The sequence below is a fragment of the Rhinoraja longicauda genome, chromosome 10 (genome assembly GCF_053455715.1).
Source record: "Rhinoraja longicauda isolate Sanriku21f chromosome 10, sRhiLon1.1, whole genome shotgun sequence".
NCBI classification, from domain to species: Eukaryota; Metazoa; Chordata; class Chondrichthyes; order Rajiformes; family Arhynchobatidae; genus Rhinoraja; species Rhinoraja longicauda.
Window position 1 is genome coordinate 18,467,609 of NC_135962.1, and position 144,179 is coordinate 18,611,787.

At 41.2% G+C, this 144,179-nt stretch overlaps 2 protein-coding genes across 6 annotated transcripts; one reads left to right on the forward strand and one right to left on the reverse strand.

Annotated features, from left to right (window-relative positions):
* The first annotated feature begins 429 nt into the window (after positions 1-429).
* Positions 430-51,476, forward strand: fntb (farnesyltransferase, CAAX box, subunit beta). 2 transcript variants are annotated; one of them, XM_078406309.1, is made up of 12 exons: positions 430-651; positions 5,699-5,778; positions 15,269-15,341; positions 20,510-20,601; positions 23,359-23,505; positions 28,514-28,597; positions 33,570-33,656; positions 34,638-34,767; positions 45,558-45,690; positions 48,988-49,099; positions 49,880-49,994; positions 51,011-51,476. In XM_078406309.1, the coding sequence occupies exons 1-12, from the start codon at positions 553-555 to the stop codon at positions 51,113-51,115; spliced, it is 1,257 nt and encodes a 418-aa protein (XP_078262435.1). In that variant the 5' UTR covers positions 430-552; the 3' UTR covers positions 51,116-51,476. The 2 variants fall into 2 exon arrangements, with proteins under 2 accessions (XP_078262435.1, XP_078262436.1); XM_078406310.1 differs by lacking the exon at positions 430-651 and adding an exon at positions 3,723-3,828.
* A 13,711-nt stretch (positions 51,477-65,187) lies between these two features.
* On the reverse strand, positions 65,188-95,800 carry max (myc associated factor X). 4 transcript variants are annotated; one of them, XM_078406317.1, is made up of 5 exons: positions 95,587-95,800; positions 95,349-95,375; positions 85,556-85,663; positions 69,199-69,322; positions 65,188-66,377 (listed from the first exon to the last, which is right to left on the reverse strand). In XM_078406317.1, the coding sequence occupies exons 1-5, from the start codon at positions 95,620-95,622 to the stop codon at positions 66,190-66,192; spliced, it is 483 nt and encodes a 160-aa protein (XP_078262443.1). In that variant the 5' UTR covers positions 95,623-95,800; the 3' UTR covers positions 65,188-66,189. The 4 variants fall into 4 exon arrangements, with proteins under 4 accessions (XP_078262443.1, XP_078262441.1, XP_078262440.1 ...); XM_078406315.1 differs by lacking the exon at positions 95,349-95,375 and having other exon boundaries at positions 65,188-65,680; XM_078406314.1 differs by lacking the exon at positions 95,349-95,375.
* Between the last annotated feature and the right edge of the window lie 48,379 nt (positions 95,801-144,179).

Consider the following 144,179-nt stretch of genomic DNA (forward strand, 5'->3'; position numbering starts at 1 on the left):
ATAAAAAGGAAACTAACATGACTTACATAGCTATATATAAGAAAATAACTGCAGATGCTGGTGCAAATCGATTTATTCACAAAATGCTGGAGTAACTCAGCAGGTCAGGCAGCATCTCGGGAGATGCATTTACACTGCATCTCGGGAGATGCATTTACACTGCATCTCGGGAGATGCTGCCTGACCTGCTGAGTTACTCCAGCATTTTGTGACTTACATAGCTATTGGATTGAAATGGATGCTTTTACTGGACTCGAATGGATTATTGGGGAAAATGTGGAGGCTTCTGCACCGACAGGGACGACCCTTTACAAGTATTTCAGGAATCATGTTTTCGTCTGCGAGTCCTGCCAGGGTTACCTGGGCAAAAGCCGGCAGGTCCAATTGAAGCAGCTGCAAGATTGGAGCTCACCAACCAGCAGAGACGCACAACGAGCTTGGCGTTTGAGCGGAAGGCTTGTCCCTCTCTGGTTGCTGTTGGAGTTGCCGGCGAGTGCAAGTGATGCTGAGAGAGGCTTGAGGCGAGGCGAGGCCGACATCGCTCCCGTCGCCATGGCGGAGACAACCGCCCCACTGAGATGCTACAGCGACGACCACTTCAAAGAAAAATTTAAAGACGAAAATGTGGTGACAGTAACTTCGGTGGAGCAGGTGAGGAGCCGTGGGTGTAGGAATGGGCGTGTGTAGGCCGCGCCGGCCGCGGGGGCCCGTGGGAGCTGTAGTTCATTGTCGGCTCAGCCGCTCTGTGATGGCGGGCGTTCGGACTACATTCCCCACAAGGCCCCTCTCTACTCTGCTCTGCCTTCCTCTCCTGCTGATCCCATCCAACCTAGTGGAAGCGCAACAGTTCAAATTCACCTTTCAGACAGTGTGCACGGAGCATAAAGTTTGATCCGATGTTGCTTCATCCGTTTTGCATTCGGCTAATTCTATGCACTTTTAAAGTAGTGAAATCAATAGCAAATATATGGACGTGTTTGTGTCGGACGGAACGGTAGATGCTGGTTAAACCGAAGCTGGTCGGTACACACATAAATGCTGCAGTAACTCAGCAGGTCAGGCAGCATCTCTAGAGAGAAGGAATGGGTGACGTTTCAGGTCGAGACCCTTCTTCAGACAGTTTCCTTGGTTCAGGTCAGGTATTCAGTTTCAGTTGGGCTTATAGGAATTATAGTAGGGATTGTAATATCAAGTCCTATAAGCTGTAAGAAAATAACTGCAGATGTTGGTACAAATCGAAGGTATTTATTCATAAAATGCTGGAGTAACTCAGCAGGTCAGGCAGCATCTCAGGAGAGATGGAATGGGCGACGTTTCGGGTTGAGATCCTTCAGTCTGAATTGGCTGCATTTTTTTTTACAGTCACATACTGGGTTGTGCTGAGTTTTTTGAGATGGAAGTTCCAGAGATATCCCTCTACTTTTATTTGAACAAAGAAGTTGCCCCTCAAGAATATAAACTCTATCTTTAGTCTGAAGAAGGGTCTGGACCCGAAACGTCGCCCATTCCTTCTCTCCTGAGATGCTGCATGACCTGCTGAGTTACTCCAGCATTTTGTGAATAAAAGTCCTATAAGCTCAACTGAAGAAGGGTCTCGACCTGAAACGTCACCTATTTCTTTTCTCCAGAGATGCCGCCTGTCCCGCTGGGTTACTCCACCTTTTTGTGTCGATCTTCCTGACCTTGGTTATGGTTTCATTTGTAATGTTCGGGGAACATTTTGGAGCAATTTGCACGTGGATAGAACAAAGCTTAGCTTTTCAATGTTGTCAGGTTGAGATTGTCTTTACGAGAGGGGTGGTTCACGTTTGTGGGGGATTGGTGTTGGTCCTAGGATTTTCACTGATTGCAGAATTTCAGACTGGTTTGTTCCTTTTGGAATACTGTTCCTAAGTGCCAGTTGCATTTTTCCTACTGGATGATAAACTTTGCTGGTTTCAGAGAAGCGATTGAAGTAGCTATTGCAGTAGTACACCTATTGTCAGCTGGTAGTCAAGAGAATAATTGTTCAAGGTAGCCTCTGGGGTATCATCGAATGTGCTGTTTTATCATTGATTGTGTTGAACTTTGTCTGTTGGTGCTGCATTCAATGTGCAAGTTGAGAGCGCTCCTTCATACTCTTGACCTTATCACTGTAAGGTAGAAAACCCACACAGTCACAGGGAGGATTGAAACCGGGTCTCTGGCGCTGTATGGCACCAACTCTACCACTGCGCCACTCTGCCTACCTTCTCTGACAGCTTGTTCTATATACCCACCACCCTCTGAAAAAAAATTTGTCCCTTGCATTCGGATTAAATCTTTCCCGTCTCACTGTAAACCTAAGCCCTCTGGTTCTTGATTACACTACTCTGGGTAAAAAAAAAAAGAACTGTCGGGCATTATTTTATCTTCTCGGATTGGTGACAATGTAAGAGCTGTATACTAAGCCAGTTTAGTTAAGTGTGGCTAGATTTGTGGCACAAATTTTCAGAGATACTGCTATGATATTTCTGGAGCTCCAAGTTTTTGCTCTATCCAATGGGACAAATTACTTTTTAGGAAAGACACAAAATGCTGGAGTTGCTCAGTGGGTCAGGCAGCATCCCTGGAGAACGTGTAGAGATGACGTTTAGAGCCAAGATCCTCCTTCAAGCAGGCATCAGTCTAAGGAGTCCTGACCCAAAAAGTAATCTATACATGTTCTCCTGGGATGCTGCCTGACCCACTGAGTTACTCCAGCATTTTGTGTCTTTCCTTGGTACGCTAGCATCTGCTGTTCCTTGTTTCCACAATGATTTTTTTTTTTTAGTTTGCACAGAGTGAATAGAATTGGGTAACTTCTGAGATCATGATTATTTGAAGAGGATGTCAAGTTGGATCATTTGTCCTGCTGAGTTACTCCAGCATTTTGTGTATATCTTTGGTGTAAACCAGCATCTGCCATTCCTTCCTACACATGGACCCTTCGCTTGTCACTTCCAGCTGAGGTTCGTTGTGAATGCTTTGGCTGCATTTTGTTTTGCAGTCACATACTGGGTTGTGCTGGTTTTTTTGAGATGGAAGTTCCAGAGATATCCCTCTACTTTTATTTGAACAAAGAAGTTGCCCCTCAAGAATATAAACTCTATCTTTGCCACCCATAGCTCTTGTTCCAAGTATGTTCAATATTAGTGAGCATGGTTTCTGGGGGAAAAATAAGAGGTGATATTTGAGACTTGATGCTGATGACCCGTGATAAGAGATGGAAGAACAGGGGGTGATGTTGAATACTTCCAGGGCCAGCCACTCCTAAATGTGTACCATTGTGCTGCACCTCCTTGATGATGGATTAAGAGTCAAGAGTGTTTTATTGTCATATGTCCTGAAGCGGAACAATCAAATTCTTACTTGCAGTAGCACAACAGGTGTATAAACATAGCACTCAGTAGATACCTTAACAAACAACAAAAAGAAGTTCAATATATTTTTTTAAATAGGACAAAAACAAAAATAAAGCCCAAAGTCCCTAGTGCAATCCAGGTAGTTCGGTTTAGTTGGAGTTTGTAGTGTTAACCTGATGGTTGTTGGAACGAAGCTGTTCCTGAACCTGGAGGATACAGTTTTCAGGTGCTTGTACCTGCCAATGATAGGGATGAAATGAGAATGTGGCCTGGGCCGTGTGGGCCCTTGATGATGCTGGCTGCCTTTTTGAGGCACAATCCCTTCAATGGTGGGGAGATCAGTACCCTTGATGGACTGGGCAGTGTTCACCACTTTTTGTAATTTCCTTCATTCATGGACGTTCAAGTTGCCAAACCAGGCCATGATGCAACCAGTCGTATGCATGACAATATACAGACATACTTGGTAATCATAATGCTAGAACCTGGATTATTGTTAATAATACGCATTTTTTTACGTATGATTACACCAGGTGGAAGGCTAACTAAAATTGGGGTGGATTCCAATCCTTTGTTATTGATGAGGGTTACTATGCAAGATCAACGAGCATTCAAGTGGAGACTACAGAAGCTGGAATTTTGATCAAAAAACAAGCTGTTGGGGGAACTTGGTGGGCCAGGCAACATCTGTGGTGGAAAATAAACGACAATGTTTTGGATTGGAACTTATCTGACTTATCAGTCTGAAGAAAGGTCCCAACCCCTGAAAATCATCCGTCCATTTTCCTCCACTGATGCACTCTGGCCTGCTGAGTTACTTCAACAATTTGTTTGGTTAGCTTTAATATGTCTTGTATCAGGTGTCTCGTTTTTTAATTTGTATTAATAGTTTCATGGAGCTGTGCATCTTGCCAAACTGCAGAGCAACAAAGAGCTAATTGTATTTTTATGGATCAGGAGTCGCTTAGATCAGACCATGGAAAAGCATCATATTTCTTGCCCAAAGGACATGCGAGTCAGAGATATTGTTATGGTCATCAGATAGCTTTACTGTTACTGGCAGCTTTTTAATTCCTGATTTATTTAGGTAACTAAATTTCTCCAGGTCCATTGAATTTGATCACATCTTTTGCATTAATTGTACGCACATTTGCTTTGCTAGATCTATAATATAACTACTATGCCATCAAATCTTAATTAGGATAATATATGATAAAGTGGCAATGAACAGATAATAGTTTGTCGAGAAAGGACATTGGTTGTGGAAATTAGGATGGAGAATGGTTTCATCATTCTGCTACTCAAATATACAATCTTAACAGCATTAAAGAATGTAGGGAAATATGGATTGTACGAGTTGATCTATATGAAATATCTGTTATAGAAACAAATATTTTTATTTAATGCATTAAATCTGGATGAATTGTTTGTGCTGCATGGTCACTGTTTGTGATACAGATATTTGGATTGTAATGGGTAGGGAATACGATATCTGGTGTAAAATGTGGGTAAAAGTTGCATTAATTTAAAGGCAATTTTATGGTTCAGATATTAGCTTACAGAAATGGTCTTTTTCAGTAAACACTTCTTGTAAAATACAATTTAAATTGTTTTATTCCTGGTTTTTAGATTATCGAATAGCCGAATGGCCTACTCCTGCACCTATTTTTCTATGTTTCTATCTTTTGAAGCCACATTGTAACATGACATCAGCATGGTTACAGTGGCAATTAAAAATAGAGAAAGGGAAAGGATACTTTCAACTTGCCGAGTATCTGTTTGCCAATCATGAAAACAGTCATAATTATTGATGATATATGAAAAGTCTTGTAATTTACATGCAATGGTCAAGAATGCTTAAAAACAGGATTCCATTCAGACTTGTTCAAATTTCGCTATTGAGTCTTGAACTGAGTCTTGAATAGAAATGTGGCTTGAACTGAGCTGCGTTATCTTCGTAATGCAAGATCAGACATGCCTCTGGCCGGAAGCTCTGTGGAACAGTGCCAATTACTTTCTCCCTGTGGGTCAGCTTGTCACATTGAAGTAAGCAAGTTGAAGACAAGCTGATTGTCAGATGCCATTATATCAAGCTGAGGGACCAGATATCGTTTGCATGTTGGCTTATCCCCTTCATCTGAATGGAATGATTAATTTAGGGTGATGAAGTGGGTTGGGAGGACTGTTGTAATTTAGCAAATTTTCTGTTATGCCATTGTCCAAAAATGTTTTTGAAGAAGGACATTGATATTCAGGTTTCTGAAATAGCCAGTTAACTTTTAAAATCTAATCTTGAATGCATAGAGTTTACTTTTTCCTTTATTTCTCTACAACAGATAGCAGTAGAATTGAATGTCCAAGAGGCGTATGAATCCTTCAGAATTGATTGCCGCATACTTGGTTCAATTAATACTTGGTAAGTACTTGGTTCAAAGCTACATCAATCCTGTAGGAATTTGTGCACAGGATTAACAGCAGAAGCAAAAGTAGGCCCACACAAACATGTCAGTACAACTTTTGAATAAGTTTGTGAAGAATGTGTACTTGTGACATCTTAAAGAATGAAATATTTTGATTACTTCATGATGCTGTTGAACCTAACTGTTTTCATGCAACACTAATTGGATCAAGTAGCAGGATACTGTAGAAGTGGTGTAGACTTTGGCTATGCTTATCTGCTCACCAGTAATATCGTTGCTCATTAATTTTTCCATCAACAGGGATGTTGATTTTATTTTGCTGTAATTCTTAAAAATAACCAGTGTTGCTCCATATCCCACTTTTTTTCAATGATGCATCAAAGGTTTTTTGAACTTCCCAAGATTTACTCTTGGCTCAGACATGCTGTATTATGATTGTGGAATCACCGATGAATAATTGAAGTTGTGAAATATTCAGTTGATGACTTCTGTTATGTCCTGTGCTTATATTGGCATCAAAATAATTATACACTTGGCTTGATACTAGTTTAGCTTCATTACGTAAGCGTGAGATACTGAAAATTGCTTTTAGAATGCCATGTTATCTCTAGAGTATTGGTTTCATGAGCTAGTCATACAGTATTTCTATTTTTAAGAAAGTATTCTTTCCTATTCCTTGTTTTCATTACTGTGGCTATCTTTATACTGTTATACTGCACTACAGTAAGTGTGTCTGATCTGTGAGTGGTGTTAAATGTATTTTCTTGTTTTTGTCGAAACTTGTGTAAAGTGTTCAGTAATCTGAGAATGCCATGCCAATCGAGCTGGCTCTATCATCTAATCTTCCACCTCCCACCCGACAAAAAAAAATCTTAAATTGGTAATACCTCACCTAGGTTTTGTGAAGCCATGTTGAGGATCTCTAATAAGCTGCTTTCTCAGACCAAATAGGCATGCAGAGTATTTTAAATGCTCTCTTCAGCATGTTGTTCTGAACTGAACAACACATAAAATAGGTAAATAATCTGGGTTGTTCCCAAAACAGGTATAACCAGCTGAAGGGCACATATTTTTTCGACTTAGAAGCATGAAAAATCTTCTTTTTGTTGTTGACTCTTTTGTCTATTCCCCAATCTTTTCTGCCTCAACCCAACACCGGGGATGGTCAAGCAAGAACTGAATATAGCAAGAGAATAATATGAGAAATTATGTTCTGTGGACCAAGTCACAACAATCTTGCATAAAATGCACAAGTTTATACATTTAAATTTAAATCTTCTAGTTACCTATGCTATAATTGCAAAACTTATCAGTTAATTTTGTTATGTGGGTTGTTGTTTCTGCTTGTGGTCATCACTGTTTTGATGAGTATGATTTAGCTTTACTGCAATGTGTAGACTTGAGGATATCTGGCATAAGATATGGAAAATAGTTCTACCAGTGCTAAGGAAACACAAGAGACTGCAGATGCTGGAATTTTGAGCAAAACACAAAGTGCTGTAGGAACTCAGCGGTCATATAACATCTGTGGAGAAAATAGGCCGGAAACGTTTCAGGTTGGCGCCCTTCTTCAGACTGATACGAGTAGGGGGGAGAAAGCTGGAAAAGAGAGGTGGGGGCAGAACAAAGCCTGGCAAATAAGAGCTGAATATAGGTAAGGCGGGGTGGGGGGGGGGATGTTGATGTGTGAAGTAAGTGGCGAAAAGGTTCGAGGTGAAAAAAAACAGTAAGAGTGAAATGTAAAGCTGGTGGGAGGAATATGGGTAGAAAGGGTGGGGATAAAGGGAGATGGGGATTCGGATGGGTTTGTAACTGGGTGGGGAGGCATTAGTTGAAATGGGAAAATTCGGTATTCATATGCTGGTTAAAACCATGCAAGCGGAGGTACTATGGTGGTACTTTTTGTTGAGCTAAACTGGGCAAGTATGCCCATCCTCCCCTGCCTTTGTATCTCGCATAGAACCCTTTGCTTAATCCATCAAAAAGGATGTCAGTAGAGGGGCGATAATACCAGGCAGTTGAGAGATTCAGACCATTGCCTGCCTGCTTGTGGATGACGTTAGCTGTTTCTGCTTGAATACACGTATGGTGCCTTGAAATGGGGGACTTTGTATAAACACTGCTGTAATTTCTACATGGTGAAACCAACATGTATAAAAATGGCCTTTATTAAAATCTGACAATGTGCACTTTAGCCACATGTGATTGTTTTCTATTATAAATCTCAAATTGTGAAGTACAGAGGCAAATAAATAAATTATGGGTCTTTGTCCCAAACATTATGGAGGGCGCTGTAAGTCCTTCTGTGTTTCCAGTACAAATGGATGTCTTTGAGAATGCTGCAATATGAGAAATCCATGCAATGTTTTTGTTTTGTTATATATATATATTTTTAATAATGTTTATTTTTGAAGTAAAATATTATACTAGCTCTTCCAAACTAATTTAGAGAAGAATGGCAAAGCAGAAAATCTTCTCGAATCGATCGATACTGAGGCCTCTATAAAATTCAGGATGCACATCAAAAAAATGTTGTTGATGTGGGCTAGCAAACGAGCAGCATAAATATATTTACAGAAATTCAATTCTGACATTTTATCAATAGAGGTAATTGCAAAAGTCAGTCGGCAGTTTCATTATAGAAGGAACAATGTAAGCATTTTTAAAGATTAAAATAAAGTTTTTCTACTTGCTAATAATGATGATTTGAGGTTCATGTTGAGAAAAGTGAGCTGCTGTCCTACCCCAGCTATTCGGTGCCGTTATTTCGTAAGGATCTAGGGGCGAACATGGTGACTCTCAGCACCAATAGTCTGGAGAAGGTTTGCTGCATTGCCACCGTTCATTTGGACTGGCCCCAATGACGGTCTGATAAGGATCCTGCCAAAGTGATAATCAGACCAGCACACTTATGTTCCCATTATCATGGCTGCTGATCTGGGTTCACCCATGCAATTGCTCCATTGCCCCTCCGCTTGACTTGCCTTTTACAAAATGTGGAATTCTAATCAAATATTTGTTTTTTTCCTCTTCATCAACAGTCCTTTTTAATGAAGCAAAAATTTAAATCAATATTTTGTGTTTGTATTACCTTTGGCACACCAGTGTGAGTAAAAACATATTTTCAGTGAAGGTTGAACTGCTTTACAGTGTTAAAGTTTGCCCGCGCTCTGGGATAATAAACACCGTCAGACACTGATAGTAAAGACACATCTTTATTACGCTAGCGGGAGTGGGAGAGTCATTGCAAGTATGCTCCACATGGCGGTCCCACTCAATAATTTTGTGCACCGGCAGTGTATTTATACATTAGTCACGGGTCCAGCTCATCACACAATCAGCACATTTCTGCACGGGTTCTATTGTCTAGAACAGACTTCTTGTTCTCTGCAGTACTACTTGGTATTGGGGCTTTCTCCTTTAGTCACAACACCCTCTGCAGTTATGCAAACAGCCTGTTATACTTTAGCTAGCAATTCTAAGTAAATAAAGCAGGCTCACCACATGCAACATGCAATCTGAACACATTAACTCATAAACTCCCATCCTCCTCTACAGCAGGTTAATATTGAAATGGTTGACGATACAGGAATGATAATGATTTCATCATACACAAAGCATCACTTTACATGTCGATCAATAAAGAAGCATGACTGCCAGCTGCATCTTGGGTTCTTTGCTTGAAATTCAGAATGCCAACAATTTCATTTCCCAGGCTTTACCAAACGAACTTCCCATATGGAATTCCCATATTTAAAACTATGATGCCTTGGAAGTGGGAAAGCTAACCTGACTTGATTGCAATCTCGCCTTAGTCATTACATAAATGTGGTATTCAAATGTCAATAAGTTGAGTTGGGCCAAAGTACCCCATGTGAATCAGTAGTCTACCATTATTCAATGTCAAATCAGACATGATACCCACTTGGGAATATATTGTAAGGGAATGGCTGGAGTGAGAAGAACCATAAGGCATTGATACTTTGAACAAGATGAAAGACTTGATTTAAAAAGAGGATGTGAAAAATCTCAAAAAGACTAATGCATTCTGATCTTCAATCAAATGTATAAGCATTTCAATTTGAGAAATCGGTATTCCATTTGATTTCAGAACCATTTTGAATTTCTTGATATTTTCAATTTTATCTGACAACATAATTCGTAGTTTTCTCTCAGAAAAGTTATATTTTTAGCATTAGACTAAGCAAGTCAAATGAAAAATGTATTGGATTTGGCATGGTTTAAAAAATGACAATCATTTTGCTGGGGATATAAACTGCCCTTAATTCATTTATGTATGTTGCGCTGGTTTAATTTGAGCTGCCAAAATGAGGAGGCTGTCATTGTGATGAAAATGTCATTTCTGATTTTTTTTTTTTGATTTTCAATATTTACTGGGATTGAAAATTTAAATGGTTTTAAATTTCTGGAAACTTGCGATTGTGTCACAAGGCTGTGTCACCACTGCAGTGAGCAGTGATGATGGAAGAGGTCTCCAAGTGTCAGATTTCTTTCTCTTTTGACATGTGCATTTATCCTGTTGTTTTAAATATTGAACTAGAATTTACTCCTCTAATTGCTGGTCCGGTGATTAGAGGAGCAAAAGTTTGAGAATCAATTCCATTTGTTCGTAATTATGGCATTTCTGCCAAGAAATCTTGCTGACTAAACGTAGGAGAAGTGTATCCCTTGGTTCAATTCCTGCTGTGTGCTCTGTAAGAAATCTTGAGCTACTGCTGTGTTATAGCAGTTAACCTTAAGCTTCACAGACAGGCTTGTTAAATGAAAAGGAAATCCATATGAGCTATCAATTCTTTTTCTTGGATCAGTATTATTAATACCCTGCTCAAGAATATATCGGAGATACAGACAGAATTGTGCTTTGAAAGTGAGTCATTGGTATCCCAATGTGGAATACCATTCTGAAATTTTGTGTTTACTCTTGATTGAGGGAATACTTGATGTAAAATTCATCTTGCATGTGACTATCACCACAATGACTTGCCATCTTAAAAAAGGGCATTTGGGAAACAAAAAATATAGTGAGTTAACACATTTTTAGATTGCTTTCAGGGTAATATTGTTTTATTCAACGGCATGTTTTGGTTTCTCATTTACTTTAAATGTATGTTTCTTTGACTGATAGTAAGTTAGCACCATTGGAACGTGGGAATAGAATATTCACATGGAATATGTGTTCTCTGGAGTTTAAAAGATGAGGCAATAAATAAAAACACAAGAAAGCTCTTGACAAAGATGATTGTGAATATTTGGAATTTGTGTGCCTGTTATGTGAAGCTTTTTGTGAATGCTCAGTTAAGTAGATTCAAAACAAATGGATTCAATGTTAATACTGGAGACGTCATGGAAAAATCTCCATCATATTAGGAAGCGAGTCAGAGTCCCACAACATGGAAACAGGCTCTTCGGCCCAACTTGTTATAGTATCTGCCTCAACTACCATCTCTGGCAGTTTGTTCCAAATACTCACCACCCTCTGTGTATAACAGTTTCCCACTGGGTTCCTATTAAATCTTTCCCCCGTCATCTTAAACCAATGTTCTCTGGTTCTTGATTCCCCCACTGGATAAAGGTCTCGGTGCATTCACCCCACCTGTTTCTATCATGATCTTGTACACCTCTATAAGATCACCCCTCAGGCTCCTGTGCTCCAGACAATAAAGACCACCCTCTCCCAAGAGCTCAGGCCCTCGTCTTGGCAACCTTTTCCTAAATCATCTCTGCACTCTTTCCAGCTCAACAACATATCTTCTATAGCAGGGTGACCAAAACTGAACAAAACAAAACTGAACTCCAAACATAGCCTCACTAACATATTATACAATTGTAACACAACATCCCAACTTCTATACTCAGTAGCCCGACTGATGAAGGCCCGTGCAGTGAAAGCCTTATTGACCACTACCTGTGACACCATTTTCAAGGGATTATGTACCTGGCCTAAATCCCTCTGCTGGACAACACTCCCCAGGGGTCTTTGGTTTGACTTCCTAAAATGTAACACCTTGCACTTATCCAAATTAAAATCCAATCATTTTGTGTCATGCATGTTTGTACATTTTCCTCAGAATCCTCACCATTAACTTGCCTGCCACAGATGTTAGTCTTGCTGATCTATAGTTCCCAGTTTTTTCTTTGCAGCCTTCTTAATTAGTCACAACTTTAACCACCATCCAGCCATCCGGCACCTCACCTGTGTTTAATGATAATTTGTATATCTTAGCCAGAGTACCTGTAATTTCTGGTCTAGCCTCCCAGAGTGCACTCAGATATATTTGATCAGGCCCATGGATTTATCTACCTTCATATGCTTTAAGTCATCCAGCAACTCCTCTACTGTAATACGTACTGTCTTCAAAACACCACCTTTAACTGTCCCAACTTCCTTAGTCTTCATGTCATTCTCTGTGGTAAAAACAGAGAAGAAAGACTCATTGGGAACCTTGTCCATCTCCTGCGACAAACACAGAAACAACTGCTTTAGTTTCTGAGTGACTCTATTCTCTCTCTGGTAACCCCTTTCCCTTAATGAACATAAAATCTCTTTGGATTTTTCTGAAACTCCTCCAGGTATACACTTGATCCCAGCTACCTATAGCTGCCCCATGCCTCAGAATATCTGCAATCTGCTGGCATATTTGTTCTTCTAGTTCCCATTTACTATTTGGGGGCCGATAGTACATTCCAACATAAAGTTGAATTTCTGATCAAAATGATCTGCAAGTGCAACAACATCTCATTTACACACCAATGGAGCAGTAAATTACAATGTAAAAGAAAATGGTGCAAGTATATTGAACTAATTTATACAATCACAAGATTATAACTGAAAATTAGAATGTCAAATGGTGATTAAAATTATCCAATGTAATGGGAATTGGAAGAGACATGATTAGTCAGGAGACTCGTGACTAAGTTTTGTACTACACATGCATAACTCATTCAGAAGTCAACAAACATGCATACAGCCCGTGGCCGTAGACTAGTATAGTAAGAGGTGAAAACCCCACAAATAGTTTTCATTATCTATTGATAGTCAAAGAAATCATACATTTCATTTCATTGTCCCCCCCCCCCCCCCCCCAAACAAATACAATAAAAAATTGTTGTTATTAATTGTCACGATCTCGCTCACTCACCGAAGCGGGCCAGCAAGCGACCAAGGAGAAGCCAATTAAACCATCAAAATCATCGTAGTTTTCTACAAATGAACCATAAATACACCTAGTTAATAGTTTTGAAAGCAGTATTTTCTTACCTCGAAGAAGCAAAACTGGAAAATACGAATGAAATACAGGTCTGTATACACACAGTAGCTCAGCTGGCAAGAATGTTTATACCGAATGACCCATGACGTGGGCATGCGCAGTTGTAATACCGAACTCGCTTATTGAAATGGTCTACTCCTTCAATGTCATGTTGCCATTTAGAGACAAACCACAACATGTGGTTTTACTAAGTTGTTTAACCCATCATAAAGGCTGAGTTTTTCAAAAATTACCAAGCACTCAAGAGTAAATCTGAATTCTTCTGCACAAAAGTTATTTATCTTTCTCTATAAAAAGTTGATTTGCAATGAACCACATCCAATGCATGATCCATTTTATATGTTGTATTATTTTAGACAAATGTAAAGCTATTCAGACAAAACATTGGATGATTGAGAATGGAACACTGGGTCTCAATCATTCAACCTTAAGTGTTTAATACAGGTTCTTCAGCAGTTGAGTTCCCTAAGAGGGTATTATTAAGTTGTATCAGAGGAGCAACCAAAATAGTTAAATGACGTTCTTTAGATTTGGCTCCCTTGTTTACCTAGATTAAAAAATCTAAACGTGTGTTATGTGGTCCTATGTACCAGAAAAAACAATCTGGCAACATAACATAATAAGCACCATGCAACAACTTTCTTGAATTGAGAATGAAGATTGTGAGAAAAATGTTGCATCTCTTTGTTTATGAGTATTGCAGCAACTCTGTAGAAAGCAGCCTTGCAAAAAGCCAGTGACAATGGCACTTGAAACAGCAGGAGCTTGAAACTTCATGTGCATTAATTGAGGTACTGCTTGAAGTTTTTTTGGTTCACTTCAAAGTAAGAATCCATCAATATTCATCCAAGCAAAGATGTTGTCAATCCTGGAAATATTCCTCCTATTCTCTTAAACTTGCTTTAAATGATGGCGATTTTTCAAGCATTTCTCCATCATGAGCACCTCTTTTTCTTTGTATTATTTCAGTGCAGATTTCCTAAAGCAGAGCACATATCTCTGCCCAGCAGTTATAGAGTTCCTTGCAATTTGGAGGGTGGGTGGGTTGGTTGGGGGGGGGGGTTACTTTGTTTTGACTGACAAAAATTTTGGAAGTGGAACAAAATGTATTTGTGATTCATCTATGTATATTCTTTAGCATTGTAGGGTTTCCTAATGCAGGTGATAATCTGAAGTTTTTTGCAAGTTTTCATATCCTTGGTCTATGTATGGGTTTATACTTTGTGACATATTCTGGCTGGTGAATGATTTATTGTATATTTTGCACTCTCTTGCCAAGGTCCTTTTTTTGTTGTTGTTGTTCATGTGCAACAATGATTTTGATGCAGTGACCAAAATCTAGCACTCTTGGGTCCAGGTGTGCTACATTCAGCTTTTGTAAAAAACAAAATTTGGAACAAAAGAAGAAATTTAACAATTAGTGTTGCAATTGTTGCAAGATAGTGTGCTTCAGGCTGGGTTAGATTTACAGAGCATAAAATCTAGACTGGCCCGCCACTTCAAATGAAGCAGTCGAGTTGGAGAGTGGATACATATATATTTAAAATGTCCAGATTTTAGCCACTTCCAGTTTTTAGAATATAAAACTAAGCACAGTACTAAACTTTATTCTGCCCTGAAGTATGTGTAGGATGTGCTTCATGTGATAGACTTTTACTTTACTAGGTTAGGAGCCATACTTCAAGAGCTTTATCAATACCTCAACACTTTATGAATGGCGATGATTGCTTCCAATTCAATTACATTTTCAGTCCTCAGAAATGTGCAAAAAACTGAGATTGCTTTGGAAATATGGTGCATAAAATCTGCTTTGTGTAAGTTATAACTTCCTCAATCACTGTTGGCATCTGAATTCTATTTCCTCACTCAAATTTATGTAACTTTAATGATGAGCACATTTATACACATTGGAAAAAAGCCAATTTGTTCAAAAACTCAGGAGGAAATTGTGTTTGCAATTTTTCATCAAATGTTATGACCAGGCCTTTTATTGTGGATAATGCTTAATTCATGGTATGCCGTGAAGCTCTGTATTTTAGAACTATGCATTTCATAGCCTGTAATTGTTGGCTTAAAGTTAGAACAATAAAAGCAGTCCAAATATATTAACAAGCATGTTAGTTTACAGGAACAGTGAGTTGAGTACTACTTGTACACAATATAAATTGGCTGACACATCAAGTGTGCTGTTTTGCAGGCCTATCCTCCAGAGGGAGAAACATTTCCAGTATTTGAAGAAAGGTCTGAGGCACCTCTCGGAGTCCTACTCGGTAAGTCTTCAGACAATCCATCTTCAAATTTAGAATGTGCAAGTTCATTCTGATGTTTGGAGCTGCTGAAATGTTTTGCTTTCTTGATATATGCTGCTGTCCACATTATAGAATTTCAAATTCCAGCTTGAAAGATTTTTCCCCAGGCACCTCATTCTAGAAGGCTTTGGAGATGTTGCAGAAGACATTTATCATCATTTGTATTCAAGATATGAAAAAAAACATATCATATAAGACTCTAAGAGAAATAAGGTTATCCTCCATGGAGTATAGAACCAAAAAGGACAAGTTAAAAAGATATCAAGAAAGGATACAATGAGAGACAACCCAGAAGCACAGTTAGTGGTCAGAGAGCAGAGGTGTTAGTCTTAATTGTAATTCATCAACTTATGCAAATAATGTCTTCTTGGAACGAATTTGGTTAATGTAATTTTGTAAATTAGGACTGCAAGACAAAATACACTATGGGTATTTCAAAATAGTCTATTTGTGGTGAGCTGTACACTGGAACAGAAATCAGATTAGGAAATATGACACGTATCCCCTGTAATGGCAACTTCAGTCTTTTCCAATAAAGTTTTTTCCACTTGCCATTACTTCACAGGGAGTGGGAGGGATCTTGATGCAAACCAACAAAGAGATTTTCCGAACGTATTTTCAGCTTAATTAGTCGTTTATTGAAGTAGTCCTACAAACAGGTTTGTTGCAAGTCTGTATCTCCCCAAGCTTTCCGCTCTTGTCGCAGGTCTGGTAAGAACTGTATCTCACCACCCTCCCTGTGTCTGACCCCTCCCGTCTCTGCATTTCCAGATATAGCACCTAGTTCTGGCTTCTCCCAGTATGTTATGCCCATATATGTAAGAAAATAACTGCAGATGCTGGTACAAATCGAAGGTATTTATTCACAAAATGCTGGAGTAACTCAGCAGGTCATGCAGCATCTCAGGAGAGAAGGAATGGACGACGTTTCGGGTCGAGACCCTTCTTCAGACTGATCAATGGGCGACGTTTCGGGTCGAGACTGAAAAACGTCGCCCATTCCTTCTCTCCTGAGATGCTGCCTGACCTGCTGAGTTACTCCAGCATTTTGTGAATAAATGCCCATATATGTATTCATTTCACTACAGCCCCCAAGTGTCCAAAATAATACAGCAAGATATCTAGACAAAATAATATATGCTAAAACAGCCAGCACAAATACAATGGTTCCTACATCCCCAATGTATGAATGATATTGAAACACTCATTTGTAGGTTGAAGAATTGTTTTATCAAAAAAAAATCAGAATGATGTGCTGAAACTTTGATACATCTTTTTGAGAATTTGGTTAACACTGCACAAATTGGTGCAGAACCATCATTCTTTTGCAGTATTGATTAAACATTTGAGGAATGGCATATTAGCGCAGCTGGTAGAGCTTCTGCCTCGCAGCGCCAGAGACTAGTTCGATCCTGATCTCGGGTGCTGTCTGTGTGGAGTTTGCACGTTGTCTCTGTGACCACGTGGGTTTCCTTGGGTGCTTGGGGTTTCTCCCACATGTCAAAGATGTGCAGCTTGCAGGTCAATTGGCCTCTGTAAATTGTCCCTGGTGGGTAGAGAGTGGATGAGAAAGTGGGATAACATAGTAGCATGAGTGGGTGATCATTGGTGTAACTCAGTGGGCTGTGGGCCTGTTTCCATACTGTCCCTCTTAACTAAACTAATTTGAAATTGGAAAATCTTGCAGGATTATTGAAAAATGAGTAGAGATGAGGTCCAAATGGAAAGCTCTTTAAATGTATGATATCTAGTATGATTTGGCCAAATAGCTGTATCATTCTGTGGCATTGCACGTTTGTCTGGAATTTTCAGTTGTGATGAGGCAAAATTGCCATCTTTTGATGTTGTTACATTGAAAACCTGACAAGAACTTTGGATTTTTATATGTGCATTGTTGCTGTTAGTGACTCAGTGTTCATTTCACCTTCTCTTGCGTTAGGAAAAATTGATATATTAACAATGTTCAGATATTGAAGAACTATTCTTGTTGCAAAATGCCATGACAATATTGTGTTTACCTGCACCGAGTGGGAGCGGTTTGGGTGACAAACTAATTAGCAAAACGTCTGTTACAAAAAATTAATTCATTCAAATAAAGCTGTTACAATATATTGGGTTTAAAATATGTTAATTTGTAGCTCATTCCTTAATTGTCAGCGTTATATACATTCCTTTTAAATGTTCTATCTGTGAAAACTTTTCGTGATTTCCTAGCTGGTCATCTTGGTGACATAACTGTCACTGCGGGTGGACTTTCTCATCAAATAATGATTGACAGCGACCTTTGTTGGAAAATTGGAAATCCATGTTATAAGAGTCACTAGCTCTCATTAGCAGTTCTCTTTGCGCTTAGTAACAAAGGCCTTTGTTTTTTCATTGACCTCCACCAACAGGAAAATACATTTATACAAGAATGTGCTCACAGCAGAAATCTTAATTCTCCATGTAGAATGATACATGGGGGGTGACTAAAATAAACCTCTTTCTATCTTTAACAATGCAACAGGGAAATGGCCAAGTTGTGATGTCACCATTTCTTCCATTTGGCACCTTCAACTGAAAACTCTTCAATCTGAATTTTTTTTTAACACTTTTAAAGTGGGCAAACGTCAAATTGGATGGGTCCAGTATCTTGTACTCTCAGTATTATTGTCACCAATCTTGAAATGTATTTGGTTTATGTGCTGTTTCAAGTTATTGGCTTCATAGATATAATCAATTTGTGAAGCAAAGATCTACTATGGTTGGTGAATCGAAATAAATTTTCATTTTATGCACATTAGACAATAATATGGTTTAGTTATAAAAATATGTGGCACCACAATGACTAGAAATAAGGAATGATTCCATCACGCACCTCTCACTTGTCAGCTAAGGGGGTAAAACAATTGTTAAATGAACATTGAAGCTCACAAGGTAGTCAATTGAAAGTATTTCACAAGTCAATCTGATGATGTGACTGGTGAGAGTACAGTCATGATTAGCGTGTTCTAGTTTACAATACAGTAAAAAAATTGTCTTCCAAAAATCATTTGGGCAATACTATTATCCCACAGCCATGGAAAACATTTTCTTGGTGCCTTTCTAGGATGGTGACTTTATCTTCTAGTCTCCCCACCTGTGGGTGACAGAAGGTGATCAAATATGACTTGTTGTTTCTCAGTTCTGACTCGAAAGTTGACATAACTTCATCCTTGTTGAAAAGGACTACTCGAGAAATATTATTTTCATTTGTTAATTCCCCTCAGATTCTTTTGCTACCCTTTGCACACATGCACCTGCTGAATTAACCAGCTGCTGAATTAACCATCAAACTTCTGAAGCTTTTGTTTGGTCAGACCCTCTCTGACCAAATTACATGCAGTAATAGCTGTTACATTTAGATTTTTAGAAAGTGAGAGGTTAATAAAAACAGGAGAAATTACAAAATAAATTGGGGATTAATTTACAATTTTGTTTGTCCTGCTCATCTTCTTTGCTGAAGAAATATTTATCTTTTTCAACAGGGCATTTTTTTGAAAAAGAATTACAGCATGAAGGTGCCTGAGTGACATTATCAGACTAGTGATCAGAATAGAGTTCTCACAAGGTAATCAAAGAACAGATTTAGGTATACATGTGGTTTGAGGATAACCAAAAACATGGCTTTTATCAATCTAATCCTTTACATTCTGTCCTCAGCATGACTATGCAATATAATTTATGCACAGATGTGCATTATAAACACCATGCCATTCTGTGCATTTAAACACATAATTAGTGCTGTGACTCCTGAAGTGACAGGCACGGTTAGCCACAATTTGAGCTTTCTTAATTCACAGAATATTGTGACTGAACTGCAGTAGGAATTATTACATGTTCTGATTTGAAGTAATATATTGCTTTCTATTGAGGATGCTCATGTGGATGTTATGCCAGCATGTGAAATAAAGGCCCTTTAAAAAGCAGAGTTACCTCATTTGCAATGTGTGTGTGTGTGTGTGAGAGAGATGGTTTATGGTTTTCAGATGATTCATTAAGCCAAAATTGATGGTCAAAATAATAGGTCCAAGCCTTCTAAAGTATTTAGTTTTCATTCAATTATGCATTTTGATAAACAAGGACCTCTTTGCAAATCGTACCTTATTTTAACATTGTGTGATCCAGCACAGAGGGAATCAGATGAGACAAGGTATTGAGTAGAGTAGAGTATTGTGCGTGTGTGTGGCTGAGGAGAGTGTGGTGTGTGTTTGCGTATGTGTGGCTGAGGGGTGCATGTGTGTGTCCCATTCTGCCTTTAGGCCTGCTCCACCATTCAACATGATCGCGACTGATCATCCATTTAAATTCTGTGTTCACCCCAGATGAGTGGTGAATTTGGTGGTGAATCAGCCATAAATGTGTTGAATTGTGGAGCAGGCTTAATGGATCAATTTCCTCTTTCAGCAAATGCTGTCTGACTCTTAGAGGGAGTCCAACATTTTTCTTTGTTCTTAGACCATGTTTACAGTTTACAGTTTTGTTTAATGTCACGTGTACAGTGAAAAGCCTTTGTTGCATGCTTTCCATTCAGCAGAAAGACAACACATGATCACAATTGAGTCATTTACAGTGTATAGATACATGATAAGTGAATGATGTTTAGTGCAAGGTAAAGCCAGTAAAGTCCGATTAAGGATAGTCCGAAGGTCATCATAGGGCCTTCATCACCGGAAAATAAATAATCTGCAATGTGTGAGTGTGAGGATTTCAGGCAGGAGAAGCTGATGAGTGGGATGGAAACATTTTTTAACTGGGAAAGCTACCATTGAGAGCTGTAATAGAGAACGTGTAATGAATATAGTTTTAACAAATCAATAGTTTGTTTTCAAGTTCATCTGAAACCCACCAAAAATAACATTAAACCTGACCCCTGATATATAACCAGCAACAAGCATTCTGCTTTCTTAGTGTTTTGTGAAAAATGATTATTGTATTTGTTTTCTTTGTTAGGTATGATGATTAATTTTGCTTTCAACATTCTAAATAACTTTGGAGAAACGTCATAAAAACCATAGTCCATAATCTGATACTGTCTGTATCAGCTATTTTACGTTTTGCTGCTGTTGTTTCTTTTGTTACTTTATATTCTGTTTGTTTTTTTAATTCAGTGTTTGGATGCAAGCAGACCTTGGCTGTGCTACTGGATCCTGCACAGCTTGGAGCTTCTGGGTGAGCCGCTTGATGAAAGCACAGCTTCCCAGTGAGTATGTGCTGAACCTTGATAATGTGAACCTGTTGCTGGAATACCATTGTTGTAATACGAAGTGAAAGTTCATCAGATTTGAAGTTGCATCTTTTGTAGTGTACATTTTTTTGCGAGGGTGAACCTTCCAATCCATATCTCTGTAGTTTTATTTGGAAGAACCATGAAATATTAGGTTTGATGAGCATAGTAGATGTTGATAGTTGTGGGGTACTGACTTTGAGAAAATGATGAGGTTTACAGTGTTAGTAAATATTTTGACATTAATATCAATGACATTTAAAACACCTAAATATTGATTTTCCAATAAAAAAGCAAATAAAAATTCCCGGGCAAGAAGATTGTCGGGACTCCACATAATGCGTTGTTTTTCTCTTGGCATAAGTTTGCATTTGCTGCTGGAACTGTATCTGTCTGATAGGTTAACTAAATATTGAATTCTCGAATATCTTGGACTGGAGTAATATTTAATTGAAGTTGCATAGAAATACCCACAATAGAGACATACACACATCCTAGACACAAACGTTACGTGCTTGAATATCGTGAAGCACATAGGCCAGGTTTAACATTTTCAGGAATTATAAATATTCTAGTTTTATTAACTGCACTCAGAAGTGCACCTTGATTTCTGTTTCAATTTTACAGGGTAGCCTCATTCCTGCTAGATGTTGCTTTTATTGACTCTTCCAAACCAATTAATAATCATAATTATTTTTCTTTCTGATAGGAATTACTGACTAATGTCACCTATTATGTTCTATGATTTGAAATTCAAAGCAGACTATAATATTTTCACTTTTTTGATTATGATTTGATTATTTATAACTAATTTCATTTAATCCCACAGTATAGTGCACTTTTTGTTGACAAAAAAACACTGGTGATAATTGTCTTCCTAATGCTGTTGTACCAAGTAAATATACTTTCAATCATGGGCACGTTTGTTGCCTTGCCTTGGTTTTGTTGGCACTCATTTCCTGAGGTTGTTCACTGGCATATTTTTCCTTCTCAGAAAAACATCTAAAATTTTAGTCGGGAGCTCCTGTTTGCACCTGAAATTTTGAGTTTTATCTTGTAATGCACAAACTCTTGTGTTATTGCAGGCAAAATCAAGACCATTCTCCTTCCACCTTCCCCATGTGCTTAATGCATGATTATTTATGAAGAATCTAGTATTTTCTGGGTTTGTTCAGGAGCAGGAATTTTGTGTTATTTGAAAGAAAGCTCTTGAAATTCAGAAGAAAGATATGGAATTGTTTTTTTGCCAATATTTGCAATGCTTTATTAATTGATGTTCAATTTGCCATTCATATTTCTAATCTTAAAAAATGATTTTATTCTTACAATGTAAACATTATTTTCATTTAGAGAAACAAATTACCATTGTGTAAAGTGGCAATCTCATTCCAGCTTTATTGGTACAATTTATGCTGAACACACTCCAGCTATGATTTCATATGCAAGAACTGGAATGGGAGAAACTATTAACAGTAGTGTGAGTAGTTCTCTTCCACATTTTAAACACCCATACGAACTGGAGTATTGTTTAGAAGTATTCCCCAAACTTTTCCCAGCATTCAATATTATCATGGCTTTTCTATATTCAAATTCCACCTACCCACATTAATTGTACATTCATTGGCTGGTGAACATTTATCGATAGTGGATGTATGTTAATTGAGCTGGCATCTACTATGTTTTGGGGGAGGATTGTTGTTCTTTGCTCGAAGGGAGATTTCTAATTTTCTCTTCATAATTGCCTGGATCAATTTTTTGGGTGATATCTTGCTCCCACAGCAGCAAAAAAGAGTATCTATCTGCTATCCTTTGCAAAAAAAACCCTAAAACATTGTAATTAACCTAACCCTTGGAACTAATTAATAAGGCAAATATGCACTGCCATCCTTTCATTGTTACTGTGTCCCTTCTCAGGTGTGCACACAAAGTCGAGACCCGATACACCATGGCTTTGTATAGCTACAACAAAATACACCCTTGTTTTTGGATCCATCCGTGCATAATTAGGCAACTCTATCTTTGTGGTCTGTTTATGGCATCCCTGAAACTTATTAATTTTTTAATTATTCAAAGGAAATAAAAAAAACCTTTGGCCCAAAATCAATGACGCCCCTGGCCACCTTGATATTTAAGTTTTTAACCACTCAATCTATCAATATCTTTTGTTTTGCTCTCAGGCACAGTACTTGAGCCACAATCTTTGACATATGACTTTGTTTTGTCTGTTCTTAACATAATAAATTGTTGAGAATAGAAACTTATGTTGCATTGTGAGTAAAATTTGAGGACTCATGCATATTGTATTTTGTAAAGAGTGATTACATTGCTGAAAAATTAATTGAAAATCAGATTCTTAATATTTAAAGAAATACTGTTTATGTGTGTTTGGCCCCATTAATTTCGATTGCATCCTGATGTGAATGGAGTGTAATGGGGGATAGACTTGACGTATGTATAATGTTTTTGCATTTAGTGAATTTTATGACATGACTTGCATATTGCACTCTTAAAGTTCCTGATTAAGATTCCAGTTTGGGAAGAAGAAATGCCAATGCACAAGCATTGTGTACATGTAATGTGCTTGTAATAGTCATTCATGTTGATCATTTGCCATTGGACACTGATTAATATTAAAAAAATTAAATATAGGACAGCAAATTAAAAATGTGAATGCTGCCTAATTAAAAGGTCGATGTATTAACTGTCTTGCATTTTCCTTCCATTCATAAATAGCATTTGTCAATTCTTGGCACGATGTCAAAGTCCAAATGGTGGATTTGGTGGTGGACCGGGCCAAGAACCACATCTTGCTCCAACGTATGCTGCTGTGAATGCGCTCTGTATAATGGGCACAGAAGAGGCTTATGGCGTTATTAATAGGTGAGAATTATTAAAACAATATTATACAGTGTATGTCAAAGCTGGAGCATTGTTTTGAAATGCTTAAAAAGTCCTTTGAATATTTTGCAAGTGTTAGTACACCAACCAATAGTACCAAGGGTGGAGGCATGCCAGGTATGCCTTATCTAGTGAGAGATTCATAACATATTTTTGGTCACCATAATCCTGAGCAATAATCTGCATTTTTGTCTATTTGGATGATCCAATTAACATTCAAACCTAAAATTGACACAAGATTGAATTCAAATTCACGGATTAACAATAAAAAGCTGATTGATCACTCCTTAGTTCTGTGGCATTTTGTTGGGGATATGAAGTTGACATGTGCAAAAATGGTTACACAAAATGCAAGGTAAATTAGGAAACAAAAACGCGTGATTTTCAGAGGAATCCACTTTGTCTTTTGATGAAGTTCTATTTTTGTCAAGAAATAAACAAATCTAAATTCATAACGCTGTGTATATATCATTCCAAGATAAAGCTTGTCAAGAGTGGGAAAACAGTATCCTATAACAGTATGCTAAGTTTTACATCACTTGCAACTTAGTATTGACATTGGTTTATTATCGCCACGTATATTGACATACAGTGAAAAGCTTTGCTTGTGTGCTATCCAGTCAAATCATACGGTATAAGAGTACAATCAAACCATAATTAGAACAGATAATGCAAAGGAAAAGGTACTGGAGTACAGAATGTGGTATTACAACATTTCAGTGTGACCTATGCAAAGGAATAAGTGCAAGGTCTGCAATGAGATAGGATGGAAGATCTGAACTCTACCCTTGCTTATGGGAGCCACATTCAGTAGTCTGAAAACAGCAGGAAAGAAACTGTTCCTGAACCTAGTAGATTATGTTTTCAAGCTTTTGTATCTTCTGCCTGCTGGGAGCGGGTAGATGAGGGAATGACTGGTATAAAAAGGTCCTTGATTATGTTGTCTGCTTTCCTAAGGCGGTGTGTAGGAGGCAGCTATTCGGTCCCTCACGCCTGCCAGTCATTTGATAAAACCACACTGATCTGATTGTAATCCCTATTTTACATTCCTATCTGTTCATCGTACTCTTTCATCTCCTTGATTTTCAGGTATCTATCTACCGTTTTATCTGTTTCCAACACCCTTCAAAGAAGAACTTTCCAAAACATTGCCACTAGTTGGAATTGTTACTCTTGAAAACATTATAATTCGCCACTAAATAAATATTTTACCAGGTCTTAAGTGAAAGTGCTATAGTTGACAATGCAGCAGGAAAGGGATTTCTCAATCAGTTGCCAAGGATTTGAGTTTGATTTCATAAAGCTGACATCCCACAGAGATGACTAATGCATTGCAGAATTTCATGGGACAATGTGCCTTTTATTTAGCTTTTTGAATTACAAATGTGTCCTTACAGTAAAAGGCAACACTGGTAACAATAAAACAAAAGCAAGCCTTGAAATGAAACATCTAATGATAATGTTTGCCATGTTCCCTATATATACTCCAGGGCCCCAGTTAATGCACTCCCTATTCATGCACCCATTGGGGTCCCAGTTGCCACACTTCTCCACTCAGAGGTTCACTGGAAAATTGAATGTCATACCATGTCAAATCTTTGAATTTAAAAAGCAGTAGAAGGTAGCTGTGTATTACGAGAATTAAACCAAATAGTTCAAAGTCTGGCATCATCATGTAACTGCCAAATTATCAGAGTTCAGTTTTACAAACATATTGTCCACCATTCCATGTTTTTTCAAATCTACAAACAGGAAAAATAAACTTGTTTGGGTGAATTGGTAAAACCATTTCATGTACTTGATGCATTCTTTATTTTATTTGATGTTACATTACAAATTCCATTCACAATAATAAATACAATACATGCAATTCATGCAATTCATGGTTGCTGAATGAATTATGAGATTGTAATGCAGCACATTTATTTGCTGTGGAAGGCAACTATATAAACATTTCTGCTTTGTTTAATTTATCTTGTTGAATGTTTCTGAATGTCAGACACTGAACCATTCAATTTGTTGGGCTTTTATTTCTCAGCAACTCTTTTGGGTCACACTTGTTGTGGCCCTGTTCCATAATGTTATATAAAGTCTTGAAAACACTCCACTGTAAAAATCTCACTAATGAAATTAGAGTCGCCTTTGTGGAAGTTGTCATGAGTACATCCACCAAAGATTAGTGCAGACTTGGTGTGGAGCTGGTGTATTACCCTTCCTGTTTACACTTCATGAGCTCTCATTAAGAAATTAATAATATTTTAGTGGTAGAATCTTTAGCTGCTATCATTTGTAGTTCGAATGATGACCATTCCTGCCACTGTGATCATGGTTAACAAATAAAGATGTGTCCAAATCTATAAATTATTTTATGCCATAGTTTTGATGGATGAAAGTTTGTACTGAGCTCTGAACCTTTGTTTTGCATGGAATCAAAATCACACCCCAACTATCTTTTTTCCTTCATTGCCCCCTACTGCCATCACTTCTCACTGTCAAGTAACACCACTTCCAGCTTATGCATTTTGCGCAGTCTTGAAGGAATTATAACAATAGACAATAGGTGCAGGAGTAGGCCATTTGGCCCTTCGAGCCAGCACCACCATTCAATGTGATCATGGCTGATCATTCTCAATCAGTACCCCGTTCCTGCCTTCTCCCCATACCCCCTGACTCTGCTATCCCCAAGAGCTCTATCTAGCTCTCTCTTGAATGCATTCAGAATTGGCCTCCACTGCCTTCTGAGGTAGAGAATTCCACATTTACAACTCTCTGACTGAAAAAGCTTTTCCTCATCTCCGTTCTAATTGACCTACCCCTTATTCTTAAACTGTGCCCCTGGTTCTGGACTCCACCAACATTGGGAACATGTTTCCTGCCTCTAACGTGTCCAACCCCTTAATAATCTTATATGTTTCGATAAGATCCCCTCTCATCCTTCTAAATTCCAGTGTATACAAGCCTAGTCGCTCCAGTCTTTCAACATATGACAGTCCCGCCATTCCGGGAATTAACCTAGTAAATCTACGCTGCATGCCCCCAATAGCAAGAATATCCTTCCTCAAATTTGGAGACCAAAACTGCACACAGTACTCCAGGTGCGATCTCACTAGGGCCCTGTACAACTGCAGAAGGACCTCTTTGCTCCTATACTCAACTACTCTTGTTATGAAGGCGAACATTCCATTGGCTTTCTTCACTGCCTGCTGTACCTGCATGCTTCCTTTCAGTGACTGATGCACTAGGACACCCAGATCTTGTTGTACATCCCCTTTTCCGAACTTGACACCATTCAGATAAAAATCTGCCTTCCTATTCTTACCACCAAAGTGGATAACCTCACATTTATCCACATTAAACTGCATCTGCCATGTATCCGCCCACTCACACAACCTGCCCAAGTCACCCTGCAACCTCATAGCATCTTCCTCATAGTTCACACTGCCACCCAGCTTTGCATCATCTGCAAATTTGCTAATGGTACTTTTAATCCCTTCATCCAAGTCATTAATGTATATTGTAAATAGCTGCGGTCCCAGCACCGAGCCTTGCGGTACCCCACTAGTCACTGCCTGCCATTCTGAAAGGGACCCATTTATCCTCACTCTTTGCTTTCTGGCTGCCAACCAATTTTCTATCCATGTCAGTACCCTACCCCCAATACCATGTGCTCTAATTTTGCCCACTAATCTCCTATGTGGGACCTTGTCGAAGGCTTTCTAAAAGTCAAGGTACACTACATCCACCGGCTCTCCCCTGTCAATTTTCCTAGTTACACCCTCAAAAAATTCCAGAAGATTAGTCAAGCATGATTTCCCCTTCGTAAATCCTTGCTGACTCGGAACGATCCTGTTACTGCTATCCAAATGCTCTGCAATTTTGTCTTTTGTAATTGACTCCAGCATCTTCCCCACCGCTGATGTCAGACTAACAAGTCTATAATTTCCCGTTTTCTCTCTCCCTCATTTCTTAAAAAGTGGGATAACATTAGCTACCCTCCAATCCACAGGAACTGATCCTGAATCTATAGAACATTGGAATATGATCACCAATGCGTCCACGATTTCTAGAGCCACCTCCTTAAGTACCCTGGGATGCAGACCATCAGGCCTTGGGGATTTATCAGCCTTCAGTCCCATCAGTCTACCCAACACCATTTCCAACCTAATGTGAATTTTCTTCAGTTCCTCTGTCACCCTAGGATCTCTGGCCACTAGAACATCTGGGAGATTGTTTGTATCTTCCTTAGTGAAGACAGAACCAAAGTACCGGTTCAACTCGTCTGCCATTTCCTTGTTCCCCATAATAAATTCCCCTGTTTCTGTCTTCAAAGGACCCACATTTGCCTTGACTATTTTTTTCCTCTTCACATACCTAAAAAAGCTTTTACTATCCTCCTTTATATTATTGGCTAGCTTACCCTTGTACCTCATCTTTTCTCCCCGTATTGCATTTTTAGCTATCTTCTGTTGCTCTTTAAAAGAGTCCCAATCCTCTGGCTTCCCACTCTTCTTTGCTATGTTATACTTCTTCTCGTTTATTTTTATGCTGTCCTTAACTTCCCTTGTCAGCCACGGGAATTACAGGACATTGTAGTATTGGTGTACCCAACATGACATTTTATTGCTATCCTTTTATTGTTATCCTTTGCATGCTTTGCAAGAGAAATGAATGAACTCCTTTTTTAAAAAGTTTATTTTTCTCCACCTTCAACTGCTACCTCTTGTTGAATACAAATTTCAGACCTTCTCTGGTGTAAGCAGTGCAATAATCTATAAATGACTGAATATTTGCAGTGAGGTTTTAATAAATCAATGTTTTTAATCACATAATTTTCAGAAGAAGAATAATATTACTTCAAATGTAAACTTAGATCATGACCAAAATTCTGAAAGATCTACCTGAGAATTTCACGAATAACTTGAATTTCAGTTATCATGTATTTAATGATTCCCTGATTAGGTCTTAGGTGATGTCTCTTTTTTTTTTAAAGGGAAAAGTTACTTGAATTTCTGTACTCTGTGAGGCAACCAAATGGGTCCTTTACTATGCACATGAGTGGGGAAGTTGATGTCAGGTAAGTTTGGGTATTGAATTTCTACTTACTTGAATAAATGCTTAAACATTGCTTAAAATAATTGATCTAGTTTCTAGAAATTTGGCCATAGTATTAGGTGAATTCTGATGCTTTCGCCTGGAAGGACTGACTTTTTAATTTTTACGTCAATTCAGCATTGTTTTTTCATTTTCATTCTATTTCTTTGGAACTTAATCTAATAATATTTTTTTGTTTTGTATGTTTGGTTATTTTATGCCAGCTTTAATAAACGCCATTACTATTTTGTTTCTTGTCAGAAAATTTTCAGTTAAAATACAGACAAGTAAGAAGTTGTGAGAACAGGAATTTATATTTGCTTCATATAATAAAAAATCCCAAAGTGCTTAAAAGGAATGTTGACCAACAAAATCTGACATAAAGCATTAATATTAAAATATTAAGCACGATAATCAAAATCTTGATCAAGAATTGGATTTGGTTTGGAAAGTGATACCCAACTGGTATTGCCTTAGAAACTTACAGGTGCCATAGAAACTTGCAGGTGCCATAGAATACCCAACTGGTATTGCCTTAGAAACTTGCAGGTGCCATTGGTGACAAGAATAAATTTGCAGGTAATTACAGAGGAGATACTTTGGAGGGTTGCAGAGCGAGGAGAGATTACAGAGAATGCCATGGAAAGCTTTGAAAATAAGGATGATAACCTCAATCTGTTGCTTAACAACGAGCAATGGACCTCGATAAGAATTAGGAAAACTATAATGTTTGAATGAGGTTAAATTACAGGGATAGGCTGAAACTGCTGGAATAACAGCGGGCCAGGCAGCATCTGTGGAGAAAGGGAATAGATGGCGTTTTGGATGGGAACCCTTTTTGGCTGGGGAAGATGTGCTATCGACAGGAATACAAGGATGCAAACAGTGGAACTGGAAGCACAACTAGGGTGGGGGAAGGTGGAGAGAGAGGGCGGGGAAAAGAAATGCAGGAGTTAATTGAAATTTGAGAAATCAGCATTAATACCACTGGGTTGTAAGTTGCTCAAGCGAAATATAAGGTGTTGTCCCTCCAATTTGCATGTGGCTTCATTCTGACAGTGGAGGAGGCCTAGGCCAGGAAGGTCAGTATGGGAAGGGGAGTTAAAATATTTGGCAACTGGGAGATCACATAGACCAAGACGGACCGGGCGCAACTGTTCAGCGAAACAATTGCCAAGTCTACGCTTGGTTTTGCCTATATAGAGGAGCCCACACTAGGAGTACCAGATACGGTAGATGAGGTTGGAGGACATGCAAATTTTGTGGGAGTTGAATGGAAGTGGCTGGCTAGAAGTGGATTAAAATAATGAAATCTAAAGGTAACAGAAGCATAATTGAAGGTTTCAGAAGCAGGTATGTTAAGACTAAGCAATATTACTCGGGTAGATAACTGCACTGTTAGGTGATTGAGCAGATATAGACTGAAGATCCAATCTGGTTCAAATACAACAGAAATTGTTTATTTTCTCCCCCAACTCTGCATTCCTACATTATGTTTTAGCTTGCACTCACTTCTCTAGAATAGAGTCAGTCTGAAGAAGGGTCTCGACCCGAAACGTCACCCATTCCTTCTCTCCAGAGATGCTGCCTGACCCGCTGAGTTACTCCAGCATTTTGTGATACAGTCAAAAATGATGATCAAATCAATGTTAGAAATTTGCATTTAATGCTAGGATTAATAATTCAATGTCAACTTCTGTTGTAATCGCTACATTTCATTTATAATTCATGTAGCATGTGTTTCTTTGAATCCTTCAATTTTTATTTGTTGACACTTTTGAGCTTTTTGCCCCTTTTCTCCTGAAAGTATTTTAGAGATGTGAAACTAATCTTTGTTTAAGTGGCAAGTCACCTTCCTGTCCAATTTAATGTTTATTTTCCTTTTATTTGGTGCTTCATAATTCATCAGCAGGCTGCTACAGATATCTCTCCGCATTGTAAGGCATCAGTCCCGTAAATAGATTGTTGTTCCCTCTGGGTATTACACTCACTAATGTCACATAACTGTTATTCATAATTTACATTTAAATGGGAATGTAACTTAACAGCAGCATTAGCTGATGAAATGTAACTGGTGTACGAGTGCAGTTACAGTCAGTAATGAGAGAGAATGCAACATAAGAAATTTAGAAAACTCCAAACTAGTTAGTTAAATGGCAAATTAGACTTGCCATAGATAAATGTGAGGTGATTTAGTGTAGACATTACCCACCCCCTGAGCAATTAAGAAACTCCAGGATGATGGATGGACAAGATGGAGAGGAACCAGTTTTGCAGATCACTAAATACATTTAACTATTATTGAGTCGCAGGCAGGCAGACAGCACAGGAAAAGGCCCATCGGCCCAACTTGCTCACGCCAACCACAATGCCGCATCTACACGTCCCACCTCCCTGTGTTTGCACCATATCCCTCCAAACATATTCTATCCACGTACCTGCCCAAATATGTTCTATCCATAGTACCTGCCTCAACTACCTTCCCTGTCAGCTGGAATGATATACCCACTACTCTCCATGTGAAAAAGTTGTCCCTCAGGTTCTTATTAAATTTTTTCACTCTCACCTTAAACCTGCAGTGTCCTGCAGGTTTGTTAGGGGCAAAGACCCATCATTTATTTTTTTGCCTCTGTGCTCCACAATTTGAGATTTGTAATAGAAAAAAATCACATGTGGTTAAAGTGCACATTGTCAGATTTTAATGAAGGCCTTTTTTATATATTTTGGTTTCACCATGTAGAAATTACAGCAGTGTTTATACATAGTCCCCCCATTTCAGGGCACCATAATGTTTGGGACACAGCTGTGTCATGTTAATGAAAGTAGTCATGTTTAGTATTTTGTTGCATATCCTTTGCATGCAATGACTGCTTGAAGTCTGCGATTCTTAGGCATCACCAGTTGCTGGATGTCTTATCTGGTGATGCTCTGCCAGGCCTGTATTGCAGCCATCTTTAGCTCATGCTTGTTTTGGGGGCTGGTCCCCTTCAGTTTTCTCTTCAGCATATAAAAGGCATGCTCAATTGGGTTCAGATCGGGTGATTGACTTGGCCACTCAAGAACCTTTTAGCTTTGAAAAAATTCATTGTTGCTTTCGCAGTATGTTTGGGATCATTGTCTTCCTGTGGAATGAACTGCCGGCCAATGGCTTTTGAGCCATTTGTTTGAACTTGAGCAGATAGGATGTGTCGAGACACATCAGAATTCATTATGCTACTACCATCAGCAGTTGTATCATCAATGAAGATAAGTGAGCCAGTACCTTCTGCAGCCGTACATGCCCAGGCCATAACACGCCCACCACCGTGTTTTACAGATGAGGTGGTATGCTTTGGTTCTTGGGTAGTTCCTTCTCTGCTCCATACTTTGTTCTTGCCATCACTCTGATATAAGTTAATCTTCGTCTCATCTGTCCACAAGACATTTTTCCAGAACTGTTGTTGCTCTTTTAAGTACTTCTTGGCAAACTGTAACCTGGCTAACCAGTGGTTTGCATCTTGCAGTGTAACCTCTGTATTTCTGTTCATGAAGTCTTCTGCAGACAGTGGTCATTGACAAATCCACATCTGACTCCTGAAGAGTGTTTCTGATCTGTTGGACAGGTATTTGGGGATTTTTCTTTATTATAGAGAGAATTTTTCTATCATCAGCTGTGGAGGTCTTCCTTGGCCTGCCAGTCCTTTTGCGATTATTAAGCTCACCAGTGCTCTCTTTCTTCTTAATGATGTTCCATAAAGTTGAACTTGGGAAGCCTTAGTTTTGGCTGATGTCTCTAACAATTTTATTCTTGTTTCTCAGTCTCAGCAATAAAAATTTCCAAAGGTGATGGAAAGACTGGAGGAAAGACGAGGTGCTGAGAGCTCTCTTATACTTGCATTAAGGAGGCAATTAAACACACCGGAGCAATTACAAACACCTGTGAAGCCATGTGTCCCAAACATTATGGTGCCCTGAAATGGGGGACTATGTATAAACACAGCTGTAATTACTACATGGTGAAACCAAAATGTATAAAAATACCCTTTAATAAAATCTGGCAATGTGCACTTTAACCACATGTGATTTTTTTCTATTACAAATCTCAAATTGTGGAGTACAAAGGCAAATAAATAAATGATGGGTCTTTGTCCCAAACATTGTGGAAAGCACTGTATGTCCTTTGGTTTTTGATTCTCCAAAACTGGACTGAGTTGACCTATTTCTGAGCCATATTTCCTCCATCTAATTCTATTTAATATTCTGAATCAAAGGTAATAGATCAAGCATCTTTCAAAAAGCCCAGAGATAGAGATAAATTTACAAGTCTTTAAACCTGGATTAGAGTGTATTTTATAAATGGAAACTGAGATTAAGCAGGCAGATAGCGTCATAAAGCTGCTCATTCTTTTTTTCCCCCCAGGAATGAATTGTCATTGACCTAATGGCCTTGGTCTTGGAGTTTGGTGTATTTGCTTAACAGGACATTGGGAATTTATTAAAGATTGCTCATTTTTTATTTGTTTGGGAATTCATGATGTTATTGCTGAGGGCACAAGAATGAACGGTTTTTAAAAAATATGTCAAGAATGCAAAAAATCATCCAAAATAGGAATTTCATCATTATCAATTTCTTGTAATTATTTTAAGTCTGGTTAAAAAAAATTAACTGCCAGAGTAAGTAACCTTTTATATATGATCATCTGTGTTGGAAGGCCTATTGACTCGATTATAAAATTTCAAAGGAAGCATACTGCTGATGTTTAAGGTGCTTATTTTGATAGTTTTCTTCTAATTAAAATTACAGCTTCAAACGATTGGAAATTCTGCATTCAAATTTAAAAAAATTTCGATAACGTTATTGATGGCAGTGATTTGATAGGAGTACAAATGTATTACATCTGCCTGTCCCCTACTGATTTTGTGAATTTATGATTAAATAATGCACAAAGCAAAATTGCTGTTCTCCAATTTTTCAGGAGTGCCTACTGTGCGGCATCTGTTGCATCCTTAACAAACATCATTACACCTACGCTGTTTGAGGGAACACCTGAGTGGGTGATAAGGCAAGTACATTTCAGAGGATAAAAAATTATGGTGAATCAAATTTGATTTTAGTTTCCAGTGTTATGTTGCTGATAAATAATCAAGAATAATGAAAAGACTACATGCAAATGGTTGAGATGTTTTGACCATCTGCTTCATTCCATTGTTTGTTCGTCATCATCTTGGTTGGGAAGAGGGACATTGTGCGGAAAATGCATCCCATGACTTGCAGAGCGCACCAGCCATCCCTTTTGCATACTGTTCTTTTATTCATTTCCCAAAGCAGCTGTCAAAGGTGTGGGAATCATCTTGGTGCAGTTAAAAAATACAATTGGAAATTGGGTCCTTCCCATTAATCAAAAATGTTACCATTGTCATTGAATGTATTTGAACACATCAGTAAATTAGAGAAATTCCCATAAATTTGGACTGTGGGTAATCTTTCATTTCACTGCACATTTATGTGTATGTGACAAATAAACTTGACTTGACTTGACTTGATAAATTGGTACATGGCCTCTTTCAATTTCCTTCTATAGCCTTTAGCACATGAGACATAGTCAGCTGATGCCTCCACAATTGCGCAGAAAATATGGGGGTCACTGATGGAAAAGCAAAACTTCCTGATCGGTCTTTAAAACTATTGTAATGTGGGCTTCTAAAGGGCACAAGTATTTTAAGCTCTGGCTGTGAACTCTATTCATCTTTGTGTGATAGCTAAATTAAAATAATATAAAATTGTGAGGCAAAAATAGAAAAAAAGAGTGAATTCATATACATTTTGTTCCTGTGGGTCAATTCTTTAGTTTTTGTGCTTAAGACTGATCATTTCACGTCGAAAACCAAAGGTTTGGGATAAAGTCGATAGAAAATAAGAATGTTATGCCAACCCAAAACATGGGGCAGTACATTGTAAAATATCCATTATTATATTGTTGAAGTACTGTTTTTAATTACTTTTACCTTCATCTTTTGATACGTTTTCTTTTCTTCCTTTGTAGCTGTCAGAACTGGGAGGGTGGGATCGGTGGTGTACCTGGAATGGAAGCTCACGGTGGGTACACATTCTGTGGTATGGCTGCCATGGTCATCCTTAAAAAAGAATGGATGTTGGATCTCAGAGCATTATTGGTAAGTCAAATCTATCTTTGGTTTTCGACATGAAATGATCAGTCTGAAGCACAAAAACAAAATAATCATGCACTCCCACCTGCAAATTCCTAATAGACAGACTGCTGTGATGATTTAAAAATCTAAACACTACTCATCATTGGCGACCAAAATATTCAACTTATTAATAATTGTTCCGTCCTTGCTTGTATTTGATGATACTTGTATTACTTTTAATGTTCTTAAATATAGCACTTGTGATTTTGTTTATCGGCATGAAAAGTGCAGTGTTTGGCTATGTTTTCTGGTAACTCATTTTTCCAATCACAGTTTTAATTTTTTCTACTATTCACATTGGGGTGTACATAAGTTGCCTGTAAACAACTTTACCTGCTTGCAAAGGATGATAACAGTTCTCTTTAGATCTTGAAGAAAATCTTTACTTTGCTTGCATAACTCGGATCCTTTTAGCAAGTGCAAAGATTACAAAGATGAGATTTAACTTATCGCTTTATTCACAATAGGAGCAAAAACCTGTTTGAACCTCAATGTCAACTGATTTGCCTTCCTGTCACAGTCTGCCTAATGACCAATCCCTTCAGTCCAGTTTAGATCTGAACCGCTTCAATCTGATCCTTGTCCATGATTGGATCTGGATTTCTATGTTTGGAAATATGACATGGTTCAGGTGAGATAGACACAGAAGTCTGAAGGAGGGTCTCGACCTGAAACATCACCTATCCATTTTCTCCAGAGATGCTGCCTGACCCGCTGAGTTACTCCAGCATGTTGTGTCTATCTTTGGCATAAAGGGGCATCTGCAGTTCCTTTCCTTTTTTTACATTTGGTGCAGACGAGCCATTGCTGGGTGACATGCTCCACGGTTGAGAGACTGCCAGGATCCCACCAACTCCCTCACCATTTACTGTTGGGAAAGCCTTCTCTTTGCTTGCCAGAATAGATCTCCCCATCCTAGATATTTCTCTTTAAATTTTTTAACTACTTTGAACTAAGGACGGGTTTTGAAAGAAGGCAGCTCTGCAAGTTTAGATTGCTTGGAATCCAGTGAGAGCTAGCTAACTGGAAACCGAATGTGCTTTATGATAGGATGATTGTGACTGGTGGTGTGCTCCAGGGGTTGGTGTTGGGTCCATTGCTGTTTGTCATCTATATCAACGATCTGGATGAGAATGTACAAGGCATGATTAGTAAGTTTGGGGATGACACTAAAATAGATTAAATCATAGCCAGTGAAGATGGTTATCGAGAATTGCATCAGGATCTTGATCAGCTCGGCAAGTGGACCGAGGAGTGGCAAATGGAGTTTATTCAGATGTTTGTTGCATTTACGGAAATCAAACCAGGCCAAGATCTTTGCAATTAATTGTAGGGCCCTGGGGAGTGTTGTAAAGCAGAGGACTCTTGAAGTCCAGGTGTATCGTTCCCTGAAAGTGGTGTCAGGTATGTGGGTAGTGCAGAACACTTTTGGCACAGTGGCTTCATTGGTCAAAAGTTGGAACATTATGTTACAGTTGCAGAGGACATTGCTGAAGCCGAACTTGGAGTATTGTGTTCATTTTTGGTCACCCTGCTGTAGGAGTACTGGTGGAAAGAATGCAGAGAAGATTTATGAGGTTGTTGCCAGGACTACAGGGCCTGAGCTCTTGGGAGAGGTTAGGAAAACTAGGATTTTATTTCTTGGAGTGGGGGAAGCTGAGGATGATCTTATAGAGATATATAAAATCATGATAGATAGGGTGAATGCATAGTATTTTTCCAGGGCTGGGAACCATGAACTGAAGGGCATAGCAACTAAAGAGCAAATTATGAGGGAAAAGATTTAAGATAATTATTAAAGATTTAATTATTGAAATAGAGCTACCTTTTCACGCAGAGGGAAGGAGCCGCCAGAGCACGTAGTTGAGGCAGCTGCAATAACAACATTTAAAAGATTTTGGATAAGTACATGGATAGGAAAGGTGCATGGGTCAGGCGCTGACAAATTGGACTAACTTTGATGGGGTATCCTGGCTGGCACAGACACGTTGGGTCAAAGAGCCTGTTTCAGTGCTGCATGACTCTAACTGTACAGATTTAAAAATATGAATGCCCAAGTGTATTTTGTAGGGATAATTTTGGAATCTTCAATTCAAAATGAGGTTTTCTTTGCTGCAAATGATTCACTTCCTGACTCCCTGTCTATCTATCTTCAGAAATTGAGTTGAGTGAAGAGTGTTTCATTTTCATCTGTAATGACAATGAAATTAATACTTGCAGCTGATTTACAGATCTGTAAATGCAATAAACACAGATAAATACAATAGCCAGACATTTCGCAAGTTTAGTGCGTGTTCAGATGGAGTGAAGATGTCTCTGTTCAGAGCATATTGTACACCACTCTATTCTGCATATTTGTGGTCAAACTACAGAAAAGCAAGCTTACAGAGACTTCAAGTAGCTTATAATGATGCTATGAGAATATTACTTAAGAGACCTAGATGGTGTAGTGCAAGTGAAATGTTTGTGGCTGCAGGAGTCGCATAAATTTGTTTGCCGGATTAATGACTGTAAATGAAATCATCTTGGCCTTATCAAACATAAGGTTTAGCACTACACACTACCAATCTCAGCTGTGGAGACATTGGTATAGTTGTCTCGTTGAAGGACAGGTTTTTTTAATTCTTGGTTTTAAACCGTTTTGTGCTTTTGTATGTAATTTATTGTGCTTTTGTAAGTAATTTATTGTGCTTTTGTATGTAATTTATTCTATGTAATGTGTTGTCTTTTACCTGGACCCCGAGTTTGTAATAAGGTTAAGTATAATTCAATAAATGAATAACCAAAGTGCTAGTGCAAAAAACTGAAAAAAGCTGTGCAGCCACAGTCCATACATGTTCATAGTTGCTGAGGTTACTGTTGTGTAGTGTTCAAGAGTCTGATGGTGGCTTGGAAGAAGCTGTTTTTGAACCTAGTAATCATGCTTTTCAGGCTTCTGTACCTTCTCCTGCATTCTCCCCGTAACCTTCGATGCCCTTACTAAGTCAAGAACCTATCAATCTCTCGTTTAAAAATACCCATTGACTTGGATGACTTACAATGAATTTCACAGATTCATCTCCCTCTGGCTAAAGAAGTTCCTCCTCATCTCCATTCCAAAGGTACTTCCTTTTATTCTGAGGCCGTGTGCCTCTGGTCCTAGACTCCCACAATTGGAAACATCCTCTCCATTTCCACACTATCTAAACTTACCATACTATACACAAGTACAATCAAGCCATGTTACCCAACAATGGCCCAGCCTTGCCATTGCCATCCGGGGTACAGCCCTGGATGTACATTGAGTGCTGAGCAGCCAACCTTGCCCAATGCCATCTCTTATTGCAGTAAAGAGGAGGGCAGGGATTTGCGACACATCCCCACACAGTAACAGGAAGGGCAGAGGTTAACACCTTGTTCTTGGCTCTTCAACATGCAGCCGCAGTAGATATCTTTTTAAAGCACAAAGCTGTGAAAGTTTGGGTGGGAGACCAGAAGTGCCATAATGTGCCATAATTGATGTTCTGCAGGTCGGCATTAAATGGGGGAGGGGGTGGTTAAGTATCTTCCCCAGCAATTCAAGAATTAGACTCATTACTACCACCTTGAAGGCAGTTGGAGGTGGACAATAAATACTGACAATTGGCAGCAGCAATAACATCCTTAAAGTGCTCCAGAGAAGTACTGTATGGTAAAATGGCCTTCATATTAGTAATTAGAATTTAATGTCAGTAGTTGGGTTATGTTTGAAAGAAAAACCAAAAGACTAGGATTCGGGAAGGTAACCCCCCTCTCCCCCCCCCCCCTCTCCCCCCCCCCTCTCCCCCTCCCCCTCTCCCCCCCCCTCCCCCTCCCCCTCCCCCCCGTTTTGCATTGTGTCCAAGGTATCAACCTTTGATATTTTCCTGTTCCAGACCGTGTCAGTGTACGCCATTAGGTGTAATCGAAAAAAACCATTATCTTTTTCAGATTATCTTTCAGCTTCACAGCTGCTAAATTCTGCCTGAATGCTCTTATCACTGTTTTTCCTGACGTTGTTGATTTTGACACTCACTATGATTTATAGCTCTTTACCCTTTCTGCAGAATTTTCTCTCACCTTACCCTAGGCGAGAATTGCTTACCCTAGCATCTGGCAGGCAACAGGTCACATGGGCCTGTTAGTAATCTCAGCAGAAGTGATTTGGATCAGCCATGATCTTATTGAGCAACATAGCAGGTGCGAAGGGTCATGTAGATGCTATCTCATAAATCTATTTGTCTGTACCCTGACGTTGAATTTTAACTAAATTCCAACATCTTTGTGTACACCAAAGCCTTGTCAACTCCCCACCTTGCTACCGCACATCATTGCCAGCAGTCGTACAGCTCTTTTACAGTTGATATTTCTTTGAATATCTGGTTGATATTTATTGCTGAACATAACAGTTGATCACTTCCAAAGGGTTCTTCCGCCCAATGGTGACTCCCTTACTGTTATGAGCTTTATCGGTTGAAAAGAAAACACAAAATGATTACCTGGAGGCACTTCCAACATGAACCATCGGGATACGTGAGTTCTGAAGTTCCCATGTGTTAGAGGAATTACAGGCTACATCCCATCATTCTAATTAAAAGAGTGAATTAAACCCCAAGGAGTTTATTTGTTTATTTTTAAACATAATTAACATTAACTCAGTCTAATGTAGCACGTACACGTTTACCTTCTTAGAATGAGCAAACTCAAGACCAAATTGTTCAATGAAGAACCACTATGCTATTAACAATCGAAATATCAGCACATGGACACTAAATGCACAATACAGGAAGTGTTGCAGAATAAATCAGAACATAGAACAGTTGAGTTTATTATTAATGCCACGTTTACCAAGGTACAGTGAAAAGCTTCTTTGTTGCTTGCTATCCAGTCAGTGAAAAAACTATACATGATTACATTCAAGCTGTCCTCACTGTACAGATACGGGATCAAGCTATAACGTTTGGTACAAGGTTAAGTCCGACTACAGATAGTTTGAGTATCTATAATGAGGTAGATGATGGGTCAGGGCCACTCTCTAGTTGCTGATAGGATGATAACAGCTGGGAAGAAACTGTCCCTGAATCTGGAGGTGTGTGTTTTCACACTTCTGTAGCTCTTGCCTGATGGGAGAAGAGTGTGACTGGGGTGAGACTCGTCCTTGATTATGTTGGTGGCCTTTGCCAAAGCAGCGTGAAGTGAAAAGGCCCCTCGGCCCACAGTGACTGTCGAACATGATGTCAGGAGAAACTAATCTCGTCTACTTGCACGTGATCCAATTCCATTAATTCCCTGCTCATCCAAGGACCTATCCAAAAGTCTCTTAATGCCACTGCATTATCTGCCACCACCATAACTCCCGGCAGCGGGTTCCAGACGCTTGCCACCCTTGGCGTGAAAATAACACCTACCCCCACACATTTCCTTCAAACTGCTCCTCTCACCTTAAAGCTGTTCCCTTTACTGTCTGGTATTTCAACCCTAGGGAGAAAAGTTCTGACTTTTAATTCTCATAATTTTATACGCTTCTATCTTCAATCCTTCAATCTCTTCAATCACTAGCACTCTAGAGAAACCAATGCAAGTGCTTGTAGCTAATACCGCCCTTAATCCAGGCATCATTCTGGTAAACCTTCCCAGCATTCCATCCTTGTTTTTGTATTCTAGTCCTCTCGAAATAAATGCTAGCATTGCTTTTGCCTCTCTTGCTACCGATTTGACTTGCAAATTAGTGGTAAGGAAGGCAACTGCACTGCAAGCATTTTTGTCGAGGGAACTGGAATAGAAAAACAGATGTAATGCGACGAGACTTTGGCATTCGGATATTTGAAGTCGTGACATATTATAAAATTTGCCCAAATCTGCATGCTGGCATCAGAGATTGTCACCCAGTTCCTGCAATAGGTTCAGACTAAGAACAATGGAATCTTTAAAATCATACAATCACACCAAATATTGGCAGTTATGATGAATGAATTTAATCCACAAAATAGAATTATTATTTTTTTAAACTGCAGCTGCTGGGAAAACTGAAAGAAAAGTAGAAAATACTGGAAACACTTTGCAGATCAGGCAGCACCTGTGGAATGAGAAATAGTGAAGAGTCTCAGACCTGAAATGTTAATCATCAGGTCTGGAATCATTCAATTTTTTCTATACATTCCTCTCCCATAGTCTGTAGTGCTGAATTCTAACCTGTTTCTCAAGTCAAGTCAAGTTTATTTGTCACATACACATACACGATGAGCAGTGAAATGAAAGTGGCAATGCCTGCGGATTGTGCAAAAAAAATTACAATTACAACATATAAATTAAAATTAACACAAAAATAAAATTTAGTCCCTGGAGTTATAATAGTTAACAGTCCTGATGGCCTGTGGGAAGAAACTCCGTCTCATCCTCTCCATTTTCACAGCATGACAGCAGAGGCGTTTGCTTGACTGTAGCAGCTGGAACAGTCTGTTGCTGGGATGGAAGGGGTCCCTCATAATCTTGCTTGCTCTTGATCTGCACCTCCTGATGTATAGGTCCTGCAAGGGGGCGAGTGTGGTTCCCATGGTGCATTCTGCCGAATGCACTACTCTCTGCAGGGCCTTCCTGTCCTGGGCAGAGCTGTTCCCAAACCAGACTGTGATGTTGCTGGACAGGATGCTCTCTACAGCCCCAGAGTAGAAGCATTGAAGGATCCTCAGAGACACTCTGAATTTCCTCAGCTGTCTGAGGTGGTAAATAGACAATAGACAATAGGTGCAGGAGTAGGCCATTCAGCCCTTCGAGCCAGCACCGCCATTCAATGCGATCATGGCTGATCACTCTCAATCAGTACCCCGTTCCTGCCTTCTCCCCATACCCCCTCACTCCGCTATCCTTAAGAGCTCTATCCAGCTCTCTCTTGAAAGCATCCAACGAACTGGCCTCCACTGCCTTCTGAGGCAGAGAATTCCACACCTTCACCACTCTCTGACTGAAAAAGTTCTTCCTCATCTCCGTTCTAAATGGCCTACCCCTTATTCTTAAACTGTGCCCCCTTGTTCTGGACTCTCCCAACATTGGGAACATGTTTCCTGCCTCTAATGTGTCCAATCCCCTAATTATCATATATGTTTCAATAAGATCCCCCCTCATCCTTCTAAATTCCAGTGTATACAAGCCTAATTGCTCCAGCCTTGCCTTGCCCACCAGTGAGGCAATGTGTGTTGTCCATGTCAGATCCTCTTTGATGTGGACTCCCAGGTATTTAAAACATTAACTGCTTCCCCCTCCACATATGCTAGGCAGTTCAGGTACTGCAAAGTAAACCTAAAAACTGAGTCAAGACAGTATATTGCCATATGCACAAGCACGATGAGGCACAGATACAATGAAAATCTTGCTTATTACAGCAGCATCACAGCATCTATATTCAATAGAGATATAGCACCACCTAGCTTTTATATCTAAATTGCAACCTTCAAAGTTCAAGTTTATTCATGAAAGTCAAATTGTCCTGAAAATTCTGTAGCAAAATTACAGTACTAATTTTCTTTTTAATCGCATGCTCAAAAGTTGTTTATCTATTACCTGTCAACAGATTAGCTGGGTATCACTGTCCTTTCAAATTTGAATTAAAAATGCCTCTTGTTCTTTTAAATTTGAGATTACAGCCTCAGTAGCTTTATTTTTCCTCCCTGATAAACTTACCATCTCAGTAATCAATCTGTTGAGCCTTCAGTGCACTTGTTCTTTGACAAGTATGCTTCTTTGAGTAAGAAAATCAGACTTGCACATGGTGCTCTTGATGTAGTCTCAGGATTCTACATATATGGAGAAGAAATCCCAGCTCTTGTCCTAAAATCCCCAGACAACAAAGACCTCAGCAACAATGTTTGCTTTCCAAAATGCCCGCTGCACCTTCATGGTGACAGTTATTTGCGAGATTCCTCTAAGCTCCCAACATCAGTCTCTGATCATTTAAGATTGCTTGCAGTGCCAGACTGACAAATAACTTCGACAACACTGCATCACTACAAGATATTTAAAGGTATATTTTCGTGCACAATTATGCTCTTTAAGATACCAGGCAGGCTACTTGTTTAGCCTTTCAGTAACATACCAGGAATCATTATATACATGGTCCCCTGTGTTCATTTGTAGCTCATTGTAGGGTTTGTGGTGAAACCAGAACTGAGGGTCAGTAGCTTATGATAAGGCTGGACCACCACTCAATTCACATCAGAAATTTCTTCATTTAAAAGTTTTGAATCTTTCTTGTTTTTTTAGTTTAGAAATACAGCGATGAATCGCACAGAGTCCACGTCTACCAGTGATCCCCGTAAACTAGCACTACCCTATGTACTCGGGACAATTTACAATCTTTACTGCAACTAATTGACCTACAAACCTGTACGTCTTTGGAGTGTGGGAGGGAACCAGAGCACCCGGGGAAACCCATGCGATCACGGGGAGAACGTATAAACTCCATACAAACGGGACCCGCAGTCAGGATCGAACCCAGGTCTCTGGCGCTGTAAGGCAGCAATTCCATGGTGCCACCTTGATAATTTATTTATTCAATAGTTCTTTGAGCACCAAGGAAATTGAAGAGTAAATAAGTATAGTGATCTCAAGAAAATAATAATATATTCCTTTATTCGTCCCACACTGGGGAAATTTACAGTGTTACAGCAGCAAAGTCGATAGCAAGAGAGCAAGAGATCATTCATTATAAATATAAGATACATAAATTGTCATCAGTTTTCTGTGTGTTCTGAGCTGTTATTGTTGACTCGTCTGCTGGGAGCAGTGCTGGTTGTGTTTTCTCACAGCAGTGGGAAGGAAGGACCTCCTATATCTCTCCTTCATGCACTGGGGGTGAAGGAGTCTGTCACTGAAGGAGCTACTCAGTGCAGTGTCAGTGTCCTGCATGGGGTGGAAGTCGTCCAGCAGCGATGTTAGTTTTGCCATCATCCTCCTCTCTCCCTCCACCTGCACTGAGTCGAGGGGGCAACCCAGGACAGAGCTGGCCTTCCTGACCAGCTTGTCAAGTCTCTTCCCTTCCGCCGCTGAGATGCTGCTGCTCCAGCAGACCACTCCATAGAAAATGGCCGATGCCACCACCGTGTTGTAGAAGGTCCTTAGGAGTGACCCCTGCAGAACCTTAATGTGAGTTGGAAGCATGGGGAGAGTTCTGCGACTTACCAGACAGGTGTACATGTTTTATACATGTGTTACTATTTTTGTCTTTCACCACCTAAGATAGTTGGTGGGAAACTGACATGGTTTCTGTTTGTGGAATGTGTTCGGCAAAATTGGAAGCTTAACAAACTGGTCGCATAAGAATTGCGGCACTCCATCAAATAATTTCATGTGCATCAAGAAGTCTATAAGATGACCAGTCAAGATTTCTCTTTTCCAGAGTAAAGAAATCTAGTCTATTGATTCTCTTCTAATAAATTTCACCACTCACTTCTGGTATCATATATTTTTTTCTATCTTCTGAGGCCCCGTATATGCTTTTCTAATGGAGAGAGTGGATATGAGTGTGTTACAATGTGTCCATGTACTTTTCAGTTCTGACCCTCTAGAACTAAACTCCTGTTTTTATGTGTTTATTTTCATTAACATGCATCATTTTTGTTGCTGTTTCCTTTGCTCTTTTGCACCTCTGATTATTTCCAGGGACTTTGGGGTCTCCTTTCTTTTCACACTTGACTGAAATTCATTTGTTATTTAGCAGGTTAACATATGGGTTCATTATAGTTTACATGTTATTCCACAGTAAGGATTACACTATCTAAATTGGTTTGATCTGTTAACTTTGCAAGCTCTTGATTCCCAAACCTATGTTCTTAGTTAAGTGACTTTCCTTGTTAAACACCATGATCCAAGCTGAAGATCCTTATGGCTAATTTAAATCCTTTTCTGTATCCAAATTGTCTTTTTTTTACAGGCCTTTATGTAGTTTTAATAGTTCCATGATTTATGGACTAGCTGTTAGAAATCTAAATATAGTGGAACTATTACATTCTATTTCTCCATTTCAGTTACTTCTGCAAACCTTTCATTTAAGCTTGCATAAGATATGATTGTTGCTTCTGAAATTCATTTTGAAATCCTTTCCAATAATTCTGCAATATAGATGTTTCCCCATTGTACTTTTGTTCTTCTACCACGCACATTGAAATAATTGGTCTCCTGTTCCTTTGTTATGTCCTTTCAAATGGAGGAACAATTTTAGTTGCTCACAATCTACTGCTCCATTTTTTTTGTGAAGTATATAACAGTGTCTCTGGGAACTTTTCCAACTCTTCAATGAGGACAAATGCAAGTTGCATTCACAATATATATAGAAGGCAGGGGGGGAGTAAGAAAACCAAATAGATATTTAAATGCAAAAAAAAGGCGTATTTTTGGTTTGCTGAGTAATGTGTATCTGTATAATATTCTGGTGTTATACACATATTAGAGGAAAAAATCTCTGCAATAATGTTAATCTGTAAAAGAGAGGAAAAGGGGCCATTAGGCTTAAAATTGTAAAATGTTAACCTTGTATGTTGAAAACTATTTTTGTCATGTAGTTACAATGAAGATGCATGATTACATTGATTTTAATAAAGAGTTACAGGTACGGAAGAACAAACTGGCACATGCTTGGTTTCTTTCATGTGATAATTCAAGGGCTGGTAAGATTGGGTTCAGTTTTAAAATGTGAATATGAATTAAAATATGTGATGTGAAAGATGCTACTTTGACCTAAGTTGTGTCATTCTATTTCTATACAGCGCTGGGTAACAAATCGGCAAATGCGCTTTGAAGGTGGATTTCAAGGTCGATGCAACAAATTGGTGGATGGTTGTTACTCATTCTGGCAGGCTGGACTCTTGCCACTTCTGCACCGAGCGTTACATGCAGCGGGTGTGTACTGAACCATCAGCTATTACGCATAGATATTACGTTCTGATAAGCCTGAAGAAGGGTCTCGACCTGAAACGTCACCCATTCCTTCACTCCAGAGATGCTGCCTGTTTCGCTGAGTTACTCCGGCATTTTGTGCCTACCTTACATTTATTGGAGTTAAGTCTCAAATCAAGTAATAGAATCGTGGATAATTATCAGTTTTTACAAATCAAGAAATATGACTTATTTATTGTATATATGAATCAGGCTTTTCTTGTGAATTATTAGTTCCTTGTTTAGTCTTTGGCAATTTAATATGTTATACTGCCATCTAGAAAGAAAAAAAAACCAATTACTTGAGTTTAAGCACAGGCTTTGTCCACATAGTTAAATTCAAATTTGAATCAAGGTTTCATGTTGGTTGAAAGTAGAATTATCAAATGAGGGTACCCATTACTTTTCTAAATTTACCATTTTTTAGTTTCTACAAGAAGCTAGTAAAACTTGCAGTTTTAAGACATTTCCTGGATGCATTTTGGGGAAGAATGTATGGGGAAAGAAAATGAATGGTAATCCATGGATGCAGTGCTGTTGAGGGTAATCAAAGGAATGTTTTTATAGAACTGCATAGGGTTCAGGAAGAAACTGCCTGCGACATTTGTGGACTAAAGATTAGTGGATGGATATGGCAAAACCACAGAACTTTGAAACATTTTTAAATGAACAATTCGAGATATCAGGAAACCAGACCTAAGGATGAATAGTTAATGAGGATCAAGGTCATGGTTGCACTTGATTTTGAGGCAGAATGTAGGCATTTATCGTTTCGATTGTCAGAGATTCTTAATTGTCTTATGTATCAGGGATGGAGCAATGAAATTCGTGCTTGCTGTCACTTTATAGGCCCATTTACGCAATAGCACCCACATAAATATACAATAATACATAACAAAATACATGAATAATCAGTAACATTTGGTAATCACACCACAATAGTGCAAAACCCAAGTATGTAGCATACCAAAACAAAGTCTAGAGTAGATCATTATTGCTGAGATGGTTAGTGTTGTGCTTTATTCAATAGTGTGCTGGGAAGAAGCTGTTCTTGAACCTGGAGGTCATGGTTCATGTATCTTCTTCCCGATGTAATGAGATGGGAGCATGGCCAGGGTGGTGTGGGTCTCTGATGCTATTGGATGCCTTTTTGAGGTAATGCTCCTCTAGATCCCTTTGTTGGGGAAGTCAATATCCATGATGGGCTGGGAAATCTGTACCACTTTCTGCAGCCTCCTTTGTTTCTGGGCATTCACGCTGCTGAACCAGGCCTTGATGCAGCAGTCAGAATGCATTCTTCTCTACACCTGTAGAAGTCCAATAGAATATTTGACGACGTATCAAATCTCCTTTTAAGGAAGAAGAGACATTGATGAAGTTTGTTTGTGATTGCATCAATGTGCTGTGTCCAGGACAGATCTGCAAACCTCGAAACCTGAAGCTGTTCACTCTCTCCAATGCTATCCCATTGATGAAGATAGGTTTATGGATCCTCAGCTTTCCCTTCCCAAAGTTAACAATCAGCTCTTTGGTATTGCTAATATTGAGAGCAAGATGATTGTCTGACACTATTCTATCAGATTATCAATCTCCCTCCTGTACTCTTGACACATCGTCACCATTATTCATCCAACAATGGTGGTATCATTGGCAAATGTAAAGATAGCATTGGAGAGGTGTATGGCTACATGTCATGAGTATAGAGAGAGTAGAGCAGGGGACTGAGCACAAAGCCTTGAAGTGCTCCTGTGTTGATTAAGGAGTAAGTATTGTTGCCAATTTATATTGATTGTGCTTTGCTGATGATGAAGTTAAGGATCCAATGGCATGGGGACGAGCAGACACTTTGTTTCTGGAGTCGGATGCTCAGTTAAGAGGGGGTGATGGAGATGAATGCTGAGCATTAATCAATGAGTAACAGCCTGACTGACTTATTTTAATTGTTCGTGGTGCACTGCAGAGTGGAGAGCCTGCGAGATTTCATCTCCCGGTGATCTGTTGTGGTGGTAGGTGAATTGTAGTGATGGAATTGATATGCATCGTAAGCAACTTCATAAAGCACTTCATCACCACGAATGTCAAAACCATCGGTCAGAAGTAATTGAGAGATGACATCTTGCTCTTCTTGGGTGCTGATAATATGGATGTCCTGAGAAGAAGACGGGGATCTCAGACTGTAGTACTGAGGTTCAATATGTCCACAAAATTTCTAGCCAGTTTGTGCGTTTTTAAGAACGCAGCCAGAGGGGCCAGGCACTTTCCGGGGATTTGCCATCATGAAGCAACTTCTGACACCGGCTTTTGTGACTGAGATTACACTTACAGTACAATCAATTGCAGATTGAGCTTTGTTCCCACTATTTCCCCACAAAGCGGCATTTAGTTTGGTAACGGGTCCTTTGGCCAACCTAGTTTGTGCTGACCACCGATAACCATACACCAAGGACAATTTACAATTTTTACCAAAGCCAATTGACCTAGAAGCCTATATGTCTTTGGAGTGTGGGAGGAAACCAGAGCACCCAGGGAAAATCTACATGGTTACGGGGAGAACATACAACTCTGTACAAACAGCACCCAGTCAGGATCAAACCTGGGTCTCTGGTGCTGTAAGGTAGCAACTCCACCGCTGCGCCATCGTGCTGCCCTGATGGTGTCTTATGGGAAGTAATGGCATGCAAGCTGTGTCACAGCTGTCGAACATCCATCTGATCCTCCAGTTTAGATTGAAAGTGTCTTTGTTTACTCAATAGCCTTCTCGAGGTAATGCCTGGATTACTTTTATGCCTCTATATTACCAGTCCCGAGATCTGATCCACTGTAAATTGCGAACCTCATGGTTCATTCAAGGTTTCACATTATGGAACAAAAAGATAGTGTTAGTCGGAGCACACTTCACACATTTTCTTACGAATTCAGTAACAACTGTGGCATATTCGGTCAAACCATTTTAGAGTTCTTGATCATCACCGAGTCTACTGACGTGAAGCAATCACAAACTCACTCCCATTCCTCCCCACACCAGCTCTGTGCAATACTTACTATTAAACTTTCGCTCTTCAGGTAGGCAACATCTGTGGAAAGAAATGGAAAAATGGAGGGAAATCTGAAGAAGGCTCTGACCCAAAACGTCATCTGCCCATTTCCCTCCACAGATGATGCCTGACTGACTGATTTCCTCCAGCACTTGGTTTTTTGTGACAAATTGCTTCCTCTCTGTTCTTCTAACGCTAATTCTATTCTGCTGTAATGTTTTTGTAGAAAAGGATACTCTCAGTATGACGCACTGGATGTTTCATCAAGAAGCACTTCAAGAGTACATCCTACTCTGTTGCCAGAATTCCACTGGAGGATTGTTGGATAAACCTGGCAAGTGAGTGGTATTTTCATACATGAAAATTCAACATTATGGGGGCTGTGGTTCATCCTTCCTGGTTTCTGACTGTTGAAAGAAAATAATAAAATGGGGAATGTGCTCAAATGGAATAAAACTAATAGAGGCAGAAAATTTGACCTGTGAGTGGAGTCAACAATGTTAAAGGTACCTAAAAGTATTTGCAGAAACATGAAAATGATGAAGGATGAGCTGTTTAAAGGTACTATTCAGTGCTGTCTAGGTGTTGTGTATTTTTGAACTGGGGTCTATTATTTTCATGCAAAAAGAAAGACATATGTTTGGGTTTATTATTGTCACATAAGGACTGTATGAAGCAATGTTTGAATATCGATATTAACTAAGTGGACTATCCTTGTACACAGACATGCTTTCGTGGCTACTGGTCTAACACACCATTTTAGATTGCACGTTTTGATGGCTTACATAATAGTCAAATCTTTTATTTCAATGGTGAATTGATGAAGCCAGATCACTTCATTTTAGAATATTGCTGCAATAAAGAAAATCAGTTCAATCATTTGTTAGTTTTGGCTAACAAAGTACAGTAAAATCTCAATTGTTCATTGATGATTACCACATCAGGTTTAGCAATTTGCTGTCAGGGTAAAATTAAACTCTATTTTTGGGTAGTTTTGCTTTCCTGTCATAAGAAATCACTGCTGTCAGTTATCTATATTAAATGGCTGTTGAACGTTGCTCATTTTTCTTACATGCAAAGCTGCTTTTTCCTAAACCGTCTTTTTTTTTCCATATTAGATCAAGGGATTTTTATCACACCTGTTACTGTCTAAGCGGACTATCGGTGGCACAGCACTTTGGTGGTGGAGAACTTCTGCATGAAATTATTGTGGGTGATGAAAGTAACCGACTGGTAAGCAAAAAGAAATATGGGAGAACCAAGCAACCATCTCGTGAGGGGTTTTTGTGAAATATGTCATAATTTGTGAAAGAGAAAGATCAAGCTCAAATCTCCTTTTGTAATTTTCATTGTAATTTTGATGTTGTGGATATGTTTAAAATATGACATTGATGTAAGAATATTCTTATGTAACTGTTGTCAAACCCTAACTAAATTTCTTTGAGTCGTTTGTTTCTGCTCACACAGTTAACTGTACAGTAAAATTCTTGTATTTGAGGTGAACATTAATATCCGTTCCTCAGAGGATACATATTTTGAAAAGGTTGTGAGGCACTTGCAGATTAGCAGTAGAAAACACATGTTTTTTTTCCATGGTTTACTGAAATTGGTCTGTAATTTACAGAAATAACTTCAAGTTCACATTATTTTCCTCAGTGTCATCTATTATTGAATAGATTTTGTTTTAGATCCCTCATTCTGGCCACAGTGTTCAGAGCTCTTGCTTCATGGTCTTTTGTTTTCTTTGTGGATAGTTTTCATGGGATGCTTTTGAGTTGTTTCCATCACCAGTTTTTACAAATACAGTATAGAACAAGGAACTGCATTTTCTGGTTTACAAAAAAAAAGACAAAATGCTGGAATAACTCAGTGGTTCAGGCACCATTTCTGGAGAGCATGGATAGATGATGTTTTGGGTTGGGACCCTTCTTCAGACTCCAAGTGACATTTCGGGCCTGGAACCTTTTTCAGGATGCCCCCCTCCCCTCCCCCCCAACTCCACTATTAGTCTAAAGAATGGTCCCAACCCAAAACATCACCTATCCATGTTCTCCAGTGATGCTGTCAGACCTGCTGAATTACTCCACCACTTTGTCAGCTTTTATATGTTATTTTCATTAGCAAGTAATAATTAGTCCCATTCTATGTAGACTCAATATTATGCAGATACAAAATGGATCAATAGATTATGAATCAAATCTGTTACAGTATTCATGTATACACTTTGTAAATTGTCTTCTCTCCAACAGAAACCAACCCATCCTGTGTACAACATTGGTCCTGAAAAAGTAGCACAAGCTGTAATTCACTTCCTCAGGTTCTCAGTTCCACAGATGAAGACTAATTCAAATTAAATTTACTATGCATTCAAAATAATTCAATTTCCAAATATTGTGTAACCCCAATCCAAAGAATTATGTTTTCAAAGTAAACTTGTTCAACTTGGAGCACATTCTAATATGAAGCTACTAGCTTTGTGCAACAACAGGGATACAAGCCATTGGAACTGCACAGAGTGTGGCTAACTAGTCCAGTTTACAGCAACTTGCTCCGGAGAACTGAAACGTCAGAGACTGTTATCTGTAAATGTTCCTGTTTACACGACAGCATCTCTCAAAAAAGTGAATAGTATTAGTGTAAATACAGCACTGTACCTTTTACTGGCTTCAGAAATAATTTATCACTGTTGCAATAAAGTTTTTTTTTCAAGCTTTCCATTTTTGTCTGAATTGTTACTACTTTATAACATTGTGCTTGTCTTTTTAAAATTGCTCGTGTTAAGTGTGGTAAAACAAATGATATAATATTGAGCAGTATGCTTTGCTTTTGGAGAGCTTTAATTGAGAGAAATCTCAGTTACACGATGTTTATCATGTATAGAAGGCAAAGCAAACAATTTTTATCAAAACCTTTTCATTTAGTGTTGTGGGAATGGCCCAGCATGGTTTCATAATTAAAGTTTTCAAGGGACATGTTTGTGGAACAAAGATGTCATGTTGGTTTGCTGACTACTTGATTGCATTTTAGACAATAGACAATAGATAATAGGTGCAGGAGTAGGCCATTCGGCCCTTTGAGCTAGCACCGCCATTCACCGTGATGATGGCTGATCATGCACAATCAGTACCCTGTTCCTGCCTTCTCCCCATATCCCCTGACTCCGCTATCATTAAGAGCTCGATCAAACTCACTCTTGAAAGCATCCAGAGAATTGACCTCCACTGCCTTCTGAGGCAGAGAATTCCACAGCTTCACAACTCTCTGAGTGAAAAAGTTCTTCCTCATCCCCGTTCTAAATGGCCTCCCCCGTATTCTTAAGCTGTGGCCCCTGGTTTGGGACTCCCCCAACAGTTTCTGGCATTGTTGATAAAACTTTGCACACTAAGTCACTAAAACATAAAGTCCAAATGCTTCAGAGAAGAACAATTAAGTTTCCAAGTAGCTGTGTTTACTGGAATTAAAAATTTGTGAATATAACTCAGTCATGGGCTATACATACTATTCAAATTATGGCTGGAATAACCTCTGTATGCAGTTGACATGTATTATTGTCCAATGGAAAGAAAATGCATTGTAAGGGCTGTGTTTTTACCATTACATTTTCCTTTCTTCATAATTCATTGTGAAATCGCATTAATGTTCCTAACCTTTCTCTTCACTGCATTTTATTTTCTCTTCTGAGTGATGTACTAATTAAAACACTAAAGTTTACCCTCTTAAATGTGTTTGAACAGTTTGATTGCAGGTATAAATACTAAACTCACTTTATGACTGTGTGGCCATTTGATTTTAGCCGCATAACCATAGTTGTTTTTATATATAAGTAAATGTACTCTGAAATCTGCAAATTGTAAAATCATCTTTGATTAGCATATCATCAAAATTAAACTTCCTGCAATGTTTTTCTTAAGGATATAACTGAAATTTTAAATGGATTTTTTAAAATACGCATTAAATCAGTAAATGTCATGGGTTCCTTCCAAAACCATCTTGTGAACTTGTTAGTTTGATCATAAAGGAGTACTTTTTTATATCTTGGTTGTTTAAATTTTTTTTAAACAACCTAGAAAAATTACTCCTTTATGAATAAACTATCTTTATATTATTTTGAATTTCTAACTGAGTTTGCAAAAAGAGTGCCGTGACAACTTAATTATCAAGGATGAACCTGCTGTGTTTTTAAAAAAATACATCAACCACAATTCAATAATAAGAATATAATTCCTTTATTTCTTCCACACCGGGGAAATTTGCAATATTTGTATGCCATCACCAAAATGTTGTGTAAGAAGGAACTGCAGATGCTGGTTATACACTGAAGATGGACAAAAAGTGCTGAAGTAACTCAGCAGGCCAGTCATCTCTGGAGAGAAGGAATGGATGACGTTTCAGGTTGAGACCCTTCTTCAGACCAAAATGGTGTGCCCTATATGAAATGAAGTGGGAGAAAACCACTTGGCCCCTTATGCCAGCTACACCATTCAGTAAGATCATTCATCAGCACCATCTCAGGTCAAACGCATATCCCTGACACTCACTATCCAACAGTCTATAGATCTCTGAATATACTCCGTGGCTGAGCTTCCGAAGCCCGATTGAGTAAAGAATTCCAGATTAATCTGGGTAAAGAGATTTATTTTCAACTGTTCACCTTAATTATTTGCACATGACCATAAGATCTTGGAACAGATAGGCCTATTAAGTATACTCTACCATTCAATCATGGCTGATTTATCTTTCCCTCTCAACCACATTCTCCTGCCTTCCCCTTGTAACCTTTGACACTTACTAATCAAGAATCTATCAATCTCTTAAAAAAATTCCCTTGTCTACTCATTTACCCAGTCAATATACTCCCCTTGAAGTCCCCAAAGTCCATCCTCACAACTCATCCTGCCACCTACAGTTCTATTATCAATATATATTGAATATACTGTGCTTGACCCTTCATTCAAATCCTTGATATATTGGTCATCCCCAACTTCTGACCACCAACAAGTACAGCCCATAGATACGAGTGAGCATTTGGCAGTCTGGTGGGGTGGATTCGCCAGTCGCTGCAGGTTGCAGGCATCTTCAGCCTGGAAACTCGGTTGCCCCCACATTTCCAACTTGTGAACTGTTTGGGTTACGAACCCTGCCGCAATCTCGGAAGGACCTGTAGATTGCTAACAGCTGAGATCCCAGCATAGATCTCTGCAGCACCCTGCTAATCGTAACTACTCGAACTGAAAGCTATCAGTTTATTTCTACTGTTTTCAATCCGTTAACTCTTAATCCATACTGTAATATTACTTGCAATCCCATCAATTTTGTTCAGTGACCTTTTATCACGTCTTATTGAAGACCACAAAGTCCAAATATATCACATTCCCTGGTCTCATTTTATTTATTCCACGTTGTAAACTTGGACTATAACAGAATTGTCAAACATTATTTATCTTGCACAAAATCCATATTGATTTTACTCAATGTTTTATTTTTCTTAGTGCCCTGTTACCACCTCCTTAATAATAAATTACAGCATTTTTTTTCTTTTATTGAGTGAGGCTAAAATATTCATTATTTTCTTTCTCCTTTCTGAAATAATGGGATTACATTTGTTGTGCACATGTGTTGTGAACTGGACTCTGAACATGGTGGCAAAACATGGCGCCTCCTTTCTGCGGGATCAGTAGACTATTTCTGTACAATTTGCTTTTCGGGGATGGGTGTAGGTATGGCAATACTGAGAAGGGAGTTTGACTATGTATTTGCACTTCACACATGTGATAATAAAAACATCTCATTGACCATTTCCACCTGTGGGAACTGCTATAGAATCTGGAAATTTGCAAGATGACAGCCAATGCATCCACAGTTTCCATCACCATTTCTTTCAAATCCTGGGATGTAGTTCATCAGGCCCTGGAGATTAATCAACTTTTTATTCTGTTATCAGATGTTGGGCATCGTTGTACTTCATTTAAGTCCAACCCTGCTTGTCCTTGAGGATGGAGCTGAGTGAGCACCTTGAGTGAGTCCTACTGGTGAAGAGATTCCCATATTGGTGTTGGAAAAGCAATTCCAGGATTTTGATGCAGCGATGATGAAGAAACCACAATAGATTTCATGCCCAGATGATTTGTGACTTGGCGGGTAACCTGCAATGTTGCTCTGTGCCGACTGCTATTATGCACCTGGGTGGTCAAAGTTGTAGTCTAAGGTATCTTCACAATCACACTTTATTAGCCAAGTATGTTTTGCAACATACGAGGAACTTTATTTGCCATATAGTCATAACAATAAAAAGCAACAGAACACACAAAATACATTTTAACATGAACATCCACCACTGTGACTCCTCCACATTCCTCACTGTGATGGAAGGTGAAAAAAAGTTCAATCGCTCCCTTCTTTGTCCTCCAGCGGTCGGGGGCCTCTAACTTTCCGTTGATGATCTTGACTCCCGTAGCCGGAGGCGGGCCTTCCTCGTCGGGGCGATCAAGCTCCTGCATCAGCACCCCTCGCATCGGCTATCTACCCCGGGTTGGGATCAGTTGAATCACGTGCAGCTTTTGGAGCTCCTGACCAGTCTCAACCCGAGACTGCGAGCCCCTTGATGTTAAGTCTGCAGGCCACGTTGGAGCATCGATCCCAGGTAAGGGATTGCCCGCTCAGATGTAAAGTCCACACCTCGCGGAGGCTCAAAGTCAGTCCTGGGCAAGGCCTCCAGCTCCATGATGTTAGGCTGCAGAGCGACCGGAGATACAAACTGGAAAGCAATCGCATCTCCGGCAAGGTTTGAGATTGAAAAAAGGTCTCCCCCAACCCCCTCCCCCACATAAAATAAACCAGAGAACATTTACACAAACTTACCGAAAACAACAAAGAGTTCGAAAAGGACAGACAGTAGGCGAGACAGCCATCGTGCGGCGCCCCCTGGAGTAACTGCAATGCATTTTGTTAATGGTACACGATGCAGTCACTACCTGGTGGTGGAGGGAATAAATGTTTAGGATGGCAGTGCCAATCAATCTACTTTGTCTTTGACGGTGATGAGAGGTGTTAGAACTTCACTCATTGAAGTGTCTCGATATTTTTTTAAATATATATCAAAAAATACTTTTTTCTTGAAATAAATATTTACAAACCATTTTCTTTTCAAAACTCCATCCGGCATTCCCGGAGGTTATACATTCAATACAAATACAGAATCCCTTCCCTTATTTGGAGGGGCGTCTCCACCACACCCTGCCCCCCATGTCCAGCAGCGGAAGGACCCTAGATTGTGGCCCTCCCCCACAGAGCCTTGGCGTTGGCTGCACCAAGTTTCAGTGCGTCCCTCAGCACGTACTCCTGCAGTCTGCAGCGGGCCAGTCGGCAACATTCCCCGACGGGCAGCTCGTTCCGCTGGGAGGGCAACAAAGCTCGGGCAGACCAAAGAGCGTCTTTCACCGAGCTGATGACCTTCCAGCAGCACTCAATGTCAGTCTCTGAATGCGTCCCTGGGAACAGTCCGCAGATCACAGAGTCCTCTGTGGCGGAGCTGCTCGGAATGAATCGTGACAGGGACCACTGCAAACCTCTCCAGACTCTCTTTGCAAATCCACACTGTGAAGAGGTGGGCAACCATCTCCTCTCCATAGCAGCCGTCCCGAGGGCAGCGTGCGCTGGTAGTGAGGTTCCGGCGGTGCAGGAAGGATCTGACTGGGAGGGCTCCCCTCACCGCCAGCCAAGCCAGGTCTTGGTGCTTGTTGGTGAGTTCTGGTGATGAGGCATTTTGCCAGACAAGTTGGGCAGTCTGCTCTGGGAACCACGCCACAGGATCCATGGAGTCATTCCTCTGCAGTGCCTGCAGAACGTTCCGTGCTGACCACTGCCCGATGGACATGTGGTCAAAGGTGTTGGTTCGGAAGAACCTTTCCACAAACGACAGATGGTTCGGCAATGTCCAGCTGACTGGCACATTGCGTGGCATCTGCGCCAGGCCTATCCTTCGCTACACCGGGGACAGGCAGAATCTCAGCAGGTAGTGGCACTTGGTGCCCACGTGCCTTGGCTCTACGCTCCGCCTGATGCAGCCACACACGAAGGTGGCCATCAGGATGAGGGCGGCATTGGGCACGCTTTTACCCCCGTTGTCTGCCGACTTGTGCACTGTGGCCCGTCGTACTCGGTCCATCCTCGACCCCCAGATGAAGCAGAACACGGCCCGGGTGATCCCCGTGGCGTAGGATGGAGGGACAGGCCACACTTGTGCCAAGTACAGTAGCCCCGAGAGTACCTCACACCTGATGACCAGATTTTCCCCCATGATGGAGAGGGACTGCTGCTTCCACAGCTCCAGCTTCCTCCCCACCTTGGCTATCCGCTCCAGCCAATTCTTGTCACACTCCTCAGCCCCCCCGAACCAGATCCCCAGCACCTTCAAGAAGTCAGGCTTGATGGTGAAGGGGATGGAAGATCGATCGGGCCAGTTGCCAAAGAGCATGCCCTCGCTTTTCCTGCGGTTTACCCTGGCCCCCGTGGCCGACTCAAACTGGTCGCAGACGCTAAGCAGTCTGCAGACTGACCCTGGATCCGAGCAGAAGACGGCGACATTGTCCATGTACAGGGAGGCTTTGACCTGAGTGCCCCCACTACCTGGCAATGTCACTCCTCTTATGCTTGCATCCTTCCTGATGGACGCGGCAAAGGGCTCAATACAACAGACAAACAAGACAGGGGAGAGAGGGCAACCCTGCCTGACTCCAGACCTGACGGGGAAGCTGTCTGATTCCCACCCATTGATTTGGACTGGACTACAGATATCGGTGTAGAGCAGTTGGATCCACTTCCTGATTTCCTCCCCAAATCCCATTTTGGAGAGCACGTCCCTCATGTACGTGTGCGATGTCCTGTTGAAGTGTCTGGATATTATTCACATACTTTTGATGTGCTGTGTAGAAAGGCTTTTGGATGGTGTCAGCAACTGATTCATTTAGTACCTCCAATTTGTCAGAGTGAGGCCCAGCGCAAATTGGATGAACAGCACCTCATATTCCACTTGGGTAGTTTACACCCCAGCAATATGAACATTGACTTCTTTAACATCAGATAGTCCCTGCTTTCCCTCTCTATCCCCTCCCCCTTCCCAGTTCTCCCTAGTCTTCCTGTCTCCGACTACATTCTATCTTTGTCCCGCCCCCTCCCCTGACATCAGTCTGAAGAAGGGTCTCGACCCGAAACATCTCCCATTCCTTCTCTCCAGAGATGCTGCCTGACCCGCTCAGTTATTCCAACATTTTGTGTCTAGCCTCATGCTATTGAATGTTAGGTACAGGTAGTTAGATCCTCTCTTGTTGAAGATCATTGTCTGACATTTATGTGACGTTGATTGATTATGCATCGACTTGCCTTTGACCGTTGTCTAAGACTTGCTGCATGCAGGCATGAAATGGCTCAATTGCTGAGGAATTGCAAATGGAATTGAACATTATTATCATTAATAATATCCCTTTCTTTGGCCTTGTGATGGGAGAAAAGCCATTGATGAAGCTGCTAAAATGTTTGGGCCCAGCAATCTACACTGTTGAACTGCTGCATTCAAGGCCTGAAGCAAGGATGTTTGACTGCACAACCATTACAACCATTGCAAATAATCACTCCAACTCTTTGACCAATTTATCAGGGCTCCTTAATGCCCCTTCAGTTAATTGTTGGTTTGCTCATTGACAGAAACCCTCACCTCCCTCTGGAGCTTGGAACAAAGTGGTGAGGGTCTGGAGCTGAGGGCCTGGCAAAAACCAAACTGTGCATGAGTAAAGACTGCTTGCTAACACAATACAACATTCATCACTTGATGAAATCTATCACTTTGCCTGTTGTGTGAAAGTAGACTTGGCAGTTATTAGCCCAATTATATTTGTCCTACAATTGTAGCAATTGTAACTGAACAGTCTGACCCATTAACTTTTCCAGTATGTTTTAAGAGCCCAAATTATATTTTTAAATTACTCCTGAGGTATTTGCGTCAAAAACCTGCAATATGTACATTTTAAACTCTCAATATCTCACCTGTTGCTAACTAACCCTGGATTACTTTGGTTAAGATTTTTGCTACATCACCTTCTGCTCTGTACTGTCTGAGATAAAACCACATATTTTTTTCCTGGATAGAAAATAACTTGGGATTGTTGTAATCTGCAATTAAAAAACAAAAATGCTAGGAAGTCTCTTATCAGGCAGTATCTGTGGGGGAAGAAACAGTGAAAGTGTCTTGGGTCAATTTGTCTGTTCTGAATCGTTCTTTTGAAAGTTTATTGGGCTGACCGATTGACCTTTTGTCCCACTACATGTTGACCTTCTTCAGTCTGAAGAAGGGTCTCGACCTGAAACGTCACCCATTCCTTCTCTCCCGAGATGCTGCCTGACTTGCTGAGTTACTCCAGCATTTTGTGAATAAATCGATTTGTACCAGCATCTGCAGTTATTTTCTTATACTTTAGATTCCTAACATCTACAACAGTTTTTTAACATTCATAGTTTGTGCAGTTCATTAACACACCATTAAAATCTTTTGGTCTTCAGCAAAACATAGTTTAAGCTGTTTTTATCAAGCTTATTAAATCAAGATTGTCAGAATTGCTAACATGCAAGAATATGACTGAGTTATTTTCAATAAATAGCTTTATATAAACTGCTAACTGCATATTCTGGTTGATATTAATTACAGCCATTATCCGTACATAGAGAGAAAATAGTTGCTTGAAATTGTAAAATGCCTTATTTTTCCCTGAGGGCTGATGGAAGATGTGAATAAGTTCCTCAAGCTTGTGTTGGCATATTGTACAATACCGATCAGATAGCAGATGTTGTACAGTAATACAAAGTTATGCTTGCATTGTATCTGAAGTACGATGCACAGCTTTGAACAGCACTACTCCAAAGGAAGTATGCATTGGTTTTGGGTGCTAAATAGCATGGATTTACCAGAATATGATTCCAAATCTTCCATGGCTAATAAGCAATTATATGAAAGTGTTCAGTGTTATTATGTGGACTATAGTGTAGATAGAAACTGTTTATGCTCCTTGATGCATCTGGATAGGTTTCTAAGCATTAGGTTTCAAGGTCATATGATTGTCACATGTACCAATTAAGGTACAGTGAAATTTGAGTTACCATACAGCCATTCCAAGGGAAAAGCAACAAGACACACAACCATGGAACATAAACATCCATCACAGTGGATTCCATATTTCTCACTGTGATGGAAGGCAATAAAGTTCAATCTTCTTCCTCTGAGAGTTTGGACTTTCAGAAGTCAGTTTAAGAACACTGACATGCACAAAGGGAGGCTTAATCTTCTTTTGCAGGCTGAATTTCAAATCTGAGTTTGGTCGTCTTTTCCTTTTAAGATGAATGCAAATTTGATATGAAGTTAGATCACAGATTAGCCATGATTCACTGAACGGGGGAGTAAATGTCATCAGCATTCTATCCCATCATTTGTGTCATTTGACCAACGGCACATTTAAGTAACGAGCCAGATTTTGACTGAATCTGACCTAAAGCACAGAATGACTTCATGCTGCTGTCAGATTAGAGATGGGTAAGCGGAGCTTTATTGAAATTTGTGATCACATTTAGACAGCAGAGATAAAGAAATGAAGGTGAAATAATAGCAGTGAGTGAATCAAAGGCAATATAAGGAAAGCATCACAATGCATAACCATTTGTTATGCACTGGAGTATATTACGTGGAAAGGATAACGAAAACAGATTCAAAAGTAACACAGGAAATGTGCTTAAAGATACCATATGCAGAGCTTTATGGAAAAGACAGGAGGAAGCAATTTAGATGGCACTTGACATTTAAAGTGAACCATTAGCTGCTACTACTATATTTTCTCCTTGAATTTAGAGGTGATTATTTCAAAAGATCATTCATTTTGAACCGCTGTTGATTATTTGGACAGGTTACATTACTCCTGGTTCACTCTTTCTAAGGTCACACAAGATATCTACTGATCCGCTTTTGTTCGTATGGTATTTTTACAAAACACTTTGTTCCCAATCTATTCCATGTATCACATTGTTGCTGGAATTTGCACACTCACATTGTTGGATCTGAGTGTTACTTCACCGATTTGGAACACAATGGACATTTTTTTTAAATTGGAGGATTAAACTAATTTTGGGAGAAGGTGCTAATTTTTCAGGTACAAGATATGTCGGAACAGAATACTGGTCATGAGTGTAGTTTCTGCAGAGTTTGCACATTTTCCCTGTGGCTGCCTGGGCTTCTGCTGGGTGCTCTGGCTTCCCTCCATGTAACAAAGGCTTGCAGATTGGTCACTGAATTGGCTACAATACGTTGCCCCAAGTGTGTATATGGCTGGTAAAATCCAAGGGGAGAATAGTGTAAAATAGCTGTTGGATGGTCAGTGTGGACTTGGTGGACCAAATGGTTTGTTTTTGTGACTTTAACTCTATGACTTCATGAATTCAGAGATCTTTTTCTTTCTCTGAACAAGTGATTTTGTGCTCTGATTTATCTCACATTCAGTGATAGTACTGCAAATCTGCAACATGTTTGTTTAAAATGTGTGAGTTTTTAGCAATGTTATGAAATGCCCTGGGCTTTAATAAATAATCTCTGCCACTTGAGAGTAGTTGCACAATATACTTAGCAGGTCAGGATAGAATATTATGTGTAGCATCCCTGCCTTTCCCTTCCAGCAGTGGAGTTCACATTTCATGCCAAAATATTTCCATATTTAAACCATAAAATAGGGATCAATTGTGGTGTATCTTAAAAGTACCAAGAGGAGTCTTCATTATCAATATAGAATTCACATCACATTTCACATTTCTGCTCAGCGTTGGTATCATCCGAAGTGCAATACCTTGCAACTAAGAGGGCGGCACAATGGTGCAGCACCAGATACCTGGGTTCGATCCTGACTACAGGTGCAGTCTGTATGGAGTTTGTACGTTCTTGGCCCTGGCACCGTCCTCAAAATTTTTGCACTCTTTACAGCTTACTGGTATCTTTCCAATAACAGAGTGACAAAAATGGAATACTCCAATTGCAGCCTCACCAACATCCTGGAGAACTCTTAACATAATGTCCCAACTTCCATACTTAATTCTCTGGCAGCCCATATAGGCTGCGTTTATGGCCTTGTCATCATCCTTCCTGGTTACTATTAAAGTTTCAAACAATTTCACAAGAGACAATCCCATCACATAAAACCACGCTGACTATATCTAATCAACCCACCTTTCCAAATGAATCTTATCCCCAGAATCCTCTCCAGTGACATTCCAATCGTAGATGTTGGGCCAACTGGTCTATACATGCACAGAACAGTACAGCATAGAAAAAAAGCCCTTTCGCCCACAATGTCTGTGCCAAATAGGATACCAAGTTAAGCTAATCTTCCATATCCATGTAAAATGCCACCATCATCATATCTACCTCCAACACCTCTTGTATTGCATTCCAGGCACCCACCACTTAAAAAAAAAGCTTGCCCTGCGCATCTGCTTTAAACTTTTGCTCTCACTTTCAAGCTATGCCCTCTAGTCTTTTGACATTTCTATTCTGGGTGAAAAAGGTTCTGACTGTTTATCCTACCTATGCGCCTCAACCTTTTCAGGCCTCCCCTCAGTTTTCAGTGTTCCAATGTTAAAGTTCGTTTCTTAAAACAGACAACAACATAAACAGTTAAAGGTAAACCAAGCAAAGTTTTAATTATCATCAGATGGGAGTGGGGGGGGATCAGTGCTAAGGGTGTATGATACTTAGCACTTAGCCATACTTAGCACTCCCCGTGCTTCCACTCAAAGATACAGCATTTTCGCAGCATTTTTATACAGAATTTGCAGCAAGAATGTTTAACACAACATTTCCTTCAAATCAATCACATTGTATTGGAACACAATATACTTGTCACCCTAAAGTCATAAACTATTCTACGCAGTAAGTCATTAGTCGAAGGTAAGGACCCTTATCATACCACAGAAGGTCCTGTTTTCACACACCCACAAATAGTCAACAGTTAACCACAGCCTAATCTTAACGAGAGCATTGTCCATCGTCTTTCCCAGACATTCTTCCCAGGCAAAACAGGATATACCGCTCTAGAGGCTTTAAGAATCACATAGTCATATCCTGCCTGGTGCAATTTTGCAAACACCAGCTATTCAGGACCCAAAGTTCAGGCTCACCTGTTCATTCATTCTACCATTTTATTATTTCTGTGGTTTCCAGGGATTGTAAGTTTCAGCTACCAGACACATCCTTATGAGCAATTAACATTCCTCCACTTACAACAATATAGAAGCCCCAAAAGCATACAAACAGGTTTGCAGACAATGGCCAAGCATCCCATCATGCAGTTAATAGCCATTAACTCTTTCACCAAAGCAAGCCGAGTTTGTTCAACCTCTCCATATAGCTAATACCATCTAATCTTGGCACTGTGCTGGTAGACCTCTTTTGCACCCCCTCCAAAGCCTCTATCCCCATCCTTCCTGTAATGGGACAACCAGAAATGCACACAATACACCAAATGCAGCCTTACCAAAGTCCTATGAAGTTGCAACTTCTACGAATCTGTTCTCGTTCCAGATTTTTCTTCGCAGCCCTCCCAGTCTTTCAGCACCTCTCCAGTATCTAACAATAATTTATCTACCTCATCCAGACATCTGCAATTATTTCTTCAACTTTCCAGTGTCCTTGGATATAGCTGAACAGGACCAGATTTATCTAACCATGTATTTGTACATTGAGCACCTCCTCGACTGTAAGGTATGTATGTTTGACTTCACTTTCTTTTTAAAGCTTTCGCACTCTTTTCTGTAACACACAGTATGTTTACTAATACTCATTCTTTAACCAGAAAGGGAATTTATATTATCAATGTCTTATGATCAATCCTTTCCTGCTGGGGTTTGAAATGCGTTGTGGAAGTATGTGTACCATGCACTCCCATTCAACTAATTTAACTCCATCCTCAATGCCTGTGGCAAAAATTCCAATCAATAGCAAAAAAGAACAACTTTCAGGGGAGTGTCGGGTGCATGCAGAGATTAATGATGAAGCACTCTAAGGTTATCAAAATCAATTGGGAACTTTCCAATGTAATACAATTATGGGCTGAAGTCATCTGGCACAATAGAATCTCCATTATAAAAGTAATTTGTTGGATACAACCAGCTGACATGGGCTAATAATACATGTAAATTTATTAGTACGTTTAATTCGACAGGGCCATAATTAAACTAGCAAAATCATTTCCTTGTGCGTTAAGCAGATCTGAATAGACTTCCCTGTAATGCATTTGCAATTTTGCGGTTGCCTGGTGACAGATACATGCACCTTTCACTTTGTTCTTTTCAAAAACATGCTTTACTTACCCTTGAATAAGTTTCTAACCACTCCCACCAAACAAGTTAGTAATCTGCATCATACTTACAGGCATGGATTCAAATAGAACTGGCATCAACCTTCTGCATCAGTTTAAATTAGTAGACATTGACAGGGGATGGAGGGATTTGGATTAGGCACAGATTACTTTAACCGAACATCATGTTTAGCACCATAATTGTGGACTGAACGACCTGTTCCTATGCTACACTGTTCTGTTCTATGACAAACATACTGACTAGAGCTTCAGCAGGTCCGCCCATTCCTTCTCTCCAAGATGCTGCCTGACCTGCCGAGTTACTCCAGCATTTTGTGATACCTTCAATTTGTACCAGCATCTGCAGTTATTTTCCTACACAAATTGCCGCTCCACTGCGATTTCTCCTCAAGGTATGTCTACTTTGAAGTTCTCCTCCTCTCTTCGATGAGAGTTGAGCAACATGCTCTCTCCCACTGTCTTCCTGTCTCCACCTATATCCTTTCTTTGTCCCCCCCCGCCCCCCCCCCCCCGACATTAGTCTGAAGAAGGGTCTCGACCCGAAACGTCACCCATTCCTTCTCTCCAAGATGCTGCCTGACCTGCTGAGTTACTCCAGCATTTTGTGATACCTTCAGCAAGTCCAAAGATGAATAGTTGCATCACATAAACCCGAGTGAACCAAGATGGAACTGAAGCGTGGCTACCATCCGGGACAATCATTCTACTATTCTAAATCTCTCTTCTACCTCTAAGTACAGCTCTATATCTTTCCCATTGCTCTGTTGTTCTTAAGTTTGAGCTAATTGTATAGTATATCTGATATGTTTCGATAGCATGCAAACTAAGCTTTTCACTGTACTTTGGTACATGTGACAATAATAAACATAAATTATTTCTTAGAAATAAAATTTCATTTTAAAGAATGTTGACTATGATTCTATATCCTGTGCTCATAATTTACTGAAACCCATCGTTTAGCATCGCCTATTTATGTACCTAACTTGCTAAGTTAGTTTTATTTAAAAAGGAAAGACAAGTAGGCAAAATAACAAGGATAAAATAGTTTTTATTTATAGTCTCATAGTAAAGGTCAGCCTCAACTTGCAAGACATTTCTTGGCAGTATGTACAACATACCTGTAATTTCCATGGAATGAAATCAAATAACAACAGAGACAAATCTACATAATACTACAACCTAGTTTAAGCTTAGACCAGTAATTGAAAAGGCAGAGACAGACAAATGTACACACCCCTGACACAGCCTGAATGGTGCCTGACAGCCAGTTGATTGTTCAAACATCAATAATTAGCAGTTTTGCAAATCAATGTAATTTTGTATTATGCAGACCAAGGCTTAAATACAATTATTTCATTTCCTGCTAAAACATAAACTTAACATACCCTTTTTGGATGTACTGACAGTTGACATTGCAGTATCATCAAACATTCCTTTAGGGGCACTTAAGCTGTTCCATCATTTTTTTTTGTAGCGTCACATAAAAGTAATTCAAGGCACAGAATATTTGAGTACTTTAATCTGCAAGACATTGGGAAAAAATGAAATACAACTTGACTAAAGTCAGACTTTAATGCCAAGTTTCAGTGAACTTGTTTCATAATTGAATAAAGGCAAAAAGCTCTCTAAGCAAGATTTAAAAACTAGTCATATCAGCAAATAGTTTGAAATACACAACTGTACAGATTAACAACATATCAAATAACATGTGCCTTGCTTCCTTATTCTTTCAATAGCATATCATTGAGACTAATCTTTTTGTCCACTGGGTGCCACGCGAATAAGTCTTAAGAACTATTGCAAAGTTCCTTTCACAGAAGACGGAGTCCGTAATAGTTTGACAGCTGCCATTTTGTAACTTCGAGGAAGAGCAGGGAGTCCTTCTACTGATGAAACAAGAAGCTATCCATTTAGCAGCATCTTGTTATAATCCTTATAGCACAAAGGGGTCTGACAGAAGACAAATTGAAAAGTAAAGCTATACACAAGAATCCCTAGTAAAAACCAGCCAGTTTATTGCCCGAACAGACTCAGCTTGCCTCCATTCGCAGTTTCTTTCTGATCTGGGGTTCTTCAGTTTCCGACTCTGAAGTTGAGTCAGAACCCCCGTCAAAAGCAGAAACTGCACTGCCCTTGGGATTGGTGTACAAACTGCTGTCAGAGGACGAAAAGTTGGCTTGTAGCTGAGCAGCTGCCCGTGCCTTTTCCAATGCACGTACTGTAACAGAAAAGTAAACCAGTGAGATACAAAACAAAAACTGTTACCGCATAATTAAATCCTCGACTGCAGTCAACTTCCACAATGCACATTCTTGGAATCTGCCACCAACCCTGGCAGCATGTTCCAACAATTCACCACATTCTGTGTGTAAAAACAAAAGTTGCCCTGCATTTCTCCTTTAAACATTGCCCCTCTCACTTTTAAGCTATGCCTCTCGGATTTGATTTTCCATCTTGGGAAAAAGGTTCTGACTTTACAGGAATATTAAGTCGTTTTTATATGTCACGAAAGTCATTCCAAAGGGAGTATAAAAAGGCAGGCAATGGTGAAAAAAGAATGGAATTTTATTTCAAACATCTCAGCATTTTAATTGGTGAACTCACACAAGGGCTGAAAAAGCTTATTTGAGGTTTTAACATACTTTAATTTCAGAAGGCACAGAGCGCCAGACCCGGGTTTGATCCTGACTCTTGGTGCAGTCCATATGGAGTTTGTATCTTCTCCATGACTGCGTGGGTTTTCTCCAGGTGCTCCAGTTTCCTCCCACACACCAAAGACGTATAGGCTTGTTGGTTAATTGACTTGGGTAAAAAATTGTAAATTGCCCCGAGTGTGGAGAACACTGTTGGAGTATGGGGTGATTTGGCACACACTCAGCGGGCCAAAGGGCCTGTTTCTGCACTATATACCTTAATAAATTTACAGTGCAAATCTAGCCTCAATATGGTTACCATCTGGTACATCATAGCAGATTTCAATAATTATTCTAAGAATTTTAATCATGGCTGCAACTGACAATCCATTAAATGTGTAGAAATAGCAGTATGCCACTATTGAAGCATTTTTATTTTTCATTCTCAAGGATGGAAGCTAAAACATTAAAAATTGAATCTAGCTTTCAGTTATATCTCACACTGCAGCGAAATGTGAAAATCAACTTTTCAGTACAGGGGAGCTGCAGATTTGAGGGGGGGTTTCAGCAGTCAGCACAATACTGTGGTGCTCAGTGCTTCCAATGTGTAGCCAGAAATCACAAGCTTAAATACCAAAGGAGAGAATGGGTTTGCATTGTTTTACTTGAATACATTTCTGCAGTCAAGTGTTATTGTAATGTCCATAAGATCGCAGCTAATTTGCATTTTGCGATAATTATTATAACTAATTTTAGTTTACTTGTTAGTACTTAAGTGATAATTTGTCCACAAAATTATAATAATACTGTCAAACACCAAGTAAATAATTTAGAAAACTTCTTTCCTCATTCACCATCTACTTATTTCTGTCTACATGACACACTGAGCACCATGAAGAAACATTAAGCTGTGTAATATTTCATTTTTTTTAAGCTATGCGAATGGTATTTCAGTCATAGCATTAAAAAGGTGAAACAGGAGTATATTATACAGACTATCACACGATTTGATAAGGAACCATTGGCTGCAACCATGGCTGCAAACCAAAAGGAAAGTTCAAAGTCTCTACTTCAAATACTGAGTGATTGGAAATGGTTTTTTAAAATCCCAATCCAATGCCAATAATGTTAGGACCACAACATGCATAACCAACAATGCAAATGTAAAAATCTGAACACAATACGTTGCAAATGTTCTCAGTTTATTTGCACATGCATTCTGGCAACACTTAGATCAAAAACAGTTTACATCCACTTAAAAGCCTTTCTTTCCTTTAATTAAGCAGCATTGGCAACATGTTATGGAATATCCATTATTCATAAACAAGCACAGTACTTTTCTACAAACTGCATTCAAACCAAACATTTATTGTTCCTCATTAACTCAACTGATTAAATCCTTACTGGGGGAAGCTAAGAGTCACACAGCATTGAAACAGGCCCTTTGGCCCAATTTGCCCACACCAACCAACATGTCCTGCCTGCATTTGACTCATATCCCTCCAAACCTGTCCTATCCACGTACCTGCCCAATTGTTTATTAAACATTGCAATAGTCCCTGCCTCCACTGGCAGCTCATTCCATACACCCACCACTATTTGTGTGAAAGCCCCCAACTCTCCTGATTTCTTTAACATGAAGGACATTTCCATTCAATCCAAATATCTTTTAACCTGCACTTTTTTTGGTATGGGAAAGCTTTTGTATGAAGATTGTATTAGAAACATAGAAACATAGAAAATAGGTGCAGGAGTAGGCCATTCGGCCCTTCGAGCCTGCACCGCCATTCAATATGATCATGGCTGATCATCCAGCTCAGTAACCTGTACCTGCCTTCTCTCCATACCCCCTGATCCCTTTAGCCACAAGGGCCACATCTAACTCCCTCTTAAATATAGCCAATGAACTGGCCTCTACTACCTTCTGTGGCAGAGAATTCCAGACTCACCACTCTCTGTGTGAAGAAATGTTTTCTCATCTCGGTCCTAAAAGACTTCCCCCTTATCCTTAAGCTGTGACCCCTGGTTCTGGACTTCCCCAATATCGGGAACAATCTTCCCACATCTAGCCTCTCCAACCCCTTAAGAATTTTATATGTTTCAATAAGATCCCCCCTCAGTCTTCTAAATTCCAGCGAGTATAAGCCTAGTCTATCCAGTCTTTCTTCATATGAAAGTCCTGCCATCCCAGGGATCAATCTGGTGAACCTTCTCTGTACTCCCTCCAAGGCTAGTATTAACTGCAATTTTAACGAACTTGTGTCTGCAGATGACTTAATCCATTACAAAATAAACAAAGATAGACAAAACAAGATTTTAAACAAAAATCCCATTCTGAGAAATCGGATTGTTACATAAAATTCCACTTTGCTCAAAATAAAAACTCTCAATATGACATACCCTTACCTTGCTGCTCGAGCAGAGTATTCTGTCGCTTCAGGTCGTCGATGTCCTGTTGATGTGTGTGGTTTTTCCGCCTCATATACTGAATGTACTCTGTGGCTTTATCTAAGATTTGGGCACGGGATGCCTATTTAAACAAAATTTTCGTAAAGTGCAAATTAAGTCATGTGGCACCAACTTTCTAATACAAATCTTCATTTCATCAAGAAGGCAAAAGGCCATGGGAAAGTTAAAGACAACACAATTACCAAACCAAATTTGTTAACTCTGTTTTGGTCTCAAATATTAAAATCATTTTATTAATGGAGGTACACAAAGTTCCCACAATCTTGGCATAAGAGATTGCTGCAGTTCGTAATGCTCACACAATACCTGCATGGTTATATCAAAAAGCATGCCAAGCCTTCGAATGATAAAGGCATTACAAAAAAGCATGAGGAATTTAAAATGAAACACCTTAACAGTTTTACTGTTATGTGCAGCTAAAATATGGAAAAATAACTGATATAGCGCCGACCCGCCGAGGCATGGACTTTACAAGACCCCTGAAGGTGTCCTGTGGTATCTGGCACCAAAATAATAGCAGCAGATCCTTCAAGTCCTGTAAGTTGCGAGGTGGAGCCGCCGTGGATCGGACTTGTCGATCCAGCACATCCCACAGATGCTCAATCGGATTGAGATCTGGAGAATTGAGGCCAGGGCAACACCGTGAAAACTTCATCATGTTCCTCAAACCATTCCCGAACAATGTATGCAGTGTGACAGGGCGCATTATCCTGCTGAAAGAGGCCACTGCCATCAAGGAACACCATTGCCATGAAGGGGTGTACCTGGTCTGCAATGATATTTAGGTAGGTGACACGTGTCAAATTCACGTCCACATGAATGGCCGGCCCCACGGTTTCCCAGCAGAACATTGCCCAGAGCATCACACACCCTCCACCAGCTTGTCGTCTTCCCACAGTGCATCCTGGTGCCATCACTGCCCCAGGTAAACAGCGCACACGTACATGGCCATCCATGCGATCTAAAAGAAAACGGGACTCATCGGACCAGGCGACCTTCCACTGCTCCAAGGTCCAGTTCCGACGCTCGCGTGCCCAATGTCGGAGCTTTCGACGGTGGACAGGGGTCATCATGGGCACTCTGACCGGTCTGCGGCTATACAGCCCCATACGCAGCAGGGTGTGATGCACTGTGTATTGTGACACATTCCTCCCGTGACCACCATTAACATTTTCTGTGACTTGCGCCACAGTAGACCTTCTGGTTCGGACCAGAAGGGATAGGCTTCGTTGCCCTCGCGCATCTATGAGCCTTGGGCACCCAACATCCTGTCGCAGGTTTGTCCCTTCTTGGACCACTGTCAGTAGGTACTCACCACTGCTGACCAGGAGCACCCCACAAGTCTAGCCGTTTCAGAGATGCTCAGACCCAGCCGTCTGGCCATAACAATTTGGCCCTTGTCAAAGTCGCTCAGGTCTTTACTTCTGCCCATTTCTCCTGCATCCAACACATCAACTTCAAGAACTGACTGTTCACTTGCTGCCTAATATATCCCACCCCTTGACAGGTGCCATTGTAACAAGATAATCAATGTTATTCACTTCACCTGTCAGTGGTTTTGGCTCATCAGTGTACAAATAAAATGCATAATAGTGTATCAAAACCGCCCTGCTGTTCATTAAAATCACAGCTTATCATCCAACTCGAGTTTGCTTTATCATATAATCCCAATGTTGTTCGATTTCTTTCTCAACCATATGTAATTTTTTGAATGTCAACATGCTATGAAACTAACAGACTTTAACCTCAATGTTTCCATTCACTATGTTGGTTCTTTGAGCTAAATGTACTCCAACGTTGGATAGTATATGCCCTGCGGAATTGTCAATGGTGCACATGCTGCCCACACAATCAGGGGGCTTTAAATACAAATATAAAATGGAACAGCAAAGGTTAAATTACTGGACTTGTCTCTAGAGTTCTGAGTTACAAATTCCTATCTTAACGTGATAGCGGAGATATTTAAATTCAATTAATATGCAGCAATGGTGAGAACCATTTCACCAATATCCTGAAAAAACTCAATCTGGTATCCTTTGCAATCTGGCCAAGAGCCAACTGTGACTCAATGATGGGGTTGAGGCTTAGTTGAAGTTTAATTTGGCATAAATGTTAAATGACACATTTGCAGTGTGGTCCACATCCCAGAATCAATAAAGGTTGCCCCCCTTTACAAAGGGTCACAGGTTAAGTCTGTTTTCCCACCTACCAAACATATTGTGGTGCATCCACATTCAGTACTATCTGCATTGTTAGTGCCAAACTAGAAACAACTTGCCATGGTAACTGAAATATAATACTTCCCCTACTGAGAAAATATAGAAAATAGGTGCAGGAGGAGGCCATTTGGCCCTTCGAGCCAGCACCGCCATTCGTTATGATGATGGCTGATCATCCACAACCAGTAACCTGTGCCTGTTGTCTCCCCATATCCCTTGATTCCGCTAGCCCCTAGAGCTCTAACACTCTTAAATTCATCCCGTGAATTGGCCTCCACTGCCTTCTGTGGCAAAGAATTCCACAAATTCACAACTCTCTGGGTGAAAAAGTTTTTTCTCTTCTCAGTTTTAAATGGTCTCCCCTTTATTCTGAGAGTGTGGCCCCTGGTTCTGAACTCCCCCAACATTGGGAACATTTTTTCTGCATCTAGCTTGCCCAGTCCTTTAATAATTTTATACGTTTCTATAAGATCTCCTCTCGTCCTTCTAAATTCCAGTGAATACAAGCCCAGTCTTTCCAATCTTTCCTCATATGGCAGTCGGTCAGACGTAATGGCCTAACGCTGTGTTCGTGAAAACTAATTACAAAAGCACTTCTGGTGCTTTTGTGATTAGATTTCATGGACACCATGTTAGACCATTGCGTCAGTTAGGAATAAGCAAAACAATGCAACTGACATGCAAAGAGTGATGCAAGAACTATTGCACAAACAGGAAATTAATATTCAAGCTTTTCCCTGTTCAAGAGTGTTCATAAATTATCATGAACCATCATGTGCTAACAAATTCTTAGAACAAACTACACGCCACTGTATATTCATTTTTATGGTTGAAAATACAGACCAGTTCGCCTGACACTGGTGGTGGGGAAGATGCTGGAATCAATTATTAAAGAGGTAATAACGGCGCATTTGGATAGCAGTAAAAAGATAAATCCAAGTCAGCATGGATTTATGAAGGGGAAGTCATGCTTGACTAATCTTCTGGAATTTTTTGAGCATGTGACAAGTAGAATGGATGAAGGGGAGCCAGTGGATGTAGTGTATCTAGACTTTCAGAAAGCTTTTGATAAGGTCCCACACGGGAGATTGGTGAGCAAAATTAGAGCACATGGTATTGGGGGTAGAGTGTTGACATGGATATAGAATTGGTTGGCAGACACGAAGCAAAGAGTAGGAGTAAACGTGTCCTTTTCAGAATGGCAGGAAGTTGGGGCCGCAACTATTCACCATATTTATTAATGATTTGGATGAAGGAATTAGAAGTAACACTAGCAGGTTTGCAGAAGACACAAAGCTGGGTGGCAATGTGAACTGTGAAGAGGATGTTAGGAGGTTGCAAGGTGACGTGGACAGGTTGAGTGAGTGGACAGATGCAGTATAATGTAGATAAATGTGAGGGTGTCCACTTTGGCGGCAAAAACAAGGAGGCAGATTATCTCAATGGTGTCAGGTTAGGTAAGGGGGAAGTGCAGCGAGACCTGGGGGTCCTTGTACACCAGTCACTGAAAGTTGGTGTGCAGGTACAGCAGTGAAGAAAGCATGTTGGCCTTCATAATGAGAGGATATCAGTATAGGAGTAAAGAGGTTCTTCTGCAGTTGTATAGGGCCCTGGTAAGATCACATCTGGGGTATTGTGTACAGTTTTGGTCTCCTAATTTGAGGAAGGACATCCTTGTAATCGAGGCAGTGCAGCGTAGGTTCATGAGATTGATCCCTGGGATGGTGGGACGGTCATATGAGGAAAGATTGAAAAGAGTAGGCTTGTATTCACTGGAGTTTAGAAGGATGAGAGGGGATCTTACAGAAACATATGAAATTATAAAAGGACTGGACAAGCTAGATGTAGGAAAAATGTTCCCAATGTTGGGGGAGTCCAGAACCAGGGGCCTCCTCCTACACGTATTTTCTATGTTTCTAAAATCAAATTTGGATCAAAACTATGAGTATCAAAAACAATAGCCAACCAATCATTGCAGTAGAAGATAGACATAAAATGGAGAGAAGGAATGGGTGACATTTCGGGTCGAGACCCTTCTTCAGACTGAAACGAACCCATTCCTTCTCTCCTGAGATGCCGCCTGACCCGCTGATTTACTCCAGCATTTTGTGATACCTTCGATTTGTACCAGCATCTGCAGTTATTTTCCTACTTTCCTAGACATAAAATGGAGTAACTCAGCGGGTCAAGCAGATCGCTGGAGAAAATGAGTGGGGATGTTTGTGGCCCAGCATCTGCAGTTCCCTCCTCCACAATCATTGCAATAAATGCAAGCAGCAAATAGTTGAAATCCGAAGCTAAAAATAATTATAATTTTAACCAAAATAATTTGGACATCAAAAAGACCGGTTACCGAATTTATAATTACCTATATAGATTAAACAAATGTTTACATTTAACCAATCATCTTTTTTTTTACAGAAACTGGCAGCCCTGAATGGAACTGCAGATAATTATATACATATTGTGTGGAAGTTCAAGACTGCCTTATAAACACCCTGCAGTGGTTAAGATAGCGTTAAACTCCAGCAAACCAATTCATTTGAACAAAATTTAGTTAAGCCTGCATTCCATTTACTATTTTGATTTCACTTGAGTTAAATACATTTAAATTATTTCAAACGATCCAAAAGCAAAATAAAAACAGACAGCTACTGGAAATTACTTATGGAATTAATTTACGGAAATTATTATTATTTCTGTCTTCACAGATGCTGCCTAATCCACTTAAAATAAACACCGGGTGGCGCCACCAGTACTGGCTGCCTCTCAACAGTCTGTCTGTCCTTTCTACTGTTTTTTATTATTTTAAGTATGTGTTAAAGTATGTTTTAGCGTTTCTTGGTTTGTTTTATGTGGGGGGTGGGGGAGATTGCAAAACAAGTTTCCCCCAATCTCTTATCTCGACACGCAGCCACGGAGATGTGATTTTTCTCTGTATCGTATCTCTGTCCCCACTGCGGTCTAACATGGTGGAGTGGTGCGGCCTTTCCTGGAGACCAGCCCAACGCCTCAACCCGCGGGCGCTGCACAGACATTAGCATCGTGGAGCTGTGATTCTTTGCCGAGGATCGACTGTGGAGAGCTCCAACCGCGGGGCTTGTGGACATTTAATACCATGAAGCCTGCGGTATGAAGAGGCCGACTCGGGAGCTCCAATGCTGCGGAGAGTTTCAACCGTCCCGACACCCGAGTTTTGATCATCCCGACGTGAGGACTTCGGACATTGGACCGTCAGCAGCGGCGACTGCGGATTGTTCAACGCCCCCCCCCCCCGAGCGAACAAAGAGGAAAAGAGGAAGATGATTGAACTTTATTAACATCCATCACAGTGAGGAATGTGGATTCCGCTGTGGTGGATATTTATGTTAAATTTTATTTTATGTGGCTGCGTGTCTTGTTGCTTTATACTTAATATGGCTGTATGGTAACTCAAATTTCATTGTACCTTAATTGGTACATGTGACAATTAAATTGAATCTTGAACATCTCCGGCACTTTGTTTTAATCGTTACAGTTGTCAGACATCCGCAGACATTCGATCTTTGACAGACAGCAAGTCTGGTGGTGTGGGTTATGGACAAAGCCCAGATCACCGCACAAACCAGGCTCCCTTCCATTGACTCCATCTACACTTCACGCTGTCCTGGCAAGGCCACCAGCATCATGAGGGACCGGTCACTCCCTCCTCCCCTCTCCCATCAGGCATGAGGTACAGACAGTTGAAAGCACATACATCTAGATTCAGGAACAGTTTTTTCCTAGCTGTTATCAGGCAAATGAGCGGTCCTCTCATCAGCTAGAGTGCGGTCCTGACACCCCATCTACCTCATTGAAGACATTTGAACTTTATCTTTAATCGGACTTATCAGACTGCAATGTTATATTTTGTACTGAATGTTGTACCCTTTATCTGTGCACTGTGGATGGCTTGATTGTATTCACGTATAGTCCTTTCTTTGACGGGATCACACGCAAACAAAAGCTTTTCACTGTACCTTGGACACGTGATAATAATACACTAAAGTAAAGCCAGTGCAATTTATAGAAACGTAGAAAAATAGTTGCAGCTATCGTTCATATGATCCTGAGCCTGTGGACATGGCCAATCCTCTCAATACCATCATTCCACTATCTTCCCATGCCCCTCAATGCCTTGTCAAGAAATCTATTAACAATATGCATTCAGCCTCCTGATTCTTTTGGGAGAGAATTGCAGAGATTTCTCCCCTGCTCAGTTCTAAACATCTTGTAAACTGAGATTAACTCCTGTTTTGCATCAAGTCTGTTAACTTGTCAGAACAGTATGTTTCAATAAGACAACCTCTCTGTGTGGCATGCAAATCACAAGCAGTCCACATTGCAATCTGCAAAAGCAACCTGTACCAAATAAGGTTTAGAAGGAAATCTGGGCCATTATAATAAATCACATCTCTCTCGATTTCTTACTATGTACCCTCCACAATAAATCTGAACAATTAACTTTCAAAGTGATACTAATCCCTTACAAACAATTAAAAAAATTCAATCCCAACATAAGTTTCCCTCCACTGTTGCTTTTGAACAACGGAGGAGTTTCTTTGACCTGCTTTCATTTTCTATAATAGCCATGCTTTTTGGGTTAGCATTCTACCTGCTGGTTATGCAGGCCTCGCCCCCCTAACTATCACAGGTTGCTGCATGCAGAAAGAAAGGCCATACAACTCTAATACTGATTATTAAAAAGTGAATTCAAACATAGGAAAGTGAATTTAAACACAGGAAATGCTGGAAACACTCAGCAAGTCTGCCAGCTGAAGATCAGTATTTTCCTGATCTATGTCGTTATTCACACAACTTCATACACCAGCATCCATGAAAAGAGAGAGTTACTGTTTCGGATTAAGGGCCCTGATTTAGTTTATAATTTTCACATTCAACACATCACAAACATTAAAATCTCTTATTGCTTTAAAGAATGCCACGTGCAGGTATTGTTGCGAAAATAATGGTCTAAAAACAAAACCATATAACCATATAACAACTACAGCACTGAAACAGGCCCGTTCGGCCCTACCAGTCCACGCCGACCACTCTCTCTGACCTAGTCTCATCTACCTGCTCTCAGACCATAACCCTCCAATCCCCTCTTATCCATATACCTATCCAATTTACTCTTAAATAATAAAATCGAGCCTGCCTCCACCACTTCCACCGGAAGCCCATTTCATACAGCCACCACCCTCTGAGTAAAGAAGTTACCCCTCATGTTACCCCTAAACTTTTGTCCCTCAATTCTGAAGCTATGTCCCCTTGTTGGAATCTTCCCCACTCTCAAAGGGAAAAGCCTACCCACGTCAACTCTGTCCGTCCCTCTTAAATTTTTTAAAACCTCTATCAAGTCCCCCCTCAACCTTCTACGCTCCAAAGAATAAAGACCCAACCTGTTCAACCTCTGTCTGTAGCTTAAGTGCTGAAACCCAGGCAACATTCTAGTAAATCTCCTCTGTACCCTCTCCATTTTGTCGACATCCTTCCTATAATTTGGCGACCAGAACTGCACACCATACTCCAGATTCGGCCTCACCAATGCCCTGTACAATTTTAACATTACATCCCAACTTCTATATTCGATGCTCTGATTTATAAAGGCAAGCATACCAAACGCCTTCTTCACCACCCTATCCACATGAGATTCCACCTTCAGGGAACAATGCACAGTTATTCCCAGATCCCTCTGTTCCACTGCATTCCTCAATTCCCTACCATTTACCCTGTACGTCCTATTTTGATTTGTCCTACCAAAATGCAGCACCTCACACTTATCAGCATTAAACTCCATCTGCCATCTTTCAGCCCACCCTTCCAAAAGGCCCAAATCTCTCTGTAGACTTTGAAACTCTACTTCATTATTAACTACACCACCTATCTTAGTATCATCTGCATATTTACTAATCCAATTTGCCACACCATCATCCAGATCATTAATGTAAATGACAAACAACAGTGGACCCAACACAGATCCTTGGGGTACTCCACTAGACACTGGCCTCCAACCTGACATACAATTGTCAACCATTACCCTCTGGTATCTCCCATTCAGCCATTGTTGAATCCATCTTGCAACCTCACTATTAATACCCAACGATTTAACCTTCTTAATCAACCTTCCATGTGGAACCTTGTCAAATGCCTTACTGAAGTCCATATAGACAACATCCACAGCCTTGCCCTTATCAATTTCCCTGGTAACCTCTTCAAAAAATTCAAGAAGATTAGTCAAACATGACCTTCCAGGCACAAATCCATGTTGACTGTTTCCAATCAGGCCTTGTTTATCCAAATAATTATATATATTGTCCCTAAGTATCTTTTCCATTAATTTTCCCACCACAGACGTCAAACTAACAGGTCTAGAATTGCTAGGTTTACTTTTAGAACCTTTTTTAAACAAAGGCACAACATGCGCAATGCGCCAATCTTCCGGCACCATCCCCGTTTCTAATGACGTTTGAAATATTTCCGTAATAGCCCCTGCTATTTCTGCACTAACTTCCCTCAATGTCCTAGGGAATATCCTATCAGGACCTGGAGACTTATCCACTTTTATATTTTTCAAAAGTGTCCGTACCTCCTCTTCTTTAATCCTCATAATTTCCACCACTACTCTACTTGTTTCGCTTACCTCACATATTTCAATATCCTTCTCCTCGGTGAATACCGAAGAAATTGTTTAATATCTCCCCCATTTCTTCCGGCTCAGCACATAGCTGTCCACTCTGACTCTCTAATGGACCAATTTTATCCCTCGCTATCCTTTTGCTATTGACATATCTGTAGAACCCCTTGGGGTTTACTTTTACATTACTTGCCAAAGCAGCCTCATATCTTTTTTTCGCTTTTCTAATTTCCTTCTTAAGATTCCTTTTACATTCTTTATATTCCTCAAGAACCTCATTTACTCCCTGCCGCTTATATTTATTGTATATCTCCCTCTTTTTCCGAACCGTTTCCAATTTCCCTGGAAAACCACGGCTCTTTCAAATTATTATTCTTTCCTTTCCACCGAACAGGGACATAAAGACTCTGTACTCTCAAAATTTCACCTTTAAATATCCTCCATTTCTTTATTATATCCTTTTTATAAAACAAAAAGTCCCATTTCACTCCTTTTAAATCCTTTCTCATCTCCTCAAAATTAGCCTTTCTCCAATCCAAAATCTCAACCCTTGGTCCAGATTTGACCTTCTCTATAATTATATTGAAACTAATGGCATTGTGATCACTAGACCCAAAGTGCTCCTCAACACATACCTCCGTCACCTGACCCGTCTCATTTCCCAACAGGAGGTCCAACACTGCCCCTTCTCTGGTAGGTACCTCTACGTATTGCTGCAAAAAACTATCCTGCACACATTTTACAAACTCCAAACCATCCAGTCCTTTAACAGAATGTGATTCCCAGTCTATGTACGGAAAATTGAAATCACTCACAATCACTACTCTGTGCTTACTACTAATATCTGCTATCTCCTTACATATTTGCTCTTCCAATTCTCGTTCCCTATTTGGCGGTCTATAATACACCCCTATAAGTGTTGCTAAACCTTTCTCATTTCTGAGTTCCACCCAAACAGCCTCCCTAATCAAGCCTTCTAGTCTGTCCTGCCAAAGCACTGCAACACCCCCACCTCTTGCCCCTCCGATTCTATCACATCTGAAACAATGAAATCCTGGAATATTTAATTGCCAATCGCAACCCTCCTGCAACCATGTTTCACTGATCGCCACAACATCATACTTCCAGATGTCAATCCAGGCTCTAAGCTCATCCACCTTTCTTACAATGCTCCTAGCATTAAAATATACACATTTAAGGGACCCATCATTTCTTATTCTCAGTTTATTTCTTTTCACTTCTTTCTCTCCTACATATTGGGTCTGAGTGTTTCCCTTTTCTGCCTCCTGCCTCACACACTACCTATTAGCTATCTGTGTTTGAGTCCCTCCCCCCAACCGTACTAGTTTAAAGTCTCCGCAATTACCTTAGCAAATCTCCCCGCCAGGATATTGGTTCCTCTCAGGTTCAGATGCAACCCGTCCTTTTTGTACAGGTCATACTTCCCCCAGAAGAGGTCCCAATGATCCAGAAACTTGAATCCCTGCTCCCTGCACCAGTTCCTCAGCCACGTATTTATCCTCCACCTCACTCCATTCCTATTCTCACTATCGCGTGGCACAGGCAGTAAGCCTGAGATTATTGCTTTGGAAGTCCTTTTTTTTAAACTCTCTTCCTAGCCCCCTAAATTCTCCTTTCAAGACCTCTTCCCTTATCCTGCCTATATTGTTGGTACCTATATGTACCACGACCTCTAGCTCCTCTCCCTCCCCTTTCAGGATATCCTGGACACGCTCAGACACATCCCGGACACCGGCACCAGGGAGGCAAACCACCATCCGGGTCTCCCGACTGCGTCCACAGAATCGCCTATCTGACCCCCTCACTATATAGTCCCCTATTACTATCGCCCTCTTCTTCCTTTCCCTACCCTTCTGAGCAACAGGGCCGGACTCCGTGCCAGAGGCCCGGGCACCGTCGCTGCCCCCAGGTAGGCTGTTCCCCCCCAACAGTACTTAAACAGGAGTACTTATTTCCAAGGGGTACAGCCACCGGGGTACTCTCTAGTCCCTGCCTCTGCTCCTTGCCCCCCCCTAACCGTGACCCACTTGTCTACCTCCCGTGGTCTTGGGGTGACCACCTCTCTGTAACTCCTCTCTATAACCTCCTCACTCTCCCTGACCAGACGGGGGTCATCAATCTGCCGCTCCAGGTTCCTAATACGGTCCCTTAGGAGCCCCATCTCGTCGCACCTGGCGCAGATGTGGATGTCTGGAAGACTATCAGACTCCCAGATTCCCCACATCCGACACCCAGAACAATAAACTGCCCTGGCACTCATACTCCCCAAACAAAGCCCCGTGCTCGGTTTCTAAACCTACCGTCCGGCCGCTGCTCCAACCGCCCACCCAAAAGAACTGAGTGATCTCCTGGGAGAGGCGAAAAAAACGGATAAAAAACCCAGGCCAATTTGGGGAAAAAAATCCGGGAAATTCCTCTCCGACCCCAAGCTAGGCGATCAAAACTTGTCCGGGAGATCACACAGGTCTTACTCCTTACTATCCCCACACAATACTTCCCAAGCAACACAGCTTGGTGCTGCTGCTGCTGCTACGATTGCTGCTAATTGCTGCTACTGCTGCTGATTGCTGCTACTGCTGTACAATTGTATTCAATGGATATAGAATTATTTTTAAATGTTTACAACACATCACCAATAGTAATCCAGAGGGTAAAAGGAATACAGCATGGAAACAGGCTCCTCGGCCCAACTCACTCATGTCGATCAAGATGCCACATCTAAGCTAGTCCCATTTGCCCACATTTGGCCTATATCCCTCCAAATCTTTTTTATCCATGTACCTGTCCATATATATTGCATGTTATCATTGTACCTGCCTCAGCTACTTCATCTGGCAGCTCATTCTATATACCCACCTGTGTGGAAAAAGTTGCCCCTCAGGTTGCGATTAAATATTTTTCCTCTCATCTTAAACCTTTAACCTTTTTTCCCCCAGCCCTGGGAAAAAAGACTGAATTTACTTTCTCTGTTTCATGATTTAATACGCCTCCATAAGTTCACCCCTCAGCCTCCTGCGCTCCATGAAATAAAGTTCTAGCCTGCCCAACCTCTCCCTTTTGCTCAGGCCCTTGAAACCTGGCACCACCCTCACAAATTTTCTTTGTACTATTTCAAGCTTAATAGAATCTTTCCAATAACAGGATGACCAAAACTATTCACATTACTCCATGTGTGGTTTCACCAATATCTTGTACAACTGTAACATAACATCCTAACTTCTGCATTAATTTCCCTAACTGATGGACTAAAATGCTAAAGGCCGCCTTCATCACCCTATCTCCCTGCCATGCCTCTTTAAGAGAACTATGTGCTTGTGCTCCTGGATCTCTGCTTCACAATATTCCCCAGGGCCCTATCATCCACTATGAAGGTTCTGCCCTACTTTGACTTCCCAAAATGCAACAGCTCATACTTTTTCATTGGCCATCTCCTGGCCCACTTGCCCAACTGAACAAGAAACCTCTAATACCTGATAGCCAACTTCACTGCCTGCAAGACCACCAGTTTTTGTGTTGCAATTGTAACTGTAAATTGCACCAATTTACAAGAGAAAAGCATGTAAAAACTTTGATAACTATTTCATTCTTGACTTATTTTTGATACTATCTGTCTTTTAGGCCTTTTTTTAACAACAAAAATGACAACCTGCAGTTTGGTACGAGTTCCAAGCTTAAGGATGTTTCATGGCTGATCCATATCTTTATGCCATCAGCCTAAGAACCGTCAAAGCCCCTTATAGCAAGTTGGTTCTTTCTCATAGCCTGCACTCAATATTTAGTGAATTGACATAATTAAAATAATCAAAAACAGGTTTGCGTATTATTATCCTATATAATTAACATTTTACATGCATTTTGTGGCTCATTTCCTTGTGTTAAAGTACAAGAATACATTACAAGACATACCAGAGTGGAGATATTTTGCACCAATTATTTAATGCTCTAGTTAGACTATATCTGGAATACTGTCTGTGCGGGTCTGATCTCCCTACTCAAGGATGGATGTAAATAAGCTAGAAGGAGTACAGCAAAAGTTCACAAGATGGTAGGTTTGCCACACAAAGAAAGATTAAGCAAGCCATGCAAGAATAAGAGAGAATCTCATAGAAGCAGGGTCATTCAGGACAGATGAGAAATTATTCTTTTGGGGTTTGTGAATTTTCAACCAAGAAGGATGTGGGGGCTATCAGTGACTATATAGAAAACAGATGGAGATTATTTTGCTATTGAGGAAATCAAGGAATAGAAAGTCAATGTAGGAAAGTGGCAGAGTTAAAGGATCAGCCATGATTTTTTTGAAATGGCAAGGCACGACTTATGCACACTTGCTTTGAATCCTTGAGTTTTGATGTAAACAAGAAACTAAATTTAATAAAAATCAACAGTGGGTCAGGTAACAGGTAAAATTTGATGGCCGACTTCCCATTGACCGCTTACCCATCTCATTTGATGTGGTTGATATGTGACAGCTTATTTGATGGAGTTCAATGCGGCAGATTGTTTGGGAGGGTGAAGGTCTGAACGATATGAAGAAAAGCAACAGATTGTACAAGAGGTGGACATGTTTCAAATAATTGGAATTTGAGTGACTCAGGGGTTTTTGTGGGACTCATTAATGATCTCTTTGCTTCTCATTATGTATTAAAGTGATTTTGACTTAAATGCAGGAGTCATAATTAACAAATGTGCCGATGACAACAAAACTCGCTACAGTACCGATTGATGAAATTCTGTCTAGATGGACAAGGTGACTGATTAATGTTGATTGGACAAAGGGGCATGGGAATACATGATAAATGGTAAGATAATGAGCTAAATGGAAAAATCTCAGCATTCACATTCAGAGGTTCCCGACTTAGAAAAGACATCTTAGAAAAGCCATACCACAAATTTCATGCTTCATCTGTTTCCGACATTAACTGTCATGGATTTCAGATAATTGGTTGAAAGACTAAGGGAATATTATTCAAGTGTGATGAAGAATCACAATCTGAAACGTCACCTATTCCAGATCTCCCAACATTTGATTTTACAAATTCATAATTTATGTCCAAAATTCAGAACTTTATATCAAAATTCATAATATGGTTCGTAATGCAACTTTTCAACAAAACAAAGTATGCACGCCAAATGCGCATACGCATTTCACTACATTCATGTGTGAAAAATGACTTATTTCCAACAGTCTGTAGTTCTTGGACTACATGTACAATGTCAGGCCTATCATGAGTATATTCTATTTATAGAAAGGTTATTAACAGAGATATTTTTTGCAACACAAAGAAAAAATTGTTTTGTTTTTTCTATTTTGCTTTTTCCTTACACATCCCATTTATCTTGGTATTGTATAAAAGAACAATGGTCATAAAATGTATGACTAAGTTATGAAGAAAGAGACATGTGACTCGACTCAGCATACGGAAGTACTTGTTGAAGTAAATTTGCACATTAATTGATAATCAGCCCAAAAAGGTGGTAATTGGCTTTTCTGCTGTTTTATATTTTAACCCCATCTTAATTAATTAATATAGTTATATAATCTTGCACTTAAAGTTAATATTTACTCATTACAGTTCCACCACTGATTTTCTGGCACTCTTGGTTCCAGAGCTTTGCTGGTTTATCCAGCTTGCCAAGGAAGTCGGCTATGGGGATAGATGTGCTGGCTCCAACTGGGCTGGAGTTCCAGAGCCCCGGCCGCAGGTTGCAAATACAACCCACCGATGGGCCATGGAAGTCCCGATGAGGTTGAGATTGGCTGCGTTGCCCAGCCTAGGTGCCACATTTTCTGGGAGACTTCCAGGGCGCGGGGGATTTCTCACGGAACCCCTAGCAACCGAATTGACAAATTTGCAAATCCAGGATTTTTTGTGGAAAAATTAGGCAAAATTGGAATGGCGGAAATGAAATAAGAAAGAGGAAACATCCTACCAAATTCGGACGGGTTGGGAGGGGTGCCTATTCCTTTTCGCCAGACATGCTGCCTGTTCCGCGTGTTACCACAACAAGGTGTCTACCTTGTTTAAACTCTCATGGCTTGCATAGAATAGCCTCATCCTATAATAGTTGATAGCAATGGTTTTACCTGTTTCACAGCCTTTAAGACTTTGACCATAAAAGCCATCACTTATTTTTTAATTTTTTATTATTTCCCTTCAGAAAATATTCAAGTAGAATTCCACAACCTTTTCTGAGAAGTGCTTTGTTGTACCAATTCTGAAATGGCAAGCTAAATCGCGAGGTTATCATAGTCATGAGTGACAGGAGTACAATTAGGCCATTCCGCCCATCAACTCCACTCCGCCATTCAATCATGGCTTATCTATCGTTCTCCCCTAACCCCATTCTCCTGCCTTCCCATAACCTCTGACACCTGTACTAATCAAGAATCTATCAATCTCTGCCTCAAAAATATCCAGTTTTGTCCTACACAGCTTTCTGTGGCAAAGAATTCCACAGATTCACCACCCTCTGACAAAATAAATTTCTCCACATCTCCTTCCTAAAAGAACGTCCTTTAATTCTGAGGCTGTGACTTCCAGTCCTAGACTCCACCACTAGTGGAAACATCCTCTCCACATCCACTCCATCCAAGCCTTTCACTTCTGTATGTTTCAATGAGTTCCTCCCTCATTCTTCTAAACTCCAGCGACTACAGGCCCAGTGCTGATAAACATTCATCATAGGTTAACCTGCTCATTCCTGGGATCATTCTTGTAAACATCCTCTGGACCCTCTCCAGAACCAGCACATCCTTCCTTAGATATAGCACCCAAAATTTCTCACAATATTTCAAATGCGGCCTTACCAGCACCTTATGGAGCCTCAGCATTACATCCCTGTTTTTGTATACAGGCCCTCTTCAAATAAATACTAGCATTGAGTTTGCTTTCTTTACTACTGAATCAACTTCGACTTGCAGATTAGCTTTTTGGGAAACCTGCACCAGCACTCCCAAGTCCCTTTGCACCTCCAATTTCTGGATTCTCTCCCCATTTTGAAAATAGTTAACATTTTCTACATTAGGTTTCTGGCTCAGAGAAACTGTGCAGATGAATGGACAAAATCAGAACAGTTTACTGGTGAATGGCACTGTGTCACCGAAATCACTTTTTAAAGCACAAGAAACCTGTAACAGATACTTTTAACAGTGTATCGGTCCAGTGTATCTTCTTATTGCTCACACTTCATTAAAGTGTGCAGCAAAGTGATGCAAAAGAATGGGAATATAAAAGAAAAACTGTCTTAACTCATGTTCATCACCATATTTCAACACATGCGCATTAACTATGTTAAATATTTCTGAACATTCTACTTCCTTCCACCCAAATTAATTTTCTTAACACAAACACAAATAAACTAGTAGAAAAATGCAGCAGAACTTAAGAGCACCAACCTTTTCGCCCTGGAGTGATGGTACGGAGTCACGTAAACTGTGAAAGCTGTCTTTGATATGATCTCTGCGTTTACGTTCCAATGCATTGTGGTGTGCTCGTTTGTCTGCCTGAAAAACAATTACCATTATTTGAAGTACACTTTAATGTAATCAATCTCAAGACGTCTTTTACTATTGCAATATTATTCAGATCAACAACATTCATGATTTGATTTTCATAGAATGATAAATAAAAGTTCATTGGATTTCGGTATGCTTTGACAATCGTTAGAATGGCCACATTCCAAGTCACTTTGGACAGATTGGCATTATTTGACAGTGACATTATTGATTGCAAGGTTGTAAGTCCTTACAAAATGCACTTATTTTGGAAATTAGACCTACCCTCGCTCAACAAACCCTCAGAATCTATGGCTGGGAGACCAATGTTTTTTTTCCTTGAAAGTATCAATTTTTATTATTTACCAACCATTCAGAAAATTCTCAGTTAAAACTAGAAACTAGTTTATCCTGTTTTCAAAGATAGACACAAAGCTGTGGAGTAATTCACCGGATCAGGCAGCATCACAGGAGAAAAACAATAGATGATGTTTGGGCCGGGATCCTTCTTCAGACTGCATTCTGAAGAAGGGTCCTGACCCGAAATATCACCCATCCTTTCTCTCCAGAGATGATGCCTGACCAGCTGAGTAAATCCAGCTGACAGGCACTTCATAGTAATTTTACTCCAACCCCTGCCATCACTAGATGGACCGTGCACAGATTGGGGCAGGACTTGGGATGTTAGAGTTTGGCCTGCCTATTGTCAACTGAGTGTACATACACATTCTCCATGTTGCCATTGCTTCAGTTTACCAGGCAGCTTGGATTTTAAAAATCTGATAGGCACAGTAATCTGATTCTGGAGAAATGAGGAAATACAACCTTTTTTTCACTCTTCTGGGTGAAGTGAAGAGAAAAGGAATAAACATTGTTCTAACATTGTAGAGTTTGCACCGTTGAAGTAGGACTCAATTAAAATCTGTTTTTTTTATATATGGCCACCGCAATGCTAAATCCTCAACTATCTTTTAAACTTTCAATCTTGAAGACAGGATATTGAGAAACAAAGAACTACAGATGTTGGTTTATACAAAAGATAGACCCGGTGGCCATAGACAAAAAAAAAGATTTTATTTTAATTGAGTTCTAGTTCAACGGTGCAAACTCTAGTGTTAGAACTTAATGTTTATCCATTTTCTCTTCACTTCACCCAGAAGAGTGAAAAAAAAATTCATATCCTAATTTCTCCAGAATCAGATTACTGTGCCTATCAGAATTTAAAAATCCAAGCTGCCTGGTAAACTGAAGCAATGGCAACATGGAAAATTTGTACTCAGCTGACAATAGGCAGGCCAAACTCTAACATCCCAAGTCCTGCCCCAATCTGTGCACGGTCCATTTGGTGATGGTAGGGGTTGGAGTAAAATTGCTATAAAGCCTGCTCACCAGTCTTAGAGACAGCCGGAAACTAGAGCCACGGCCAGAGGCATTTGGTCCTGTGAATTATCATGGGGCCTTTGTAAAACCTAAATCATTGGAAATCAGGGAGAAATCTCTCCTGTGAAAGGAGTAATTTGTAGAAAGATTGCTGTTGCAGTGGAAGTCGTATCATAATTATAGGACACTATTGCAAAAGTTTATCAAGATAACATCCCAGGCCATTGTCAAGACGCAACACCATCATGAGCACAGATGACTGCAGATCTCTGAATTCAGTTTACCAATCTTTAGCTAATACCCCCATGCAGCTGGCAGAACGTGTCTACCCAGAGTCACAGTGCGGTTTCCGAGCAGGAAGGTCAACAGTAGACATGGTATTCTCCCTTCGCCAGCTCCAGAAGTGCAGAGAACAGCGGATGCCCCTGTATGTTGCTTTCATTGACCTCACCAAAGCGTTAGACCTCGTCAACGGAGATGGCCTATTCAAGGCTCTCCCAAAGATCAGCTGCCCACCAAAACGGCAGAGCATGATAGAATCCTTCCACATCAACACGAAGGGGACAGTGTAGTTCAATGGCAGCTTCTTGGAGCCCTTCGACATCCGCAGTGGCATCAAACAAGGCTGCATCCTCGCTCCCACACTCTTTGTGATTTTCTTCGCTCTGCTCCTGAAACATGCCTTCGGCACCGCAACAGAGGGGATCTACCTGCGTACTAGATCAGATGGCAAGCTCTTCAACCTCACCTGCCTCAGAGCCAAGACAAAAGTACATGAAGCTCTCATCAGACATGTTGTTCGCCAATGACGCAGCAGTTGTGTCCCTCACCCAGCAGGAACTACAGTCACTGATAGTTCGCTTCTATCGGGCTTGCAAGGGCTGACCATCAGCCTGAAGAAGACGAATGTCCTGGGGGAGGATAGAGGCACCGCCTGTCATCATCATCGATGACTACGAACTTAATGCCGTCCATCAGTTCACGTACCTCGGCTGTACCATCACCGACAACCTCTCCTTGGACACAGAGATTGACAAGAGGATCGGGAAGGCAGCTACGATTCTCGATCCCCTCACAACTCGAGTGTGGACCAACCCAAAGCTGACAGTGAAGACAAAGATAGCAGTCTACAACACCTGTGTCAACAGCACGCTGCTGTGAGGCAGTGAGACATGGACTATATATTGCCAGACTGGAGAGAATATTCAACACCTTCCACCTTAGAAGCATTCACTGTATCCTGGGTATATCCTGGCAAGATAGAGTGTCCAACGCCGAGATTCTGTCTCGCGCTGGCCTTCCCAGTATGTACACTCTACTCAGGCAGTGCAGACTGCGGTGGAGAGCTGACATCTTGGAGGAGAACCATCGGCCGCCCCCAGCTACGTTACAAGGATGTCTGCAAGAGAGATGTGAAGGCGCTCGACATCGATGTGGAGTCCTGGGAGAACCCTGCAGCTGACCGCACAAGGTGGAGAGGTACTCTGAACCAACATCTCAAAACGGGGGAAGAGAAACTGATGAATGCAGCGGCAGACAAGTGGGCACGCAGAAAGGAGCGCAGCAACTTCAACAAACCAGAGCCCACACATAAATGTGACCTTTGCTACAGAGACTGTCACTCCCGCATTGATCTCTTCAGCCACAAGTGACGCTGCTCTAGCCGAGGTTTGGAGCAAGCAGCCAACTAGGATGCATCACCCATGGTCAGCCATGACTGAGGGGGCCTTAGAACCCTCACACAGTAAAACTAGCACAATGTTCTGCATTCCACCAAGCAACATTAATTTCAAGGCAGAAATGAAGCACGTTTTAAAAGATAGTTGCATGAGCTACCAGTGACCATTTCCAACAAGACAATCTGACTACTTCCATCTGATATTCAACATTACAATTGCCAAATCTTCAGAATAACAATCTCTGTCAATTATGATTAGAGACGTAACTGCAGCAGCCACATAAACGCTGTAACTGTAAGTGCAGTAGAAAGATTGGGTAATATGTGGCAAGAGACTCACCATCACATCTCGCAAAACTCAGCCACCATCTTCAAAGCGAGTCATGAGCATGAGGAAATATGTACTTGCCTGGAAGTTTACTGCCATACCAATTGTTCAACATCGCCTTGGGCAAAATAGTCAGCTCAAAGGCATCCTATCTGTCATTGCTCGTATTCACTCCACCATTGGTATATTGTCACTATAGGGTGTGCCACCTTCAAGACTGACTAGACCGTTTCAAGTACTTTAAAGGTCACAAGGTGTCACGACCAACTCCCAGTCAGACATGTTCCTAACTTGGCAATACACAGGCCATCCTTTATTATTATCAGATTACAATGACGTAACTCTCTCCTTCATAGCATCATGGACATGCCTTGATCATATGGGCCACAATGGTTTGAGAAGGCAAATTACTTGTGCATTCATGAGTAATTAAGAACTGGCAGCAAATCCTGACCATACCAGGATCATGTACAAGAATAAAAAAGTTTTGTCGATTTATTTTTTTAATTAAGTTTAGCCAAAACAGATTTGAATTAAAGAAACTTGACAGGCCACATTCGACACTGGTAATTAAAATCTAGCCATCACCAAAGACTGTGATCAAGATAAATAAAAACAGTTAAGAGTATAGTATTTGGTGTTTAGAGATGCAGTGAGGAAACAGGCCCTTCGGCCCACTGAGTCCATGCCGACCAATGATTCCCACTCTAACACCATCCTACACACGAGGGACAATTTACAATTGTATAAACCTATACATCTTTGGAGTATGGGAGGAAACCGGAGCACCCGGAGCAAACCCACAGGTCACAGGGAGAATGTACAAACTCTGTGCACACAGCTCCCGTAGCCAGGATAGAAACCGGGTTTGTGGCATTGTATGCAGCAACTCCACCGCTGTGCCATCATTCTGCCCATTTCTAGTTATATTTTATATATATCATCGTAAAATACAATTATCCAATCTTTTCACAATATAATTCCAGCACCCATGAAATGTAGTGGTACCAAGCAGTTTGTTTATATTTATCCATACCACGCAAATGACCTTTAACACTCAAATGACTCAAACACATTTTTTTTTACTCTAGCGAAGAGATTTAAAAAATATAGCTATCAGCTATTGGTACCTATTCTTAACCTTAAGAAAAGGGGATGACTATAATTACACCAATATAAGGCAAGTCATTTTAACTTTAAAACCTGTGAATTGAACCACAATGGGTCAATAACACTCTCCTCAAAAGGGAAAAACAGCTTTTCATTTATTTTTTTATTTCTACTGACATTGTAGCAAACCATTTTAACAGTCTCGGCCATATATTTTGGAAGACCTAATAAGTGTAGAAAACATAACTCTGGTGAAGCCAAATCTGGAGTCCTGAGTTCTGAGATCAGATGTAACAACATATTCTACTTTGAAGTAGTTCAATCATAATTGATAAGAATCATTGCTTGCAAAGGTTTTCATGAAAATGGGTCCTTCCGGCCACCAATTCCACGTTGACCATTAAGCATAACGCATCTACACAATCTTATTCGCCCCAAATTTCCATCATCTCCCTCCAGAATTTAAACACACCTATGCACAAAAGGAATTCACACTGGCCAATTAATCTACCACATTCACATGGAGAATAGATGCAAGCAACTGCAGATGCTGGTTTACAACAAAAAAAACAGAACATTCCTGGAGTAACTCAGCAAGTCATGCTCTGGAGGATAGGGATAGGCAATGTTTGTCCTGCCCCCGTCTCTCTTTCAGCTTTCTCCCTCCTCTCCCACTTTAATCAGTCACAAAGGGTCCCAACCCAAAACATCACCTATCTATATTCTCCAGATACTCCCTGAAGTTTTTCCGGCACTTTGTTTTTTTTTTGAATGACTTTCGCATCATTGGTAAGTAGGAGAAAACACAGCCCCTGGTGAAAACCCTCAGAAAGAACATTAAATTCATAACTAGAAGATTGAAGAAAAAGAATGTAAGCGCAAGTATTTTTAAGAACCACAAGATGTTATAGAATAAGGGATAGGCCATTTAGAACGGAGATGAGGAAGAACTTTTTCAGTCAGAGAGTGGTGAAGGTGTGGAATTCTCTGCCTCAGAAGGCAGTGGAGGCCAGTTCGTTGGATGCTTTCAAGAGAGAGCTGGATAGAGCTCTTAAGGATAGCGGAGTGAGGGGGTATGGGGAAAAGGCAGGAACGGGGTACTGATTGAGAGTGATCAGCCATGATCGCATTGAATGGCGGTGCTGGCTCGAAGGGATGAATGGCCTACTCCTGCACCTGTTGTCTATTTCCAGGATTTATGGTGCAAATGCTGGAATCTTATTATTTGATTGACGCAGACCTGTCAGTTAAAATTGATCATTACGTTTCCACCCTTCTACACTGGGGTCTTCAGAGTTGCAAGCTAAGACGACTACTCTACTTCCCTTAGACCGATGAATGTGTGGCCAAGATCAGTGCCAACTCGATCTTTTAAGTTCGCCGAGGATACCGTTGTTGGCTGGGAATCAACAGCGATGAGGCAGAGTACAAGGAAGAGTTTGGGTACACAGTGCCCTCCATAATGTTTGGGACAAAGACGCATCATTTATTTATTTGCCTCTGCACTCCACAATTTGAGATTTGTAATAGATTAAAAAAAACACGTGGTTAAAATCCTCATCTGTGCTAAATGGCCAACCCCTTATTCTTAAACTGTAGCCCCTGGTTCTGGACTCCCACAACATTGGGAGCATGTTTCCTGCCTCTAACGTGTCCAATCCCTTAGTAATCTTATACGTTTTAATAAGATCCCCTCTCATCCTTCTAAATTCCAGCGTATACAAGCCTAATCGCTCCAGTGTTTCAAGACGACAGTTCCGCCATTCCGGGAATTAACCTAGTGAACCTATACTGCACGCCCTCAGTAGCAAGAATATCATTCCTCAAATTTGGAGACCAAAACTGCACACAGTACTCCAGGTGCGGTCTCACTAGGGCCCTGTACAACTGTAGTAAGGCCTCTTTGCTCCAATACTCAACTCCTCTTGTCATAAAGGCCAACATGACATCAGCTTTCTTCACTGCCAGCTGTACCTGCATGCTAACTTTAAGTGACTGATGAACATGGACACCCAGATCTCTTTGTACTTCCCCATTTCCTAACTTGACACCATTCAGATAATAATCTGCCTTCCTGTTCTTACCATCAAAGTGGATAACCTCACATTTATCCACATTAAACTGCATCTGCCATGCATCTGTCCACTTACCCAACCTGTCCAAGTCACCCTACATCCTCATAGCATCCTCCTCACAGTTCACACTGCCACCCACCTTTGTGTCATCCGCAAATTTGCTAATGTTACTTTTAATCCCTTCATCTAAGTCATTAATGTATATTGTAAATAGCCATGGTCCCAGCACCAAGTCTTGCGGTACCCCACTAGTCACTGTATTCAGGGAAAAGATACAGGGGCTACAAAAGATACAAAAACAGGCGTCCAAACTTAAGAACAGCTTCTTCACCGCTCTACCAAACTCCCGAACAAATCATCACCTTTGTGGAGGTGCTGTCACATACACCTACTCTCATTTATTTAATTACCTCATTTGATTATTCTCCTATTGACCTCTAGTTAGTGCTACTTAAGATTGCACGATCGTCATACTATTGTGATGTTTTGCATACCTTATGTTTGTTACTGTATTTATCATTACTGTACACTGTTTACTCTGAAATTCACATGAACAAGGAATTCCATTGAAATCTGGTGGCAATTACAATAAAATAACAAATCTAAACTAGTGTTTAGAACCAGGCAGGTCTCAGAATAAGTAGCCAGCCACAACAACAGGAAATGTTGGTTGTGGCAAGTTGCAAAAGAGAACTCACTCAGGTCATTAGAATAGAGTTTCAGGTCAAAGTTCCTTCATCTGGCTCTATATCCACAGATACTTCTCGATCTAAGTGAGTGATTCGAGCAATTTCTGTCATTTCAGATTTCCAGCCTGGAGATTCATTTCGAACTGTCAGCCATGTGTATCAGAGATGAGGAGCTGTTTATTCACTCAGAAAGTAGAAACTCTTTGGAAATCACTATCCAAGAGGGCTTACAGTTAATAAGCATATTCAAAACCGGGTAGTTGGCTCTGAGGGAATCAAGAAAACCAATAAATGACCTGACTGCAGGTATGTGGGAAATTGGTGGAAAGGGGGTGGGAAGCAAAAGAGAAACAATGAATTGCAGTTGTTGGTTTACAAAAAAAAGACAAAGTGCTGGAGTAACTCAGCAGGTCAAGCAGCATCTCTGGAGAACATGGGTGGGTGAAGTTTCAAAGAGAAAGAGGGTGGTCAATTAGACACAAGCCCTTTTCCTTATGTTCCAAAACTATATGCATAAGCATTTAAAAGTTACAGTAATGGAAAAACTCTGCTAAAGAAATCCCTGTGGGTTTTCATCAAACATGCTCGTACAGTTCAGCCTGCTACAAGTAATGCATCAGCGAATGAAAGTAGCACCAATCCAAATCCTTTATTAAGGGCCAAATTTGAACGTGCCAAAAGTGTGTAGATTTATTGTTGAAATTGCTTCAATTGAATAGCAAAGGAAATATTTGGGTGCAACAGAAGGCTATGAAACAGGAAAGTTACATATGCATTTGTGTAAAAAAAAGTTTCTAAAAAACAACTCTTATTTTGAAATCAAATACAGCAAAATTCAGAGCATGCACAGACACTCCTATTGTCATCAAGGTGACGTTTGAAATTCAGGAAAATTAAAGCTAGCACGATCTGTAATTAATTCACAACTAAGTTAAAGTTATAAATCTGCTTGGAACAGCAGTATTACAAATGAGTTTTATTCGGAGTACAAAATTTATTTCACTCCATAAACTGCGAAGTGTACATTCACAGTGAGATCACAATTCTTGTCTCCAACCATTCATGTTAAAAAGTAATCTATAATCCTACCATTTCCCAGCCACAAATGCACATTTACATTTCTTATTCCCATTACTTTTCCTCAGGTCAAAATTACCTATTTCCTTGACATATGATGTCAATTAATTACAGATAAAGTTTAACTCAATTATGGGTGACACAATGCATGAACATTTTTCCCGATTACTCCCTCAAAAGCAGTCTCATTCTCAATGCATTTTCTTTTCGGGAAATCAAGCAACAAGATTGCAGACTCCTCCACAACAGTCCGCTGAATTTACAGATGTGACAAAAGAGATCACATGTTGCCTACTACATCAAACCAATCTCAGTTGCCTACAATTGGAGAATACACACACACACAAAATTATCAATGCTCACAAATCAACAGGCCATTTGGCAACTCGCCATTAAATACCAAGTTAAGACTTTTTTGAAAATAAAACGTTTTGTACAATAATAAGTTGATCAAGAATTATATATACAAGCTTCCCAGTCAATTTTGTGTTATACACCCACAGTCAAAAGAAAACCTCGTACATCTAACTTAACTATTTACATTTGTTAATGATCTTTTTAAAATGTTTCTTGAAGAACACGAATAAGAATCCTTTTCAGCAGCTGGTCATCCGAGACGCTGTATGAAATACATTTACACAACTGTAAAAGAGGAAGGGGAAAAGAGCGTCACGACGAATTTCATGTTTTAAAAAATACTTTTCTCAGGTTTTCCACGAGTAAACCTTTCATATTGATGGGATGGGAAAGAGGATGGACAGGGTTCGAGGAAATAAAGTGGCTAACAAAAAAATTACAAGCTATTTCCAGTAATCTAATTGTCACAAGAGCGTTGAGGCTTGTGGGCAACAATATTTTTATCCTGTATATTACATAACTAGAAAAAAAAGTAATAAGTTAAAAATATTAAATATATTTAAAAATATCTAAGACAGCTAGATTTATTGTACCCTAATAAAAAATGAGCCTTATTTAGGTACGCTTTAATGCTAAGAACGATCGCTTTTGTTTTTTTTAAGTGAATAATAAACCCGATTTCTCTCTTGAGGCCTGTGGTTGGATAATCGCCCAGGAACAGGCTCCGTGGAAGATTGCACTGGCCTTCCTTCAACACATCGCCAGTTCCTGTTTGTGGACTCGGGGGCTCCTTCACCCGAGCCAGACTCACGATTACAAATCAAACCAAGTACTTAAAGAGAGAAAGGGGGATGGGGCAGGTCATGAAACAATTGTGATTTTTTTTTTCAATTACAAAAAAAAATTGAATCCATATTGTTTTGGGATGTTTAAATTTTAGATATAAATATGAAAAAACAAAGCGTCGACACGGGGTCTATGTTAATCCTCCGTTACGTACCGCTGTCTGAAACCTCGGCTGTTCTTCCTGAAAAACAGACAAGTGACAAAATGATCATAAAGGGCCAGAGTCTGGAGATTCACCAAAAAAAAATCGGCGGAGAACAGGGGAGGGGAGGGAAATCCGCAACTAGAGAAAGGAAAAAGAAATGTACATAATCAGGAGGGAATAAAAACAAACACGTTCAATCCAACACACAGCAATAAAAGGCCGAGGGAGGCAGCCGGTCCAGACTTACGTCGCTTTCCACCTCGATGTCATCGTTATCGCTCATGCTTTTATTTTAAGCAGAACAAAAAACCAACAAACGCGGCGATCTCAAAACTGAAAGTGAAAACTCCACGGGGAAGTTGGCTGTATCGACCCTTATGAACGTGGAAGAAAAAGGAGATAAACACACAGGAGAAACCCAGCGGAAACCACTCGTGACTCCACCGCCGCCAAGGCCCCGGCCCGACTGCGCACGCGCACCCGGCGCGTTGCCGTTCGGGAGTTGTAGTTGCAGGTCACCAAGACGCGTTCCGGACCGCCCGCGTTCAGACTACATTTCCCAGAAAACCACATTTGTTTTTCTCCACGCAGGGGAGGTGAGGACGGCGGAAGTTGCACGTTGCGTCTGTACGCAGGACAGTCTGGGAAATGTAGTTCCACCTCCGGCGACCGAGCTGGGCTCTTGTCCCAGCATCCCTCGCGGCATGGGAATGACATGGCTGCCTGGGGAAGGACAGAGCTGCAGATGGACTGAGTACTGTTGTCAGCGTGAGCATGGTGCGAGTTGTCAGGATTTACTCTGGCCGAAGAATTGTACTCGTGCTGTTTGTGTTCGTGTTCTCTCTGCTTAAACATTACCAGTAAATGCCTTGGTTTTCTTCTGACAACGCGGATACAAATTCTCAATGGAGGGAAATGGACGGAGGAGTCGGGACATTTCTGCAGACCTGTGGAGATCAGACAGGGCCCGACCAGAAACATCAATGGCGTTCTCCCACTGATGCTAAAGATAGTCACAATGTGTTGGAGTAACTCAGCGGGCCAGGCAGCATCTCTAGAGAAGAAGAATGCCCTTCTTCGGTATAAATCAATATCTGGAGTTGCTTCCCTCACTTCTGGTGCCTGTCTCACTGTTATTACGGCAAAAAAAGACAAATAAAAGCAAAAGTAGAAATAAAGAACTACAGGTGCTGGTTTACAACAAAAAAAAAAACACAACTTGCGTGAGAGTAAGTCAGCGAATTAGGCAGAATCCATGGAGAACATGCAGTGGAGTTAGTGAGGCCCGGAGATGTGGAACATGGATGAGGTGACGCTTCAGGTGGGGACCCTTCATCAGTCTGATTCCAGTAGGGGCTGGAGGCAGCTGGAAGAGAGGTGGGGGCGGGACAAAGTCTGGCAAGTGATAGGTGGGTACAGATAAGGAGAGAGAGGGGTGTGATTGGAAAAAGAGATGAGAAAACCAACAAGAAGTGTACCAAGGAATTTCAACAACAAATTAAAGGGAAAGATTGTGCTAATAGTAATTGTGGGGTGCTTATTGGCAAAGGCAAGTGTGGAATGAGGATATCGACAGAGGCATGCAGATATTTTGTACTGACCTTCATTGTAGATGATAAAATAAGTGGAAATAGTCGGAAAGCAAGGGTTTAAAGAGAGTGAGGAATTTAATTACCAAATGGCCCAGATTTTGCTTTCTTGGGATGTCCATATGCATAGGAAGTGTATTCTATACCATGCATAGGAAAGTCCTAAATTTCCTGGATGATACTGGGCAACATATGTTTTAATGGAGTTTACCCTGAAGCTCGCAGAACCAGTGTTTTGATCACCCTGTCTTACAAAGGGTTTTGAAGAGTGCAGAGAAGATTCACAAGAATGTTGCCTGTACTTGAGGAGCTCAGTTATAGGGAGAGGTTAGGCAGGCAAGGACTTTAATGCTTGGAATTGAGGAGGATAAGGCTGATTTTGTAGAGGTGGACAAGATCATGAGGGGAATAGATTGGGTAATGCAGAGTTTACCCAGAGTAGCAGAATCAAGAACCAAATAAAATAGATTTAAGATGAGAGGGGAACAATTTAATAGGAACCCGAAGGACAGCCTTTTACACACAGTGTGGTTGGTATATGGAATGAGCTGCCAGAAGGCACTTGAGGCAGGTGCTTTAACAATATTTAAAATATATTTTGACAGGAAACAGGAAAAGTTTAGGACAGGCAGGTAGGACTAGTGTAATTGGAGCATCTTGATCAGCATGAACAAGTTGAGTTGAAGAGCCTGTTTCCATGCTGTATTCCTCTGGTTTGAGAGCTGTCTTTAAGGGATTTTCCACTTTATTCATGTGGGAATTAGCATTCAGATCTTGGACATTCTAGATCCGAGGTGTACTGAAGCATTTTCTTTATTTTAAATCTATACTTTTGTTCTTGCTTTGTCTGACCTCTTCATCTACAGGTCTAACAAATGATTGGACAGTGATACTCTGTTAAGTCTCCCTTCTTAGAAAGCTAAGTAGAAACAAAGAACTGCAGATGCTGGTTTACAAAAGAAGACTCATAGTGCTGAGTCCCCCACTCGAATCAGTCTGAAGAAGAGTCCCAATCGAAACGTTTGTCACTCCTCCACAGGTGCTGCCTGGCCCGCTGAGTTCCTCCAGCACTTAGCTTTTTGCTCACGGTTCCAAGCATCTGCATTTTCTTATAGCTTGAAGCTCTTTGGAGTTTCAAGGAATGAAGCATATTATTGAAACATCAGATTCTTGGAGGGGCATGAAAGAAGAGATATCAAGATGCTTCCACTGGTGGGAAATTGCCAAACAAGTGAACATAGCTACAAAATTGCTGCGTGGTTATTTAAAACTGAGGATCTTCTCTAGAATTCTTTAAATAAAGAGATAAAGAAACCTTAATGTTTTATTAATTAAAAAATTGTTGAAGGTTTTCACAAACTATGTGAATGGGTGACGTTTCGGGTCGTAAGAAGGAATGGGTGATGTTTCGGGTCGAGACCCTTCTTCACACTCGAAGAAGGGTCTCAACCCGAAACGTCACCCATTCCTTCTCTCCAGAAATGCTGCCTGTCCCGCTGAGTTACTCCAGCATTTTGTGTCTACCTTCAGTATTAAAATCTAAACAGGTTGATTAATTTGAGTAAGTTTTCAGTCTATTTTTTACTCCTGATAGCATATTAGTTGAAGAGATACAAGCATTATCTTCACCCTAATCTGATACTTTTCTTCAAAGAATTGTGTTGAATTTTTGGAAGATCAAAGAGAATGAAACCATGGTTTTATTTATGGTTTGAACGCATGTATTTTATTTAGTGATTTGCACAAAATTTTGCAATAGAAATTTCAGCAGTTCCACAAAGGTTTCCAGTTTTGGCCAAACGGTGCCTTCAAACTTGTGCCAGCTCATTACACTTGGATATCAGATATTCATAAGTAACCCAAATGTCTTATTTGGCCCTATTATATTGAACATCATGTGCACCTAAGCTCCACTCCGCCATCCTCCACCTCCAACATAATGTCACATGAAGTCCATGACTGCCTTGTAAGATGGATGAACATCACATGTTATCCCTACAAATAGTAAATACCTATGTTATGGTTGCAGCTGATAGACTTCCTGCCATATTATGAGTCAAAGGCTTCAACATGTTGAACAGTGAAAATTAAACGTGTAGAGGTGTGTATTCATACAATAAAGATAACTTGCTCGTCTTTTTCTCAGAATTGAGGCCAAAAAAGTGGAAATTGACTTTTTAATCATTGTGTCATTCTACTAATCCCACAGATAACCTTATTGTTTTTGTGATAATGAAGGTATTGCACACATAAATGCCATTGCATTGTTGTGGGGAGAGTGAGCCCACGAACTACACCCATAACAATGTTGAAAATAAACTTTCCCACTGAAACTTTACCTCTTGGCAATCAGAAACTTCCAAAAATACTTGTTGATTAAGCAATTTATTAGATATTAGAAATTAAACATCTATATACTAAAACTCTTGTTTGTTTGTTTGTTCCTGAACTACAGCCAAAATGGTACATGATAGCGCAACAATTTTAGGCCCACCTTACTCACCGTCGTCCCTTTGGTGCTAATGGAAGAAGTTTCATTGACATCGGTGTTATATTTTTAAAGTTATTCACATTTTAAAGTTTAAATCTATCTCCTAGGGAGGGGGGGAGGAAGGAGGATAAGGGGGGTTGAGGGGGATGGAGTGGGGGGGGGAGTGGGGGAGGAGAGAGTGCTGCACCAATGCGGGAGAGGTTTGGGCCCAACGTGTCCAGTTGGTCTAGTAAATTGTTAAAAATAATATTAATTAGTTAATTAAATTAACTATAGACATACCTTTTTTCTTGAAGGAGGCATTTGGTATTCAATTGCATCACTGTCTTGCACTTTGTAGAAAGTTCCAAAAGAAATTATCTTAATATGGTGAGTAATTAGTATCCTTTATTTATAGACTTAAGTAATCACATTGGGGCCTGGAGCTCATAACCTGACTGTCTCGCAAAAATATATCTAAGTGTTCCAGAATAGTCTTTTGCTGCAACAATTTATGGACATTATTAGACCAAGCAGAGCTACTCCTTTTGAAAGAACAGGCAGATAGGCAGAGAAGGTGGGGTAGCTCTGTTGGTGAGGGATGAAATTCAGTCCCTTGTGAGGTGTGGCATAGAGACTGATGATGTAGAGTAGCTGTGAATAGAATCGAGGAATTGTAAAGGTAAGAAGACACGAATGGGAGTTATCTACAGGCCCCCAAACAGTAGCCTGGATATAGGGTGCAAGTTGCAGCAGGAGTTAAAATTGGCATGTACCAAAGGTAATGCCACTGTAGTTATGGGAGATTTCAATATGCAGGTAGACTGGGAAAATCAGGTTGGGGTTCTGGACCCCAAGAAAGGGAGTTTGTAGAGTGCCTCCGAGATGGATTCTTAGAGCAGCTTGAATTAGAGCCTACCAGAGAGAAGGCAATTCTGGATTCAGTGTTATCTAATCAACCAGATTTAAGAAGAGAACTCAAGGTAAAGGAACTGCTAGGAGGTAGTGACCATAATATGATAAGTTTTAATCTGCAATTTGAGAGGGAGAAGTTTAAATCAGAAGTGTCAGTGTTGCAGTTGAACATAGGGGACTGTGAAGGCATGAGAGAGGAGCTAGCCAAGGTCGACTGGAAAAGGATACCAGCAAGAATGATGGTGGAACAGTAATGGCAGGAATTTCTGGGCATAATCCAGAAGGTGCAGGATCATTTCATTCCAAAGAGGAAGAAAGATTCTAAGGGGAGTAAGAGGCAACTATAGAAACATAGAAAATAGGTGCAGGAGGAGGCCATTCGTCCCTTCGAGCCAGCACTGCCATTCATTGTGATCATGGCTGATCGTCCACAATCAATGTCTGCCTTCTCCCCATATCCCTTGATTCCACTAGCCACTAGAATTCTATCTAACTCTCTCTTAAATCCATCCAGTGATTTGGCCTCCACTGCCCTCTGTGGCAGAGAATTCCACAAATTCACAACTCTCTGGGTGAAAAAGTTCCTTCTCACCTCAGTTTTAACAGTGGCTGACAAAGGAAGTTAGGGATGGGATAAAACTAAAAGAAAAGGTGTATAACACAGCAAAGAGTAGCGGGAAGCCATTGGGAAACTTTCAAAGGACATCAGAAGGTAACAAAAAGGGCATACGGGTTGAAAAGATGAAGTATGAAGGTAAGCTCGCCAACAATATAAAGAAGGATAGTAAAAGCTTCAGGTATGTTAAGAGAAAAAGATTAGTAAAGGCAAATGTGGGTCCCTTGAAGGCAGAAACAGGTGAAATTATTATGGGGAACAAGGAAATGGCAGAAGAATTGATCAGGTACTTTGGTTCTGTCTTCACTAAGGAAGACAAAAACAATCTCCCAGATATACTAGAGGACAGAGGATCCAGGGAAACAGAGGAACTGAAAGAAATTTGCATTATGCGAGAAATATTATTGGGTAGGCTGATAAATCTCCAGGGCTTGATGGTCTGCATCCCAGGGTACTCAAGGAAGTGGCTCTAGAAATCATGGACGCATTGGTGATCATTTTCCAATGTTCTATAGATTCAGGATCAGTTCCTATGGATTGGAGGGTAGCTAATGTTATTCCATTTTTCAAGAAAGGAGCGAGAGAGAAAACGGGGAATTATAGACCAGTTAGCCTGACATCGGTGGTGGGGAAGATGCTGAAGTCAATTATTAAATAGGTAACAACGGCGCATTTGGATAGCAGTAAAAGGATTGGTCCAAGTCAGCATGGATTTATGAAGGGAAAATCCTGCTTGACTAATCTGGAATTTTTTGAGAATATGACAAAAGGAGAGCCAGTGGATGTAGTGTATCTGAACTTTCAGAAAGCCTTTGATAAGGTCCCACACAGGAGGTTAGTGGGCAAAATTAGAGCACATGGTATTGGGGGTAGGGTATTGACATGGCTAGAGAAGTGGTTGGCAGACAGGAAACAAAGAGTAGGAATAACCGGGTCCCTGTCAGAATGGCAGGGAGTGGCGAGTGGAGTGCCGCAAGGCTCGGTGCTGGGGCCGCACTATTTCCAACAGGTAATAATGATTTAGATGATGGAATTAAAAGCAACACTAGCAAATTTGCAGATGACACAAAGTTGGATGGCAGTGTGAACTGCGAAGAGGATGCTAAGTGACTTGGACAGGTTGAGTGAGTGGGCAGATGCATGGCAGGTGCAGTATAATGTAGATAAATGTGAGGTTATCCACTTTGGCGGCAAGAACAAGGAGGCAGATTATTACCCCAATAGTGTCAAATTAGGAAAAAGGGAAGTGCAACAAGACCTGGGTGTCTTTGTACACCAGTCACTGAAAGTAAACATGTAGGTACAACAGACGGTGAAGAAAGCTAATGGCATGTTGGCCTTCTTTTACGAGAGGATTTGAGTAGAGGAGTAAAGAGATCCTTCTGCAGTTGTACAGGGCCCTGGTGAGACCACATCTGGAGCATTGTGTGCAGTTTTGGTCTCCGAATTTGAGGAAGGACATCCTTGCTATTGAGGGAGTGCAGCGTAGGATCACGAGGTTAATCCCCAGGATGGCGGGACTGTCATTTACAATACAATACAATACAATACAATATATCTTTATTGTCATTGTACCCAGGGGTACAACGAGATTGGGAATGCGCCTCCCATACGATGCAATAATTTAAGTAATTTAGACAACAGCAACCCGACGAAACAATTGTAACAGTTTTAGACAGGGTAAAGTGCAAGTTGATCTATGCGTTGTGACCAAAGATTAGAAAGACTGGGCTAGAACAGGGGCCTCCAAACTTTTCAGCATGAGGGCCACATTATATATTTGGCACATTTATGCGAGCCGTCGGAAAAAATAAAGAAGTGTGAGTTTTACAAATTTAATGAACTCAAAAAAGTTTAGGCTAGGTTATGTTAGATTAGATTAGGAAAGGTTAAACTAGGTTAGGTTATATTAGGTTAGTTTACATTAGGTTTATATGGCAATAAATAAATAATATTCAATTTTTAAAGAGCTTGAAATATTGGAATATATATATACCGTAGGTATACAATTATTTATAAAACAGAAAAAATACAGTGACCTCCACTGGGGGAGAGAGAGAGGAGGGGAGAGAGAGAGAGTGGTGGGGGAGAGAGTCGGGGTAGAGGGAGCAGTGGGTGAGAGTGGGAGCGCGGGGAGGGGGAGGGTGTCAGAGGGTCCGGTGAAGGAGCGCCGCCACTTGCGGGTGCTGCTCCTTCCCTCTCTCTCTCCCTCTCTCTCTCCCTCTCTCCCAGAGCCAGCGAGATCTTCACCGCTCCTCCACTCTCTTCCCCGGCCCCGTCTCCCTCTAATGCAGCAAAAAATGAACAAAGACAAGTGTTGTAGTTGTTGTTCAGAAGCCCCGCATCCTCGGCGGCGAGGAGGGAAGTTTCACTTGTATTTGTTCTTATTTCATTGCATTAGTGGGAGACAGGACCGGGGAGGAGAGTGGAGGAGCGGCGCAGATCTCGCTGGCACTGGGAGAGAGTGAGAAGGGAGAGAGGGAGGGTAAGAGAGGGAGGGAGCAGCCCGCGCAAGTGGGCGCTGCTCACTTCGCTGCGTCAGAGGGTCACAGGGGGTCCCTCTGACACCCTCCCCGCGCTCCCCTGTACCCCGACTCTCTTCCCCCTCTCCCCGGGGTGATTGGCGGAGGCGAGGAGGGAAGTTTCCTTGAGTTTGTTGTTAGCGAGGGGGTGCTGAGATCTCTCGCCTTGTCCCAGCTCTGGGTCAGTGGCGATCCACTCTCTGGCGAACCTTCGTCGGCAGCTTCTGCCTCCAGTCCCCGCCGCCTGAGAGCTTGCTGCGGGCCGGATAAAATCTCGTGGCAGGCCGGATGTGGCCCGCGTGCCATCGTTTGGAGATCTCTGCACTAGAATTTAGGATGAGAGGGGATCTTATAAAAACATATAAAATTATAAAAGGACTTTACAAGCTAGATGTAGGGAAAAGTTCCCAATGTTGGGGGAGTCCAAAACCAGGGACCACAGTCTAAAAATAAAGGGGAGACCATTAAAAACTGAGATGAGAAAAAAACTTCTTCACCCAGAGAGTTGTGAATTTGTGGAATTCTCTGCCACAGAAGGCAGTGGAGGCCAATTCACTTTATGAATTTAAAAGAGAGTGAGAGCTCTAGGGGCTAGCGGCATCAAGGGGTGTGGGGAGAAGGCAGGCACGGGTTACTGATTGTGGATGGTTAGCCATGGTCACAATGAATGGCAGTGCTGGCTCGAAGGGCCGAATGGCTTCCTCCTGCACCTATTTTCTATGTTAAGCACATATTTATTACCTGGCTTCAGCCTAAATAAGCATTGGCAAAGGTTTCCTCCCTTTACTCACTCAGCTCACTCGATGTATCCAATCATTTGTTCATTGTGGGATTTCAGAAGCAGGTGCATGTATGTATTTAAGAGCCTTTTAACCTGAGAGAAGACTAATTTGAAATGGCCAAAGGTTCCAATATATAAAATTTTAAAAAGTATATAAAACATCTCAATCAGCATTTAAAGGCATTACAGGCTTTATATTATGATGACACCTTGTGGGTGGAAATAATCATTTTTTATTGTGCTTGTAATTCATTATACAAACTCTAGCTGGTGTTTCTTTACTTTTTGAAATAAGCAATTAAGTATGTATTATGAAAGTAAAAGATGACAAATTAAAGATGAAACTCAGACGGGGCAAAAGGGACAATTAGACTAAAAAGAATGAACTGACAGGCAGAGCTTCTCGAGAAAGTACAATAACCCTCAGATGCAACCCCAAACTCTGCTTTCGCTCTGCTGATCTCTATAATTAGTAAAATTAAATCATCTTGCAACAAGCAGAACAATTCTACAGTTTAGAGCCAATAGATTTCATATGCACTCTTTTAAACACAAAGGAAAGTTACAAAGTTCGTAGATCAACGTCTGCACAGAAAGTGTGCAAGGACATATTTGTTGCAGCCTCATGTTTATGAAAAACAATGAAAAGATCCGCAAAATATTAACACTGTTGTTTGTTAACTTTTATTATATGATTCAATTTCTAGGTACACTTGTAAGTCTTGAGCAGGGATAACATAAGATAAAAATCATCATCCTTTCACTGAATAAATAGTATTCTGGGCAATTGTCTGTCACCACTAGCAATATGCACCTCTTTGCTATTGTTTTCCAGTCTTAGATATGAAACAGGACCATAGCCACTTTCGCTGGCGTCTGAAAAGTGGTGCAGCTGTGCATATCTGATTTGACCAAAGCTTGTACACTTCATGCACCGGTCCACTTTAAACTCCGCAATCCTGTTGAGATCTGCTAGCCATCTTGTCCATTGCTGAGAGGTTTGGGATATGTTTTCATCCCACCAAGTTTCTCCTTGCAGAGCTCCTGCATTATCGGCTTGGCTGGCAGAGTAAATGGTGCTAGAAATCCTAAAGGATATAGAGCCAACCACGGACAAAATGCCAAGCCTATTGTATGGTTGTTCCTGTGCAGCAATTCTGAACTTGAACACATCTGTTTCAATGCACCAGCGCAATCCCAGTGCGCTTTCCATTGGCAGATTGTTTTTGTACAAATCCAACTCCTTGATCTCTTTGGTTCTGTTTTCGTGAGGAATGGATGCCAATACAGCACGGCTACTGCTGATTCATTTTGACAGCATGAATCCTCCCATTTTGGCAGATGGCAGTCAGATCTTTTACCACCTGAACTGCTTCCTGTTCCAAAGGCATGGATTTAAAACAATTTCATACTGCACAGGATCACCATCATAACAGGAATGTCTCTTGGTGGTAGAGTAGAAGAAAGATTTTTTTGAGCCAGAAGAACAGTGAGATCATTTTGCTTCTGAATTAAGTTATACATATCACCTTGGCTTCCATCATACTGTCCAGAGGGGAGTAATGCAAACATACCCTTTTGCTCATGAGTTTTTATCTTTTGCCTTTGATGAGGGTGTTGAGTTAGATGGGTCAGCTCATGAGCTCTAGCAGATGATCCCAGAGTTGTTTGTTTTGGTCTAACAACCTGTTGCACTTGATTAGGCAAGTATTCGGCTGCATGTAGCCCTAATTTAGCCGATGTTTCCCTTTGAGAGTTTCTCTTCTCAAACAAGAGATCATCGGATCAGATGTTCTAGAGCATCAAGTACATTGAGTCTTGTCTTGGTTGCTGCCAGTTCAGCATCTAGTTCCAGTCATTCCTTCCGTCTTCTCAGCTGTTCCCTTGTCTCTTCTGTTCTTCCTCCATTTCCAATTGTCTTCTCTTCTGTTCTTCCTCAATTTCCAATTATCTTCTCTTCTGTTCTTCCTCCATTTGTTCTTCTTGTGCCTCAACCTCATGCCTGCCTTTCATGAAGGCAACCTGTTCTTCGAGAACGGCTATATCTGCCTGAGCTTTCATACGAGCAGAGAGCGTTAAAGATGCACTGGCTGAAGAACAAGATTTGAGGCTCAATTTAGATTTTGAGACATTTGAAACACTGTCATCCGGTCCAATGATATCTGAGTTTACACCACTCTGTTGTGTGGCACTCCGAGCAATGGTTTGTGTAGTTTGCTGACCAACCTTGAATATCCACGCCTTAGTATCTTGTGTAAAGTCGATGAAAGTGTCCACTGTTTGGTGAATCCACTGAATTTGCTTTTCAAGTTCATCTTCAGGCAGTGATAACTGTACCAATGCCTCGTAATCTTCTTTGATTTCATCATGGAGCTGGTTTAATTAAATCAAGTCGAATTGTACTTCATTTACACTTTCACTTGATTTCATTAGCTCTTTCATTATTTCCATTAACTTGTTCGCTTGTTTACATCTTTTGTTTTTCCTCGTCTGCTGCTTCTCAAAGAGCGATTCCCAGCCTTTGGCAGTGAGTTTGATAAATCTCTTTTCCTTTTCAGAATCTTTTCTGATGTCGCCACCTTGTGGCTGAACATCAGATCTAACCACAGACATACTTGTACACTATCCCTTTAAGACGTGCAGACGTAAAATCGTATCTTGTACAAGAATTCAAAACAAACTAATATCTTGCGATGCTCAAGGTCACTTCTTTGTTCTCAGCATTTCATACAGCAGCCGTTTTCCAATACAGCTTCTGATATACAGCTGGTAAAGCTTAATGTCGTACTCACTTTGTTGGCTTTCGAAGCTTCCAATCTCCGTTAGTCAGATTAGCGCAGTCTGTGGGATTCGGCGTCAAGGCTTGTGAAATAATAATAATAATAATAATAAACATTTATTTTATATAGCGCTTTTCCAAGTGCTCAAAGACGCTTTACAAAACGGTCAAGACATAAAAACATACAGACGAACTGTCCTGACGGAGAAGCGGCGAACAAATAGCGCCAGCGTCCTCTCACGTCAGGGTCCGGCAGTGGACAATAAAGAACACAAGACACACAATTACAATTTTAACACAAACAGCCATCACAGTGATTGCTCCAGGCACACCCTCACTGTGATGGAAGGCAAAGAAAAGTCTTATCTCCTCCTCATTCTTCTCCCGTGGTGCCACGAGGCGATCGAGGCTCCCGACTTTTGAAGCCCCCACCGGGCGATGGAAAGTCCCAGGGCCGAGCCGAGCAGGCCGATGAAGGTCCTGAGCCCCCACCGGGCGATGGAAAGTGCCGCGGCCAGGCCACGCAGAGCGATGAAGGGCCTGCGAGCGGGTCGATCAAGCCTCGCGCTTCGGGGCGGTCGAAGCTGCTACGGCTGGAGCTCCCGAAAGCCGGTCGCCAGCCAGGGACCTGCGAACTCCAGATGTTGCGGTCTGCAGGGCCCACGGCCGAAGCCTCCGAGATGGTAAGTCCAGGCCCTTCGACCGGAGTCTTCAAGGTCGATCCCAGCTGGAGGCCGCCGACTCCACCGTGTTAGGCCGTAGCGTGAACGGAGATACGACATGGTAAAGGTCGCATCTCCGTTGAGGAGGAGATAGGAAAAAAAGGTTTCCCCCACCCCCCCACCACCCCCCCACTACCCCCCACATAAACAGAGTTAAAAATAAATCAAAACGTACATTTAAACGATGACAATAGACAAAAACAAAAAAAAAGACAGAGAGACTGCCGGTGAGCCGCAGCTGCAGAACGCAGCCATGCCCCGTAATAAAACAATCCTTGTTCTGTCCTGTCGATTCCCAAGTTCCAGTCTCACTCATAGAGCCAATTCTTACTTTAAATGGCTCTTTTGAGGTAGTCCTTACTTTAAATGTAATGGTAACTTCAGTCTTTTCCAATAAAGTCCTTTGCGATTGCCACTACTTCACAGGGAGTGGGAGTGAATTTGACGCAAACCAACAAAGAGATATTCCAAACGTATTTTCAGTTTAATTAGTTGTTTATTGAAGTAGTAGTACAAACAGGTCTGTATCTTCCTAAGCTTTCAGCTCTCGTCGCAGGTCTGGTAAGATCTGTATCTCACCATACTCCTTGTATCTGACCCCTCCCGTCTCTGCATCTCCAGATATAGCAACTAGTTCTGGCTCCTCCCAGTACGTTATGCCCATATATGTATTCATCTCACGACAGCCCCCAAGTGTCCAAAACAATACAGCTATGCTAAAACAGTCAGCACAAACAAATGGCTTCTACACCGCTAGTCTGAGAAATATCAGAGCAGGCTCCTGTGAAATTCATATCATCAATGGCTCAAGGAATGAGTTTGGTTGGGAGTACCTGATCATACTACCAATCACTGAGGAATTACCAGTGTCGCAATTGACTAATCATCATAAACTGCCTGTGTTGTACATTATGGAAAGCACAACAATGAGAAACATCAAGAATGTCATCGTTATTATTAAAGTAAAATCTAATTGGACAATGTGTGATTTTGAGCCTTGGTATACGCAAAATACCCAATAATTAAACAAAGAACTCTTCAACCATCTTAATTTTAAATGCTTGACCCATAACACCTTTATCTCTCCGAGCCAGCAATTCTGTAACAGTGTCTTGCCCCCAATCCGTCAAGCAAAGTGCATTTCAATGAGATCACCTTTCACTCCCCTAAACTCCAGAGACTTCTGCAAAGTTTCCACATAAGATGATCTTCCCATTCAAAAACAAACCCAGGGAACTCTTCCCAACAAGAATATCTTTGCAGAGTAACTGAACAGCACATTATGCCTTTAGTGTAGTTTCACTATTGCCCTTTATAAAAACAGAAAGGTTTTCTTATTCTTCCACTCAAAACACCTTCTGATAAAGGGTAACCATTTGGTTTCCTAAATATAGAAAATATGGAACTGAGGATGCTGGTTTTGTCAAAAAAAGACAAAAAAATGCTGGATCAGACAGCGAGTCGGGCAGCATCTCGGGAGAATATGGATAGGTGACGATTTGGGTTGTGCCCCTTCTTCAAACTGATTGATTCTTGAGAATGAATGATCACTGAAGAAGTAGTCCTGACCCGAAATGTAACCTATCTAAGTTCGCCAGACATGATGCGTGACCTGCTGAGTTACTCCAGCACTTATGTGTCTTTTTTGGTCGCCTAAATGGTTGCTTATTCACACAATAAATCTCCAATATTATTAACAATTTCTGCAAAGATAAAGTACTGAATAAATTGTGTGCATTGATGGAAGCTGAGAGCTGAACATGGAATTTAATCTTGAAGAAAATGAGATGATGCATTTTGGGAGGACTAATAAAATAAGGATATACAGAATGAATGGGAAGATTCTAGGAAATATTGAGGATCAGAGGAAACTTAGTGCACATGTCCAAGGACTCTTGAAGGCAACAGCATAGACAAATTATCTTAAAGCTAGCATCAGATTAATCCAGGAGCCAAAGGCATACGATTTAAAACAAGACTTGACAAGATGGGCATAAATAGGGTAGAAGATCAGAGTCTTTTTCCCAGTGTGGAAATCTCAAAATACCAGAAGTTTAAAGGAGATTTACGAGGCAAGTTTTTTTACCCAGATAGTGAAAGATGCCCAGAACACATTGCTGGAGAAAATGGTGGAAGCAGCAACATTTAAGGGACATTTAGACATAAACATGAGAATGCAGGGAATGGAGGGATATAGATATATGCAGGTAGAGGGCATCAGTTTAAACTTGCATCACGGTTGGGACAGATATGGTGGGCCAAAGGGCATGTTCCTGAGCTGTGCTATTCTGTGTTTTAATTGTCACATCAACTTATAAAAATAAACTGAGGGAGATTGTATAAGAAAGATTCAATCAGGTGGCGTTCCGATGGCAGCCTCGCCTACGGTCTGTCTGTCCTTTTCGTCTTTTTTTGTGTTATTTTGAGTGTTTTAAAAGTCTGTGTTAATGTTCTCTGGTTTGTTTTATGTGGGGGGAGGGGGGGGGGGCTTTGGGGGAAACGCTTTTTCAATCTCTTCCCTTGCCGGAGATGCGATTGTTTTCTGGATCGTTTTCCGGATCGTATCTCCGGCCGCTCTGCGGTCTAACATTGTGGACCTGGAGACCTTGCTTGGGACTGACTTTGAGTCTCACCGTGGGGCATGGACTTACCATCGGAGCCTGCGATCCCTTGCCTGGGATCACGCTCCAACCGCAGCCTGCGGACTTTAACATCAAGGAGCTCGCAGTCTTGGGTTGAGACCGACGTCGGGAAGCTCCAAAGGCCGCACGACGTTCGACAAGCCCTGACCCGGGGTAGATCGCCCGGCGTGGGGGAGGTGAGATTCCCCCCGATGCAGGAACTTGATCGCTCCGAAGAGGAAGGCCCACCGCCAGCTACGGGAGTAAGATCGTCCCATCAATGGAAGTTTAAAGGCCCCCGACCGCTGGAGGACAAAGAAGGGAGAGATTGAACTTTTTTTCGCCTTCCATCACAGTGGAGGAGTCACTGTGGTGGATGTTCATGTTAAAATGTATTATATGTGTTCTGTTGCTTTTTATTGGTATGACTGTATGGCAAATGAAGTTCCTCATATGTTGCAAAACATACTTGGCATGATTATGATTGTTATGATGATTATTATGATTAAGAAACAATAAAAGATAAATTGTGTACATTCAAAGGTGAATACAAAATATTTGGGAAGGGAAACGAGTCTATGGACACATGTTAAATGCCTAGGGTTTTGTTAGTTGGGATCTTTTGTATTCACCTCGGTTAGCATATAGTGCATAAAATATCTCCTCCAAGTAACTCGTCATGAAATGAGATACTCCCTTCTTGAAATATCAGTTTAGAATATCAGCTGCCTTCAGATCTCAACCCCTTGGCTCATGCGTTAGAATTCTCCGATCTGTTCCAAGCTAATGCATGATTTGGTGAAGATGACTGAAATGTTCTGTTTAATTACTCAGTGTTACTCTTTTACAACTAAGCCCTAGTATCATAGTTCAACACATATTGTTACCATTATAAAAGGATATGGAATCAGTGTGAATGTTACTTGACAAAAAAAAAGAGGCCTGGACTTTTGATCCAGAAGTGTGAGTTTTAATTCTACCACAGCAACAGAGGAATTTAAATGTAAGTAATTTAAGTAATTGGAATGAAAATATCAAAAGTCACAAAGAATTGTTGTAAAAATACATCTTGCTCACAAAGCATTTCAAAGAATGAAACTTTTCATTCCGATCTGATCTAGTCTGCATGTGTTAATTTCGCACATGGAGCAATTTAGAGTCTTCACTCTTATTTGCCTTCTGAAATAGCTTGCAAAGTCACCAATGTAAGGAGCAACCAGGGTGAACAATAAATGCTGCCTTTGCAAATGGGTCATAAAGACATAAAACAGTTCGAAAGGTAGCACCGTACATTCATCTCATTGCATAATCACAGAAAATTGATTATTCACTGGCCAATGTACAAAAGGCCACGAGAAATAAGATGAACCCTGTATCTATTCCATAAATTAATCTAGTCATAAAGCAGGCTGTTTTAGATTAGATTTGTAATGAGCTTTTTTATGAAATGTTTGCATTTATTTATCTTTTCAAATATAAGACTACACTATAGCCGAAAACCCCCCTCAAAATGATAGCTTGAATGAATCCATGGGGTAGTTGTACCCTGTGTTTTTCAAATAGAAATAAATTCAGTTTATAGACTCTTTTTAATTTTAGAGATAAAACATGGAAACAGCCAACCAAGTCCACGCTGACCATCAATCACCTGTTCACACGTTCTATGTTATTCCACTTTCTCATCCACTCCCTGCACAGCAGGGGCAATTTGCAGAGGCCACACGTCTTTGGGATGTGGGAGGAAACCGGAGCACCCGGAGGAAACCCACATGGTCACAGGGAGAATGTGCAAACTCCACACAGGCAGCATCCGGGGTCCACAGTCATGTATGCAGGCTGTTATCCATTCCTTTAACCTTTGCTTTTCCCAGTGCTCTTGCCCATTTACTGCTGATATGAATTGAATTAGGATGTGAATTAAATTAGTTGAAGACCTCCTCCTGTCATTGTGGAGATCTCAGCAGAAAGCTCAGAAACACCATCTTCTCTAAACTTTAGATTGAATGTTGAGCAATTTATCAGTAAGTGGCTACTGCAAAATATTTATTAATATTATTTTGTCCCAGGACATATTTGTTTGTATTTCCTTTTTGAAGAAATCTACTACATTTTGTTTTCTTTAGTATGTTTACCTTTGTCTTGGCCATTAAAATTTATCATGTTCCTCAAAAGTAGGCAAACAGTCCTCAGGGTGGAAGCGGGATGGGGTCGTCAAGTTGAGAAAGACGAGGAGGAATAGTTTGTCACAGCACCTGGAGTATTGTGTACAGTTTTGGTCTCCTAATCTGAGGAAAGACATTCTAGCCTTAGAGGGAGTACAGAGAAGGTTCACCAGATTGATCCCTGGGATGGCAGGACTTTCATATGAAGAAAGACTGGATAGACTAGGGTTATACTCGCTGGAATTTACAAGACTGAGGGGGGATCTTATTGAAACATATAAAATTCTTAAGGGGTTGGAGAGGCTAAATGCGGGAAGATTGTTCCCGATGTTGGGGAAGTCCAGAACCAGGGGTCACAGCTTAAGGATAAGGGGGAAGTCTTTTAGGACCGAGATGAGAAAACATTTCTTCACACAGAGAGTGGTGAGTCTGTGGAATTCTCTGCCACAGAAGGTAGTTGAGGCCAGTTCATTGGCTATATTTAAGAGGGAGTTAGATGTGGCCCTTGGAGCTCAAGGGATCAGGGGGTATGGAGAGAAGGCAGGTTCAAGTTACTGAGCTGGATGATCAGCCATGATCATATTGAATGGCGGTGCAGGCTCGAAGGGCCGATTGGCCTACGCCTGCACCTATTTTCTATGTTTCTATATAAAATATTCTGTGGCAGGGCTGGGAACCAGCTTGTGGGAATTGGCATTGTTATTGGCTTATTATTGTCACATGAAAAGTGAAAATCTTTATTTGTGTGCTAGTCAGTCAAATTATACTTTGCATGAGTCCATTCAAGCGATACACTCGTACAACAGGTAGTGCAAGGAGTAAAATACCAGAGTGCAGAAGTTTTGCGTGCAGTTCTGGTTGCTCGATTACAGGAAGTGGAGGCTTTGGAAAGGATGCAGAGGAGGTTTATCAGAATGGTGCCTGGATTACGGGGGTATTAACTACAGGGAGAGGTTGAACAGACTTGGATTATTTTCTTTGTAATGCCGGAGGTTGCAGAGAGATCTGATAGAATTATATAAGATTATGAGAGGCATAGATAGGATAGATATTCAGAATCTTTTCCCACGATGGAAAAATAAAATACTAGAGGGCACAGCTTTAAGGTGAAAGAGCAAAGTGTAAAGGAGATGTGCAAGGCACATTTTTTACACGGGTGTTGGTGAGTGCCTAAACGACACTGTGAGGGGTGGTGATTGTGACATTGAAGAGACATGTGGATAGGCACATGGATATGCAGGGAATGGAGGGATATGGATAATATGCAGGCAGATAAGAGCTGTCGTGGCATTATCTTCGGCGCAGATAGTGTGGCCTGAATGAACTTGTGCTGCACTGTTCTATGTTGCAACAAATAATTGGTGTGTTTGCACTTGGGAGTATTGTGCACATTGGTTGCTCAGTTTTTGAAAAGATGTTGTTAAGCTACAAAGCATGCAGAGCGCTTGAGTTACAAGGAGAGGCTGGATATGCTGGGACAGTTTTCCTTGGAGTGGAGGAGGCTGATGAGAAGTATAGAAGTATAACCAATCATGAGTGGCATTGATAAGGTGTTATGGTCACAGCCTTTTGCCCAGAATAAGGGGGTTTGAAACTAGAGGTCTTGGGTTTAATATGACGGGAAACATTTTAAAGGGATGCATGGGATAATATTTTCACAGAGTGTTGTGGATTCACAGAGCAAGATGCCTGAGGAAGCCGTAGAGACGGATATAATTACAGTGCTTAAAAGACATTGGATGGGTTCATGGATGGAAAAGGTTTGTGGGTATATGTGACAAATTAGCTGGGATAGAGATCTTGATCGTATGGAGGAAGTGGGCCACAGGGCCAGTTTCCACGCTGTAGAACTCTCTGACTCCAATAATATATTATTCGCTCCATATCACACTGGAGTATTTGCCTCGCTTCTGTGCCAGGCTTCTGGAGCAGAAATTGTACCCATAAACCTTTGGATCTGAGGCAAGAGTGAGCAAAGGCTTGACAGTGAGGAAGTTTTTAATATACTTCAAAATGCAGCTCCTCAGCCCTGCCCTGATCCCAGTCTAAAACTAGAGGGCATAGCTTCATGGTGAGAGAGGAAAGATTCAAAAGGGACCAGAGGGGAAACTTTTGCACACAGAAGGTGGTGTACACATGGAATGAGCTGCAGAAGATGGGTAGAGACAGATACAATAATGACATTTAAAATACACTTGAACAGATATTAGGATCAGTGATGATTGGAGGGATACGGGCCAGAAGCAGGTACATGTGATTAGCTTGATTAGGCAACTTGGTCAGCATGAACAAGTTGGGCTGAAGATCCTTTTTCAGTGCTGTATTGTTCTTGACTCTAATTGAGGTACAGCAGTGAAATACTCTTTCACGTTTTTGTTTGAAAGAGATTGTGGAATTTAGTAAATGAAGAAACAGTATCCATCCGTATGCATTATATTATTGATGCCCCCATGACCACTAGGTTATATTAACAGTGTACATACTGATAACATTATATTGGTCAATGAGCTTGAGTTAGGCGGGATGTTTGACTTGCAGTCTAATGCATGGCAAACGATGTGAATTTACTCAGCAGAATCCATTTACAGAGTGGAGGAAACAGAAACCATAGCAACTGCCCTCAATTAAAGCAGTCATTTCTCCAGAGGATTGGAGAGAGTGGATAATTGCTTAAATGTAAATTAAGTCCATAAAATCGATGACAATCAGTTACAGCACTGTGGGTACCAGGCTCGATCGATGGAGGAATTTACCAATTATCTCCATCTGTCATTAGCAGTCTTACAATCATGGCTAATTTGTTGGACATGGTTTTGATAAAGACCAAATCAATGTTAGTTTCTGTATGGGGTTGACTTTAAGGAGAGGAAGTATAACATAGAAAATTAAGGAGAGGAAGTATAACATAGCAAAGAAGAGTGGGAAGACAGAGGATTGGGACACTTTTAAAGAGCAACAAAAGTTAACTAAAAAGGCAATACGAGGAGAAAAGATGAGGTACGAGGGTAAACTAGCCAATAATATAAAGGAGGATAGCAAAAGTTTTTTTAGGTACGTGAAGAGGAAAAAAGTAGTCAAGGCAAATGTGGGTCCCTTGAAGACAGAAGCAGGGGAATTTATTATGGGGAACAAAGAAATGGCAGACGAGTTAAACCGTTACTTTGGATCTGTCTTCACTGAGGAAGATACACACAATCTCCCAAATGTTCTAGGGGCTGGAGAACCTAGGGTGATGGAGGAACTGAAGGAAATCCACGTTAGGCAGGAAATGGTTTTGGGTGGACTGATGGGACTGAAGGCTGATAAATCCCCAGGGCCTGATGGTCTGCATCCCAGAGTACTTAAGGAGGTGGCTCTAGAAATAGTGGAAGCATTGGAGATCATTTTTCAATGTTCTATAGATTCAGGATCAGTTCCTGTGGATTGGAGAATAGCAAATGTTATCCCACTTTTTAAGAAAGGAGGGAGAGAGAAAACGGGTAATTATAGACCAGTTAGTCTGACATCAGTGGTGGGGAAAATGCTGGAGTCAATTATAAAAGACGAAATTGCTGAGCATTTGGATAGCAGTAACGGGATCGTTCCGAGTCAGCATGGATTTACGAAGGGGAAATCATGCTTGACAAATCTACTGGAATTTTTTGAGGATGTAACTAGGAAAATTGACAACGGAGAGTCAGTGGATGTGGTGTACCTCGACTTTCAGAAAGCCTTCGACAAGGTCCCACATAGGAGATTAGTGGGCAAAATTAGGGCACATGGTATTGGGGGTAGGGTACTGACATGGATAGAAAATTGGTTAACAGACAGAAAGCAAAGAGTGGGGATAAATGGGTCCCTTTCGGAATGGCAGGCAGTGACCAGTGGGGTACCGCAAGGTTCGGTGCTGGGACCCCAGCTATTTACGATATACATTAATGACTTAGACGAAGGGATTAAAAGTACCATTAGCAAATTTGCAGATGATACTAAGTTGGGGGGTAGTGTGAATTGTGAGGAAGATGCAATAAGGCTGCAGGGTGACCTGGACAGGTTGTGTGAGTGGGCGGATACATGGCAGATGCAGTTTAATGTAGATAAGTGTGAGGTTATTCACTTTGGAAGTAAGAATAGAAAGGCAGATTATTATCTGAATGGTGTCAAGTTAGGAGGAGGGGGAGTTCAACGAGATCTGGGTGTCCTAGTGCATCAGTCAATGAAAGGAAGCATGCAGGTTCAGCAGGCAGTGAAGAAAGCCAATGGAATGTTGGCCTTCGTAACAAGAGGAGTTGAGTATAGGAGCAAAGAGGTCCTTCTACAGTTGTACCGGGCCCTGGTGAGACCGCACCTGGAGTACTGTGTGCAGTTTTGGTCTCCAAATTTGAGGAAGGATATTCTTGCTATGGAGGGCGTGCAGCGTAGGTTCACTAGATTAATTCCCGGAATGGCGGGACTGTCGTATGTTGAAAGGCTGGAGCGATTGGGCTTGTATACACTGGAATTTAGAAGGATGAGGGGGGATCTTATTGAAACATATAAGATAATTAGGAGATTGGACACATTAGAGGCAGATAACATGTTCCCAATGTTGGGGGAGTCCAGAACAAGGGGCCACAGTTTGAGAATAAGGGGTAGGCCATTTAGAACGGAGATGAGGAAGAACTTTTTCAGTCAGAGGGTGGTGAAGGTGTGGAATTCTCTGCCTCAGAAGGCAGTGGAGGCCAGTTCGTTGGATGCTTTCAAGAGAGAGCTGGATAGAGCTCTTAAGGATAGCGGAGTGAGGGGGTATGGGGAGAAGGCAGGAACGGGGTACTGATTGATAGTGATCAGCCATGATCGCATTGAATGGCGGTGCTGGCTCGAAGGGCTGAATGGCCTACTCCTGCACCTATTGTCTATTGTCTATTGTCTAATTGCTGCCTCTGTTTTCCTTTCAGAATCACCTAAATAAATTTTACATCAAAATGAGGAGATGGCAAAAGCCTTTGATTTGTGGGCGATACAACACTGCAGCATTTGAGTTGCTGCCTGACAGCGCCAGAAACCGGAGTTGATCCTGACCAGAGGTACTGTCTGTACAGAGTTTGTACGTTCTCCCTTTGACCACATGGGTTTTCCCCGGGTACTTCGGTTTCCTCCCATATTGCAAAGACATGCAGTTTTGTATGTTAATTGGTTTCTGTAAATTGTCCCTGGTGTGTAGGATAGAACATAGCATTCGGGTGATTGTTGGTCAGCGTGGACTTGGTGGGCCGAAGGGCCTGTTTCCATACTGTATCTCAAAACTAAACAAAACTCAGTTTCTAAAAGACTGAACTAAAAGCCAGTGCTGTTTTAACCATTTCTCGCTCCATGTTTAGAGTGATATCGCCAGAGTTTAATCGATACAATCTAGTCAAATCTTTATTGCAATCTTGTTGGAGCACTCTGACTTCAGATCCAAGTAACTTGGAAAGCTTGAAGAGTGTAGGGGCATTGTTTGAATATCAAAATCAAGGGGGTTTATAATATGGACACGTTGCAGTGGTGTTTAAAACATCCTTAATTCCATGATGCCTAAAATTCTTATTTCCCAGACAATATAATTGTACCATTCTTAAAAAATCAGGTATATGCAATGCCACCAAAAAATATTTGAATTACAGGTTCATCCATTCAAATTGAAAACTTCATCTCTACATTAAATACTAGTTTCTATATTCCAAATGTGTCTGAAAATCAGTGGCGAGTTAAGCATCCCTCACCACATTGGAACCTTTCAAGTATTTTACAGCCAATTAATAAAGTGTCATAGTTGTTACAGTGAATTAGAAAAACGTTCACAATTTAGGAATAATTTCCATGTTACATGTAGGATTTATGAGTTCTGAATAGAATCACAGCAGTAAATTTTGACCATAATGTAATGATCTAGGGCCAACTGAAAGATACACATAGTGGCTAAATTGATGTTTATTCTTGTTATTCTGGATGTGCATAATTAGTGCATGTGACCTTCCCAAGGCATGGGATTGAGTACCAGAGGCGATATTATATTTTCAGAATTTTTTTGTTGTTGTTGCTGAATATGACTTTGTAGGAGACAACCATAAGAGCTTAGTTAATATAATTATTGCATAACTCTATAATTTATATTCTGGCTATTGAGTTGATCTGGGATCAATTTATAGAGGGCAGTGTTAAACTTTTTTTCTGGATTGGAAGATTCTGGCTTCATAATCCAGTCCAGTACCACATAACCAAGACTGGAATTGTTTAATATAAATTCTGACTTGTTGAAAAAGTAGCTTCCACAGATAATACAGGGAGGTGAAAAACTGACAGATGAAGCAGAAAAATCCAATCATTATCTTTCAAAAATACCTTTGCACATGCTGAATCGCCAGCATGTTGCGAGATGTTGCAGGCAAAGTAGGAACCGTTCACAACTCTTTAATCCTTTTGTATCCCACCTTCGGTTTTAATCTCTTGCCTTTATTCCGACCATCTGTCTGTCGAACCCCCCCACCTCACCTTTGTCCAGCTATCACCTGCCAAGCTTTGTCCTGCCTCTCCTCTCTCCCAGCCCCCTTTGGCAATATCTGAAGAAGGGTCCTGACCTGAAACGTCACCCACCCATGCTCTCCAGAGATGCTGGCTGAGCTACTGAGTTACTCCAGAAATTTGTGAGCTTTTAAAAAAAACTATAGATGTCCGTTTGGCACAGTGGGAAAGATCTTGATTCTGAATCTGATTCATTGTGAATTTAAGCTACCATGCAGAAACCTTAGCAATTAATCGAGGATTCTTTGAAGGAAAAGCTCATTTGGCTTGTTCAGGTGGGTGCAAAATGTGCCACGGAGTCATTGGACAAAAAGCAAGAAGGTTTGCGGTGGTTTATAGAGCAACAGCTCATAACTATTGAGCAGAAATAAATAGGAAGTCAGTATTTTATGTATATTAATCATCAAAGTTAAAATTACTGACTGCAATGTGGAGAACTTGAATTGTCTTTCCTTTCCTTATTAATTAAAATTCACGCTGGATGGTTAATTGGTTCTGCAGCAACAACAAATAAACTCACTTTCCAATTGGCAAAAGAATAATGAACTTTTGTGATAAATCTATTCTGACATTAAAAATCTGCTCATTATTGATCAGAGCAAGCATGCTGTCTGAAGGGGTACAGAAGGAAAATTGGCAGTCCCAGAGCTCCAAAAGGATCAAAGTCTGCCATTTTAATATCAAAATATGCCTAACTTCAGTAAAATAGCCGTACATGCTTGTAAGTTTACATCAAGTTTAAACCAGCCTATAACATAGTGTGAAACTGCATTTCCAAAATGCTTTTGTCATCCCTAAGTTGCCTTGATGTGGATCAGGTATGGGTAAGATGGCAGACAGTTAAGACACACTGGGTAAACTGAAGGGCCTTGCGCATCTGGAGGGGAAACTGGAAAGTATCCAGCGAAACGTGGAGGAGGAGGTCCAAATGCGTCTGCCCACTGCAGTGGTCAAGGTCAAATTGAACCCATGTTGCTGGAGCTCTCCGTGGATTGTCATTTTACCGTGGTGGAGAACCTTGTGTGGTCCTGAGATCCTGAAAGCGATGCCGTCTGGAGCTATGCTCCTGGTAGGGTCACCCATGGCGGTAAGGTCAAGGGGGAGTTCCATGACAAAGAGCAATCCAACCAAGACTTCAACGATGAAACAGGCGGAGGATGATGGCTGACTTTAGTGGAGCATCACAACGGCTGGGAAGGCGGATGAAGGCTGCAGTGGGCAGGTGCTATAGACGGGAAGGAAGACGCTCCAGCCCCCATGGGTCTCAGGGAGATGAGTCTCATCAGCCTGGGAAGGCAGTCCATCTAGGAGAGGGAAAACTCTGATCTAAAACCTCCACTGCCTTGTGGCCATATCCAGTCATGGAAAAGGCTCCAGGAGTAAACCTCAAGAAAAATCCAGAGTCGGAGTCCCTAAGGCAGTTTGTCGTTGTCTACAATCTCATTCTGGCAGCTCGCGACCGCGCTGGTGCCAAACTGTAACGGCTCTGCTGTTCTTTTGGATCGATCAGCGACGTGGAGAGGGGGGACGTGGTACATGGGCAACAGCCTGATCTTCATAAGACATCGCCCAGGCTTGCATCCGACCGGACATCGACACTGCTTTAGCTGAGGTTTGGAGCAAGCAGCCAACAACCAGGATACATCACCCATGGTCAGACATGACTGAGAGGGGCCTTAGGCTTAGATGCTGGAGCTCTTTCTCAGTGACATTAACTACTGTGCCACAGTGTTGCTGTCACTGCACCACTGTGCCACATTACCTTGTCGGCCATTAGGCCAAATGCACAGATTGGAGGTGACCTGCAGTGGCACGGAGTGGCAAAGCAATGGTAGAGGACATCAACTTCATTATCTGGTCAGGCCAACCCCTCTAATTCCAAACCAGTGCAGCTGCCAGCACAATGGGCCTTTAAGATAAGTCTCTACATTTTTAATACCATTGAACTTAAAGGATTCAAGAAGGTGCAGGAAACATGACGGCTCTTGTGTACTCCCTCAGTTTAATCTACTATTCTTACACATACTTAAGTATGATTGGTGCCTCGGCATAGTAAGATTTTTAGTGAACTGTATCCACGCTAGGAATTTCACTGTACCTAGGTATGCCAATAAAGTGCCATTAATGTCTGTTGTATGTCAGAAAAATGCAAATGGACTTTCTCACACAGCATGGATGAGATAACCACTCCTGGAGCAGTGCCACCTCCTGGCTCAGTTTTGGACATAACCCGATATGTTACAGACCAGAATTAAGCATTGCTCTACAAGGTTTAGTGCACTGATACTTAAACAGGAGGCGGTGAAGGCCGACACAAAGTGCTGGAGTAGCTCAGCGGGTCAGGCAGCATCACTGGAGAGAAGGAATGAGTGATGTTTCGGGTCGAGACCCTTCTTCAGGTGGCCAAAGACATGCAGGTTTGTAGGTTAATTGACTGGGTAAATGTAAAAATTGTCCCTGGTGTGTGTAGGATAGTGTTAATGTGCGGGGATTGCTGGGTGGCGCGGACTTGGTGGGCCGAAAGGGCCTGTTTCCGCGCTGTAGAATCTAAATCTAAATCTAAATCAATCCCTCACTTCTATTCCTCCATTCAATAAGATCATGGTTGATCCATATTATTTTCTCACTTTGACATCATACCCTTGGTTTCATTGAGTTCAAATGTCCGTCAATCTCTGCCTTGAATATATTGGGACATTTTTACGAGCCTAACAGTCAGAGACCGAGAAGTTCAACTGTATGTGCATTTTCATCTCCAGCAACACTGGATTGAAAAGTAAATGTATTTGAAGTTGAAAGTGATGATGACCATTTCTGGATCGATCACACCCCTCTAAAAGCTTAACTGGTTCTTTTGGGTCGGAAATCATCCTTGCACCAATTAGGTGATTTGCACATCAGTTGTGCAGAGGATGCCCTCATTCATTTAAAGCCAATGCAGAGGAAAGTACAGGCACAGCCGATTTACATAATAGGCGACTTACATATACGTGCACTTATGTAAGCCCATTGCTTTATTTCCAACCTGCACGTCTCAGTAGGAGTGTGCTACTGCTGTGGTATGCGGCCATTTTCGTAAGCCAGTCAGCTGTTCTCGTGGATGCTCCCGTGTGGTCTCCACATCGATGTTCTCGCATGGTCTCAGCCTTGGATAGTAAATTTACGCGTGCACACAAGCACTTCTGTTTCCGACTCACGTAACATCTAACTTATACAAGGGTCCGCAGGACATAACCCTTACGTATGTCGGGGAGCGTCTGTACATTATTCCAAGGAACAGTCATTATTGATCAATTTGGCAGCAGGGTGCTTCTATTACGCTGCTGCCTCTGCCACAAAGCTACTTGGATGCACTTTGCAGCACTAGGTCCCTGAACGCTGCTGGCAACTCAACTTTATTTTTATTTAAACTTATCTGAAATCCCCAACACCCTCTATATCCATGTTGTGGGGATGAGCACTTATCCTCCACCCTACATCACCCCTATATCATCCACATGACCCTACTCCCACCCAACCCTCCCACCTCCTCCCAACATTCCAATTATCTGGAACAAGCCCCTACAAGGCCCGTGTAGGAACAAGGAACTGTAGGTGCTGGTTTACAAAACAAAGTCACAGAGTGCTGGAGTAATTCAGCAGGTTGGGCAGCATGGGTCCGTCTGAAGAAGGTTGCCATCCTGAAGCGTAACCTTTTTCCAGGTTCTCCAGGGATGCTGTCTGAGTATCTAGTTACTCCAGCATTCCGTGTCTTTGCCCCACAAGGCCCCAGTGTTCAGAAACAACCTCCCCTCTCCATCAGACTTTGCTCTGCTTTAATTGTCAGCCCTCTGAACCAATTCCCAGCACTTTATAGACACAAAGTGCTGGAGTAACTCAGAAAATCTTTTTTCTCCAGAGATGCTGCTTGACCCGCTTAGTTACTCCAGCACTTTGTGTCTTATCTTTGGTATAAATCAGCATCTGCAATTCCTTCCTATCCATTTCTTTATCTTTCTTTGCAAGGTCAATGGTCTTTGGCATGTTGGACATCGATTCCTCAGCTCTCTTTAATGGTGCCAAATATATTCTGGACTCTGAAGCAGGAAATTTGAGGAGAACCTGCAATACATTTTCAGAGCCAGCAGAGGGGAGTGTGCACTGCAGAAAGTCAGAGTTGAAGATTTTCCTTGCTTCATACTTCCCCAAAGTGTGGACAATTTGGAGAATTAGAACCAGACCTTTCCAAGATCATGACCTCATTACTGCTTACAGTAACTTACATTGATTATGCACACACTTAAAAACAACATAATTTATTGTGAGATCCCGAGATACTTAAAGATAATGAAAGATGTTGCATGAATGCACATATCTTTATATTCAACAAAGATTGCTAGCAAACGGTGAATTGCATAATAAATTCATTACTGAAGGGAGATGTTACTTTTTGGTCCTTAATCCTATGATAAATCCTGCTGTTTTTGCATTATTCCCTGTTGAAGGATTCATTGGCTGCAAGTAGAAGTAGAAGTAGAAGTTTAAGCTGGAAGTCAAACACAGAACGTAGAACAGTATGGCACAGGAACAGGCCCTTTGGTCCAGGGCCGTCTTTACAGCATTATGGGCCCTGGGCAAAGCAGTGTACTGGGGCCCCTACGACAACTACTCACAGGAATAAAAATGTAAATGGTCGATAAAATGGGGCCCCTATGCTCGTGGGGCCCCGGGCAAGTGCCCATCAGGCCCATGCGTTAAGACGGCCCTGCTTTGGTCCACAATATCCGCGCAGAAGGCGATGTCACGGTAAACTAAAATCCCCTGTTTGCATGTGATCAATATCCCTCCATTTCCTGCAAACCCATGTGTCCATCTAAAAGCCTCTTAAATACCACTATCATATCTGCCTCCTCCACCACACCTGGTAGCATTTTCCAGTCACCCACCACTCTCTATGTAGAAAAATCTTGCCCTGTACATCTCTGTCAAATTTTGCCTCTCTCACTTTAAAGATGTGCGCTCTATTGACTTGCGATGACTTGCAGAGGAAAATATTTGAGGTTCAATTGGTAAAGTTTCAGGAGCTGGTAAATCCTGCAATGGATGTCTCACAATAAATGATGTTGAAGAGCTAGACCTTGAAAATCTCCTGATTTAGTACACGAAAGGAACAATTCCCAAACCTGGTAAATGGATTTATTCCTCGAACGTCCTGAGAATGTGCTGCAAGTAAGAATTTCATTGGTCTTTTTCGGGACACGACAATAAAACATTTTTTTAGAGAGACACCGCGGAAATAGGGCCTTCGACCCACAGAATCCATGCATACCAGCGATCACCCCGTACATTAGCACTATCCTACACACAAGGGACAATTTACTATTTTTACTGAAGCCAATTAATCTACAAACCTGCACGTCTTTGGAGTGTGTGAGGAAATTGGAGCACCCACAGAAAACCCATGTGGTCACAGGGAGAATATACAAACTGGTGCAAACATCACCTGTAGTCTGGATCAAACCCAAATTTCTGGCACTGTAAGGCAGCAACTCTACCACTGTGCCATTGTGCCGTCCAAGACTCTTGACTTGGAGGACATTCAGGGGAGTGATCTCTCTGCAGTGTAACGACTGAGCAAATGTAATGTTTAGTGGACTGCACTCCTCATGATTCTCTTTGTTTTGTCTTGTTTCATCTGTCATTTTTCAATCATCATACATGTTTTTGACTATTTGGCAGAAACTAAAATGTCCCTCTGAGATTATTCTTCTGGTGATGAATATTTAATAGTTCTGCAAAAAGGAAGCATTTCATTGTTCCGTTTCGGGACATATAACAATAAAACACTCTTAACTGGACTCTTGACTCCTGATGAATTGAAAATTAAGAGGGCCGAATGCCAACATAGGAGTGCAAAATGAGATTAACAATACAATCAAGGCTAACTGGTATTGTGCCAGAATGGAATATTGTTCATGCACAGAGCTGGACAAGATTTGCAGTGGGAGTTTATGATTTGGTAGCGTTAAGTAAGGCCTGGTGTCAGCATGGGGAGTAATGGAAATTAAACATTTCTGATCGCAGTATGTTCAGGAGGGCATAGGAAGGAAAAGGAGAAGTAATGGTAGATGTGAGGAGAAGCATTATTGATTAAAATTGATTCAGGCAGTGCAGGTGCACAGCTAGGAGGTTTGCAGCCTCATGGGTCCAGAGGCCCAAGTTCAATGCTGACATCTGGTGCAGTCTCTGTGGAGTTACATGTTCTCCTCGTGACCATGTTGGGCTTTTCCAGGTGCTCGAATATCAGCCCCGATATTAAAGATGTGAAGGTTGGGAGGTTAATTTTACTTTGCCATTAGAAATTGTGCCTCATGTGTATGTGAGTGTCATGGAGTCATGACATCAACCAAGCAATCAATCCTGTCTTCAAATAACATCATGGAATCTTTTGAATCTCATCTGAAAAATGAATATCGATACAATACAATACGATACGATAGAACTTTATTTATCCCAGGAGGGAAATTGGTCTGCCAACAGTCATAAAACACGACACGATGCATGAAACATGAAATTAAAATATGAGTGGAAAGTCCAGATTTGGGATGTGCAAAGATTGGGATGGGGGGGGGGAAGGGGAGTCAGTCTACCCCACGACAGAAGGGGAGGAGTTGTATAGTTTGATAGCCACAGGGAAAAGGGATCTCCTGTGGCGTTTTGTGCTGCATCTTGGTGGAACCAGTCTGTTGCTGAAGGTGTTCCTCGGGTTGACCAGTGTGTTATGGAGAGGGTGAGCTGTATTATCCAAGATGCTCCGCAGTTTGAAGAGCATCCTCCCCTCCATGACCATGTCCAGTGAACCCAATCCACCCCCAGGACAGAGCCAGCCTTCCTGATGATATTCCAAAATCTTGATTCCAAGGTCATGATGGAATAAATCCCACTTGCCCAGATAGGTGCAGGTCCAAATCTCAGGAAAGATATACAAATATATCGCAGTTTCTTCCTTTTCTTAGAACGTAACCACAAATAGCAGAAGAATTACACTGGGTAAAGAAGGCAACTCACCACCACCCTCGAAAGAGCATTTAGAGAATGCGGCACAGTGGCACAGTGGTAGAGTTGCTGCCTTACAGCGCCAGAAACCGGGGATCGATCCTGACCGCACGTGCTGTTTGTGTGCAGTTTGCACGCTTTCTCTGTGACCACATGGGTTTTCTCCGGGTGCTCCAGTTCCTCCCACATTTCAAAACGTGCAGATTTATAGATTAATTGGCTTCTGTAAATTACCCCCAGTGTGTAGGATACAAACCTGGAACAACATAGAATTAGTGTACGGGTGATCATTGGTTGGCACAGACTTGGTGGGCTGAGGGCCCGATTCCACGCTATATCTCTAAATTAAAAAGATGGATCCTAACTGATAACCATGCCAGTCATGCTCGCATTTCTTAAATGAAGGCATTCAAAAGAAACATCCAACTTCTGTGTCAAACTGGATTATAAGATTAAAGGTCGCATTCTGGTTTGAAGCCTTGACATTTTGTCACAGTGGCAGGAATACCACCAATGATCCGCATTCACAACATTCAGACTGATAGACCGGCACCATAAAGATTAATTTTCCATTCACCAAGAAGAATTCCGTTCTATTCTTTAAATATTTTCATTCCACGCGCAAACAATTTTGAATACAATTTGATAGACATTTGGGTAAACGTAATAGAAACCTGTTTTACAGTCTGGATCCAGTACATGAAATAAACACTCAGCATAAGTATTTTCTGGATCATTTCTTCCTGACTAGCACTACTGTGCGATACATCTTTCGCTACCGAGCATAAACATGCATTTTATTTATCCTTTAATTATCAAGTTCTCTGGTGGATTTTTTATTGCATTTACTGACTATAAAATCTTTTTATTAAACAGTAGACCAATATTTATTACTCACCTTGTCATAACAAACTCAATTATTACTCTGTCAGTGTGAAGTATTACTCCAGCAGAGTGCCCTTAATGTAGTCTTCTCCGCTGTTCACAAACTGAATTGAATTAGCCCATTAAGTTAACAGTGTACATTTTTCATGTATAATGTAAAATATTTGATGATCACAAGTGGGTCTACAGTTTAAATGCATGCTGCATTTGATAAAAAAAGATTACAGTTTGTTTTTGTGGATAAGGCGAAAAGCACAAGACATAGAGTACGGCACGGTAGCGCAGCGGTAGAGTTGCTGCTTTACAGCGAATGCAGCGCCGGAGACTCAGGTTCGATCCTGACTACGGGTGCTGCACTGTAAGGAGTTTGTACGTTCTCCCCGTGACCTGCGTGGGTTTTCTCCGAGATCTTCGGTTTCCTCCCACACTCCAAAGACGTACAGGTATGTAGGTTAATTGGCTGGGTAAATGTAAAAATTGTCCCTAGTGGGTGTAGGATAGTGTTAATGTATGGGGATCGCTGGGCGGCACGGACTTGGTGGGCCGAAAAGGCCTGTTTCCGGCTGTATATATATGATATGATATGACTCTATGGCAACAAATCAGTGCATTTAAAAACAATTCTAAAGTGATTTCAAGGTTGTCAACTCACTCTAGAGTTTGAATCACTTCCATGGCTTATGATGAGTCCTGAGTCTATGATTACACTATATTCCAGTTACGTGTTCTTCACATTTGAAGAAGTATTAGTTCGCCCACTGTGTGGTAAGCCTAAAATTGAGTCAGTTAGCATGCAATTCTTTCCGAGGAAGTGAGACCATTTTGCTCTTCATTGACGGAACATATTTGAAACCTCCTTATGTTATTCTCATTTATTTTCTAATTTCATGTTGTGCTTCATGCATCTACCTCCTATTGATCTAAAAGCTTGTCCATTGGATTTTTCATTATGTTTGACTTAACTGATGTGCCAGTTGACAGTATTGATGCTATTCTGCCATCATATTAGTTTACAGCGACCTACTATAACAATGTTAAAAATATTTTTTTCACCATTTGTTTTGTTTTTCCATGGGTTTAAATCATGATTTAACATTAAATGAACGTTTTGATATGGTTATGCCAATCAGAGTAAAATGAAAGAGGTTTGACGAGTATAAAGGTTTATTTGATGAAGGTCAAATTGTGCAGATGGGGGAAATTGAATTAATGTATTTTTATGAAGATTTTCAGAAGGTTTTCAATTACATTTCCCATAGATGATAATTATAAATATTTTGTTCATTTGTGGAAATTAAGTTACAAATGGCAAAAAATGTGAAGAATTTGGTTTTTAATGCCAATCACAATGTTAAATTTTTATTATCCTCTCAAAGGCCGAGCAAGCCACACAGTTGTATCAAAAATAACTCACTGTGATGTTCTAAGAATATCTGGATGCGGACAATAAATTCTGTCCCATCACAAGAACAAAGTCAAATAAAATATTGTGGAATTGATGTAAGTCAGGGCCGTTTTTACAGCATTATGGGCCCCCGGGCAAAGCAGTGTACTGGGGCCCCTACCGTTACTCTCCCCCACCCCCCTTTCCCTACCAGCCCCCCCCTGTCGTGCCGGCGAAAAGCACTTACCGAAAAGCACTTAGCGATGGACTTAGGGTGCTACATTGTTGCGAAAAGCACTTACAGATCGCTGTGAGAAACACTGGGACCGAAAATGTTGCGAAAAAAGCACTTATTGAACCTACATTTTTAAAGTAGTATTTATTTATTGCAAGTCACTTAACATACACAGATCAGCATGGGGCCCCTATGCCCGTGGCCCCCCGGGCAAGTGCCCATCAGGCCCATGCGTTAAGACGGCCCTGATGTAAGTCATAGATTCATAGAGTCGTGGAATAGCTTTGAGGCAAGAAACAAAATTATATGGAAATATGGAGACTGATGAAGACTGTGTTAAGACTTCATCTTTCATTGGAGTATGTGGCATAATTTTGTTTTCAGTATTATCTGATAATTTGTACAGAAAATCAAAATATTGCAGCTGCTGCAAATCCAAAATACCAAATGAAAGTGATGAAAATACTCCAAAATCATTCTGGGTGAGAGAAACAGAATTAATGTTTCAGGTTAATGACATTGGAGCTATTTAATCAAAATTAATTGATTTGAAATATTAATCATTTCATTCTTTACATTCACATTTAGGTTTTGGTTTGTTATTGCTTCGTGTACCATGGTACAGTGGAAGACTTTGCTTTGCATGCTATCCAATTAGATCACATAATACTATACATGAATACAATCAAGTCAAGCTCAAGTACAATAGATAGAGCAAAGGGAAGATGCAGAAATCAGAATATAGTTCTCAGCATTGTAACTCATCAGTTCCATAGCTGAAGACCAATGTCCGTAATGGGATAGATGTGAATTGGACAAAGATGATAGGATTTCGGCAGAATAACATGATTCCAAAATGCTAGAAATTTTGGAAAGAAAGTTTGCCAGAAAGGCTTTAAAAGGGCTCATCAGAACTTTAAGGGATGAGTGGAATGGGCTGATGGGTGTTGAATATTATGTAATACAGAAGGCATATTTTGGAATGGCAGACAATAAATAGGAGATTATGAACAATGGAAAGGTATTAAAATGTGTGCAGCAAAGGCATTGACATGCAGTTGTTGAAATACCTCTCGGTGTGTGGATGCAGATTGATAATGCCATTTAATAAGCCAGTAAGATGTTGGAATTTGCAAATTGGACTAAAGTTTTGAGTGAAGGGATAATGACAGCCTTGTTAGGTTTTATTGAAAAAAATTGTGCAATTTTGGTCATCTATATATTACAAAAACTCTCATCTTGTATATTTGTGTGTGTGTGTGTGTGTGTGTGTGTGTGTGTGTGTGTGTGTGTGTGTGTGTGTGTGTGTGTTTGCGCTTATAATTGTTCTTGAAACACAGCTAAAACGGTACACAATAGCGCAACAATTTAAGGCGCACCTTACTCACCATTGTCCTGGGGTTCAAATGTTTGTTATATTTTAAAAGTTTTTCACTTTTTAAACTTTAAAAATCACTTTATAAAGTTTTTAAAAATCACTTTTCCATTTTTCCTGGCCGTCAGCTGCGCTCAACGTCACAATGGGACCCGCCCAAGTGATGGGAGTGGTGGCCAATGAGGGGGGGGCTCATGTTGGCCGCCGGGGCGGGACCCGCTAGTAACGGGAATGGTGCCCAACAAGGAGGGGGCGCTGCTGAGTCGTCGAGCTGCTGTTGCTGCTGAGCCGTCGAGCTGAAACTTTAATAAATGCGCTCCCCCTCTGCCGGGAGGACCGGCACCCTTCCCAGCATGCCCTGCATCTGACCTTCCTCCCATGGTGAAACGCGGTGGTAGAGGGTCAAACAAGATGGCCGTGGCCGCTGAGCTGCCACTGCAGGAGTGGTTTCCACCCAACGAGTCCACGGCTCGCTCTGGCCAACACGATGGTCGTCCGGGGCCGAGGTGAGTGGCTCCCTCTCCCCTTTCCTGTCCCCCCTCGCCTGCCCACAGCCCCGGGAGACACTCCACGGTTGCCAACAGGTCCACGGATCATCACTTGGGGGAGGGTTGCCGGGCCCGCAGGATTTCACCCAACGGGGTTTGCTGCGCCCACAGGAGACGTTTGCACGGAGGGTTGCCAGGCCCACACGAGAGTTTTGGATCAATTAGGGGAGGGTTGCCGGGCCCGCAGGAGAGATTTGGACCCAACGGGTCCACGCCCGTCTAGTTATATCTATAACTAGAGCTCTAAACCCATTAAAGACTCTGATTCACGATTATGAAACCAGAGACAATTATAAAACAAAAGAGTCTACAGATACTGTAATCTGGAAAAATCATCACTTGGATGATGGGCAAATGGGATGGGAATATTCAATAAAGGGAGAAGAAAACAGTTTGTGGGGAGTGTGTAGGGGAGGAGAACATCAAGGTTTTAGGTTATCTGAAACGGGAAAATCCAATGCTCATATCTTTGAGTTGTTAACTGCCTGAGCAAAATATGATATGTTGTTCTTCAAAATTTGGGTTTGGCTTTCCCATAGGAATGGAGAAGGCCTAGGACAGATATGTCTATATGGGAATAGAAGGAGGATTAAAATAATATGCGGCTGGAAGCACAAAATGGCCATTGCAGACAGTGTTCAGGTGCTTTGCAGAACACTTGCCTAGTCTATGCTTGGTTTCCCAAAGTAGAGGAGACCACGTCAGAAGACCAGGTTGGAAAGCAAGCAAGTAAATCACTGCCTCACTTGGAAGGGCTGTTTAAGTCCCTGGATGGCATTGACGAATGAGATGATAGAACAGGTGTTATACTTCCTATAGATGCAGCAAACATACCAGGGCTCAGGGGGAATGGACCGGAGGGATGAGTGGACAAGTGAGTCAGGAAGAGAACACAAAGTGCTGGAGTAACTCAATGGGTCAGGCTAAAGTATTGTGCAGTTTTAGATTATTCGATCAAAATGATATGGTAGACACAAAGGAAAAAAGATTGCTTCTTTCTGTAGTCTTAAGATCAATGGTTCTAGCCGCGCTGACTCTGCTATAGTTACACAATTGGCTTGAACCTCTCCCAACCTGATTTCTTTCAGTGGAACAACTTGTATTAGTTAGGATCCAGATACTGATTTGTAAAGGAAGGGACTGCAGATGCTGGTTTACACCAAATCTAGACACAAAATGCTGGAATAACTCAGCGGGACAGGCAGCATCTCTGGAGAGAAGGAATAGGTGACGTTTCGGTTTGAGACCCTTCTTCAGACTGAGCGTTAGGTGAGAGAGAAATGAGATAGGGAAGGGTACAAAGAACATGTAAGGTGTGAAAAGGACAGATCAAAGCAGAGGATGGTCCAGGAGATGTACAATGGTTCATTGTTGGATGAGGGAAAAGTGACAATGAAGTACACCAACAGTAAAATTAATCAGGAGGATAGTGAAATTAGTTGGAGAATTAGGGTGGGGGAGGGACAGAGAGGGAAAGAAAGGGTTACTTGAAGTTAGAGAAATCAATATTTATACCGCTGGGTTCAACCAATTGATCATAATCATATATGAGCAACGTGTGACATTTGTAGCACTTCATATCAGAATGGGAGGTCTTGAATATGGGGACACTGTCACAAGTTACAGATAAAAAACTTAGGACGAAGATGAAGAGAAATCTCTTCACCCAAAGGGTAGTGGTTCTGTGGAATTGCTTCTACAGACAACTGAAGAGCCCAAGGCTGTGAACATATTTAAGAAGAAGATAAGTGCAATAGGCAGAGAAGAATGGTGGAAGATGGTACTAAGTAGGCAATCAGCCTTGATCATGTGGACTGGTGGAGCAGGTTTGAAAGGTTGAATGATCAACTTCTGCTTCTGTGTCTGTGTTCTTTTGATAATTCAACCTCTACCATAAAACAACCAAGTTTCAAGATTCACATCTTCTCCCTTTGCCAAGATGACAATCAATCACATTTCATATATTGCATGGTGAATGAAGTCTGAAGAATTGCAAGAAAACAGTCTGGTGTCTCCAGACACTGTCTTTGTGAAATATGAAATAATTATCACACTGCATCAACATCTATCAAAAATGAGCAGCAAATAGCTCAAAAATATGCCAATCAAAGGGCAAACGGGCAGTTTTGCAAAATGATTTATGTTTTGTTCAGTTCCCTTCTGTTTAATTGCAAAGTCTCTTTTTGTGCTATATTTTCATGAAAGACAGGAAGAACTTTCATTTTATCATACATCCTTCTTGACCATTGAATATACGATTAACTTTTGATATCCAGTCATTGTTTCAGAGCCAACCTGCAGAGAGCAGTTTGGACCACAACAAGCTTCTACAAACGGTAAAACTGATAAGCTGCTTGCATGATGTTGGGTGAAAGGGAACATTAAGGGTTATCACACTTTGGCACAAAAGCTTGCATTTCTCCCAATGGGATTTACGCCTATCTGGCATGAGAGACAATCATAGAATCATAGTGTCATTGGCACAGAAACAGTCCTCACTGCCCATTAAATCCACATAGACCGGGCGGCACGGTGGCGCAGCGGTAGAGTTGCTGCCTTACAGCGAATGCAGCGCCGGAGACTCAGGTTCGATCCTGACTACGGGCACCATCTGTACGGAGTTTGTACGTTCTCCCCGTGACCTGCGTGGGTTTTCTCGGAGATCTTCGGTTTCCTCCCACTCTCCAAAGACGTACAGGTATGGAGGTTAATTGACTGGGTAAATGTTAAAATTGTCCCTAGTGTGTGTAGGATAGTGTTAATGTGCAGGGATCGCTGGGCGGCGTGGACTCGGTGGGCCGAAGGGCCTGTTTCCGCGCTGTATCTCTAAATCTAAATCTAAATAAAGCACCAATTTACAAGAATGCCATTTTCTTTTCTATCTGCCCCCAAAACATCTCCAAGCCGCTGTCACTTGAATTCCACTATTCTCCTCGTCATCGAAGAATGGCACCTTGGAATGACTTTATCTGGCAACATCATTGTGAAGATCTTATGATTAAATTATTTCATTTAGTTTTGCTCTGCAGCTTTCAATGGTCTGTCCACATTGCAGCTTTGTTGCTCAGTTTTTGAATTAACAGATAAATCATGAGGTATTCAATTAATTATTTCACACATTGCACAGTATTTTTTATAGGATCAATTGAGTATTAGAGATGTGGGAAAAAAACATCATGTTACATTTTCGCCACCTCCAACAGGATCCCACCACTAGTCACATATTTCCCATCTACACCCCTTTCCACCTTCCGCAGAGACCGTTCCCTCCGCAACTACCTGGTTAACTCATCCCTTCCCACCCAAACCATCCCCTCCCAAGGTACCTTCTCCTGCAACCACAGGAGATGCAACACTTGCACATGCAACTCCTCCCTCGATTCTGTCCAGGGATCCTGACAGTCATTTCAGTCTAGGCAGAGGTTCACTTGCACCTCATCTACTGTATCTGTTGTTCAAGATGTGGACTCTTATACATCGGCAAGACCAAACAGACTGGGAGATTGTTTTGTTTAACACCTTTGCTCAGTCCGCCTGGACCTACCCAATCTCCCGGTTGCTAAACACTTTAACTCTCCTTCCAATTCCCACACTGACCTTTCTGTCCTAGGCCTCCTCCATTATCAGAGTGAGGCTAAACGCAAATTGGAGGAACATCATCTCATATTTTGCTTGGGCAACTTACAACCCAATGGTATGAATATTGATTTCTCCAACTTCAAGTAACCCCGGCATTCCCTCCCTCTCCATCCTTCCCCCACCCAAGTTCACCAGCTTCTCATTCTCACCCAACAAACAGGTCTGTTTCCTTTATCATCGTTACTTTTTTGCATATCTTTCATCATTGTTCTATGTCTCTCTACATCATCATCTATCTCTCGTTTCCTTTTCCCGGGATTTTCAGTCTGAAGAAGGGTCTCGACCTGAAACTTCATCTATTCCTTCTCTCCGGAGATGCTGCCTGGCCCGCTGAGTTACTCCAGCGTTTTGTGTCTATCTTCAGTTTAAACCAGCATCTGCAGTTCCTTCCCACACACCATGTTGTTATGACTGCTTTAATGGAGGGGGAGATCTCTAAACTCTATCATTATTATGTGAGAAATCGTTGCTGTTTATCTTCATCGCAGACTTTCAATGTTGGTCGTGCATCCAATCTGTTTGTTTTGTACATTTAATTAATACTAATCTGGATCAAAATGCCTGCCCTTAATTTCCAATTTAAATCCCAAAATCTTTAAAATGGCTCAGCACAATCAATGAAGGAAACAGTAGGTGAGCATGTTCACCCTTGCTGCACCATTCAGACCCTAGTTTTGAAGAAAGATTCCTCATTTCCCATGGACAACATGGACTGTCAAAACAAGCACAGTGAAAATCAACATGATGCTGGAATTATACCCTTGCGGTGGTCTTTCAATGTACTTATGGTTGTGGCTTCTTACTGCAAGCAGAGGTACAGCATTAAAAGACACAAAGTGCTGGAGTAATTCAGCAGGTCAAGCAGCATCTCTGGAGGACATGGATAAGTGATGTTTTGGGTTGGGACCCTTCTCCAACACCAACATGGATAAAACTTGAGTGTCAGTTGTCTGTTATTGTTTCATGTTGGGTTTCCATGTTAGTTTTAGCGTTGGGTTTTATGACTTGCAAGCTCTTGTTGTTGCTGACATCTCTGCTCTTATCTATTTTAGGCCCCTTTGTGCCACAATCGCAGACCATACCGTCAGCTGCTAACTTCCAAAGTTCAGCTGTTCCTGATCTCATGTCTTTTAATTTCTCATTTCACTTCTCTTAAGTTGCACGTTGAAGACTAACTCTTTTCCGTGTTTTTCGTCACATGCCCTACTGAGATGTTTCCTCAGGAGTTTGACCCACCGCCTGAATTGGCCACCCAAATGCCAGCCACCTGCACCAACCTTTATGATTAGGCCGAGCTTAGTTTCTGTACACGAGAAGGCAAGTTCTGAACTTTGAGCAGACCAGAGAGATTAGATGCTGAGGCCCTGACACTCTGGTCCTTACATCCACATTCCTGACAACCAGATAAAAAAACAGCAATTTACTTTTTTCCCCGAGATCCAACTCCTCAAGTGATTCCCAGGAGGATATAGTAGTCTTCCTGGGCAAACACAATATCCTCACCAACTCATGAAAATATCTGCCCTGTGGCAGCTCAATTTGGTTGAGATGTATTCAGGAAGACATTAAAGACCACCAAGAGGGGTAGGTGGAGGTTTTAGTTTTAGTAATATTTTAGAGATACAGCGTGGAAACAGGCCCTTCAGCCCACTAAGTCGGCACCGACCTGCGATCACCCCATACACTAGTTCTATCCTACACATTAGGAACAATTTGCAGAAGCCAATTAACTTACAAACCTGGACATCTTTGGAATGTGGGAGGAAACCAGAGCACCCGGTGAAAACTCACGCCGGCAAAGGGAGAACATACAAACGCCGTACGGACAACCGTAGTCAGGATCAAACCCAGGTCTCTTGTGCTGGTATGCAGCAATTCTACTGCTGCACCACTGTGCTGCCCTTGCGCCACTGGGCCACCCTTAGGTCAAGTGCAAAATGTTGGAAGAACAGCAGAGTAATCACAACAATCCATCTGCACTCCCTGTCAAGCATCACCTGCCCTACCTGTGGCAGAACATTCAGGTCCTCATCTGCCACCTCAGTAACACAGAACTGGAGTGGAGGCAGGTCACCATCAGCCCCAGCAGGTTGCCAAAAAAGAGGATCCCCTAAGTCAGGGGAAAAAATGATTTGCTTCTAGCTGCAGTCCAGCAATGCCTCAATTGTACTTCACCTTCTCCTCAAAGACAGCAACTTCCTTGGAAGCACATTGCAGGAAACAATTGAGATTTGCCTGAATGAGTGAAGAAACAGCCCTGCAAATATAGATGTCTTAACAACTAATTGGTATGTATTGATATGTTATTGACAATACAGCCTGTACACATCAATCTTTGAACACAAAGTAGAATTCACTGGCTTCTCTTGACGTAGCGTTGTATATTTTAACAATGCTTATTTGTTGATGAACAGTAGACGTATAAAATGGATTCAACAAATTGTGCAGCTTTGTGGATGTCACTATTCTTTCATCTAGTCGAACTCTTATCAGTACCAATTCAGGCAGATATCAAATATTTTCATTGTTGAAGTAAGTGTTTGATCTTTTATTAACTGTGAGTTGTGATGTTTTTCTCTCCCACCCCAACCCCCTGGCCTTAAATTGTCAATTTCCTCTGAAACAGAACCATCGCCTGATGACAAAATCAAACATTACAGCTGGGTTTTCAAGTAAAGTGAGTGCTGAACTGTCACTTACGAATGAATTGTTTTTTCACTAAACAACAGCAGGATTGGAGCATTGATATGTAAAAGAGTATATTTGAAAAATAAAATTGCTCATTTGTAGCCGTCACCTTGAGCAAACGCTAACATTCATTCCTCTTTAAATTTATAGGAAACTGAGAGTATATATTTTCATCTTATTTGGGATTTGAGGCCACAGAATAATGTCACTCACAATTTATTGCTTTTCAGATAATTCTGAGAGAAGTGGAGAAATTGTTCACAGTAAAGATCCTCAAGCAATCAGGGCCCGATAACCAGTTTTAGTGATGTTAATTGAGGAATCAATCTCCGTATCTCTCTGCCAACAGTGTGCAGTCTCGACAGTCCTCTTGTGAGGATCAACAGACATTTTGTTTAATCCAGCAATCAAAAAGCAGCACCACTGGTTTCCTCATTTTCAAGCTGTTCCGATATCTGGAGAGGGACTTGATTCCTTCCAGCAGCAATCTGAATGAAGAACTGCAAGAATTAGTTTAATAACGCTGGGTACATGAAACCAAAACCCACCATGACAGCTAGGAATTTAATTTTAATTAGTTTGACCAATTTGGAAATATAAAGTTTGCTTTAGTGATGGTGATAATGAGAATACTGGACTATGATACTTACTGCCTGGTTTACTTCTTTCCAATAAAGAAATTAATTTATGTTTTGGGTCTGCTTGTGACTACAGACCTACAGAATTTGAAATAACCTAGCAGGATATTCAGACGGAGCAAACTAAAGCACAAGAAAATACTTCACTTTACGTTGGATATGAGAGATACAGCTTGGAAACAGGCCTTTCTGCCCACTGATTCTACACTGACCAGCGATCACCCCATATTCTTGCACTATCCTACACACTGGGGACAATTTTACAGAAGCCAATTGAGCTGCAAATCTGTACATCTTTGGAGTGCGGGAGAAAACCAGTGCACCTGAAGAAAACCAGCATGGTCACAGGGAGAACGTACAAACTCCCAACAGACAGCACCCGTAGAAAGGATCGTACCTGAGGCTCTGGTGATATCAGGCAGCAACTCTACTGCTGCAGCATTGTGCCACCCGAAACTGAAATTAGATTGGCAAAGGCAAATCAACCCTGGAAAATCCTCATTGTAAACAACTGGGAAATCATGCTTAAATTGGGAGAGTTGTCCCACACTCTGTTCAAGCAGCAACCTGACATAGCCACCATGCTCACTGAATCGCATGTCTCATTTTATGTCTTGGGTTTCTCCTTCACCAGCTCTTGTTAGGGCTTGTTCCACTAAGCAGATTGATCCAACTAAGGAGGATATGGTGCGTATCCTGAGTGAAGTCTCAAGCATTCAGGACAACTGTAGACAAGGAAACCTCCTGCTGATTTAAACCTACCTTTCTTGCTCAGCAAATGGATCCATGTCGATCTCCACATGGAATGAGATCTGAGGTTACAAATGCAAAGAATGTATCCTTGCAAAGTTGATGGAGGGAAGCGATGGAGGTGGAAGGGAAAGGCCAATAATAAATAGAGAGGTATTGTGAGTTCAGCGATGATCATTAGTGACCTCTTCACCACAAGATCAGAATTTAAGACACTCAGTTTCATTGTCACTTGCTCAGAAAACAAAACCATCTGGACTTACTTGCAGCAATACCTGCACGTCATTAAGAATTCACTCAGCACCATATTCGCAGGGAATAGACAACAAATCTATGTGCAGGTTTTGTTGTATTATTGTCATGCATACCAAAGTACAGTGAAAACCTTTGTTTTGCACGCTCTCCAATAAGGTAAGATAACACTATACCTAAATACAATCAAGTCTAAGCCAAGTACAATAGATATCGAGTGCAGAATATAGCTCTCAGCATCGTAGCGCATCAGTTCCATAGACAAAGGCCATTGTCTGCAATGGGGTAGAGGAGAATTGGACAGTATCCAAGCAAATGTTGATCTTAATTACAATCAAGCCATCTACAATGTACAGGTACAGGATAACACAAGATAAGGTCCAATAAATTCTGAGAAAAGATGGTCCAAGTGTTTCCAATGAGGGAGATGGTAGGTTAAGACCACTCTGTAGTTAATGAAAGGATGGTTCACCAATGGTGTTTCATTTTTTCTGACCAAAATTTCACCTTTATGCGCCACAAGAAATTTGCACTTCCTAACACTCAGAGTTGGGTTTAAAAACAGTAAACTTGAATACTTTAAATATTCTCGGCTTAGGTCCTGGAGATGAAACAAAAAGAGGTTCAGAACAGGACTTTGAGACAATGAATCGTATGTTGGAGCTACTAATCATGGATGAATGAAGGAGGTCTTTCTTTCCCCTAAACCTTGAACATTTCTTCATGGGATAGATCTTCTTGCTCAGAGAATGAGGTAACTGATGTTTCCACCAATTATCCCCCCTCCTTTACAAGAGAAAGCCAAAAGGTGGCATGATTTATCTAACATGGCTCCCAGTCACTGTACAAATAGTTGACTTGAGTGATCAGTGAGGAGAGCTAATTGTTCATTTAGCCTGACAAGTTGCCTAACAGAGGAAGTCCCACTTGCCTGTGCCTGGCTCACATCCCTCCAAACACCTACCTGTTCAAGAGTCTTTCAAATGTCATAATTGAACCCGCCACTACCACTTCCTTCGGCAGTTAATTCCGTATACTCACCCTCTCCATGTGAAAATGTTGCCCCTCTGGTCCCTTTTAAATCTTTCCCCTCTGATTTGAAATCTATGACCTCTATTTTAAGACTCCAGCACCTTGGAAAAAAGACTGTGGCTATTCACTTTATCTTTTCCTCTCTTCTATATACTAAAACTCTTGTTTGTTTGTTTGTTTGTTCCTGAACTACAGTCAAAACGGTACACGATAGTACGACAATTTTAGGCCCACCTTAGTCACTGTCGTCCCTTTGGTGCTAATAGAAGAAGTTTCATTGAAATCGGTTATATTTTAAAAGTTATTCACATTTTAAAGTTTAAATCTATCTCTTGAGGAGGGGGTGGGAGGGGGTGGAGGGAGGGGGGAGCGAGGGAGGAGCGAGGGAGGGGAGGAGGGAGGGGAGAGGGCGAATGGAGGGGAGGGGGGGGTGGAGGGAGGGGGAGGGGAGGAGGGAGGGGGAGGGGAGGAGGGAGGGGGAGGGGAGGAGGGAGAGGGGAGGGCGAATGGAGGGGAGGGGGGTGCAGGGAGGGGGAGGGGAGGAGGGAGGGGGAAGGGAGGGGGGAGGGGAGTGGGGGAGGGGGGATAGGGGAGGGGGAGAGGGGAGGGGGAGAGGGGGAGGGGGAGGGGGAGGGGGAGGGGAGGAGGGTGGAGGGGGGATAGGGGATGGGGAAGGGAGGGGAGGTGGAGGGAGGGGGAGGGGAGGAGGGAGGGGGAGGAGGGGGGAGTGGGGGAGGGAGGGAGAGGAGAGGGGGAGGGGGAGAGGGGAGGGGAAGGGGAGGAGAGGAGAGGATGCTACACCAATGCAGGAGGTTTGGGCCCAATTGGTCCACTTGGTCTAGTGATTTTATAAATCTCTACATGGCCTACATGGTCACCCCTCAGCTTTCTACAGTCCAGGGGAAAAAAAGGTCCAGCATATCCAGCCTACCCTTATAACTCAAAGCTTCCAAATTAGTTAACATCCTTGGAAACCTTTTTTGCACCCTTTGCAGTTTAGTGGTATCCTTCCTATGTCAGGACAGCCAAAACTGTGTACAGTCCTCCAAATGTGGCCTAACCAATGTGTGGTACAACTGGATTTGAACATCCCAACTCCAGTACTCAAAAGGTTGACACAAAATGCTGAAGTAACTCAGCGGGTCAGGCAGCATCTCTGGAGAAAAGAAACAGGTGACATTGACTCGAGAGCCTTCTTCATATCCAGTACTCAATATTCATACTGATGAAGGCAAGTGCACCAAATGCCCACTTCATCTTCTTCAGTAATCTGATGATATACAGGCATGCATATCAGCAGTTGGGCACAATACCAGAGATTTGTCACATCCCATGGATTTATGTCCTCTATTTTTCCTTACATTATTAGGCAATGCAACTTGGCATAAAAAAAGAAAAGAAATGAGGAGCTGTAAAGTGACAATTAATGATAAAATATCACATTTCATTAAGTAATTGTGCATTGTAGGATTACTAAAACAGATCTTCATGAGTTGGTTCTGAAATGAGTTACTAACACTGATCTATGGATAAACAGAACTGGCAACTGTTAATAATACATTTTCAGTTGCTCCTTATTTCCTTGATGGCATGTCCTTAAGTCCACTCTTCATTCCTTGTAAAAAAATCTGTGATATTTGTTGTACTTCGTGGTCCGGTACCTGTTGTACCTTTAGTGACTCTGGACGGACCACAAGTACACGTGTATAAAAGGTTACAATGCTGGAGCTCAACTCCAGGCTGTTTATTCCGTGGTCATCTGGATCCAGAGTGACCACCCAATCACACCAACCTCTTATATACGCACTCCTGCACATGCAAACAAAGTAGTCCTTGGGATACACAAAGTAGTCCCAGGCAATATCACAACATCCCCCTTGTCTTATAAAAGAAATATATATATATATATATATGTAACAACAAACTCTAAACACAAACGTTTTTTTGAAACACCATATAACATTAACAAATATCAACGGTAACGTGCAGGTTTCTTACTGGCACGTCCCGAGCGTGTCACATAATCCCCATCATCATTACGGGCCGGTCGTTCCTCCGCTTCACATTGGGTCTCAACCCTATCGCTGTCTGGGGGGACACAATGGGGACCAACCCCTGGCTTCTCCAGTGGAAGATCTCTTAACTGCACTCGATTCCTCCTGAACCGATTTCCATTCGGCGTCTCAATAATGTAAGACCTTGACTGGGGTTCGTCGCAGACCGATCTCACTTCTGCTGGAACCCAGACCTGATTCGCTTTATCCAGAACCCGGACCTTCTGTCCAGCGTGCAATGGCAACAAGTCACGTCTCTTGACCGAACTGTCAAACTGTGCCTTCATATTCTGCTTACGCTCCTCAAGTCGCTCAAAGGTCCTCTGCCCTTCGTATGCCTTGTTCATGTCAAGGTTCGTGGGGAGAGGCGTCCGAATCTGTCTTCCAAACATCATCTCCGCCGGTGACGGTAACTTGGAATCAATCGGTGTAGTGCGCAAGTTGAGTAAAGCTGCTGCTACACTCTGTCTCGTTGCCAAGGACTTCTTGATAACAGACTTCACCGTTCGTACCATGCGCTCAGCCAGCCCATTCGACTGAGGGTACCTAGGCGACGACGTTGTATGGGTGATTCCCCATTGCTTGCACATGGACTGGAAAGCTTCACCCACAAATTGTGGACCATTGTCGGAGATGATCTCCGTCGGTGCTCCTAGCAGACCAAACATTCCAGTCACCATATTAGCAACCATGGCACTCGTGGTGCTAGTCAGTCGGTTGACCACCGGAAACTTGGAATGGTAATCCACCATGACAAGATATTGAACGTTGTCAATTTCAAACATGTCCATTGCTATTTTGGTCCAAGGTGTGACTGGTATCTCATGTGGCATGAGTGTTTCCCTCATTTGCTCTGGCATGTGCATCTGGCACGGACTACACCTTCGGACAAGGTCATCAATGTGTTGGTTCATGTTGGGCCAATAGACCATTTGTCTCGCTAGAAGTCTCGTCTTCTCAATGCCTTGATGGCCAACATGAAGTTGCTGCAATACATCCTGTCTCATCGACTCAGGAATGACTACTTGCCGTCCTTTGAAAATGGCCCCATTTGACATGCCCAACTCATCTCGAAAAGACCAGTAGGGCCGCAGGTCGGTAGGTATCTCCTGTAGGGTCGCCGGCCATCCGGAATGGACATACTGCATAACCCTATGCAGTATAGGGTCACGACAAGTTTCTGTCTGCAGCTCCACCCTTTTGAGTTTGCCGAAGTGTATCAAGTCGACACCTAGCGTGTCCTCGATGTTGTCGAAGAAGATGCTCTCTACATGTACATCGAGATCTATGCTCTCTGTCTTCTCCGGATTGGGCAGCCTGCTGAGAGTGTCAGCAATGATCATCTCAGCCCCAGGTCTGTGCTCTATGGTGAAGTTGTATCCTTGCACCTTGATGAGCAACCGCTGCAGTCGGGGTGGGGCACTCGTGAGTGGTTTGCCGCAGATAGTGACAAGAGGCTTGTGATCAGTCAGCACCTTAAAATCCCGCCCAAATAGGTATGTATGAAACCTTGTGATGCCAAAAACCAATGCAAGGGTCACGCGTTCAATATTGGAGTAGTTGGACTGGCATGAAGACAGTGCCTTCGAAGCGTACGCAACAGGCCGTCCTTCCTGCGAAAGGCATGCTCCCACTCCTTTCATTGACGCATCTACCTCAAGGGTGACAGGAGCATCAGGGCGATAGTACTGGAGGACAGATTCCCCCTGTATGCAGCTCTTCAGGTTACAGAACGCCGTTTGGTGGTCTTCTTGCCACAAGAATGGGACATCTTTCTTCAACAAATCCCTCAAAATGGCGACCAGGTCAGCATACTTTGGGATGTAGGGCGATAAAAAATTCATCATCCCCAGGAACCGTTGTAAATCTTCCTTATCTTGTGGTGTTGGCATCTTATGAATGTCCTGCACCTTACCAAGATCTGGCCGAATGCCTGTGTCTGAATACATTGTCCCGAAGAAGTTGATGGAGTTAGCCTTCACTACGCACTTAGCACTGTTGAAAGCTAGCCCTTCCCGGGACGCTGCCTCTAACAGCTTCTGTAGATTATAATCATGTTCTTGCGCTGTGGATCCCACTATGACAATATCATCCGCAATGCAGACGCATCCAGGAACCTGTTCTATGATCGTGTCCATACGCTGCTGGAATATATCCTGACTCACTGACAAACCGAAAGGCAACCTCCTATAGCAATACCTGCCAAAAGGCGTGCGGAACGTGGTAAGTTCCTGGCTAGCCTCATCAAGTCGGACAGACCAATAACCCGCTTTAGCATCGAGTTTGGAGAACAATTTCCCATTGGCAAAAGCCGGATTGATCTCCTCAAGTGTCTGGATCTTGTGCGGGCAACGTTTGAGACTTGCATTCAAATGCTTCGGGTCCAGGCATACCCTGATTGACCCATCCTTCTTAACGGAGGTGGTTATTGAACTGCACCAGTCCGTATGGTGAGTCACCTTTCGGATGACTCCATCATCTTCCATTTTGTCCAACTCAGCCCGCAACTTGTCTTTGAGATGGATACTACATTTCCTTGGCGCATCAATGTGTGGTGTGGCCTCCTCCTTGAGATGAAGGGTGGCTGGCCCCTTGAAGTTGCCAATCCGATCAAACTGATTAGGCC

Coding starts and splice junctions, on each gene's coding strand:
- fntb (XM_078406309.1), top strand. CDS start 553: ATGGCGGAGACAACCGCCCCACTGAGATGCTACAGCGACGACCACTTC. Junction 45,691..48,987: donor CCGAGCGTTACATGCAGCGG/GTGTGTACTGAA, acceptor ATGTTTTTGTAG/AAAAGGATACTCTCAGTATG. Junction 49,100..49,879: donor TTGTTGGATAAACCTGGCAA/GTGAGTGGTATT, acceptor TTTCCATATTAG/ATCAAGGGATTTTTATCACA.
- max (XM_078406317.1), bottom strand. CDS start 95,622: ATGAGCGATAACGATGACATCGAGGTGGAAAGCGAC. Junction 85,664..95,348: donor AGCCGAGGTTTCAGACAGCG/GTACGTAACGGA, acceptor ATTGTTTTTCAG/GCAGACAAACGAGCACACCA. Junction 69,323..85,555: donor CATCACTCCAGGGCGAAAAG/GTTGGTGCTCTT, acceptor TTGTTTAAATAG/GCATCCCGTGCCCAAATCTT.